Source organism: Bubalus kerabau, chromosome 18, assembly GCF_029407905.1.
Source record: "Bubalus kerabau isolate K-KA32 ecotype Philippines breed swamp buffalo chromosome 18, PCC_UOA_SB_1v2, whole genome shotgun sequence".
NCBI classification, from domain to species: domain Eukaryota; kingdom Metazoa; phylum Chordata; class Mammalia; order Artiodactyla; family Bovidae; genus Bubalus; species Bubalus kerabau.
Genome location: NC_073641.1, coordinates 12,773,743 through 12,917,921, shown reverse-complemented (window position 1 = coordinate 12,917,921; position 144,179 = coordinate 12,773,743). Strand labels below are relative to the sequence as shown.

At 40.5% G+C, this 144,179-nt stretch overlaps 2 long non-coding RNA genes across 2 annotated transcripts; both read right to left on the bottom strand.

The window, feature by feature from the left end:
• Window positions 1–62,534: 62,534 nt before the first annotated feature.
• Window positions 62,535–132,010, bottom strand: LOC129632988 (uncharacterized). The gene is made up of 4 exons (XR_008704786.1): window positions 131,791–132,010; window positions 130,954–131,135; window positions 114,062–114,193; window positions 62,535–63,131 (listed from the first exon to the last, which is right to left on the bottom strand). It is a non-coding gene; the product is annotated as an uncharacterized LOC129632988 (long non-coding RNA).
• On the bottom strand, window positions 91,167–95,682 carry LOC129632987 (uncharacterized). The gene is made up of 2 exons (XR_008704785.1): window positions 95,487–95,682; window positions 91,167–91,501 (listed from the first exon to the last, which is right to left on the bottom strand). It is a non-coding gene; the product is annotated as an uncharacterized LOC129632987 (long non-coding RNA).
• Window positions 132,011–144,179: the final 12,169 nt, after the last annotated feature.

Genomic DNA, 144,179 nt, shown 5'->3' with positions numbered 1-144,179 from the left:
AAGTAGAGTTATCCTCCTGCTGCTGCTAAGTTACTTCAGTCGTGTCTGACTCTGTGCAACCCCATAGATGGGAGCCTACCAGGCTCCCCCGTCCCTGGGATTCTCCAGGCAAGAACACTGGAATGGGTTGCCATTTCCTTCTCCAATGCATGAAAGTGAAAAGTGAAAGTGAAGTCTCTCAGTTGGGTCCGACTCTTAGCGACCCCATGGACTGCAGCCTACCAGGCTCCTCCATCCATGGGATTTTCCAGGCAAGAGTACTGGAGTGGGGTGCCACTGCGTTCTCCAAGAGTTATCCTATGATCCATCAATCCCATTCCTGGGCATATATCAAGAAAAAACTCTAATTAGAAAATATACAGGTAGGGAGATTGGGAAGGGAAGGACTGGGAGTGTGGGATTGGCAGACGTAAACTCTTATATATATATATATATTTTCCATATGATGGAAAAACAAGGACCAGGTCCTGAAAACAGGTCCTACTGTGCAGCACAGGAAACTATATTCAATAGCCTGTGATAAAGCAAAATGGAAACGAATATTTTATAAAAAGGTGTCTATATGTGTATAACTGAGTCACTTTACTGTATAGCAGAGATTGGCACAATATTGCAAATACTTGAGCAAAAATTTTAATGCATGCCCTCCTGAAAAGAAAAGATACATGTACCCCAATGTTCACAGCAGCACTATTTACAATGGCCAGGACATGGAAGCAATCTAAATGCCCATTGACAGATGAGTAGATAAAGCAGATGTGGTACACATATACAATGAAATATTACTCAGCCATAAACAGCATGAAATAATGCCATTTGTAGCAGCATGGATGAACCTAGACATAATTTATTGAGATGTCTCAAAGAAACGTAAAATATGAAGGTTTACTATTAAATAAAGAGTTAAATGAGAAACAATAGGAATTGGCTTGTCTCCATTCATCTCAAAACAGCAACCAACAGATATTTGAGCTTATAGGTACTTCAGGAAGCTGGAGTTTCATAGTTTGGGGTTATGTACGGCCTGGAAGGAATGAGGCTTCAAAGGTATTAAATAAATAGTATTCTGGAACATAACTGACACGGAGATGGTTTCAAGTGTGCTGAAGATTAACTTGAAGTTTCGGCATTTACTCAGCCTCAGAAACAGAAGGATCATTCTGTTGTCAAATATTTACCTAGTGGAGATGTGTGCAAGACCCTGCATGAGGCAGAGGAGGCCCAGCCCAACAGCAGAGCAGGAAAGCTATGGGAAGAACTAGTAGGGGTTATAACCATTAAACAGGCCTGGATGGCCTAGCTGGCCAGCTCCGTTCCTTCCTGCCCCCAGCCTGCACTACCCCCACTCCATCAGGAGTTGAAGGCCCCTTACTCTTCACTCACTGGACAAAGAGGTGTTTCCTCTGAGGTTATTATTATTATTGCAATTTAAAAGAAAGATGACTTTTTATGGTACCACAATTGTCATTAGAAAACCTCAATCCTTAAAGATTTAGCTTGCATATTACCAGACAAGAAACATCAACTGTGTCTCCACTTTCTTTAAAATAATGCACTAGTTTCTGAAGAGAAATAGCAACAGAGAAGCAGCTCAAGGAGTGAGGCTATAAACTCATGAGCCTGATTTTTAAACAGAGTCCCAATATTTTGGATTCAAACAACTATTCTTTTCCTTCACAGATGACACCCACAAAGCTACAAACATTGCCATTAATGATGCCATTGGCCAAAGATGGCCAAGAAACACTTTTGGAATTGCCCTCCAGAGTCTGAAACATTTTCTCTTAAACAACCTCAAAGGTGATAAATCACTTTAGGCAAGTGATTTAATTTCTTTGTACCCAAGTTGACTCACAGTAAAATAGCGATAATGATGGAATCTACCTCACCGGTTTTCTGTGCAGGTTATATGAGAAAATCCACAAATAGTGCTTAGCACAGTGCTTGGCACCTATCAAGCGTTCAGTAAATGCTATTAGTATTATTAGTATTATAATTACCACTGTCACAGTTCCTGGAGGATGTGTGTTTTTCAGAGTGTTGAAAACCTTTTGAAAATAGGTCTTAAATCAGATGGGTGATACAAATGAATAGCAGTTTTATGTCAGCAGCAAGAGGAGGCAACAACACAAGAAGTATCTTTTATTTTTGTAGGCTAATAAACTGGACTTTTAAAAAATGTGTTAGATAAGGGCAGCACACTTAAAATAAGCACTGTCTTTCTAACATGACTCCTCCGAAAGAAACAAACAGGCTTCTTGCAATAGAAACTTCATGGAAATGTGTGACTTCACCATCAGTCACTGTTTCCAGAGTCACGCTTGGTTCAGTACATTGGGAGTTGACAAACACGAACGCAGCATGTGCAAACTGAAATAATGCAAACAAGCACCTGTGAATTTGTACTTTGTAATTCCCTCTAATTTTATCTCCTCCATGTGTTGTTTGTCTCCCTATGAGCCTTTGAGGGCAACGGAAAGGGGATTTTCTTAGAAGCTTCAGGTGTCTGTGTTCTTCATGTTTATGTCATTAGACGTTTAAAATGGGGAATCTAAATTGTTCATGCAGTAAAGAACATGGATAGGGTTTCTTTCTCCTTTCTTCAGCTTGCTCCTAGTTACTCATGGTTCAGCTCTTCAATTCTTTAATTCTAGAAGCATTCATGGAGTGTCTATTATGTGTAGGGCCCTGTCCTTGTAGATGTGATTCACATCATCAAGGAGCTTCCTATCTGATGAGACAGACAAGATATTAAATCCACACGGAACAGATGAATCATGATACCAGGCAGGACTAAAGTCTCAGAAACAGATAACTGTTGTGGGATATAAGTAGAATATTGATCTAATAAATGGTCTGGAGAAACATTATGGAAAAAATGAGATGTAAGGGAGCTTAAATTCAACATTTTGTTTGTAATGGGGACAGGGAGTTGGGGGAAGACAGTCACCATTCATTCAACATCTGTGCTTGAACGCCCCTTGTTTGCCAAGATCTTGATGCAAAAGTGAAAAGCACCTTTCCTAATGGGAAGGAAATTCAGAATCTGGCTTTATAGAGAAATAGATACAAAAGTAACTAAAGAATAAAATGTGAAACTTGCTATGAGGTAGAAGAGTATTCAGATGGTTTAAAAGAAAAGTACTTCCATATTTATGTGTCACAGATAAAAGTCCACAAAAATAGATACCAAACTGTTAACTGGGGTATGTCCACTTTACATTTAGTGAGCTATTTGACTATTTTTCCAGTGGACACATATGCATGTATTATGTGGGATATTTTTACAAGGTACTATAGAAAATGTTTTGGAAAAAAAAGAAGAGGAAGCTGACTTTGGGGATTCAGGGAGGTTCCATAGGAAGAAGGCTAAGGAGTTCACACATTTGCAGCCAAAGTTTATAAAGTCAAGTTGTCTAGTTCCAGAATCTATGCAGTTAACTTCACATTAAATAGCTTTGGTGCAAATGGAGGGCATACTTCTCCAGCTTTAGAGATGAGAATTCAATAAAAACAAGGAGGTGGAATAGCAAGTTATATGTGGGGAATCCTGAACATTTTCATGTATGAACCATTATCCATATTAGGAAATTTCCAAACATGGAGTAAATTTACTCCATAAAAGGCTATGAATATTTTTAAGGCTCTTGATTAATTATAATTGTTCCTACATAGGCTTCCTGCCTCTTATATTCTTCACTTAGAAGATGTTTATCACACTAATGCCAAATAAATATTCCTATAGCAGTTACTTTCCCAGTTAAATACATCAGTCAATCATATAGTGTATAGAATCCTTTCCCAAATTCTTTATCACATAGATCAAACTGCTGCACCATCTGGGCCCAATCAATTTATTAAGCTCCCAACATATCATGAACATTACAAATAAGAAGCTCAAGGTCTATTTTTTAAGTCATGTTGGTTAAAGCCTATTTTTATTTCCTTGTTGAGGAAGGATGGAAGACCAATAACAGAAAAGTACCTTTTTTTTTTTAAGTCTTTATTACATTCGTTATAATATTGCTTCTCTTGTTTATGTTCTGGCTATGGGCCTGAGGCATGTGGGATATTGACCAGGGACGGAACCCACCCTCACTGCATCGGAAGGCAAAGTCTTAGCGACTGGACTGCTAAGGAAGTCTTAGAACAGTATCTTTTATATATAAATAACCAAGCACAGTAACCAATTGAGTCTTCCTATGATGAGAGAAAATTATGCTTTCAAACCAAAATTGATTAATTTTATTGTCTAGAGCAAAGAAGAGACGAAAATCTCAGCTGTATCATTCAAAAAGTGCACTCTTTGTAACAAAAAGAAGTTCAAAGTCATAATATTTCCAAGAAATTTTACAGCCAGCTACAAAGTTGGTAGCAAAGATTTCTTAAATTCCTGTGTCAAATAATATTGCTGGATAGTGCATATTATCAAGTGTATGTGGATATTATCAAATTATGTGGATAATAGTGCATATTATCAAATGTATCATATTATCAATTGTACGTGGACATACAATTCTTTCATATATACATAAATTATTTTGTGAAACAAAACTACTGGTGAACCTAACAAATCAACTCTTGGCATATATGTGGTATGTTGGTGAACATTTGGTAAATATGTAGATTTTATCACTGAAAACACATGCTACTAGAGAAGATGTTTTGCTTGTTTTATTTTTCTTTTCAATGCCAATTATTTGGGGAGTTAAAAGGTATAGACAAATACCATTTGGTTGCATTTGGGCTGCTGCTGCTACTGCTACTGCTAAGTCGCTTCAGTCGTGTCCATAACAGCTGTTAAATACCAACTGACTGGACAGAGCAAGAGATGGTTTTATTATATGAATAAAAGATGTCACACTTGAATATAAGTCCACGTTAGCTTATTTACAGACAGCAGCTCATGGTCAGCAATACACCTTTGACTTCTGATTCAGTGCTGAGGGAAGCAGTGAAAATTGTTAATACAATCAAGTCATGACTTGAGGCATGAAATGGACTGGATGTTGGATATTCCGTGTTTCCACCTGCAGTGTTCTATCCATGAAAAATAAGGGTGCTTACAGTCATTTTTGAGATGAAAGATAAAATGAAAAGATTTCTTCATGACACTGATCTTGAGTGGTGTTTATCAGTGATGCATACAGTATTTTAAATAGGTTGGACCTGTTGCCTTTGGATAAAATTATCACACAGATTTTAGTGCTGTGCACAAAATAACAGCATTTCTTATGACCAAACTGTGACCCAAACAGCTCATTCTCTGAGCTTGTCTCTTTTCAGCATTAGATGAATTTCTTCACTCAGCTGAAAAATAAATCTAGGAATATTATTATTGAGCATATTTTTAAAAAATCATATCCACATTGTAACAAAGAACATGGAAAACTATAGAGGCCAATACTACCAAAGAGGGAATTTGGAACCCATTCACCTTCATCTTCCAAGCTGAGTCACTCAGCATTCAAATGTCCTACTTTTGAATGTAACCGACGTATTGACTCAACATATGATAAAAAACCCAAAGCAATCTACAATGAGAAATTGCTCCGTAATTTCTCAATCTTAATACCTAGCACTCACTGCCATTTCTAAAGAACTATAATTCTGCTAAGATTTTTGCAATTAAATACAAAGAAAAAGTAAAAGGTAAGCCACCTGGATGTGGACTCTGGCCTAAAACTCAGACGGAGGTTGAGACAAGGTTATTCTTATTCAGATTAATTTTAAAATATGTTTTCTTTTTAAAACATCATGATGAATTTTTTTCACTTGTTGGACATCAGTAATCTATTCCTTAAGTGGTTTCCAGATGTCAAACTTTAAAAACTGTGCCTTACAGAGTCCTGTCTTACTAAGCCTTCTCTGTTTCAAATTACATCGTATCTATACTTTCCGTTCATAACTTCAAAATTGCTTTGTAAGTGGCTTGCTCAGCATTACTCAAGCCCAAGTGGGAACTCTGTCTTACCCTGAGTAAATGCTGCCAAGCAATGGTAATATCACTAGAACATTAAAATCAATAATCCTGAAACATTGGGGATTTTCTTTACTTAAAAACCATGTCTTTTCTGGTTATTATATCTTTTCCCTTGGAATCTACAGTCTATTAGAAGTTTCTTATCTATAGAGAAACAAAAAAATAAGAGATGAGGAATACAAAGAGAAAAAGCATACAGTATCTGCATGCATGTGAGCTAAGTCATTTTGGTTGTGTCCGACCTTCTGAGACCCAACGGACTATAGCCTGCCAGGTTCCTCTGATCGTGGAATCTCCAGGCAAGAATACTGGAATGGGTCGCCATACCCTCCTCCAGGGGATCTTCCCAGGCCAGGAATCGAACACGTGGTGCTTAGGTCTCCTGCATTGGCAGGCACGTTCTTTACCCTAGCGCTACCTAGGAAACCCATATAGTGCCTAACTCCCTCAATAATGAAGGTCCATTAAGAGAAAGCCTGAAGTTTGTAGACAAAGGTCTGTCTTTAGATGCTGACATATCATAGCAATGGCTGAATGTGAGGACATGCGGATTCTCAGCTTCATACCCCAGTTTCCCAAGGGTCAATATTTGTGTCTTAGTGGCAAAACATTTAGGAGACTCTATTAGTAACTCTAAGCATGAAACTTTGGTATGTTCCAAAAAAAAGAAAAATCTGTATCCTGTTTAGGTAGGTAAATTTCTGGGTGTGTGAGTAAGGAAGACTCCAAGACAGATGTGAGACAACCAGCGGTCACTGATTACATTTTTCTTCTGAACCTAGCAACTGATTTCCCAAGTGAATTAAATCACAAGCTACAAGAATCTTAGAGCTGTAAGAGACTTGAGTGATCTTCATTACACACACGAGGAAACCAAAGCCAAAACAGGTTATGTCACTAACTCAGAGTCAAACTAGCTTCTAGGTCCAAGTAAGGGAAAATGTTCCTCAAACTTGCAGACCACAAGATTGTTTTCAGCTCTTGCTTTTTGATCCTTCGTTTTCTTAAGAGAGAGAGACAGCTCATGACCTACCCTCTGTGCTCCCCAAATCTCAGAATCAGCTTCCCTAGGGATTGCCTTACGTTAGAGAGACACAGAACACATTAGCAAGGAGCTGGTGGGTCTCTCTCTAGACAGTTCGAAGAAGGAGAAGGAGCTCTCTATTAAGGACTATTTGATACGCAGTCCTTACTGGAGGACTGCTGAAATTCCTTTCATGTCACATCATTCTTTTATTCAATGTTCTCTAGGAGAAACACAAAGTTTTGAGAGGCCTCCCAGCAAGTCAACATCAAAATGAATATGTCATCTCAGATAAGAGCAAAACTAACCTTTGATTTAATCCTAAGTCCTGTGGCCAGTTTCTTTGGGTTAGTTTGAGTCCAGTAGAGACAGAGATTAAACTATTGATGATGGAGCAGGTTTTCAGAGGTATTTGAAGACCGTGTCTACCTGGTCAGCCCAAGACTTGCAGTGAGTAAATAAACTTAGATTAACCCTAGATTAATCCAAAGACAAAAGAACCTTCAGCCAGGAGATGAAGATAGAGCTGAGGGAGAGGGATAAGAAAACTATGCTATGTCCTAATCACTAGAAAAGAACAGGCTGTCCAGGCCAGTTCTGTTCTGATCTCTAATGAGATCAATTGTATCTGGAGCTCTTGGGGCACTGGCAGCAGACACAGGGACGGCAGTGCGGCGCTGTGGAAGGATTACCTCATTGAAAAGAGCAGCCGAGGCTCCCCACCTCCCTTTCTGACCCTCCCTCTCTGAGCCTGCCTTACCTCCTCTCCAACACCAATGGACTGCCAGTTGCCCAGTGAAGCACAGCTAACCTGAGAAGTAAATATGTCAATATACTGAACCTACAGTCTCTTTTCCAATCAACCAACTAGGTGTCTTCCTGTCTCGATCTATCTTAAACTTTATACCAGTATAAGTGCACCACCACCCACAGAATCAAGAAAGAGCTCTCAATCTGTCAATCCTGTCCGTGTCTGCTCTCAAATGGTTGGTCTTTTTTTCTCCCCGCCCCCCCAACAAAATTCTCTTTTCATTCCACTCCCTGACTTAAAATTCATTGGAAGGACTGATGCTGAAGGTGAAGCTCCAATACTTTGACCAACTGATGTGAAGAGCCAACTCATTAGAAAAGACCTTGATGCTAGGAAAGATTGAGGGCAGGAGGAGAAGGGGATGGCAGATGATGAGATGGCTGGATGGCATCACTGAATCAGTGGACATGGGTTTGAGCAACCTCCCAGAGATAGTGAAGGACAAGGAAAACTGGCATGCTGCAGTCCACAGGGTCACAAGGAGCTGGACATATCTGAGTGACTGAACAATAACCCTGACCAAAGAAGATGCAAATTACTATAGGAATCAGACTCCTACCCAAAGGAAAAGTTAGGGTCTTCTTCTTCATTCTTTCCTCTCTTTCACTTATTTCTTCCTTCAGGTAGCACAAGAAAACAAAATGGATAGTCTCAATGAGCCACTTCAATTAGTGATCATGTACGTATGTTAGTCACTCAGTCGTGTCCAACTCTTTGCAACCCCATGGACTTAGCCTACCAGGCTCCTCTGGCCATGGGATTTTCAGGCAAGAATACTGGAGTGGGTTGCCATTCCCTTCTCCAAGGGATCGTCCCAACCCAAGAATTGAACCCAGTTCTCCTGCATTGCAGGCAGATTCTTTACCATCTGAGCCACCAGGAAACTCATCAGCGATCATACCAGAGTAGAATTGGCATGGAATGAGAGTCAGAGGAAGGGTACAATAAAGCTTTAGTCAGATAGGGACTGAGAAGACAACAAATCCCTATTAGCAGAGGAAAAAACTGTGAGGGAAGAAAGGCTTACACTGGCTTTTTTTTTTTTTTTTTAATGGCATAGAAGGCCTCTTGGACTTCGGATAACTCTTACAAAATATTTTGATGGATTGAGTGCAAAAAGTGAATCAAACATATGGATTAAATTTTCATTAAAACACAGATGGGTTTTTTTTTATTGTTATTATTAAATTAAGTAAAATGTTTGGCAAAGTAGATTTGGCTTTGGCCAAACCCAGGACATTTGAAAAATTGCTTTGAGATATTCAGTGAACTGAACACAAAGCCAGGTTTACCCATCCCTGGAGTTTGGAAAAATGAAATTTGGCTCATCAAGGTTTGATTCAATGTCAAATGTCTGTGGGGAAAGAAGTTTCTGAAGCACCAAACTGCCTACATGCCTTGGGAGTGCAGTGGAAATGCCCGATAGTTATTGAGTAACTCAGTCTGCCCCAGCACCACAAAGGGCAGCAATCCACTGACCTGAGAAAAAGGTGACTTGCTCCCCTCCTCCCTCACCAAGATACTAAGAACTGAACCAAAGCCAGTGTGCTGTCTAGCCTAGAAAATTAGCACAAAGCGGCAAATGAATAGGAAGTGCTCATTTGAGAGGGAGGTCATCACCAGAGCTGGATGGCTGACAGGGGGCTTGTATTATCTGCACTAACCAGAAGAATTTAGAAAAGTAATGGACAATAAAAGTATTTATGAAAGGTGAGGCAATATTGTTTAGAAGTTTTTTCAGGCATTAAGAACTTAATTTTATTTTTTCAAAAAAAATTCCAAAGGAATGCATGGAAATTTTTGAACTCTAACACCAGTCCATTGAAATATCTTTCCATCAACCTATGGGTTACTGGAAAAAAAAAAACAACAATTTAAATCCATCTATCAGCAACCCATCTGAACATGACTATACATGAAATTTCAAGTTTAGCAATCTTTAATTCTTGCATGTGGCCATTATGAAATGCAATTCTATCCATGGTAAAACTTTAGTTTTCTTGCCAGTGTTTTAGGGGAATGAGGTCAACTGAAGAGCCAAGTTTTCTAGGCAACTAAATGCTCTAAGTATTGAGCCTCAGCATTAAATTACTGGAAATTCGTATTTAAACCAATTTGAATAGAAGTATTTGTCAACCTATGATCTACTCCTTCTTCTTAAAGGACCACATTTTATTGCAAGAATGTTCTAAAGGTGATTGAGGCAAATAGGACTGTTTGACTTTATAGGATCTAAGCTTGGGATACTTTTTTCTACTTAACTATAGTTGGTTTAAACAGTGTATTAGTTTCAAGTGTGCGATGCTTTTTAAATACTTGTATTTTCTCTATATGGTGTGTGAGTTAGGAAAACAGAATCACTCTAGGTATTTAAAGCATGATGGAATTTAATATAGGAATGTTAGCAACATATGCAATCATTGAAAAGGCTGGGTGATGGGAAGATAGGGAAATCACTTTAGCACTTAATAATTCAGAAAATGAAGGTTTCACCAGAGGCTGCTCTTCATGACCTTAACTGTGGTGCAAAAGTAGGTGATTCTCAGAGGGTTATCCGCAAGTCCTTGAAAAACTTTCTTTCGCTACTGCTGATGTCCACATACCCACTAAAACTATAGCTAGAAAATAACCTCTCCTTTTTCACATTCGATGTCTTGTGCAAATATCTGTCTTTGGTAAAAACCAAAACCTTAACCCTGCTAGTAAAAGGAAATGTAGATTCCAGACTCCCAGTGTCTGCCCATAGGAGACACTTTGGGAGAGAATGACGTGAATAGACATCAATTGTACATATGGTTTTCCTGCCTTCTTTGCCTTCTGCTGAGCACTCTACCACCTACTATGTGTGTTTGTCCTAGTCATCCCACTCCATTCTTTTCCATCTTTTATTTTTGTGGCACTTAACATGGTATTGAGTAGAAAATCTGATAATTTATTAAGAATAAACTATCCTGAGTGAGAACACTGGAGAACTTTTATCATGAAAAAACAGCATAGCTGAGTGGTGGGTGCTGGGTCAAAAGTATCAAGCCTACCTCTGCCAACTACTAGCTATGTTATATTCATATTTCTGACCGTTTCTTCTCTGAAAAATGGGAATATCACCTGCTATACTCACTTTTTCCCAAAGATGTTGAAAGTATCAAAAGATTTATACACATGAAAGCACTTCACAGATTGTAGAATACTCTAATTCACGCTCTCAGTCATTCATTCAACACATTTATTTAGTGCTCAGTCTAAGGCAAAGACTTAGATATTTCAGGAGTATGACAGAAGGATCATACTCCTAGAAATTTGTCAGTCAGTAGCAGAATCAGTTTAGTTCAGTTCAGTTCAGTCGCTCAATCGTGTCCGACTTTTCGCCACCCCATGAATTGCAGCACACCAGGCCTCCCTGACCATCACCAACTCCTGGAGTTCACTCAGACTCACGTCCATCAAGTCAGTGATGCCATCCAGCCATCTCATCCTCTGTCATCCCCTTCTCCTCCTGCCCCCAATCCCTCCCTGCATCAGAGTCTTTTCCAATGAGTCAACTCTGCGCATGAGGTGGCCAAAGTACTGGAGTTTCAGCTTTAGCATCATTCCTTCCAAAGAAATCCCACGGCTGATCTCCTTCAGAATGGACTGGTTGAATCTCCTTGCAGTCCAAGGGACTCTCAAGAGTCTTCTCCAACACCACAGTTCAAAAGCATCAATTCTTCGGCGCTCAGCCTTCTTCACAGTCCAACTCTCACATCCATACATGACCACAGGAAAAACCATAGCCATGACTAGACGGACCTTTGTTGGCAAAGTAATGTCTCTGCTTTTGAATATGCTATCTAGGTTGGACATAACTTTCCTTCCAAGGAGTAAGCGTCTTTTAATTTCATGGCTGCAGTCACCATCTGCAGTGATTTTGGAGACCCCAAAAATGAAGTGTGACACTGTTTCCAGCGTTTCCCCATCTATTTCCCATGAAGTGATGGGACCAGATGCCATGATCTTCGTTTTCTGAATGTTGAGCTTTAAGCCAACTTTTTCACTCTCCACTTTCACTTTCATCAAGAGGCTTTTTAGTTCCTCTTCACTTTCTGCCATAAGGGTGGTGTCATCTGCATATCTGAGCTCATTGATATTTCTCCCGGCAATCTTGATTCCAGCCTGTGCTTCTTCCAGCCCAGCGTTTCTCATGATGTACTCAGCATATAAGTTAAATAAGCAGGGTGTCAGTGTACAGCCTTGATGTACTCCTTTCCCTATTTGGAACCAGTCTGTTGTTCCATGTCCAGTTCTAACTGTTGCTGCCTGACCTGCATACAGATTTCTCAAGAGGCAGATCAGGTGGTCTGGTATTCCCATCTCTTTCAGAATTTCCCACAGTTTATTGTGATCCACACAGTCAAAAGCTTTGGCATAGTCAATAAAGCAGAAATAGGTGTTTTTCTGGAACTCTCTTGCTTTTTCCATGATCCAGCGGATGTTGGCAATTTGATCTCTGGTTCCTCTGCCTTTTCTAAAACCAGCTTGAACATCAGGAAGTTCACGGTTCACGTATTGCTGAAGCCTAGCTTGGAGAACTTTGAGCATTACTTTACTAGCGAGTGAGATGAGTGCAATTGTGTGGTAGTTTGAACCTTCTTTGGCACTGCCTTTCTTTGGGATTGGAATGAAAACTCACCTTTCCAGTCCTGTGGCCACTGCTGAGTTTTCCAAATTTGCTGGCATATTGAGTGCAGCACTTTCACAGCATCATCTTTCAGGATTTGAAATAGCTCAACTGGAATTCCATCACCTCCCCTAGCTTTGTTCGTAGTGATGCTTTCTAAGGCCCACTTGACTTCACATTCCAGGATGTCTGGCTCTAATCAGTGATCAGACCATCGTGATTATCTGGGTCGTGAAGATCTTTTTTGTACAGTTCTTCTGTGTATTCTTGCCACCTCTTCTTGATATCTTCTGCTTCTGTTAGGTCCATACCATTTCTGTCCTTTATCGAGCCCATCTTTGCATGAAATGTTCCCTTGGTATCTCTGATTTTCTTGAAGAGATCTCTAGTCTTTCCCATTCTGTTGTTTTCCTCTATTTCTTTGCATTGATTGCTGAGGAAGGCTTTCTTATCTCTTCTTGCTATTCTTTGGAACTCTGCATTCAGATGCTTATATCTTTCCTTTTCTCTTTTGCTTTTCGTTTCTCTTCTTTCCACAGCTATTTGTAAGGCCTCCCCAGACAGCCATTTTGCTTTTTTGCATTTCTTTTCCATGGGGATGGTCTTGATCCCTGTCTCCTGTATAGTGTCACGAACCTCATTCCATAGCTCATCAGGCACTCTATCTATCAGATCTAGGCCCTTAAATCTATTTCTCACTTCCACTGTATAATCATAAGGGATTTGATTTAGGTCATACCTGAATGGTCTAGTGGTTTTCCCTACTTTCTTCAATTTAAGTCTGAATTTGGTAATAAGGAGTTCATGATCTGAGCCACAGTCAGCTCCTGGTCTTGTTTTTGTTGACTGTGTAGAGCTTCTCTGTCTTTGGATGCAAAGAATATAATCAATCTGATTTTGGAGTTGACCATCTGGTGATATCCATGTGTACAGTCTTCTCTTGTGTTGTTGAAAGAGGGTGTTTGCTATGACCAGTGCATTTTCTTGGCAAAACTCTATTAGTCTTTGCCCTGCTTCATTCCGTATTCCAAGGCCAAATTTGCCTGTTAGTCCAGGTGTTTCTTGCCTTCCTACTTTTGCATCCCAGTCCCCTATAATGAAAAGAACATCTTTTTTGGGTGTTAGTTCTAAAAGGTCTTGTAGGTCTTCATAGAACCGTTCAACTTCAGCTTCTTCAGTGTTACTGGTTGGGGCATAGACTTGGATTTCTGTGATACTGAATTAATATAAAATACAAAGTAGAATGTCATAAGAGTCATAAGGAAATATAAACAATGACAATTTAGTCTGGGGTGGAGCTGTTATTTCCATCTGGAGCAATTTTACAGAAAGGGTTTTTTGACCCAGCTCTCTCATCTGCTTAGGTATTCTACTTGATACCTGCTCTCCCACTTTCATGTATTCACCATGTCCTATAGATGCCACTGCATAAATGTCACCAGTTACCCATCTAATTCCTTTTTTTTTTTTCATTCCATTTGTAACTGTTTTAGTTCAGAGCATTATTACCATTTGCTTGCTCCATTGGAATACCTTCCACACCAATCTATCTGCCCACAAGCTTGCCCCAATTCCCCTCACCCAACACATAACCTCATATAAGGTTCATCTATTGCTGCTACTCTCAGAATAATCCACCTAAAATGCAAATCTAGTCACAAAATAGTTTATTTAAAATTCTTTCAAACAACAACCTCTAATGCAGACATAGAGAACAGACTTTGGACACAGCAGGGGAAGGAGAGGGTGGGACAAATTGAGAGACTAGCACTGACATATATACACTACCATGTGTGAAACAGACAGCCAGTGGGAAGCTGCTGCATAGCACAGGGAGCCCAGCTGGGTGCTCTGTGACAACCTAGATGGTTGGGATGGGGTGGGGTGGGGGAGCTTCATGAGAGAGGCGACATATGTGTACTGTGGCTCATTCACGTTGTTAATGGCAGAAGCCAACACAATATCGTAAAGCAATTATCCTCCAATTTAAAAAAAGAAATAAGAAAAACAACCTCTAATTTCAGGATGAAGCTGAAATGCATTCATTTAGTATACAAAGTCTTCCATGACTTCGCTTGTTATCCTTTTTAACCTTGATTTACATGGAATGTGCCTTCATTCATGAACTTTTTTACACCTATTTTAACCCTATTTATAGTTCATGATAGTTTAAGGTTAAGTTTAAGTCCTTAAAATAGGATTAGAATGTGGAGATTGGTGGCCTGGGGAGCAAAAGAGCTAGCTGGAGAGAATAAAGGGTTAAAAGTATAATAAGAGGGGAGTAGAAAGATAAAATCTGCTGTTGGGGACATCTGGCTTACATAAGATTGGATGTAGGAGTCAGGACTCAAGCTGATTATCAGTTACCAGAGGATTCAGCAGGGAAGGCTCTTAATACTGTGACCATACGGACAAGATTCTTCTCTATGTGAAGGCCAAAGTCGGGAACTCTGAATCTCTCTATGGAAGAAAACTCCACTGGAGAGGAAGACTTACTTTTCCATATGATGCTCCACTATACATAATGTTCTCCAAATGTTTTATGTTTGGATATGGTTGTGTTAGGGGAACCAATGACTGAAACCACCCTCCCTGGCTAGGCAAGATAGTAACCACTTGCATGAGTTAACTATCCTACAACAGGAGGTTCTGGTAAGGCATACAGAACTAACAAGCTACCACCAACTTGAAGAATTTGGGAAACCTCAAAAGAAGATAGGAGACACCAGTCCTTATGTCCTGCCAATCTCCCAGAATCCTTCTCACTGGAATCCATCTTGGCTGAGTAATGCATGTACCACCAGGAAGGACCCTGAGCCACAGTGACTGGCCAGAGACAACCAGGAAACTAATCCCATCATCATAAAACCCAAGACGGCAAGCCATGTGGCAGAGAAATTCTCTTGGGTTCCCTTACCCTGGGCATCCCTTTACAATAAAGTCTCTTGCTATGTCAGCATATGTGTCTCTTCAATTTATTTCTGAGTATTAGACAAGAGCCCACTCTAGGCCCTGGGAGGTATCCCCTTTCCTGAAACTTCTGTTGCACTTATTGTGATGATTATATCATATTGCATAGTACATATTTCAGTTTCCCAAAGGTTGCCATAAATATTTCACTTGAGGATCAGATTCTGGGCTCTCCAAATTAAAGGACAGAGTTTTCAAAGGATGCCTAGACTAACTTTGCTAGGTTAACTAAAATGGTTATCAAATACTATATTTTGGTGGAGCATTTAACTCTTGGCAAAACTAGTGTGTTTAATTGCGAGTTACTTGAAATTAACATGACAACACGATAGAGTCTCAAAAATATTTAAATGAATGAATAATCACAAACCTTTGTGCTGAGAACTTAGATCATCTCTTTAAGAAAATCAGCTAGTGGAGAACAGAAGATTAAAAGAGAGTAGGAAGTGTAGGAAGACAAGAAGGCTAGTCTTGACTGTTGACGCACCTATCTTTGCTCTCTGTGTGTGTCAGACTGGTCTGGGTGTGCCCCTGTGTCTAAGGGGGAAAGTGAGGAAGAAGTATTCAGGGAGGAAGAAAAAGATCCTTTCACTTTATAATTAATGGATTAACTAACCTTTATTGAACATTTTTCCTTATTTAAAGATTTAAAGGCACACAAGTTTAATCTTGTGTTACTGAACTAGTGATTTGTTCATACCAAGCCTATTAAAAATTAACTTTTTCACAAAATCTTTCTCCTTCTTAACTCAAACACCAAAGGTTTGTCAATATCAACTTAGAGTAACAGAATTAAACAAAATGTAATTTAGGCCCCAAATTGAAACTTGAAAAGGATAAGAAATCCTAAACATAAACAATGCTTTTCAATTACTTCACAGATCATTTGTTTTGTTGCTGTTTAGTTACTAAGTCACAGCCAACTCTTTTGTGACCCCATGGACTAAGCCCACCAGGTTCCTCTGTCCATGGGATTCTCTAGGCAAGAATGGAGTGGGTTTTCATTTCCTTCTCCAGAGGATCTTCTGGACCCAGGGATCAAACTTGCATCTCCTGCACTGGCAGCCAGATTCTTTACCACTGAACCACCAGGGTTATCCCTTCCTTTTCCCTCCCTTCTGAAGTTGTCTTCTGAAATAACTATATTTTTGTGTTCTGAAGCTTCTGAAGTTTCTGGTAGGAGCCATAAGACTCAATTTAGACCACAGGACAAATGCCCTACTGAAGCAAACTGAAAGCTGGAAGTGTTTTTTCATTTGGGACATCTGGTCACCTAGTCTTTTGACTTCTCTCTAAGAGTAGCGTAGTCCCTAAATTTATGAATATCCTTCTATAGAATCTGGAGGACTGCTTCACTTACATCTCAATATTACAGGCTAGGAGAGAATACTTCATGGCCTTAGGCTTCTTTGGGAAAAACTAGAACTGTTACAGTGGCCTTAACTTAACAGATCTTTCATACTCATGATTGCTCTCCACTTAGGGAATGGATGAAAAATAATATTTGTGAAATGCTCCATGGCTGCTTTTCATAATGTTTGTATTTGTTTCCTGTTCCTGCTACAACAAATCACCACAAAGTTGATGGCTTTAAAAAAAATGTACATTTACTCTCTTAAGAGTTCTACAGTTCAGAAGTCTGAAATCAGTTTCGTGTGGCCAAAATCAAGGTGTCAGCAGGGCCATACTCCTTTCTGCAGGCTCTAGAGGAGAAACTGTTTTCTTGACTTTTCTACCTTTTAGACCTGTTTTTCTTGCATTTCTTGGCTCATGACTCCTTTCTTCTTTAAAGTCAGCCATATGGCATCTTGCTTCAGTGGTCACATTGCTGCCTTCTGTGTCAAATCTTGCTCTGCCTCCCTCTTATAAGAACACCACCCAGATAATCCAGGATAACTTCTTTATCTCCAGATCCTTGGCTTAATCACATCGCAAAGTCTTTCTTTAAATATAAAGTAATATTCACAGTTTCCAGGAGTTGGAACCTGGATATCTTCAGGGCCATTATTAATCAGTTCAGTTCAGTTCAGTCACTCAGTCGTGTCTGACTCTGTCACCCCATGAATCGCAGCACACCAGGCCTCCCTGTCCATCACCAACTCCCGGAGTTTACTCAAACTCATGTCCATTGAGTCAGTGATGCATCCAGCCATCTCATCCTTTGTCGTCCCCTTCTCCTCCTGCCTCGAACCCTCTCAGCATCAGGGTCTTTTCCAATGAGTCAACTTTTCACATGAGGTGGGCAAAATATTGGAGTTTCAGCTTTAGCATGAGTCCTTCCAATGAACACCCAGGACTGATCTCCTCTAGGATGGACTGGTTGGATCCCCTTGCAGTCCAAGGGACTCTCAAGAGTCTTCTCCAACACCACAGATCAAAAGCATCAATTCATCAGCACTCAGCTTCCTTCACAGTCCAACTCTCACATCCATACATGACCACTGGAAAAACCATAGCCTTGACTAGATGGACCTTTGTTGGCAAAGTAATGTCTCTTCTTTTCAATATTCCATCTAGGTTGGTCATAACTTTCGTTCCAAGGAGTAAGTGTCTTTTAATTTCATGGCTGCAGTCACCATCTGTAGTGATTTTGGAGCCCCCCAGAATAAAGTCTGACACTGTTTCCACTGTTTTCCCATCTATTTCCCATGAAGTGATGGGACCGGATGCCATGATCTTAGTTTTCTGAATGTTGAGTTTTAAGCCAACTTTTTCACTCTCCACTTTCACTTTCATCAAGAGGCTTTTTAGTTCCTCTTCACTTTCTGCCATAAGGGTGGTGTCATCTGCATAGCTGAGGTTATTGATATTTCTCCTGGCAATCTTGATTCCAGCTTGTGCTTCTTCCAGCCCAGCGTTTCTCATGTACTTTGCATATAAGTTAAATAAGCAGGGTGACAATATACAGCCTTGACATACTCCTTTTCCTATTTGGAACCAGTCTGTTGTTCCATGTCCAGTTCTAACTGTTGCTGCCTGACCTGCATACAGGTTTCTCAAGAGGCAGGTCCGGTGGTCTGGTATTCCCATCTCTTCTAGAATTTTCCACAGTTTATTGTGATCCACACAGTCAAAGGCTTTGGCATAGTTAATAAAGCAGAAATAGATGTTTTTTCTAGAACTCTCTTGCTTTTTTGATGATCCAGCGGATGTTGGCAATTTGATCTCTGGTTCCTCTGCTTTTTCTAAAACCAGCTTGAACATCTGGGTGTTCACGGTTCATGTATTGCTGAAGCCTGGCTTGGAGAACTTTGAGCATTACTTTACTAGCGAGTGAGATGAGTGCAATTGTGCAATAGTTTGAGCATTCTTTGGCATTGCCTTTCTTTGGGATTGGAATGAAAACTCACCTTTTCCAGTCCTGTGGCCACTGCTGAGTTTTCCAAATTTGCTGGCATATTGAGTGCAGCACTTTCACAGCATCATCTTTCAGGATTTGAAATAGCTCAACTGGAATTCCATCACCTCCACTAGCTTTGTTCACAGTGATGCTTTCTAAGGCCCACTTGACTTCACATTCCAGGATGTCTGGCTCTAGGTCAGTGATCACACCATTGTGATTATCTGGGTCGTGAAGATCTTTTTTGTACAGTTCTTCTGTGTATTCTTGCCACCTCTTCTTAATATCTTCTGCTTCTGTTAGGTCCATACCATTTCTGTCCTTTATCGAGCCCATCTTTGCATGAAATGTTCCCTTGGTGTCTCTAATTTTCTTGAAGAGATCTCTAGTCTTTCCCATTCTGTTGTTTTCCTCTTTCTTTGCATTGATCACTGAGAAATCTTTCTTATCTCTCTTTGCTATTCTTTGGAACTCTGCATTCAGATGCTTATATCTTTTCTTTTCTCCTTTGCTTTTCACTTCTCTTCTTTTCACAGTTTTTCTAAGGCCTCCTCAGACAGCCATTTTGCTTTTTTGCATTTCTTTTCCATGGAGATGGTCTTGATCCCTGTCTCCTGTACAATGTTACGAACCTTCGTCCACAATTTATCAGGCACTCAGTCTATCAGATCTAGTCCCTTAAATCTATTTCTCACTTTCACTGTATAATCATAAGGGATTTGACTTAGGTCTTACCTGAATGGTCTAGTGGTTTTCCCTACTTTCTTCAATTTAAGTCTGAATTTGGCAGTAAGGCATTCATGATCTGAACCACAGTCAGCTCCTGGTCTTGTTTTTGCTGACTGTATAGAGCTTTTCCTTCTTTGGCTACAAACAATGTAATCAATCTGATTTCAGTATTGACCGTCTGGTGATGTCCATGTGTAGAGTCTTCTCTTGTGTTATTGGAAGAGGTGGTCCACTGGAGAAGGGAATGGCAAACCACTTCAGTTCTTGCCTTGAGAACCCCATGAACAGTATGAAAAGGCAAAATGATAGGATACTGAAAGAGGAACTCCACAGGTCAGTAGGTGTCCAATATGCTTCTGGAGATCAGTGGAGAAATAACTCCAGAAAGAATGAAGGGGTGGAGCCAAAGCAAAAACAATACCCAGTTGTGGATGTGACTGGTGAGAGAAGCAAGGTCCTATGCTATAAAGAGCAATATTGCATAGGAACCTGGAATATTAGGTCCATGAATCAAGGCAAATTGGAAGTGGTCAAACAGGAGATGGCAAGAGTGAACATTGACATTCTAGGAATCAGCGAACTAAAATGGACTGGAATGGGTGAATTTAACTCAGATGACCATTATATCTACTACCGTGGGCAGGAATCCCTTAGAAGAAATGGAGTAGCCATCATGGTCAACAAAAGAGTCCAAAATGCAGTACTTGGATGCAATCTTAAAAACGACAGAATGATCTCTGTTTGTTTCCAAGGCAAACCATTCAATATCACAGTAATCCAAGCCTATGCCCCAACCAGTAACGCTGAAGAAGCTAAACGGTTCAATGAAGACCTACAAGACCTGTTAGAACTAACACCCAAAAAAGATGTCCTTTTCATTATAGAGGACTGGAATGCAAAAGTAGGAAGTCAAGAAACACCTGGAGTAACAGGCAAATTTGGCCTTAGAGTACAGAATGAAGCAGGGCAAAGGATAATTACAGTTTTGCCATTATTAATCAGCCTCCTACAAATCTGTTTTTAATTTTCACAACTACGCAGTCACATACACATTGTTATCTCCATTCTAAAGAAAAGGCTCCTGATGCACAGACAGATTGAGAAATGCATCATTGTTACAGGTAATGAGCAGCAGAGCCAATTCATCTAGACTTATGGAAGGAAAGAACAAATACCAGAGATACAACGAAACACTGATGACAACTTTTTCAAATCTTTTTCTCAAATTCCCTCTGTATTTTCTCCTTATATAGCAGGGAAACTTAAGATCTGCCTGGCATTGGCAGAAAAGCAACAACAACAAACTCTCCATTTTCAAACATACAGTTGGAAGGGAACGGTCACTGGCAATTGATGGAGACTGAACTTCATATTGTCACCCTGCTTATTTAACTTATACGCAGAGTACATCATGAGAAATGCTGGGCTGGAAGAAGCACAAGCTGGAATCAAGATTGCCAGGAGAAATATCAATAACGTCAGCTATGCAGATGACACCACCCTTATGGCAGAAAGTGAAGAGGAACTAAAAAGCCTCTTGATGAAAGTGAAAGTGGAAAGTGAAAAAGTTGGCTTAAAACTCAACATTCAGAAAACAAAGATCATGGCATCCGGTCCCATCACTTCATGGGAAATAGATGGGAAAACAGTGGAAACAGTGTCAGACTTTATTTTTTGGACTCCCGAATCACTGCATATGGTGACTGCAGCCATGAAATTAAAAGACGCTTACTCCTTGGAAGAAAAGTTATGACCAACTTAGATACCATATTGAAAAGCAGAGACATTACTTTGCCAACAAAGGTCCGTCTAGTCAAGGCTATGGTTTTTCCAGTGGTCATGTATGGATGTGAGAGTTGGACTGTGAAGAAGGCTGAGCACCGAAGAATTGATGCTTTTGAACTTGTGGTGTTGGAGAAGACTCTTGAGAGTCCCTTGGACTGCAAAGAGATCCAACCAGTCCATTCTGAAGGAGACCAGCCCTGGGATTTCTTTGGAAGGAATGATGATAAGGCTGAAACTCCAGTACTTTGGCCACCTCATGTGAAGTGTTGACTCACTGGAAAAGACTTTGATGCAGGGAGGGATTGGGGGCAGGAGGGGAAGGGGATGACAGAGGATGAGATGGCTGGATGGCATCACCGACTTGATGGACATGAGTCTGAGTGAACTCTGGGAGTTGGTGATGGACAGGGAGGCCTGATGTGCTGCGATTCATGGGGTCATAAAGACTCAGACACAACTGAGCGACTGAACTGAACTGAACTTCATATTTTATCTAAACCTATTTTATGACTTTTCTCATCTTTCAATTTTTATTATAAAAACAATTTTTTAGTCTTTTCTATGTGTCAGCTACTGTTGTGTATGTTTTTGTATGTATCAACTCATCTAATCAATTTGATCTCCCTATGCTGTTGATCGGAGAAGGCAATGGCACCCCACCCCAGTACTCTTGCCTGGAAAATCCCATGGACGCAGGAGCCTGGTAGGCTGTAGTCCATGGGGTCGCTAAGAGTCGGACATGACTGAGCGACTTCCCTTTCACTTTTCACTTTCATGCATTGGAGAAGGAAATGGCAACCCACTCCAGTGTTCTTGCCTGGAGAATCCCAGGGACAGGGGAGCCTGGTGGGCTTCTGTCTATGGGGTCGCACAGAGTCGGACACGACTGAAGCAACTTAGCAGCAGCAGCAGCATGCTGTTGATGTTATCATTATTCTTATTTTTTCTTTTCACAAATGAGAAAATTGAATCATTACTTAATCATATGGTGGTTAAGTAATTTGGTCACTTTCAGAGACCAGATCGAAGCCCAGGTATCTTTAACCATTAGGTTCTGCACTATACTATTCATAATCTAATGCTTATATATTTTTAAACCTCTTTCTACTTTGTAATAACAGGTTTTATTCTGATTCCCCTTTTTTCCTCCCCATATACCTAAGTATAGTTTGCTATACATACTAGGCCTTTAAACACTGAATAAATGAATGATATTGATTGTGACTATATTTGTCCTCCTTTCTCATATATTTACTCCTGAATGTATACCTTCAAAATCTTGTTACTCAAAGTATAGCTCCCAGCATAGGCACCACCTGGAACTCTGTGAGAAATGCAGAATCCCAGGACCTATCCCAGATCTACTGTGTCAGTAAGTTTCCCACATGACTCACCCACACATTAAAGTTTGAAAAGCACATTTTAAAGTACGTGTGTAAATTTACAAACTTAACCCATGATATCCACACGGCTTTCTCACCTGCTCCACACTTGAATGCCTTCGCTCAGGCCTCTCCAGTCCCGTCCCAAGGTTCTATGATTTGGTCAGCTCCACAAAAGCTATTTAAAAGTAGTGGTTTCTTTGTGAGATAAGCCAAGTGACTCAAGGGAAACACTAGTAGCTAATTTTTGATTTTTGTATTTCGCTTCAAAGCAAGCACACAAGAATCTCTCCTGCCCAGTCCCCCTACAACACACACAGGGATTAGCTTCCTCAGGCTACAACTTCAGGTGTGCTGAAGAAAGCAGCAACTCAGGTGGAGCAAGGACTCACAGCCTGGTATAGAGAAGAAAGCTGGTAATCACCAGGACAGACCATTAAGCCTCTAAAGTAGCTCATATGTCTCAACCATCAGGAGGGTTTCATAACAGCACATTTTATCTTTGCATACTCCTCTCCAGCCGCTGTGAAACCTGACTGTGGAAACTTGTGAATAAAGAAGGTATTGATATAGAACATCCAAGGCAATGCATTCTAGAGAATATAAAGGGCATTTTGTGATCCCAAGATTGAGCCGTCTCTTTCTAAACTAGGAGATGATACCAGCACAAGAATAATGAAAAGAAAGTCCTGACTCAGCATGAAGGGAAAGCAGATAACTGTGGAGCCCCACTCTTGAAACTGGAAATCAGGTTGATTTGTTTAAAAGCAAGACCCAAAAGGATTAAACTGCTTACAAGTTACTTAACCTTGTTCTCAATTGCTTCAGTTGTATCTGACACTTTGTGACCCTATGGTCTGTTACCTGACTAGCTCCTCTGTCCATGGGATTCTCCAGGCAAGAATACTGGAGTGGGTTGTCATGGCCTCCTCCAAGGGATCTTCCCAGCCCAGGGATTGAACCATGTCTCTTATGTCCCCTGCATTGGCAGGTGGGTTCTTTACCACTAATACCACCTGGGAGCCCTACTTAACCATATCCAAAAATAAAACTCTAGAATATCTACAGGAACACAAAAATATCTAGCAGCCAAAAAATAAAACTCACAATGTTTAATATATAGTAAAAAATTCAGTTCAGTTCAGTTCAGTCACTCAGTTGTCTCTCTGCAACACCATGGACTGTAGCACGCCAGGTGTCCCTGTCTATCACCAAATCCTGGAGTTTGTTCAAACTCATATTCATCAAATTGGTGATGTCATCCAACCATTTGATCCTCTGTCATGCCCTTCTCCTCCCACCTTCTATCTTTCCCAGCATCAGGGTCTTTTCAAATGAGTCAGTTCTTCACATCAGGTGACCAAAGTGTTGGAGCTTCAGCTTCAGATCAGTCCTTCAAATGAATATTCAGGACTGATTTCCTTTAGGATTGACTGGTGGATCTCCTTGCAGTCCAAGGGACTCCCAAGAGTCTTCTCCAACACCACAGTTCAAAAGCGTCAGTTCTTCAGCACTCAGCTTTCTTTATGGTCCAACTCTCACATTCATACAAGACTACTGGAAAAACCATACTTTGATTAGATGAACATTTTCAGGGAAAGTAATATCTCTGCTTTTTAATATGCCGTTTAATTTCTTCATAGCTTCTCTTCCATGGAGCAAGTGTCTTATAATTTCATGGCTGTAACACCATCTGCAGTGATTTTGGAGCCCAAGAAAATAAAGTCTGTCACTGTTTCCATTGTTTCCCCATCTATTTGCCATGAAGTGATCGACCCAGATAATCACAATGGTGTGATCACTCACCCAGAGTCAGATATCCTGGAATGTGAAGTCAAGTGGGCCTTAGAAAGCATCACTACGAACAAAGCTAGTGGAGGTGATGGAATTCCAGTTGAGCTATTTCAAATCCTGAAAGATGATGCTGTGAAAGTGCTGCACTCAATATGCCAGCAAATTTGGAAAACTCAGCAGTGGCCACAGGACTGGAAAAGGTCAGTTTTTATTCCAATCCCAAAGAAAGGCAATGCCAAAGAAGGTTCAAACTACCACACAATTGCACTCATCTCACACTCTAATAAAGTAATGCTCAAAATTCTCCAAGCCATAGCTTTGATTAGATGGACATTTATGGTTCTATGGTTCTTCAGCAGTACGTGAACCATGAACTTCCAGATGTTCAAGCTGGTTTTAGAAAAGCAGAGGAACCAGAGATCAAATTGCCAACATCTGCTGGACCATCAATAAAGCAAGAGAGTTCCAGAAAAACATCTATTTTTGCTTTATTGACTATGCCAAAGCCTGTGACTGTGTGGATCATAATAAACTGTGGAAAATTCTGAAAGAGATGGGAATACCAGACCACCTGATCTGCCTCTTGAGAAACCTATATGCAGGTCAGGAAGGAACAATTAGAACTGGATATGGAAAAACAGACTGGTTCCAAATAGGGAAAGGAGTATGTCAAGGCTGTATATTGTCACCCTGCTTATTTAACTTTTACGCAGAGTACATGAGAAACGCTGGGCTGGAAGAAGCACAAGCTGGAATCAAGATTGCCAAGAGTAATATCAATAACCTCAGATATGCAGATGACACCACCCTTATGGCAGAAAGTGAAGAGGCACTAAAGAGGCTCTTGATGAAAGTGAAAGAGGAGAGTGAAAATGTTGGCTTAAAGCTCAACATTCAGAAAACTAAGATCATGGCATCCGGTCCCATCACTTCATGGGAAATAGATGGGGAAACAGTGGAAACAGTAGCTGACTTTATTCTGGGGGGGCTCCAAAATCACTGTAGATGGTGATTGCAGCCATGAAATTAAAAGACACTTACTCCTTGGAAGTAAAGTTATGACCAACCTAGACAGCATATTCAAAAGCAGAGAGATTACTTTGCCAACAAAGGTCTGTCTAGTCAAGGCTATGGTTTTTCCAGTGGTCATGTATGAATATAAGAGTGGTCATGTATGGATGTGAGAAAGCTGAGCGCCAAAGAATTGATGCTTTTGAACTGTGGTGTTGGAGAAGACTCTTGAGAGTCCCTTGGACTGCAAGGAGATCCAGCCAGTCCATTCTAAAGGAGATCAGTCCTGGATGTTCTTTGGAAGGACTGATGCTAAAGCTGAAACTCCAATACTTTGGCCACCTCATGTGAAGAGTTGACTCATTGGAAAAGACCCTGATGCTGGGAGGGATTGGGGGCAGGAGGGGAAGGGGACAACAGAGGATGAGATAACTGGATGGCATCACCGACTCGTTGGACATGAGTTTGAGTGAACTCCGGGAGTTGCTGATAGACAGGGAGGCCTGGTGTGCTGCGATTCATGGGGTCGCAAAGAGTCGGACATGACTGAGTGACTGAACTGAACTGAACTAATGGGACCAGATACTCTGATCTTAGTTTTCCAAATGTTGACTTTTAAGCCAGCTTTTTCACTCTCCTCTTTCACTTTCATCAAGAGGTTCTTTAGTTCTTCTTTGCTTTATGCCATTAGGGTGGTATCATCTGAATATCTGAGGATATTGATATTTTCCCCACAATCTTGATTTCAGCTTGTGCTTCATCCAGCCCAGCATTTCACATGATGTACTGTGCACATAAGCTAAATAAGCAGGGTGACAATATACAGCCTTGACGTATTCCTTTCTCAATTTGGAACCAGTCCATTGTTCCATGTACGGTTCTCACTGTTGCCTCTTGACCTGCATACAAATTTCTCAGGCAATCTGTATTTCTCAGGCAGCAAGTAAGGTGGCCTGGTATTTTGATTTCTTTAAGAATTTTGCACAGCTTGTTGTGATCCACACAAAGGCTTTGGTGTAGTCAATGAAACAGAAGTAAATGTTTTTTTTCTGGAATTCTCTTGCTTTTTCTATAAACACAGATGTTCTTACCAACATCTACAGGTGTTGGCAATTTGATCTCTGGTTCCTCTTCCTTTCTAAATTCACCTTGAACATCTGGAAGTTCTCAGTTCACGTATTGTTGAAGCCTAGCTTGGAGAATTTTGAGCATTACTTTGCTAGCATGTGAGATGAGTGCAATTGTGTGGTAGTTTGATCCTTCTTTGGCATTGCCTTTCTTTGGGATTGGAATGAAAACTGAACTTTTCCAGTCCTGTGGCCACTGCTGAGTTTTCCAAATTTGCTGGCATATTGAGTGCACTTTAACAGCATTATCTTAGGATATGAAACCACTTGGCTGGAATTCCATATCCTCCACTAGCTTTATTCGTAGTGATGTTTCCTAAGGCCCACTTGACTTTGCATTCTAGGATGTCTGGCTCTAGGTGAGTGATCACACCATCGTGGTTATCTGGGTCATGAAGATTTTTTTTTGTATAGTTCTTATGTGTATTCCTGCCACCTCTTCTTAATATCTTCCGCTTCTGTTAGGTCCATACCATTTCTGTCCTTTATCGAGCCCATCTTTGCATGAAAATTTCCCTTGGTATATCTAATTTTCTTGAAGAGATCTCTAGTGTATCCCATTCTACTGCTTTCCTCTATTTCTTTGCATTGATCACTCAGGAAGGCCTTCTTATCTCTCCTTGCTATTCTTTGGAACTCTGCATTCAGATGGGTATATCTTTCCTTTCCTCCTTTGCCTTTTGCTTCTCTTCTTTTCACAGCTATTTGTAAGGCCTCCTCAGACAACCATTTTGCTTTTTTACATTTCTTTTTCTTGGGGATGGTCTTGATCACTGCCACCTGTACAATGTCATGAACCTCCATCCATAGTTCTTCAGACATTCTATCAGATATAATCCCTTGAATCTATTTGTCACTTCCACTGTATAATCATAAGGGGTTTGATTTAGGTCATACCTGAATGGTCTAGTGGTTTTCCCTACCTTCTTCAATTTAAGTCTGAATTTGGCAATAGGATGTTCTTGATCTGAGCCACAGTCAGCTCCTGGTCTTGTTTTTGCTGACTGTGTAGAGCTTCTCTACCTTCAGCTGCAAAGAATATAATCAATCTGATTTCAGTACTGACCATATGGTGATGTCCATGTGTAGAGTCTTCTCTTGTGTTGTTGGAAGAGGGTGTTTGCTATGACCAGTGCATTATCTTGGCAAAACTCTGTTATCCTTTGCCCTGCTTCATTTTGCACTCCAAGGCCAATTTTGTCCATTATTCCAGGGATCTCTTGACTTCTTACTTTTGCATTCCAGTCTCCTATGATGAAAAGGACATAATTTTTTGGCATTAGTTCTTTAAGGTCTTGTAGGTCTTCATAGAATCATTCAACTTCAGCTTCTTCGGCATTAGTGGTTGGGGCATAGACTTGGATTACTGTGATACTGAAAGGTTTGCCTTGGAAACGAACCGAGATCATTCTGTCAGTTTCGAGATTGTACTGCATTTCAGACTCTGATGTTAACTATTAGGGCTACTCCATTTCTCCTAAGGGATTCTTGTCCATGGTAGTAGATATAATGGTCATCAGAATTAAATTCACCCATTCCAGTCCATTTTAGTTCACTGATTCCTAAAATGCTAACTAAAAAATTATCAAGTATGCAAAGCAGCAGGAATGTTTTACTTATAATGAGGAAATAAATAATAAATCAAGACCAACTCAGCACTGACAGCAATAATAAAATTATAGAAAAAGATCTTAACATAGTGATTACATCTATATTCTACATGACTAAAAAGGTGCAGGGCAGGTAGAACATGTTAGATAGAAATATAAAATACATTTATTAAAAGACTCACAATGATTTTTTAAAGATGAAAAATATACTAGGTAGGATTGATGTCAAATAAGACATTGCAAAATAAAACTGAAAGATAGAAATAGAAAATATCCAAAACAAAGCACAGAGAAAAAAGTGCATACAAATAAATAATTAAGAGAACATAAATGAGATGTGTTTTAGGGGTTCCCTGGTGGCTCAGATGGTAAAGAATCTACCAGCAATGTGAAAGACTCGGGTTTCATCTCTGGGGAACAATAAAGGAGATGTAGGCAACTTCAAATGCCTAACATTTATATAATTAGACTCCTTGAAGGGACAGAAAAAATATGTAAGAAATAATGGCTGAAAAACTTTCAAATTAAAAAAAAAAAAAACTATATACCCACAGATCCAAGAACCTCATGCAACCTCGAGCATAAGATGTATGAGAAGACTGTTCCAAGCATATCATAATCCAATTGCTTAAAATCAGTGATAAAAAGAAAACCCTAAAGCAGTGAAAAAAAAAAAGTCATGATATGTTCATAGTAACAAAGATAAGGATAAAAGCATATTTCTCATCAAAACAATGCAAATGAGAAGATAGTGGAACATCTTTAAGGTATTAAAAAAAATAATAATTGTCAGCATAGAATTCTATACCCAGCAAAATCTTTTAACACATCATTGACTAGGGGATTTTTGCAGAAACTAACACCTGTGGCATTAATACATCTCAGGTCAATAATGTGTTAAAAATGAAGGTGAAATAAAGAAAAGTTTTCTGATATACAACAGCTGAAAAAAAAATCCATCAGCATCACACCTGCAGTATAGCAAACATTAAAGAAAATCTTTCACTCCCAAGGAAAATGATATCAGATAGAAATATGTTTCTGCCAAAAGGAATGAAAAGCATCAGAATGGTAACTACATGGGTAAATATGATTTATTTATTACTAGTGGAATATCTTTAAGATAACTGGCTGTTTAGAGCAGGGATTGAAAAACTTTTCTGGAAAGGGTTAAGGAGTAAATATTTTAGGCATTGTGAGATGTGTAGTCTGTGGCAACTACTCAGCTCTGCTGTTATAGTATGAAAGCATCCATTAAAAGGCACATAAATAAATTGGCATGGGTGTGTTACAGTGAAACTTTTCTTACCAATACAGGCGGGAGGCTGGTTTGACCCTTGGGCCTTATTATAAATAAATAAATAAATATTATATATATATATATATATAATATATAATATATTATAAATCAATCCCTGATTTAAAGCAAAAATAATAACAATACATTGTGGGATTTATGACACATATAGAAATAAAAAATGTGGCGACTGTAGATTAAAGCCAGAAGGTGAGAACTGGACATATATTTTTTACTATATGTGAAACATGAAATGTTACTTGAGATAAACTGTACTAAGTATTTAAGTGTGCTGGTAATCCTATTGCAATTGCTAACATAACAAAGAGTTACAGTTAATACTCCAATAAAGGAAACAGTAAAATTGTAAAATATACTTTAAAAGAAAGCAGTGAAGAGGAGAAAGAGGAAAAAAGACAAATGGGATAAACAGAAATCAAGTAGCAAGAAAATATAAAACACTGATTAAGATGTCAAAGGCAGTAACAGAAGAGGTGAAAACAACAGGTCAGATGGGTAACATTAGTAGAGAGATGAAAACTGTAAGAAAATAATCAAATGAAATGCTAGAAACAAAATCAGAGATTAGAAATGCCTTCCACATGCCTATCAGTAGATGTCACATAGTTGAAAAAAAATCAGTGACCTTGAAGATAAATCAATAGAAATAACTCAAACAAAAGCACTAAGAAAAATTGTGGAAAAATAAAAAAAGAGCATCTAAGAGGTAGAGCATAATGTCAGATGGTCTAATAAACTCAACGATAAAATCCAAACCACAGATTCAAGAAGTTCAGAAAACATCAAATAAGATATTCCAACTGCTGAAAACAATAACAATGAAGAGAAAATCTTAAAGGCAGCTAGAAGGAAAATGCCACATTAAGTGCAGAAAAACAAAAATAAAACGAGAGCAGACTTTTCATTAGAAACCATTCAAGCCAGAAGACAATGCAGTAATGTCTTTAAAGTGCTGAAAGGAAAAAGAAAAACCTGTCAATTCAGAACTCTAAAACCCAGAGAAAAGAGTTTTCAAAGAGGAAGGACGAAATAGTGACCTCCTCACACAAACAAAATCTCAGCTAATTCATTGCCGCTAGCTCTTCACTACAGGATATGTTAAAGGAAGTTCTTATGGTAGAAGATGTAAAATATCAAACAAAAATTTGAATGTACACTGAGAAATGAACAGCATTGTAAATGGAATAAATGAAGGCAAAAATAATTTTTATCTTTTAAAAATTGCTTTAGAAGGTAACTATAATATTTTTCATTCTTAAGTCTGTTTTTCCTGATATCAATATAGCTTTCTCTTTTTTTCCCACAAATAATAATTATTTTCCTTGAGGTAGCATTGGTTTATAACATTGTATCTTTCACTTGTACAAAATTATAATTCGGCTCCTGAATATACTAGTAGCGTGCTGACCACCAAGAATCTAGTTTTCCAGGTTCCTTTTTATTAGTGTTTGTGTGTAATATGTTTCCATTCTTTCACTTTTAATGTAGCTATTAGTTTATGTTTAAAGTTGATTTTTGTAGACAGTATATAGTTGGGTCTGATTTAATTTTTGTCTAATTATATAATTTCTGTCTTTTTATTGAGATGCATAGTTTGCATTTAATATTATTAATATGGTAAGTTTTAAATCTATCATCCTATTAAATGTTTCCCATTTGTATTATATATTCCTTTTCTTTTCTTCTTGATTGACTATTTTTATGCCTCTATCACGTCTCCACTGCTGATTTGTTATTTCTATTACTTCTAAACAAAAAAATCCTTTCTAGTCTCTGCCCTAGGATTTACAACAGGTGTATTTAATTAATCAGAAGTCAAAGCTGCAGTCCATGGGGTCGCTGAGGGTTGGACACGACTGAGTGACTTCACTTTTTACTTTCATGCATTGGAGAAGGAAATGGCAACCCACTCCAGTGTTCTTGCCTGGAGAATCCCAGGGACGGGGGAGCCTGGTGGGTTACCGTCTATGGGGTCGCACAGAGTCAGACACGACTGAAGCGACTTAGCAGCAGCAGCAGCAGTAACAGCAAATAATATTATAAAATCTTATATGTCATATAAAGATCTTGTAAAAGTATAATATTTTTGGTTCCTTCCTCCCATCCTTTGTGTCATTATTAATATACAATTTACTTTTATATATTCTTAAAACACACAATGTATTTCTACTATTTTGGGTTTAGATATTAATACAAAAAGTGGTAAGAAAATAAGTAAGGATAGAGAAGAGACTAACAACACAACCTGACCTAATTGACATTTATAGATCACTCATCCAACAACAGGAGAACAAACATTCTTCTCAAGTGTACAGGGAATATTCACAAGAGAGACCATATTCCGTGTCATAAAACAAACACTAACAAATTTATAAGAATAGCAATTGTACAACATAGTGAAATTAAACTAGAAATCATAATCAGAGTATCTGGAAAACTCACAAATATTTGGAAATTACACAACAAATTTCTAAATAACCCATGAATCAATGACATCTTAAGAGAAATTTTCAAATAATCTGAACTCATAAAATGAAATATATAACAAAGTTTAAAAAACATACACCTACTATACAACCCAGACAGTCCATTCTCATTTAGCCATGAGAAAGAAGAAAACTGTGTCCATACAATAACTTTTATATGAATGTCCTTAAAATTTTTATTTGTAATTGACAAAATTTCAAAACAACCCAAGTATCTATCAAAAGGTAAATATGTAAATGTTGCTGTATCCATATAACAGAATACTACCTGTAATATAAAAAATATAAACAAGCTGTGGTATATTTGTATAGTGTAACACTACCTGGAATAGAAAGAAATACACACATATGGGTGGATTTCAAAACTATTATGCTGAGAGAAATAAGCCAGGCAAAATGGAGTATATATTTTATGACTCCATTTATACAAAATTCTAGAAAAGGCAGACTTAATCGATAATGACAGATCAGTGGTTGCCTAGAATGAAGGGCGGCGCAGGGAGGAGAGAGAAGGAGGGATTACCAACAGATCCATACTTTTAGGGGTGATGGCTATGTTCACAAGCTTGATTGTGGTGATAATTTCATGGGTGTATGAATATGCCAAAATGTATCAAACTTGCACAATTTAAAATATGTGCAGTTATTATATGTCAACCTTGACAAAGCAGTTAAAAATAAATCAGGGAAATTCATGTGAACTTTTACAATTTTAGTTGACCTCAAGCAGACATCTTGAATAGGACCTAAGAATAACCACACTCTACCCCATTCTTTCCTAGCATATGTAAAAATAAATATAGGGGATTTTTTTCAGAGCTTGACTTCGTAAAATTTTGCTTAAATGTCTAGAGTTTAAATTGATGTTGCAAACTTAAAAACAAAACAAAACAAAAAGAAACCAACTTTTTCCAAAGAGAAAAGTCTTAAAGATAAATATGATTCAAAAGAATAATTATCGCCCTAACTTTTACTTGTAGCATCTTTCAGCCTATTTACCACTTCATCCCCTGGACCACAATTATCAGCAACAGCATCATGTTCTCTCTTTTTCATTATCATTATACCATAGGATCATTTTTATAAAGTCATCTGGATCCACTATTAAGATGCTGTGTTACCTCATGAAGAAGTAGTTTTCACTTTTTATTCACAATAAAAGCTCAGACTGGGCAGTTTTATCACTGCTTATCCCACATCCAGGGGAAAAATCACCCTCCAGTTGGCAGCAAAGAACAGCTAGTAACTTTAAGGCTGCAACAGGCCCTGAGTGCTTGGGGGCACACCCCTGCTTTAAGGGGGTGGAGGCTTAGGCAGCAGGAAATTCTTATAGCACCATGACTCACTCCAATAAAACAAATGAACCAGGCCATGAGAACTTGGAGAAAAATATATAATTTTGCAGCCTATTCCCATCTGTTCAATGATACCAGCATTCACAACCAATATATTAAATTGAATATCCTAATGATATTTGCCATTTCTGGTTTTGAGTTTATTTCCTTAAAGAATTAGCATTTTGCATTTCTAATTTCAGAGAATATGAAGAACTGTTCTCTAACTAAATCCAGGATTATGAATGCTTCCTCCTAACAAAGTAGCCCCTATGCCCCTCCACCCATTTGACAATTCAGTTGCTAAGAAAATAAAGGCTGTTTCTCTGCGTTTGCATGTGAGGTCTCGTGAACATCTGAGCCTTGCAGCCCCACCTCTCACACAGGAAGAGTACCCTGTGCCCTCGTGCTCTTCAGCTCTCACTTTGGGCCAAGGAAATAGTTTGTGGTCAGCAGTCACACAATAATCCCTGGCAAGTGAGTATTGCCATTTTGAACCCCAAGTCTCAAAAGCATATTTCCTCTCTTCTGTTTATTGTTACTGCTAGAGTTTCATCTTGTAGCTTGTTGTGGTTATTATTATTTTTTAAAGCCACAGGAAGTTGCTATTGTCTGGTGTGGGTCGAGTTTCTTTAGTTTGTTCTTTCTGCTACCACATTATGAAAGGCACTAGGCAAGCACTGTTTGTGTTTCTCCTAAATGTCAGCTTCTCCTGGCTGCTCAGGTAAGTGGAATTTTCCAGTACAAGTGTCTCCCAGTCTCCTCTTTCTTGATTTGGCAGCTAATTGACCTGTCAGCATTTACTCTGCATACGTTATTTGCAATGTTTGGAACATTTCTGAAAGGTAAAATAATGAGGCCTAAAGTCAACACTTTTTAAAAGAAACTTTACATTGTCTTCTCCATTTTACCAGAAAGGGAGTTACTGAAGTGACCTGATGGTAAACTAAAGTTTCCACTTTTAAGAATCTTTTTGGATGGGTTTATTAGCCCAAACTTGGACATCTTCTTCAGAATGCTCCTTTAGGTTCTCCTGTATGATTTTCTCATTGGTATTAATAGAATCATCCACAGATTGCTTACTCAGTAGTTTGTTAGGTATTAGTACAATCTGACTTGAAATTTATCTCATAATGCATTTGGCCAATTATTTAAGAACTAGCCACTCTAGTGGCTCAGATGGTAAAGAATCTGCGATGCAGGAAACCCGGGTTTGATCCCTGGGTCAGGAAGATCCTCTGGTAAAGGGAACGGCAACCCACTCCAGTATTCTTGCCTGGAGAATTCCATGGACAGAGAAGCCTGGCAGGCTACAGTCCTTGAGGTTGCAAAGAATCAGACATGACTGAGAGACTAAGTGCACACACGCAACACACTGTTGACACTGCACAGCTACCTTTGGCTGCCTAACTCCAGATTTCTTTTATGAAAGAAATAAAAGTCTATCATAATCCCCATATTAAGATGTCTCAATCCTTGGTCCTAATGAACGTTACCTTAAGTGACAAAGATTCTGCAGGTATGATTAAGTTAAGGGTCTTGAGATGAGGTTATTCTGAATTATCTGGGTGAATTTTAATTGCCATCAAGTGCTTATAAGAGAGAAGCAGAAGGAAATTAGACACACTGGGGAGAAGCTGATGTGAAGACAGGAACAAAGATTGGAGTGAGGTGACTACAAGCTAAGGAATGCTGGATCTCACCAGAAGCTAGAAGAAATAGGCACTTTCTGCCCTATCCCTGCCCAAGGTAGAGTGTCCCTGATCACACCTTGATTTCAGCCCAGGGAAAATGATTTCAGACTTCTGGCCTCCAAGACTATGAGAGCGTTCATTTCTATTTTTTATGCCAAAAACAAAACAAAAATTTAAGGACTATTAGAAAACACCTCCAGGACTTTCTAAAATCTCCATTCCTTGTCAGAGATTTTGTGATGACATGAATGACAGCATCATTTACTCACACAGGAGGGTCTCAGACTGAAACTGTCCCAGATATATGTAGAATCAGTGACCTCATTGTATGTCTGTACTCCCAACACATAGGATATTAAGTTTGGCAAGTCTGAGAACAGGGCCCAAAGAGAGGGCTACTCTGAATGATAATGTCAGAGGTAGGGGTAATTCACATCTCTAACTTCCCTTTCCATTCAGAAACACAAATCAATGGACCTGCCTTTCTTTAATTTATCTAAACTCTTCTTGAACCTGTTTATATGTTCAGCCTGTATGAACTCCTGGAGTAAAGAATCTCAGAATCACTGTTTAAGAGGATTGATTGTATTGCCTGTAGGAAAATAGAGTGAAGATGAATCATTCAGGCAGAATCATTGTGCTGCAGGCCAGATCAAAAGATTCTCTGAGCCTGCCCATGTACACGTGCTCCTCCTGCAATCACAGAGCATCTGGTCATGTCCTGCCTTGGTGGGCAGAGGAAAACACAAGCTCTCACCCTGCCAGCTGTGTCTTCCATCTTAATTTAAAATTCACACTGAAGCTAGAGTTAATACACTCAGCTGGGCTATGCGAGCTCTCAACCCTTCCTTTCAGAAAGGGCTATTGATATCTTTCTTGAAAAAATATTTACTACTACCTATGAAGTTGCTTTGTGCTAGCTGTTGTTTAAATAAATAAAAAAGGCATGGCTCTTACCACTTGCAGGATTCAGTCAGCAAAATAAGCAAAATAGGCAGACAAACAAAAAGAAGTCTGTAGCCGGAGATAGGATAACTATGAAGAGACATCAATTAATTAAGAGGAGAGGATTAAATATTTATAATCTTTACCAGAGTTACCCTACCCTACAAGTGCCAAGGTTGAGTGGATGGATAGATGGATAGAAGGAAGGAAAGAGATCGACAAATGTACGGATGGACAGAAAGACAGACACTGACTCCACATTTGCTCAGGAACTGGGAGAAAATTTAAAGAGGTCAATGACTTGATTCTTCTGAATCCGGTAATACTAATGAAGAGATGGTCAGTACTCAGTAGATTTGCCACAAGAGGAATGGGCATACTGGGATTCGTTTTGATGTTTGGCAAAACTAATACAGTGTTTCAGGTTTAAAAATAAAATTAAATTAAATTAAAAAAAAAAATTAAAAGAGCTAGTCTGATAGGGTGAGTAGGCAAAATAAAAATAACCACAATGGAAATGGAAGAGGTGAGAAAACGGGCTGAAGGGGCAGTGCATATGAGAGAGGAGAAGACAGGCAGGGAAGATTTGGTGCAGAGATTTCTGGTAAAGAATTTGTGTATTAAGGGACAATCTGGATTTTTCAAAGCTTTTCAGATGATCCTATCATACCGTCAAATCTCAGAACCACTTACCTCTACCACCCTACAAATGGCCATCAGATCAAGCTTTCAACTATTTTCATTTTATTATTTCCTCTATTAAAAGACCACACGTTGTTGCCTTCCCAATTATTCAGTAGGTATTATCTCTTCTTTTTTTTAAAATTAATTAATTTATTTTAATTGGAGGCTAATTACTTCACAATATCGTGGTGGGTTTTGCCATACATTGACATGAATCAGCCACTGGTTATATGTGTCCCCCGATCCTGAACCCCCCTCCCATCTCCCTGCCCACTCTTTTTTTATAAAGGCAAGTTGTACACATGCATGCATGCTCAGTTGTGTCCAACTCTTTGCGACCTCCTGAACTGAAATCCACCAGGCTCCTCTGTCTGTGGGATTTTCCAGGCAAGAATATTGAAGTGGGTTGCCATTCCCTTCTCCAGGGGATTCTTCCCAACCCAAGGACTGAACCCCCATCCCCTGCGTCTCCTGCATTGGTAAGCAGATTCTTTACCACTGAGCCACCTACAAAGCCTTTAAGGCAAGGAATATGACTTTATTCAGAAAGCTAGCAAACAGAGAAGATGGCAGACTAATGTCTCCAAATAACCATCCCGTCCAGTCTGAGGAAAACAATAAAATGGAGACTAGAGATCTCTTTTTAACAACTGGAGATACCAAGGGAATATTTCATGTAAAGACAGGTACATTAAAGGCAAGGACCTAACAGAAGCACAAGAGATTAAGAAGAGGTGATAAGAACACACAGACGAAATATACAAAAAAGCTCTTAATGACCCAGATAACCAGGATGGTGTGGTCATTCACCTAGAGCCAGACTTCATCCTGGAGTGTGAAGTCAAGTGGGTCTTCGGAAGCATTACTATGAACAAAGCTAGTGGAGGGGATGGAATTCCAGCTGAGCTTTTTCAAATCCTAAAAGATGCTGCTGCTATAGTGCTGCACTCAATATGCCAGAAATTTGGAGAACTCAGCAGTGACCACTGAAAAAGGTCAGTTTTCATTCCAATCCCAAAGAAAGGCAATGCCAAAGAATGTTCAAACTACCACACAATTGCACTTATTTCACAAGCCAGTAAGGTTATGCTCAAAATCCTTCAAGCTAGGCTTCAACTGTACATGAACTGAGAACTTCCAGATGTACAAGCTGGATTTAGAAAAGGCAGAGGAACCAGAGATCAAATTGCCAACATCTGTTAGGTCATAGAAAAAGCAAAGGAATATCAGAAAAACATCTACTTCTGCTTTATTGACTATGCCAAAGCCTTTGACTGTGTAAATCACAAAAAACTGTGGAAAATTCTTAAAGAGATGAGAAGACCAGACCTCTTTATCTGCCTCCTGAGAAACCTGAATGCAGGTCAAGAAGCAACAGTTAGAACCATATATGGAACAATGAACTGCTTTAAAATTGGGAAAGGAGTATGTCAAGGCTGTATATTGTCACCCTGCTTATTTAACTTATATGCAGAGTACATCATGCAAAATGCCAGGTTGGATGAAGCTTAAGCTGGAATCAAGATTGCTGGGAGAAATATCAATAACCTCAGATATGCAGATGACACCACCCTAACAGCAGAAAGCAAAGAGGAACTAAAGAGCCTCTTGATGAAGGTGAAAGAGAAGAGTGAAAAAGCTAACTTAGACCTCAGCATTCAAAAAACTAAGATCATGGCATCCAGTCCCATCACCTCAAGGCAAATAGATAGGGAAAAAATGGAAACAGTGACAGACTATATTTTCTTGGGCTCCAAAATCATTGCAGATGGTGACTGCAGCCATGAAATTAAAAGATGCTTGCTCCTTGGAAGAAAAGCTATGACAAACCTAGACAGTGTATTTAAAAGCAGAGATATTACTTTGCTGATAAAGGTCCATATAGTCAAAACAATGGCTTTTCCAGTAGTCATGTATGGATGTGAGAGTTGGACCACAAAGAAAGCTGAGCACTAAAGAATTGATGCTTTTGAACTGGGGTGTTGGAGAAGACTCTTGAGAGTCCCTTGGACTGCAAGGAGATCCAACCAGTCCATCCTAAAGGAAATCAGTCCTGAATATTCATTGGAAGGACTGATGCTGAAGCCGAAGGTCCAATGCTTTGGCCACCTGATTTGAAGAACTGACTCAGTGGAAAAGCCCCTGCTGCTGGGAAAGATTGAGGGCAGGAGGAGAAGGGGATGACAGAGAATTAGACGATTGGATGGCATCATCGGCTCAGTGGACATGAGTTTGAACAAACTCTGGGAGATACTAAAGGGCAGGGAAGCCTGGTGTTCTGCAGCCCAGGGGGTCTCAAAGATTCAGACACAACAAAGTGACTGAACAACAAATTGGGGTCTGGATGCCAGCTTCTTTTACGTAACAGAGAAGAGGGAAGTAAGGAAGTAAAGTAAAAACATCGTAAGTCTTGCAAATATCTCCTGGCATGGTCAGCCTCAGGAAGGACATATCATCTCTTCTTTCATTTACTCTTTTAACAAATGACCTGTAATAATTATTGATAAACACTTAACTGTGTGGAGTCTTGGGCTTCAACTGTAAAATGAGGATAATAATATCTACTTGTAACTTTGCCTTAAAAACTAGATGAAGCAATATTTACAAAGCATTTATCATAGTGCTTGGCATATAGAATATTAACAGTGGCAATTACTGTTAGTAACTCTCATTATTCTCTAACAGATGGTTTTGCTACAGTCTTCACTCCACCCACAAAAAGCATCAGGTAACCACTTCTGGATCTTTGCTCCTGCCATTCTTTTCTCTGGATAAAGACCCTGTTCTCTCAGCCTAAGCCCTGCTTATCAGAAGTTCTACATCCTTTAAGTCTTTTAAGAAAATCTCTCCAAAACAACTCATCCCCAGTTGGGATTTCTAAGGACAGTTTTCTCTGCAGTAGTTGATCTGAAATTGTCTCTTCATTTTTCTGAGATGTTAAGCACTGTCTTTGCAGTTCTGTTGCATATTCCCTGAGATCAGTTATCTGATTGTGTCACCCTTATGTGTACACATGGTCATGCATTCAGAGCCCACTTAGTGTGTTGAATATTCATTCACATATAAGAGACACCCAGTAGACTGCAAGCTTGTAAGGGCAGGGGCCCAGTGTGTAAAATTCATCTAAGTACCACTAGGACTTACATAGTTCAATTCAGTTCAGTTCAGTCGCTCAGTCATGTCGAACTCTTTGCGACCCCATAAATTGCAGCACTCCAGGCTTCCCTGCCCATCACCAACTCCTGGAGTTCACTCAGACTCATGTCCATTGAGTCGGTGATGCCATCCAACCATCTCATCCTCTGTCGCCCCCTTCTCCTCCTGCCCCCAATCCCTCCCAGCATCAGTCTTTTCCAATGAGTCAACTCTTCACATGAGGTGGCCAAAGTATTGGAGTTTCAGCTTTAGCATCAGTCCTTCCAATGAACACCCAGGACTGATCTCCTTTAGAATGGACTGGTTGGATCTCCTTGCAGTCCAAGGGACTCTCAAGAGTCTTCTCCAACACCACAGTTCAAAAGCAGCAATTCCTCGGTGTTCAGCTTTCTTCACAGTCCAACTCTCACATCCATACATGACCACTGGAAAAACCATAGCCTTGACTAGACGCAACTTTGTTGGCAAAGTAATGTCTCTGCTTTTCAATATGCTATCTATGTTGGTCATAACTTTTCTTCCAAGGAGTAAGTGTCTTTTAATTTCATGGCTGCAGTCACCATCTGCAGTGATTTGGAGCCCCCAAAAATAAAGTCTGACACTGTTTCCACTGTTTCCCCATCTGTTTCGCATGAAGTGATGGGACCAGGTGCCATGATCTTAGTTTTCTGAATGTTGAGCTTTAAGCCAACTTTTTCACTCTCCTCTTTCATTTTCATCAAGAGGCTCTTTAGTTCTTCTTCACTTTCTGCCATAAGGGTGGTGTCATCTGCCTATCTGAGGTTATTGATATTTCTCCTGGCAATCTTGATTCCAGCTTGTGCTTCTTCCAGCCCAATGTTTCTAATGATGTACTCTGCATATAAGTTAAATAAGCAGGGTGACAATAAATATTTGTTGAATGAATGAACTGCATGCTGCCCAACAAGTCTTCACTGTTTAATCCAGTGTCACTGTTTCGTGCAGTTTGACATTTATTAAGCAACCATTGTGTTCCTATCTCAGGTGGTTGTTGTAGGAAGATGAATAAGCTATGGTTTCTAGTTGAAGGGATTTGCATTCTAATGGAAGAGACTACTACACGTAATTCCAATAAATGGAAAATATACTAAGTAAGTTAAAAGTATGCACAGGGGAATATGTAAGACAGACAGAGCCATCTAACCAGCAGGGTTTCAAGGAAGGCTTCCTTGAGGAGATAATTTCTGAAGTTTTAGAAGATAAATGAGAATTTTATAGGAAAGAAAGACAAGAAGGAACTGATTTTAGAATTAAATGATTACACTGTCTACAGAGTGGTGGACGGTTTTAACAGGAGTGTTTGTGGCACGAAGAAGTACAAACAGATGATTATAATAATCCAGGTGAGAGATGAAGATGGAAGGAATTTGGTCAGTGGGAAGTCAGGGCAAAGAAATCAGCAGTCATGAGAAACATTTAAAGGGTAAAATCTACTGGCCTTATTGAATATGGAGGTGTTGGAGAGTAGAGGTATGCACGAATGTGTACCCAGGCATTAAGTCGTGTTTGATTCTTTGTGACTCCATGGACTGTTGCCCACCAGGCTCCTCAATCCATGGGATTTCCTAGGGAAGAATACTAGAGTCAGTTGCCATTTCTTTCTCCAGTGGATCTCCCCAATCCAGGGATCGAACCTGTGTCTCCTGCATTGGCAGAAGGATTCTTTACCACTAAGCCACCTGGGAAGCCTGAGTAGAGGTATGGGGTAGTTCAGAAGGAGGGAGGAAGGCTGAATAATTTGTGGCCATTTTTTAAAAACCACTACAACCAGCACATGCATGGGACCTTATAGGAAATGCATACTCTTAGAGTCCACTATAGACCCACCAAGCCAGACTCTCTAGGAGTGGGACCCAGGAATCTGTTTTAACAAGCCCTACAGGTAATTCTGGCACCTGATAACAAGCCTTACTGTAAGGATAAAAGACATTCTCTTTGTATCCAGGAATACATATTTGGTCCCCTTTGTTTCTTCCTAACAACTCTCGTTGAACTATTTATCTTCCAGTCCTTGCTGAATAAAAATCAATTAGTTGAAGGGTGGGAAAAAATGAGGGAATGGTAGGGATGTATAATATATATGGGTGTGAGTATGCGCTGGGAAAAGAGTTGGGGAAAGTGCCCAAGTACAAAGGATCTCTGTTCATCAAAAGGCTTTCTGAAATCTGGTGTTCATCATTTATAAAATCAAATGTAATATATGACCAAGCTTTAGGAAAATACTTTCTAGTAAGATCATGAATTGAAATAAAATGTAAGCACATCAAAGAAAAGGGCTCTAGTCTGGGGAGCAAGATTTGGAAAGCACAATTTTTTTTGATCATCCAATGTGTTACTCATGCCCACTGAAGGAGAGAATGTATTAAAATAACTGGTCAATAATCTCAATCAATATTTTAGTGGAACCCCATGGTGGAATCAATAATGGTGACCCAAATGCAATGACCTTTGGAGCTCAGAACTCTGCTGTCTCATAGGTTGTTTCTAATCGACTTAATAAAAAATGTTCAGGTGCAAAACCAAATGGTTCAATTCCTGGAAAATCATTAGTAGTTAAGTAATTAAACAATCACTCACTTATTAACTTTTCCAGGTACTTTGGTCACGCTTGACAACACCAAGATTGCCTAGTAATTATATAAATTATTCCTTTTCTCCATTCAGTAGTTACTCTAAAAAATAAATTTTCGTGAAAAAAAGATAACTTTTGAAGCATGGGTAGTGGAAATAGGGTGCTAAATTCTCCCAGAGGTACTGCTGATTCAAAACATATGTCAGGAGTAAGCAGCATGGAGCAATGGAAACAACAATGATTTATTTCATGAATTCTTTGCAATTTTAACAAGAATGAGCATTTCATAATTATAAAAAATAGTTATTTTCTTTTAAAAGAAAGATATGCATGAAGAAAAAAGTACAAGTGTCAAAGTCAAAATGTGTTGGTTCAGTTCCTGATTCTGCAACTTACTAGCTTACGTGACCTTGGGCATGTTACTTAGCTGCTCTGGGCTTCTGTGTTCTTCTCTTGAAGATAGAAATGCTTACCTCAAATGGTTACTGTCATATTAAAAGAGCTAATAGATAGAAAGCACTTTGCACAATACTTGTCCAGATGAGTACTCAATTTTACAATATTAGCTTTTGGTTGCTATTTCTAGCTTTGGACTCAGCTCAACTCAGAGTTCAACTCCCAGCTCTTCTACTTACTAGCTATGTACCTTGGGCCAATCATTCATCTCTAAAAGCCTTGTTTGTTGCTTTGTTTTTAAGATATGGAAAATGAGGACAAGATTATCTACCATGTATGAAGTTGGAGATCAAAGAGTAGAAACACAAGTCATGACTACTTTAACTCTTCAGAATGAATTTTACCTTCTATATCAATTTTCCTCAGACTCCCCTGTTAAGCCCAGTACAATCCTTAGCACCGCCCCGTCCACACTGACACTGGCATGCCCACACTGGGACTGGCAGAGGACCCTATTCTTATAGAAGAGATGGTTCTCTTCATTTTGTGTGTTTGTACAAAGGTCATCTTACACACACCTGCTCTCAGACTGTTCAGGAACCACCATATGAAAATCCTACAATCCATGGGGTGATGCCTTTAAATGAGAGAACAGAGGTGATCTCAAACACATTTTCTAGTTATTTTCCCATTTTTACCTGCATGGTCCCTTGTCTTATTGGAATGAATTCTTAGCCATCTGGTACTCATCCAAGCCTCAAATTCAGTTGGGTACAACCAGTGAGACAATATAATTAGAAATGAAGATAAAACATAAAAATACAAAACCACGAAAAAAAAGGTGACTAGATATGACCATGGTTTTTCTGTTTGCTTGTTTTAACCTCTCAATGACAAAGACAACATAAAAAATTAAATGTGAAATAATATATAGAAAAGATATTTGTAATAAGTACAGCAAAGTGTCCGGAGAAGGCAATGGCACCCCACTCCAGTACTCTTGCCTGGAAAATCCCAAGGACGGAGGAGCCTGGTAGGCTCCAGTCCATGGGGTCACTAAGAGTTGGGCACGACTGAGCGACTTCACTTTCACTTTTCACTTTCATGCATTGGAGAAGGAAATGGCAACCCACTCCAGTATTCTTGCCTGGAGAATCCCAGGGACAGAGGAGCCTAGTAGGCTGCCGTCTATGGGGTCGCACAGAGTCGGACACAACTGAAGCGACTTAGCAGCAGCAACAGCAGCAAAGTGTCAATGCCCTTAATATACAAAGAGCACTTGTAAATCATTAACGTGAAAAGACCAGAATCTCAATAGAAAAAAATAGGCAAAGGATATGAACAGAAGGTTCACAAAAGAAGATATATAAAGAATGAATAGACAGATAACAATCAACTTACTAACAAGTAAAAGTAACTTTCATCAGATGGTCAAAGGTTTCATAAACTGAGGATTCCTACTATTGGTAAGGTATGGGAAAATGACTTTACATACTGTTGCTAGAATTTCAGAAGGGCAACACGTATCAAAAATTTCAAGTCTATATCATTTGATCTAGTAATTCCACTTTAAGGAATGTACCCCAAAATAAATGGTTAGGATTTATACAAAAGAATGTTTGTTAGACAGCTATTTATAATAGAAAAAATATTTGAAACAACCTAAAATCTAATAATAAAGTCATTGGTTAAAAGTAAAAATGAATCAATGATTCATCCATACAAAAGAAAACAGACTTCCATTTAATATACAGCAGAATTATATCTTTTAATGTGGAAATCCTTCCACAGTAGGGGAAAGGGAGAGAAGCAATCCAGGCAGGGAAGCCAGCTTGTTCAAAGGCTCCACTATCAAGCACAGGGCTCCTGGCCCACATGGGGTTTTGTAATCAGCATCACCTTTCTGGGAACCTGCTTTAAATGAGGGCTGAGAGTGAAACTCCATTAGGCAGAGCTCCTCCCTGTCTTGTTCACTGCTTGTTCATGTATGCCAAATGCCTTGCATAGCCCTTGCACAATAAGTGTCTGTTAACTTAAACTGCATACCATTCCTACAAAAGTGTTTCAGTGTGGGTATATGCAAGTTTACAAAGAAGGATGTTTGCTAAAGTGGCATACTCTAGGTTGAAGGATCTGAGTTGATACCTACTTTCTCCCTTATATTTTCATGTATTGTTCAAAATTTTATGATAAGCAAGAGTCATTTTCACAATTAGAGATAGCTAACAAGACTATTGCCACTCAAAATTTACTAGAGCTAATCAATGAATATAGTAAAATTGAAAGATATAAAATTAATACACAGAAATTCCTTGCATTCCTATACACTAACAATGAAAAATCAGAGAAATTAAGGCAACAATCCCATTCACCATTACAAAGAAAAGAATAAAATACTTAGGAATAAATTGACCAAAGAAACAAAAGACCTGTATACAGAAAACTATAAAACACTGATGAAAGAAATCAAAGATGACACAAATAGATGCAGAAATATACCATGTTTGTGATCGGAAGAATCAATATAGTGAAACTGAGTACACTACCTAAAGCAATCTATAGATTCAACGCAATCCCTATCGAACTACCAATGGTATTTTTCATAGAACTAAAACAAATAATTCCACAATTTGTATGGAAACACAAAAATCTCAAGTAGCCAAAGCAATCTTGAGAAAGAAGAATTGAACTGGAGGAATCAACCATCCTGACTTCAGACTACAAAGCTACAATATCAAGACAGTATGGTATTGGCACAATGACTGAAATACAGATCAATGGAACAAAACAGAAAGTCCAGAGGTAAATCCATGCACCTATGGACAACTTATCTTTAACAAAGAAGGCAAAAATATACAATGGAGAAAAGACAGTCTCTTTAACAAGTGGTGCTGGGAAAACTGTTCAACCACATGTGAAAGAATGAAACTAGAACACTTTAACACCATACACAAAAATAAATTCAAAATGGATTAGAGATCTAAATGTAAGACCAGAAACTATAAAACTTAGAGGAAAACATAGGCAGAACACTCTCTGACATAAATCACAGCAATATCCTCTATGACCCACCTCCCAGAGTAATGGAAATAAAAACAAAAATAAATAAATGGGGCCTTCAGTTCAGTTCAGTTCAGTTCAGTCACTCAGCCGTGTCCGACTCTTTGCGACCCCATGAATCACAGCACGCCAGGCCTCCCTGTCCATCACCAACTCCTGGAGTTCACCCAGACTCACGTCCATCGAGTCAGTGATGCCATCCAGCCATCTCATCCTCTGTCGTCCCCTTCTCCTCCTGCCCCCAATCCCTCCCAGCATCAGAGTCTTTTCCAATGAGTCAACTCTTAGCACGAGGTGGCCAAAGTACTGGAGTTTCAGCTTTATCATCATTCCTTCCAAAGAAATCCCAGGGCTGATCTCCTTCAGAATGGACTGGTTGGATCTCCTTGCATTCCAAGGGACTCTCAAGAGTCTTCTCCAACACCACAGTTCAAAAGCATCAATTCTTCAGTGCTCAGCCTTCTTCACAGTCCAACTCTCACATCCATACATGACCACTGGAAAAACCATAGCCTTGACTACACTAACCTTTGTTGGCAAAGTAATGTCTCTGCTTTTGAATATGCTATCTAGGTTGGTCATAACTTTCCTTCCAAAGAGTAAGCGTCTTAGCTTAAAAGCTTTTGCACAATGAAGGAAAGTCTCAGTCAGTATCAGTTCAGTCGCTGTCTGACTCCTTTTGACCCCATTGACTGCAGCACATCAGGCTCCCTGTCCATCACCAACTCCTGGAGCTTAATCAAACTCATATCTGTCGAGTCAGTAATGCCATCCAACCATCTCATCCTCTGTTATCCCCTTCCCCTCCCACTGTCACATCTACTTCTGCTTTATCGACTACACCTAAGCCTTTGACTGTGTGGATCACAACAAACTGTGGAAAATTCTGAAAGAGATGGGAATACCAGACCACCTTACCTGCCTCCTGAGAAAGCTGTATGCAGGTCAAGAAGCAACAGTTAGAACTGGACATAGAACAACAGATTGGTTCCAAATTGGGAAAGGAGTACATCAAGGGTCTATATTGTCACCCTGCTTATTTAACTTACATGCAGAGTACATCACATGAAATGCTTGGCTGGAAGAAGCACAAGCTGGAATCAAGAGTGCTGGGAGAAATATCAATAGCTACCCTTATGGCAGAAAGCAAAGAAGAACTAAAGAGCCTCTTGATGAAAGTGAAAGAGGAGACTGAAAAAGTTGGCTTAAAACTCAACATTCAGAAAACTAAGATCATAGCATCTGGTCCCATCATTTCATGGCAAACAGATGGGGAAACAATGGCAACAGTGACAGACTATTTTCTTGGGTTCCAAAATCACTGCATATGGTGACTGTAGCCATGAAATTAAAAGATGCTTGCTCCTTGGAAGAAAAGCTATGACCAGCTTAGACAGCATATTAAAAAGCAGAGACATTACTTTGCCAACAAAGCTCCATCTAGTCAAAGCTATGGTTTTTCCGGTAGTCATGTATGGATGTGAAGGTTGGAGTATAAAGAAAGCTGAGTGCTGAAGAATTGCTGCTTTTGAACTGTGGTGTTGGAGAAGACTCTTGAGAGTCCCTTGGACTGCAAGGAGATCCAACCAGTCCATCCTAAAGGAAATCAGTCCTGAATATTCATTGGAAGGACTGATGCTGGAGGTGAAACTCCAATACTTTGGCCACCTGGTGCAAAGAACTCACTCATTGGAAAAGGAAACTATAGACAAGGTAAAAAGGCAGCCTTCAGAATAGGAAAAAATAATAGCAAACAAAACAACTGACAAAGAATTAATCTCAAAAATATACAAACAGCAAATGCAGCTCAATACCAGAAAAACTAATAATCCAATCAAAAAGTGGGCAAAAGAACTAAATAGACATTTCTCCAAAGAATACATACAGATGGCTAACAAACACATGAAAAGATGCTCACTCATTCTTAGAGAGAAAATGCAAATCAAAACCACAATGATGTATCATCTCACGCTAGTCAGAATGGCCATTATCAAAAAGTCTACAAATAATAAATGCTGTAGAGGGTGTGAAGAAAAGGGTACCTTCTTATATTGTTGGTGGGAATGCAAACTCATAAAGCCACTATGGAAAATAGTGTGGAGATTCCTTAAAAAACTGGGACTAGAACTGCTATACAACTCAACAATCCCACTGCTGGGCATACACCCTGAGAAAACCAGAACTGAGAGAGACACATGTACCTCAATGTTCATCGTAGCACTATTTACAATAGCTAGGATATGGAAGCAACCTAGATGTCCATCAGCAGATGAATGGATAAGGAAATTGTGGTACTTAGCTATAAAAAGGAACACATTTTAGTCAGTTATAATAAGGTGGATGAAACTGAAGTCTATTATACACAGTGAAGTCAGAAAGAGAAATACAAATCCTGTATATTAACACATATATCTGGAATTTAGAAAGATGGTAACAACAATCCTACAGGTAGGGCAGCAAAACAGACACAGATATAAAGAACAGATTTTTGGACTCTGTGGGAGAAGACGAGGGTGGGGTGATTTGAGAGAGTAGCAATAAAACATGTATATTACCATATGTAAAACAGATGACCAGTGCAAATCCAATGCATGAAGCAGGGAACCCAAGGCCAGTGTTCTGGGACAACCCAGAGGGGTGGGGTGGGAAGGGAGAAAACAGGGGGGTTCAGAATGGGGGAACACATGTGTACTATGGCTGTTTCATGTCTATGTATGACAAAAACCATCACAATTAGCCTCCAATTTAAATAAATAATTCAAAAATTAAAAAGAAAAAACTTCAAAAAGAGAAAAAAAGATCTAAATGAAGAACAAAGCACACTGCTGGTGATCAGACTCAGATATGATTCTTTTCTTTCAAGTAGCCCCTTACTCTGCTATCAGGGATTGCAAGTGAGGCAGCCACAGGTTGGTAGATGAAAGGTCAGTGACACCATCTAGGAGTCAGCAAACGAGTCTGTCCAGCACTTCGAGAGATGCTTCTGCAACGCCAGGCTTGCAGTTTTGACTGCCCCTCTGTGGAAGGCTGTGTTCTTCCCACCCCTCACCACCCCCTCACCACCTGGTAGGGCTTACCTGGTGGTTCAGACAGTAAAGAAACTGCTTGCAATGCAGGAGACCTGGAGTTGGATCCCTAGATTGGGAAGATCCCCTGGAGAAGGAAATGGCTACTCATTCCAATACTCTTGACTGGAGAATTCCATGGACAGAGGAGCCTGGTGGGCTACAGTTCTTGGGGTTACAAAGAGTTAGACATGACTGAGCACCTAACATACACATGGTAGTGGCATACCTCTCATTCTTCAATACCTGACTCAAACCTTCAGTTCAGTTCAGTCACTCAGTTGTATCTGACTCTTTGAGACCCCATGAACCAGAGCACGCCATGCCTACCTGTTCATCACCAACTCCCAGACTTCACCCAAACTCATATCCATTGAGTCGGTGATGCCATCCAACCATCTCATCCTTTGTCGTCCTCTTCTCCTCCTGCCCTCAATCTTTCCCAGCAGCAGTGTCTTTTCAAATGAGTCAGCTCTTCGCATCATGTGGCCAAAGTATTGGAGTTTCAGCTTCAACATCAGTCCTTTCAATGAACACCCAGGACTGATCTCCTTTAGGATGGACTGGTTGGATCCCCTTGCAGTCCAAAGGGCTCTCAAGAGTCTTATCCAACACCATAGTTCAAAAGCATCAATTCTTTGGCACTCAGCTTTCTTTATAGTCCAACTATCACATCCATACATGACTACTGGAAAAACCATAGCCTTGACTAGATGGACCTGTGTTGGCAAAGTAATGTCTCTCTTTTGAATATGCTGTCTAGGTTGGTCATAACTTTCCTTCCAAGGAATAAGTGCCTTTTAATTTCATGGCTGCAATCACCAACTGCAGTGATTTTGGAGCCCAGAAAAATAAAGTCAGCCACTGTTTCCACTGTTTCCCCATCTATTTCCCATGAAGTGATAGGACTGGATACCATGATCTTAGTTTTCTGAATGTTGAGCTTTAAGCCAACTTTTTCACTCTCCTCTTTCACTTTCATCAAGAGGCTTTTTAGTTCTTCTTCACTTTCTGCCATAAGGGTGGCATCATCTGCATATCTGAGGTTATTGATATTTTTCCCAGCAATCTTGATTCCAGCTTGTGCTTCTTCCAGCCCAGTGTTTCTCATGATGTACTCTGCATATAAGTTAAATAAGCAGGGTGACAATATATAGCCTTGGCGTACTCCTTTCCCTATTTGGAACCAGTCTGTTGTTCCATGTCCAGTTCTAACTGTTGCTTCCTGACCTGCATATAGGTTTCTCAAGAGGCAGGTCAGGTGGTCTGGTATTCCCATCTCTTTCAGAATTTTCCACAGTTTATTGTGATGCACACAGTCAAAGGCTTTGGCATAGTCAATAAGGTAGAAATAGATGTTTTTCTGGAACTCTCTTGCTTTTTGGATGATCCAGCAGTTGTTGGCAATTTGATCTTTGGTTCCTCTGCCTTTTCTAAATCCAGCTTTAACCTCTGGAAGTTCACAGTTCACATATTGCTGAAGCCTGGCTTCGAGAATTTTGAGCATTACTTTACTAGCGTGTGAGATAAGTGCAATTGTGTGGTAGTTTGAACCTTCTTTGGCATTGCCTTTCTTTGGGATTGGAATGAAAACTGACCTTTTCCAGTCCTGTGGCCACTGCTGAGTTTTCCAAATTTGCTGGCATATTGAGTGCAGCACTTTCACAGAATCAACTTTTAGGATTTGAAATAGCTCAACTGGAATTCCATCACTTCCCCTAGCTTTGTTCGTAGTGATGCTTCCTAAGGCCCACTTGACTTCACATTCCAGGATGTCTGGCTCTAGGTGAGTGATCACACCATCGTGATTATCTGGGTTGTGAAGATCTTTTTTGTACAGTTCTTCTGTGTATCCTTGCCATCTCTTCTTAATATCTTCTGCTTCTCTTAGGTCCATACCATTTCTGTCCTTTATTGCTTACCTCCCCTGAAAACGTCCCAATCCTGGTGCTTTTCCTGTGTGTCCCCCATGATACTTTCTTATTCCTCTTGTGTCCTCTCCTGGGCTCTAAATGTTCCATTTACTTGCCTGTCTCATCCATTCACATAACCTCCTGGAAAGCAGGAAGCATGTTTCATTCAACTGCTCTTTCCAGACCCAGAATATCATCTGATATTAATACATAGCAAAAATTCAATATACGCTTGTGAACAAACCAGCAGACAGCGGCTGTCACCTCCCAGGCTTTGCCATACAGCTGTTAACTTTCCCCTAAGAAAGCCTCCACACCCCTAAGTCTCTTGCAGCTCAGTCGGCCTAGCAGTCCCCCAGCTGTATCAGGCCCTCAGCAGATACCCATTCACCTGTGCCAGCCAGGTTTGAGGGATGGAGGTGGTTTATCTCCCAAATACCATGAAGGCCATGGGATGCTCCTTTGTGTGTCCTGTGGCTTCCTTACACCCTCCTGTGTTCAACAAAAACAAGATGCACTACCAGTTGAGAGTCATGTGTCCTGGCACTGTCTGATGGGGAGACAGTATTCCTCCAACCCACGTTTTACCAGTGCGTGGAGAATACAATACCTCTTTCATCACATTGATCCTCACCACACAGCAGAACTTCCTCACACACACGCAAGGCCTCTGCGCAACCTAGCACTGCCACAGTGTCCCTCCAAATCCCTCAGCCACAGGCTACCAGGCAGGTTCATGTCACTGGGCAGCAAAACGTATATAAATGTCACTTGAACAAAGCCTAATAGAAAACACTGGAAAGTTATGTGTGCTGACAGATTGGAAATGTTTTTATCCAGTTCTGTGAGTTTTTCTCGAGGTTGAGCAGGAATGCAAACACTAAGCTGTTCCACCTGAGCTGAGCTTTTAAAAGTTGCTGCCTTGGAATCAGAGCTGTGGGACATGATCACATTTGCACTAACAAGAGCAGTGTCATGGTACAACAGTGTCTTTCCAGTGCTTCAAAAGGCTAACAGGATTCGGGTAAGGTTCTCAAGAAGTACACGGGTGATATTCAGCATCTACTATATTCTCTCCACCTCCCTCTTCCATGCCTAACAGACACTTTAATTCTTCATGTGTATATGTTCAGTCACTCAGTCATGTCCAACTCTTTTCAGCCCCGTGGACTTTTCAGCTCCTCTGTCCATAGAATTTTCAAGGCAAGAACACTAGAGTGAGGGATTGAACCCTGATCAAACCCTGATCTCTTGCATCTTCTGCATTGGCAGATGGATTCTTGACCACTAGCGCCACCTGGGAAGCCCATACTTTAATTCTGGGTCTATAATTTATGGAAATAATCCGAAATGTGGGAAGGGGAGTTTTGCCTTATTTATATAAGGAAGGAAGGAAAGAAAAGAGGGAGGTAGGAAGGAAGGGAGGGCCTAAAGCTCATTATTAAGAGATAATTAAATAATTGATGAAATTTTACTACAGAGATTATTGTGAATACATTAAAATGATTTTAGAGAATCAAAACTACAATGAGATATCACCTCACATGGGTCAGAATGGCTATTATAAAAAAAAGTCCACAAACAACAAGTGTTGAAGAGGGTGTGGACAGAAGGGATCCTTCCTACACTATTGGTGTGAATGTAAACTGGTACAGCCACTATGGAGAACAGCATGGAGACTCCTTAAAAAACTAAAATTAGAGCTGCCATATGACCCTGCAATCCCACTCCTGGGCATATGTCCAGAGAAAAACATGATCCGAAAGAACACATGCACCCCAATGTTAATTGCAGTGCTATTTACAATAACCAAGACATGGAAGCAATGTAAATGTCCATCAACAGATGAGTGGATAAAAAAGATATGATACATATATACAATGGAATACTACTCAGCCATTAAAAAGAATGAAATAATGTCATTTGCAGCAACATGGATGGAGCTAGAGAGTGTCATACTGAGTGAAGTAAGTCATACAGAGAATAAGAAATGTCATATGGCATCCCTTACATGTGGAATATAAAAATAAATTATACAAATGAACTTATTTACAAAACAGAAAGACTCATAGACTTAGAAAACAAATTTATGGTTGCCAGGGGAAGGGATAGTTAGGGAATTTGTGAAGATCATGTGTACACTGCTATATTCAAAATGGATAACCAAAAAGGACCTGTTGTATAGCACATGGAACTCTACTCAGTGTTGTGTGCCAGCCTGAATGGGAGAGGAATTTGGGGGAGAATGGACACATATATATGTATGACTGAGTCCCTTCTCTGTTCACCTGAAACTGCCACATCATTGTTAATTGGCTATGCATGTGTGCTAAGTCACTACAGTTTTGCCCAGTTCTTTGCAACACTTTGGACTATAGCCCGCCTGGCTCCTCTATCGATGGGATTCTCCGAGCAAGAATACTGTAATGGGTTGTCATGCCCTCCTCCAGGGGATCTTCCCAACCCAGGGATCGAACCCATGTGTCTTATGTCTCCTACCTTGGCAGGTGGGTTCCTTACCACTAGGCACCACCTATATCCCAGTAAAAATTTAAAAGTTTAAAGTTTGGAAAAAAATTATTTTTGAGAAATTCAATACTGTGGAAAATGCTAACTATATGACTTTTGAAGGAAATGCAGAATATTAGTGTTATCATAACCATACAAATTTGGAGACGATAGTAAAGTATAAGACAAAAGTAAATCAAAAGATTAATATAATTCAATCAATCATAGAACTACTAATAATACGAAGAAATTTAAATGATCTTTCTGACCATGTATATACACATATACACAAATCTGTATTTTAATCAAATAAAATGGAGATTTCATGCTATATACTTATTTTCACGCCCTACCTTTATTTAGTTCAGTTCAGTTGCTCAGTCATGTCCGACTCTTTGGGACCCTATGAACCGCAGCACACCAGGCCTCCCTGTCCACCACCAACTCCTGGAGTCCACCCAAACTCATGTCCATTGAGTCGGTGATGCCATCCAACCATCTCATCCTCTGTCGTCCCCTTCTCCTCCTGCCCTCAATCTTTCCCGGCAGCAGTGTCTTTTCAAATGAGTCAGCTCTTCGCATCATGCGGCCAAAGTACTGGAGTTTCAGCTTCAACATCAGTCCTTTCAATGAACACCGAGGACTGATCTCCTTTAGGATGGACTGGTTGGATCCCCTTGCAGTCCAAGGGACTCTCAAGAGTCTTCTCCAACACCACAGATCAAAAGCATCAATTCTTCAGCACTCAGCTTTCTTTACAGCCCAACTCTCAAATCCATACATGACCACAGGAAAAACCATAGCCTTGACTAGATGGACCTTTGTCGGCAAAGTAGTGTCTCTGCTTTAGAATATGCCATCTAGGTTGGTCATAACTTTCCTTCCAAAGAGTAAGCGTCTTTTAATTTCATGGCTGCAATCACCATCTGCAGTGATTTGGGAGCCCCAAAAATAAAGTCAGCCACTGTTTCCACTGTTTCCCTATCTATTTGCCAGGAAGTGATGGGACTAGATGCCACGATCTTATTTTTCTGCATGTTGAGCTTTAAGCCAACTTTTTCACTCTCCTCTTTCATTTTCATCAAGAGGCTCTTTAGTTCTTCTTCACTTTCTGCCATAAGGGTGGTGTCATCTGCATATCTGAGGTTATTGATATTTCTCCTGGCAATCTCGATTCCAGCTTGTGCTTCCTCCAGCCCAGCATTTCTCATGATGTACTCTGCATATAAGTTAAATAAGCAGGTGACAATATACAGCCTTGATGTACTCCTTTTCCTATTTGGAACCAATCTGTTGTTCTAACCGTTGCTTCCTGACCTGCATACAGGTTTCTCAAGAGGCAGGTCAGGTGGTTTGGTATGTTTATTCATGAGCATTAAATATTCCTTTAAAATGCAATTTTCAATAGCCGTATAGAAGTATATCATGTGAACCTCCCATAATTCATTAGGTTGAACCATACAAAAAGTTGTTTTGTAAGTCAACATTTGTCAACTATCAGAAACTTCATATGATTCAACTTAATATCTAACTAATTTAGAAAATCATGAGTATATTAATTACTCATGATGAAATTAGTTTAAATAAATATTTAGTGTCTCTTAAACAGTTTTATATGGACAAAATTTCTAGAAGGGGGATTTTCAGATAAGCACATTTATAAGGTTCCTAAAATATTTTTTCTATATTGCCCTTCAGGAAATCTGTACCAGTCTACATTCCATAGTGGTGTTTGTTATTCTGTTTTTACAGCATGCCAAAGGAAAGAAAATCTTTATAGTTTTTCTTTAACACATAATATTCCTTTAAAAATGCCATTTTCTCTTTCTTTCTATTTAAAATATCTCCCCACAACAGCTAAAAATAAGTTATCTCACAAAGATTGTTGGTATTGAGGAAAAAAAATTCCTGTTGAAACACCATCTCCAGGCAGATAAAAATTGGAAATCAGCTCTGAAGTCTAGAGTGAGAAACAGGAAAAATAGGTTCTGGGATAACACCACAATGAACAGAAACAGAGGAAATGTGAAATACCAGAGTTAATTTCAAAATTCCCAAGTTTAGAGTCTAGAGAACTGATGAAAACTCAGCAGTTTAGACTGGAACAGGATGATGCTCAAGAGCATGACTGCTTTATCAACAAATTGAAAAGGCCACCTACTGAATGGGAGAAGATATTTTCAAACAGTACATTCAGTAAAAGGTTAATGTCCAAAGTAGACAAAGAACTCATACAACTCAACATTAGAAAATAATTAAAAATTGAGCAGAGGAACTGAATAGACATCTTCCCAAAGACATACAGATGGCCAACAGGCACATAAAAGGATGCTCAACATCACTAATCATCAGGGAAATGCAAATCAAAACCACAATAAAACATTACCTCACATCTGTCAGAAAGGCTATTATCAAAGAGACAACAAATAACAGGTGTTGATGAGAATGTGGAGAAAAAGGAACCCTGTGCACCGTTGGTGGGAATGTAAACTATAGCGGCTACAGTGGAAAACAGTACAGTGATTCCTCAAAAAGATTAAAAAGAGAACTACCATATGATCCAGCAATTCCACTCCTGGGTATTTATCCAAAGAAAACAAAAATATAATTCAAAAAGATATATGCACCCCTATGTTCATTATAGTATTATTTACAATAGGCAAGATATGGAAACAACAGGTGCCCATCAATAGATGAGTGGATAAAGATGTGGTATGTGTATAATATATAATATTAATAATATACCTATATTAATAATATATAACAATATGTTAATGATATGATATATAATGGAATATTATTCAGTAATAAAAAGAATGAAATCTTGCTACTTGTGACAGCGTGAATGGATCTAGAGGGCATTATGCTAGGTAAATTAGTCAGAGAAAGAGAATGTATGTTTTCACTTATATATGGAATCTGAAAAAATAAATGAACAAATATAACAAACGAGAAACAATTATAGATACAGAAGACAAGCAGGTGGTTGCCAGAGGTGAGGAGAGGAAAGACATGGATGAGGGAAATTAAGAGGTACATACTTCCAGTTGCAAAATAAATGAGTCATGGATATGAAATATGCAGTAAGGAGAATATAGTCAATAACTAAATAATATCTCTGTATGGTGAACTTCCAGATGTACAAGCTGGGTTTAGAAAAGGCAGAGGAACCAAGACCAAATTACCAACATTTGTTGGATCATAGAGAAAGCAAGAGAATTTCAGAAAAATTGAGAAACAAGTAGCAAACTACTTCTGCTTCATTGACTACACAAAAGCCTTTGACTGAATGGATCAGAACAAACTGTAGAAATTCTTAAAGAGATGGGAATACCAGACCATCTTACCTGTCTCCTGAGAAACCTATATGCAGATCAAGAAGCAACAGTTAGAAATTTCAAGGAACAACTGATTGGTTTAAAATTGAGGAAGAAGTAAGACAAGGCTATATATATTGTCACCCTGCTTATTTAACTTATATGCAGAGTACATCATGCAAAATGCTGGGCTGGATGAACACAGGCTGGAATCAAGATTGCCAGGAGAAATATCAACAGCTTTAGACATGCAGATGATACTACTCTAATGGCAGAAGGTGAAGAGGAACCTTCTTCAGGGTGAAAGAGGAGGGTGATAAGGATGGCTTAAAAGTCAATATTCAAAAAATTAAAATCATAACATCTGGTTCTATCACTTTATGGCAAATAGAAGGGGGAAAAGTGGAAACAGTGACAGATTTTTTTATTTTCTTGGGCTCCAAAATCACTGCAGACAGTGACTGCAGCCATGAAATTAAAAGACACCTGCTCCTTGGATGGAAAGCTATGACCAACTTAAGACAGCATTTTAAAAAGCAAAGATGTTACTTTGTTGACAAAGGTCCATATAGTCAAAGTATTGTTTTTCCAGCAGTCATATACAGATGTGAGAGCTGGACCATAAAGAAGGCTGAATACCAAAGAATGGATGCTTTTGAATTATGGTACCGGAGAAGACTCTCGAGAGTCCCTTGGACAGTATGCAGATCAAACTAGTCAATCATAAAGGAAATGAACCCTGAATATTCACTGAAAGGACTGAGGCTGGCACTGCAATACTTTGGCCACCTGTTGAGAAGCATCGACACATGGGAAAAGGCCCTGATGCTGGGAAAGATTGAAGGCAAAAAGAGAAGAGCATGGCAGAGCATAAGATGGTTGGATAGTATCACTGACTCAACAGACATGAAGGACAGAGAAGCCTGGCATGCTACAGTCCATGGGGTCTCAAAGAGCTGGACATGACTCAGTGACTGAACAATAGCAAACCGAGACATATTATAACCAGACTTATCAGGGTGAGCATTTTGAAATATACAGAAATATCAATTTACTATGTAGTATAACAGAAACTAACATAGTTTTGTAAGTTAATCATAAATATAATTAATATATATACATATATATATGAAATTTGATAAAAGAATAAATCCTAAAAGTCCTCATCACAAGGAAAAAACTTTCTTTAATTTTGTATCCGTATGAGATGATGAATGTCCTCTAAATTATTGTGATAATCACATCATGATATATGTAAGTCACATCATTATGCTGCATACCTTAAACTTACACAAAGTTGTATGTCAGTCATATCTCACTAAAACTGGAAGAAAAAAAAAAGAAAAGAAAAAAGTATGATTGCATTTAAATGAGAGGGCTTGGGTGTCTGGCTGTGGCCAGTGATGTCTCCATCTCCATCAGAGTAACTCTGCTTCCCAATCAGCACCCATTTTACTACGGAGACCAGACATACTAGCTGTCACAAAATCATATGATGACATAGTACTGGGTAATGGATAAAGTCCAGGGGATCAAGAATTGTAAAAAGACAAGAGGCAGATAATTTAGAAGGTGCCCTCCTAGGAGGATTTCTACTCACTCCTTTTAATGCAAGCAGAAAATCACTCATTTATTCAGATAAATATCTTTGCAAGGGTAGTAAGTAAATCCCTGGCCATTCTGACCATCTCCCTTCAAAAAGAGAGGTGAATACTGGGAGGCCTACAGAGATTTGCAGAGCCCAGTACAGCCTGGGGGCTGCTGAGACCTCTGTAAAGGGAACTGAAAGAGTGACTTTGTTCTCCAGAAAACAACCTAAAGAAAAGATAGAAATCCTCTAGCTAAAGTGACCCCAGGCCAACTAAAACATCAAGCTAAATAAAAATATGGAGACCTTTCAAGGGGAGACTCCATAACGAGCAATTGCAAAAGCTTCTTTGAGTCATGGCAAGACCTTGGTTTCCAGTAAATTCTAGACCCTCCAAGTTTGCCTGGCTGGGGACTCCTCTAGAAGCAAAACACAGAGCTCTCCTGGAGCCTTTCAAAGACCTTTTCACAGACTTTCACATTCCCACCAGCAGTAAGTATGCCATCTGCAGAGATGCTTAAGCCAGCTTGGTCCAGCTCCTGAATGCTCCCAGAATCTAATTTTCCTTTTCCAAGCTCATTGGCTATACAGACATTCAGCTGCAGCACTTTAGTTTTTCACATTACCAATGACTAAGCTTTATACTTGTCAAAGAAAAATGAATTGTTTCTGACCTGGAGGCCAGGGTTTAGAACTGACCCTGGTCTCTGAACAGTTTCCCTCCCTTTCAGCCTCTCAGATTCCTGTCCTGTCCAGACTGTCACTAGACAATTAGCAATGAAACAGACTGGAGACAGAAAATGGGCTTTGAAGCTTCTACATTTCAGACAAGATCAAGAAACTCGGGTTTTCTTTCTCTTAAGATTCATTCTTCTACTTCTGATTCAGAAGTCATGCATGCAGACCAAATATATATCCTATCCCATATAGAACTCCACAATCATATATAATAACTTTTCCCTTCATACTTCCTATTCACACAGAAGTTTAAACCAGTGGTGCTTGTATTCTTTCCACAAATATTTCTTTGGGCATCTGATGTATCCCCATGAATAACTATTTCCCACTGCCATCACTGAATTCATGTACATTAGTATTACCTTCTCTCTCCTCACTCTATAGCCAGTGTTAGAGAATCTGAGATGAGCTTTGGGGGATTAGAGTCCCTGGAAGAACCATTTAAAGTCTTAGAGAACATCAGTGGGCTAGTAACTATTTTCAGAAGTCTTGGACAAACCTTCTCTCATCTATTATTAAATGTTACATCTTAGAATTCATACTGCTGCTGCTGCTGCTGCTAAGTCGTTTCAGTCGTGTCCGACTCTGTGTGCCCCAGAGACGGCAGCCCACCAGGCTCCCCCAACCCTGGGATTCTCCAGGCAAGAACACTGGAGTGGGTTTCCATTTCCTTCTCCAATGCAGGAAAGTGAAAAGTGAAAGTGAAGTCGCTCAGTCGTAGGCCCCTTAAATATTGCCAATGAATTTGAAGCAGAATTTCATCTGAAGTATTATACTTTGTGTTTACCTGTTTACATAGTTTTATAGTAATTTTTACATGTTAAGGTCTTCACTGGGTTTGTATTCTTTTACAAATATACTCTTAGCACCAAAATTTGAGATTCCATAGGTAATGGGTAGATCATAGTTTCTCCATTTTAGTAGAGAAGAAATTGGTTTTATTTTAAATTATGTTTCCACTTCCAATATGACCCAGAAAGCTCCTGTTGTTGTTTAGTTGCTAAGTTCTGTCTGACTCTTTTGTCACCCCATGGACTAGGCTAGTTCACTAGGCTCCTCTGTCCATGGGATTTCCCAGGCAAGAAGAGTGGGTTGCCATTTCCTTACCTAGGGGATCTTCCCAACCCAGGGATCAACCCATCTCCTGCACTGGTAGGTGGATTCTTTACCACTGAGCCACCAGGGAAGCAAGAAAGCTCCTACCACACTCTATCCTACAACAGATAACTATAAAACATGGATAAAATATACAAATAAAATAAAAATCAAATATCCAAAGGTGCTAGAGAGTAAACTCAAGTAGCCAATTTCTGGATAGGAGGTGAGATTTCATACAAGGGATAGGTACAAGTAAGTTGACAATTTGTATGCCTTCTGTTTGAAGGCAGGCTGAAGTCAGTGTCACTCAGGGTAAGAAAATCTTTAATAGAAATATTAAGTCTTTTTGAAGAAAAGAACCAAAGAACAAAATTTAGGGCAACCACAGCTACTAGAAAGTGAGCAGAAGTTTCCTACAAGGAGTGATTTAGAAAGGGAGAGTGCCAAATTTGTACATACCCTCTTTGCAAGTATCTGGATTACCCTTGAATTATACATGCATATGGTAGACCTTAAGCAAACTAGCAAAAAAGAAAAAAAAAAGAAAATACCCTAAGGTTTGAGCTACTATACAAGAGACAGTTTTCAGTTTGAGTCACCAAATTAATTATATGTTGAAGCAAATCATCTATCTTCAGAAGAAATAATAGATTCCAGGATATCTAAAACAAACCATTCATAACATCCAGGGTATAATCCCAAAATTCCAACCATATAAAGAAATGATCCTTACCAAAATAAAGAAAAATACTATCACAGTGAATGAAAAGTTAGGAAACTTCTGCTGAGAAATGAAAGCTATTTTTTTTTAATTAATAGAGAACTAAATAGAAATACCACAACTTAAAACACCATAATTAAAAATTTTAAATCCACTGCATACGTTCAGTAGTAGGATGGAAAAATACAAATGAATCAGATAACTTTAAGACAGATAAATAGAAACAATCCAATCTAAAAACAGATAAGAAAAAAGCTGGGGAAAACGAAAAAGATTCTCAGGGACTCATGGACATGAAGAAGAATAATTACTGGAGCCTATTATACAGAGTGAAGTAAGCCAGAAAGAAAAACACCAATACAGTATACTAACGCATATATATGGAATTTAGAAAGATGGTAACAATAAACCTGTATACGAGACAGCCAAAGAGACGCTGATGTATAGAACAGTCTTTTGGACTCTGTGGGAGAGGGAGAGGGTGGGATGATTTGGGAGAATGGCATTGAAATACGTATAATATCATATATGAAACAAGTCGCCAGTCCAGGTTCGATGCACGATACTGGATGCTTGGGGCTGGTGCACTGGGACGACCCAGAGGGATGGTATGGGGAGGGAGGAGGGAGGAGGGTTCAGGATGGGGAACACATGTATACCTGTGGTGGATTCATTTTGATATTTGGCAAAACCAATACAATATTGTAAAGTTTAAAAATAAAATAAAATTAAAAAAAAAAGAAGAAGAAGAAGAATTAAAGGTCTTACATATGTATAATTGGAATTTCATGAGGAGAGAGACAGAATAGACATTTAAAAATAACAAAACTGGAGAAGGAAATGGCAACCCACTCCAGTATTCATGCCTGGAAAATCCCATGGACCGAGGAGCCTGGTGGGCTACAATCCATGGGGTCGCAAAGAGTCGGACACGACTGAGCGACTTCTGTGTTTTTGAAGCTCAAAGGGATATGGGCCACTGAAAAGGATATAAACCAGGGCAGAATTTCTTAAAGAAGTAACAGATTAGTTCGTTACAACATCAAGATAAATGGAATTGAAAGAGAGATGCTACCAAGAGAGTTGGGCAGTACTGCTTAAATAATGCTCAAGAGTTTCTATTCTTAAATTGTTTCCTCTTGAGAGAAGATGAGCAGCACTGGGCCCACTCACCTCTGCCTTTTTTTGTTCCCCACTTTGGTTATGTGTTGTTACTTTCAGAATTGCACTTTTTTCACCTTGTCATAATAGCTGCCAAAGTGTGTTTTTATAAACATGGGGTTCTAGAGCGCTGGCTTCCTGGGGCAGAGGAAAGAAAGAAATGCGTGTTGTACAAAATAAGTACGTTCATGTGTTGAATAAAATAGTTCTATTATTGAAAAAAAAATAAAAATAACAAAACTATAATGCCCGAAAATCTTTCAAATTTAGGATAAAGACTTCACTTGACCAGTCCAAGAAGCTCAGCAAACTCCAAATAGGAAGTTTCACTGGAGTCACATTGCTGAAAACCAAACCGAAGATAAAAGAGAAAATCCTGATAGCAGTCTAATAAAAATATATTATACACAGGGAAGCCAGGATGCAAACTCAATGACTTTTCATTGGAAATTCTAGAAAACAGAAGAGAATACAACAAATAAAACATTAACCCTAAATTTAATATTCAGTGAAAATATTTTTCAAGAATAAAGACAAAGACATTTTCATTTAAAAAAGAAATTAAGGGAATTTATTGTTAGCCGATCTGCACTGTAAGAAAAGCTGAAAGAAATTCAACTGTACAAAAAGGAATATAAAATGTCAGAAGTGGTTTACACCTGGTTAAATATCTGAGTAAATGCAAAAGACATTTTTCCGTTTATTTCTGTGAAATGCCTAAGTATTTACAAGAAACACATACATTGTCTCATGTCTCATAATGTATGTGGATGATACATACAATAATTATAGCACAAAGGATAGGAAGGCAGAAAACAAACTCACACAGTTACAAGGTTTCTACATTTTATATGAAGTGGTAGAATATTAACTCTAAGTAGTAGACTGTGAAAAGTTAAGTACAGATATATCTTGTTTTATTGCGCTTTACAGATACTGCATTTTTCACAAGTTGAAGACATTGTGACAACCCTGCAACAACTGACAACTTGCTTAAGCAAGTCGACTGGTGCCATTTTTCCAATATCATTTGCTCGCTTCACATCTCTGTATCCCATTTTGGTAGTACTCCAAAAATTTTTAACTTTTTCATTATTATTATATTTATGATGATGATCTGTGGTCTTTGATATTTACTGTTGCAAAAAGATTATGATTCAGTGAAGGCTCAAATGAATGGTTGGCGGTTTTTAGCAATCAAGCATCTTTAACTAGGTATATACACTGTTTTCTTCAACATGAAGTATTTGTACAGTTGGTAGACTATAATATAGAATAAACGTTACTTTTATACGCATTGGGAAACCAAAAACTTCATGTGACTTGCTTTATTGTCACGTTAGCTTTATTGCAGTGGTCTAGAACCTAACCCACAATATCTCCAAGGTATGTGCTGTGCTGTGCTTAGTCGCTGTCATGTCTGACTCTTTGCGACCCTGTGGACTGAAGCCTACCAAGCCCCTCTGTCCATGGGGATTCTCCAGGCAAGAATACTGGAGTGGGCTGCCATGCCCTCCTCCAGGGGATCTTCCCAACTCAGGGATAGAACCCAGGTCTCCCACATTGCAGGCAGGTTCTTTACCAGCTGAACCACGAGGGAAACCCAAGAATACAGAAGTGGGTAGCCTATTCCTTCTCCAGTTAGATCTTCCTGACCCAGGAATCAAACCTGGGTCTCCTGTACTGCAGGTGGTTTCTTTACCAACTGAACTATCAGGGAAGCCCTTTAATCTCTAGAATAGCCACCAAAAACAGTGTAAAGAGGTATAACCTAAAAATACAGTAGATGATTATAAACATTTTAAAGATAATGCAAATACTACAAAAGAAGAAAACAAAGGAAGAACAAAGAAACAATACAAAAATAATAATAAAATGGTAGACCTAAATTCAACCATAGCAATGGTTTCCTTAATTGTTTACAAACTAAACAGAGATAGTCAGAATGGTAAAACAGAGACCCAGTTTCTAGAGATGTAGTTTAAGTATAGAGAAACTAAGAAACAAAAGAGAATCTGTCCAAACCATAAAACAGAAATAAAGCAAAACAAAATTAGACTTGTGAAGAACACTTGACAAATCTGTACAAAGTCTGTGTTTGAGAAAACAATCTGTTGATTTTCTGAACTTTATCATTCAGAGTAGCAAGCACAATTCACTGATTTTAGCCAAACGCCACAACAATTTTCTGTATTCAACCTACCTCCATATAACTATTATTAATCTACACAGGAGTGAGACATCACTAGTATTATTCCCTTCCTCCTAACTTCTCCTTGAGCAGATATGCTTCTTCTCTTATCAAGCCTAATCATCAGGCAAGGTGTGTACACCAGTTTTCTCATGCACAGTCTCAAAATTCTTGACCCCAGAACCAATTCTTTACTTGAACAATACAATCTTAGTTGCATCTTGAGAGGAGGCAGGAAAAGTGGTCTCTGATTGACTCCTGTTTATGAACTGAATTGTATCAAGTAGCTTTCATTTTCATGATCTATTTTTACCATTTTCTAGATAGCTAGAAGTTTAACTTCCTCTAACTGACAATCATTTTCTCCTCCGCCCACACAATTAATTAGATGTGATTCTCACGGAGGTCTCCTCTGCTGAAACAATCCATAACCTCAAGATGATGCCAATGTAGACTAACAACTTTTCTGTTATTACTACAGTGAATTGGGTATGGCAATCTAAATGTAAAAGTCAACTTTAAAAAATCTTGAGGGATAGAACATCAATGTTTTGGGCTTGAATAAATGTCTAGCAAGGGGGATTGTTGATTTGAAGAACTGTTCCCTTAGAACTAATGTTATGATAAATGACAATCTGAGGAGACACTAAAACCTTAAAATGTGAGATGCACGGTATGAGATTCATTATATGGCAGGCATAGATATTAAGCTAATTTCATTGTGCAAAGCTATATGACCATTGTTTTTCCTAAGCAAAATGGCTAAAAACAATGTCTCCTCTTTTGTTTTGAAAAGATGAGCTGAGAGTGTTGTGGAATGAGTGTGGTTTGATAACCATGGTAGCCATATAAAAGTCAAACATAGTGGGGAAAATCAAACAATGAAGAATGGTAAAAGAGAAAATGCAAAATTCCTACCTTGCCCTTCTTGGTCTCCTTCTGTCTCTGTCTCTCTCTGTCTTTCTCTGCATTTCCCATGCTCTGCCCATAATCCTACTTGTTAGAAGTCAACTGTATTAGCAGTTTCTTGGCTAGCTTCCAGAAAATTCTGTGCATGTGCATGTTATCAAAGCCTTCCCTTGCCTTTTGAGGATAAGCTTTAAAAAATAATTGTAGATTTATAGAAAAGTCACAGAGAATTCCCATATATCCCTTCATCTAGGTATCCCTATTGTTAACATTTTACAAAATCATGGTACATTTATCAAAACTAAGAAATTAGCATAGATTCATAACTATTAATTGAACTACAGACTTCATTGAGATTTCACTCATTTTTTCACAAATATCCTTTTTATTGTTCGAAGAATTCACCCTGGGATTACACTAAGTTGACATCTCTCCTAATCTCCTCTGCTCTGTTTTCTCGGTCTTTCCTTTTTTTTCTTTTCCATTATCATAGACAGTTACGAGAAGTACTGGTCAGATATTTTTTAGAATGTCTCTCAGTTTGGATTTGTCTGGTGTTTTTCTCATGACTGCACAGGTATTACTGGTTTGGGAGAAGAAAACCACAGAATTGAATTGCCCTTGTCATTACACGATTTCAAGGGGCTCAGATGGTAAAGCGTCTGTCTACAATGAGGGAGACCTGGGTTCAATCCCTGGGTCGGGAAGATTCCCTGGAGAAGGAAATGACAACCCACTCCAGTACTCTTGCCTGGAAAATCCCATGGATGGAGGAGCTTGGTGCAGGCTACTGTCCATGGGGTCGCAAAGAGTCAGGCACGACTCAGCGACTTCACTTCTTCACTTCACTTATCAAGATACTATCAATATGGCTTATCACTGGCGATAAGACTGTTGACCACTTGGCTAGGGTAAGGTCTTAAAAGTTTCTCCTCTGTAATGTTAAAATTGTTCCCTTTCCATATTCCATTCTTTGGAAGCAGGTCACTAAGTCTAGCCTACACTCAAGGCAAAGAGAATTAAGCTCCGCCTTTTGAGGGAGTGATACCTACATTTTTACTTGGAATCCTTCTTCTGAAGAGAAAAATATTTCCTTCCTTCCTTATTTATTGATTTATATCAGTATGGACTCATGTATTTACTTTATGCCACTCTTCTGAATATATATAAACTCATTTTATATGAATAATTCTGAAACTTTTTGAATCACATAATCCATACTTTCTATATCAGCCTCAATAGATTTTTTAACTAGCATTTAATATTACATTGTAAAAGTGTTTCATGTTTTACTTATTTAGTCCTATTTTATAAGATATTTAAGTCTGATTAATTTTTGTTCTTATCCAAACAATGCTTGGTGAAATTCCTATGTATATCTTTGTGTATTGCAGATCAATATCAGAAAGATAAGTTCCTAACAATGAAATTTCCGAGTCAAATGTATGTGAATTTTCCAGTGTAATAGATATTATCCAATTGTTTTCCAAGAGTTCCATCAAATGGTACTCACAAACAGTTTTGAATAGGTCACGGCACATGTAGCAGGGGATCTGCTTTCTTCTTATAACTGTGGTGCATGGCCACCTTTCCTAATTACAGTGGGATGTTATCTTTGTGAAAGTCGCTCAGTAGTGTCTGACTCTTTGCTTCCCCATGGACTGTAGTCCATGGAATTCTCCAGGCCAGAATACTGGGGTGGAGAGCCTTTCCCTTCTCCAGGGGTTCTTCCCAACCCAGGTATCGAACCCAGGTCTCCTGCATTGCAGGCGGATAGAATCTGTAGATGTGGTATTAAGATATGTTCTGATGGGCAAAAATTGACAGATTGCAGCCCGAGAAATAACTTAAGGCTTGGTATAACAGAGCAGCAGAAAATAAAAATAAGAGAAAAGTAATCAGGAGGAGAAAAAAAAGCACACATGTAAACACATACACGGGCTTTCCTGGTGCCTCAGTGGCAAAGCATCTGCCTGCCAATGCAGGAGACAGGGGTTCCATCCCTGGGTCAGAAGAATCCCTGGAGAAGGAAATGGCAACCCTCTCCAGTATTCTTGTCTGGAGAATTCCATGGACAGAGGAGCCTGGTGGACTACAGTCCATGGGATCACAAAGAGTCGAAAACGACTCAGCAACTAAACAACAACACATACACATACACACACACACACACACACCCAGAAAAGAGAAAGAGAGAGAATCAAAGAGATTACAGTTAATTGGCACCAGGATGTGACAAATCGGGAAAACTGACCAAGGTATGTTCTTGAGAAATTGTTTCAAGAGCTTCTTGACATAAGATTCCAAGAAAATGGAATAATCAGCTCCAAATATAACACTCAACCTAAGAGTCATGGAAAATAGATGGGGAAACAATGGAAACAGTGACAGACTTTATTTGGGGGGGGGCTCCAAAATCATTGAAGATGGTGACTGCAGCCATGAAATTAAAAGACGCTTGTCCTTGGAAGAAAAGTTATGACCAACCTAGACAGAGTATTAAAAAGCAGAGACATTACTTTGCCAACAAAGGTCCATCTAATCAAAGCTATGGTTTTTCCAGTAGTCATGTATGGATATGAGAGTTGGACTATAAAGAAAGCTGAGCACCGCAGAATTGATGATTTTGAACTGTGGTGTTGGAGAAGACTCTTGAGAGTCCCTTGGGCTGCAAGGAGATCCAACCAGTCCATCCTAAAGGAAATCAGTCCTGAATATTCATTGGAAGGACTGATGCTGAAGCTGAAACTCCAATATTTTGGACACCTGATGCAAAGAGCTGACTCATTTGAAAAGACCCTGATGCTGGGAAAGATTGAAGGCGGGAGGAGAAGGGGATGAAAGAGGGTGAGATGGTTGGATGGCATCACCGACTCTATGGACATTAGTTCGAGTAAGCTCCGGGAGTTGATGATGGACAGGGAGGCCCGGCGTGCTGCAGTCCATGGAGTCGCAAAGTCAGACACAACTGAGCTACTGAACTGAACTGAGCAGTCAGCCTTAATATTCCCCCCAAAGAGGCCTAAGGTACTAGGCCTTGTTTTTTGAGGGGTTAAAAACTGAAAGTCAAAGTGTTAGTCACTCAGTTGCATCCAATTCTTTGTGACCCCACAAACTGTAGCCTGCCAGGCTCCTCTGTCCACGGAATTCTCCAGGCAAGAATTCTAGAGAAGGTAGCCACTCCCTTTTCCAGGGGATCTTCCAGCCCAGGGATCGAACCCAGGTCTCCTACAACCCAGGGCTACTTTGTATTGAGTCACTAAGAAGCATATGAGGTTAGGGCACTAATCATTTCAATTAAGAATTGAGGGTGACTTCTTTACCATCTGGTGATTCTTTACCAGCAGGGAAGCCCCAAAATTGAAAAAAGTGATGATTAAAAAAAAAGAAAATTGAAACTTGGGCTTGTTTTATTCAAGAGATAGTTAAATTCTAAAATTTTGCTTTATTTTGTTTTCTTTCCCTCCTCAAATGGGCTCATCCCTAGAATTTCTTTCATCTTAAATCTTTTGGCAGATGGGATGCCTGTCTATGGTGTCAGATGTTGCCCATGAATGAGACTTGACATGACCTCCACATCACATTCAAGAGAGGAGCCTCTTCTTTTATTCCTTGGAAAGCACCTGTCAAGCACCTTTTATTCCTTAGGATCGTAGTGCAGAAGGGTAGTGTTCATCTTAAAGCCTCTGCCTGGAGTTTTCCCACCGTTTTTGCTACAAGTAGAGTTCCCAACCTGCCCCTGCACCGGGGTCGCCTCTCCCATGGCACAATAAATATGAATACATCTGTAACAGACAGGCTGCCTCTTTCTTAATCACAGGTTACATCTGCTGACTTGTTTGGGGTTGGTTTGTATTGAGTCACTAAGAAGCATATGAGGTTAGGGCACTCATCTTTTCAATAATGATACAGAATCTCCACGTCTCTCAAAGAGATATCAAGCTTGGGAGTCATTCATTTTCATTACCCTTTCTCCCCATAGGAAAACCTCAAGAACATAGTTTATGTACTTAAAACAATAAGCTGAATCACTGTTGCTATTTAACATCTTATTAGAAAATGTTCATTCTTTGTCACTATGCCCGAAGTCAATGCAGCAAAGGAAACAATTATTTTAAATAGAAGAAATAAATGGAATAATACCAACTTGCAAACAAATTTTAAATTAAAACAATCCCCTCTATGTTCTTTTTGGACAGCTCTGCCTGATCTCCCAAGAGATCAGTAGGTACATGACCTCCTATTTTCTGTTTGCACAACATGGATCATGGAGGGAAGAGGGGATAAAATAACATCCTTGCACCAAAAGTTTGTTCTCTTCAGTTTGCAGCTAATATATAATGAGTTTGCAACCCATGGATTTTGTAGGCTGTTTCTCTGTGACCTAAGGAGTCACAGTGACAATTCCAAAGGCTATATGAATTTCTTTTTAAAATAAAATAGGGAGGGGTTGCTAAGGGTGGACAATGGGAACTGAGCTATTTCCATTATCTTATTTTAAGAAAAACACTAATGAGATGACCCAGCTATTATTGACCCCTAACTTCAGAAACTCATTTGCAAGGAGCTTTCCATACCTATCTGGATGGGAAATGTACTATCGCTTCTCTTCTCTAGGAGGTTATCAAGAAACACACTTTACAAAACTCCCAAAGGACACATAATCATTCTTTCAAGATAGCAATTTGGCTGTAGCAGGTTTCTGCCCATTCAGCTAAGCCCGTCTGTGAATGGTAATGGAGATAGCTAATGCCTTTGGGTTTTCTGGGCATTGGGGAAACTTACCACAATATGTGATTAGGAAGAAAGAGCAGAAAAAGCTAACTTGTGGAAGCCCAACAGAAAATACACTAACAAATTAGTCAACACAATATATCACTGTGCCCTTTGGGAATAGGGTAGGGGATAATTTTCTAATGTTAAGAATGTCATAAGTCTGCCAAAGTCATAAATCAGCATGACTTTACAAGGGCCTCTGGAAGGAGAGAGGGAGACCCCATAAGAAAATGACAGATGCTCATTTATTTCCATGACCTTTTTTTTTTTTTAACCTGTTAGCTCTTTCATCTCAGTCAGTATATGTAGTATCTCCTCCACTTCCCCAACAACAACAACAATGAAAAGATTCTTGACTGTCATACCTTGGATTGCCCCTCATCTGCTAAAACATGGCAGAATTGATTGTACAAAAACATTTCAAAAGCCTGCAGTTTTTGAAGCACACCAAGGCCGGTAAGGGCTACCTAAGAGAGGAGGTAAAGGCTTTACCACTCACCAAAATCTGGATCCACTGCATCCCTATGCTCCCCCCCAGGGGTCCCAGCTCTGAATTCTCCCAGGAAGCCCCCCAGATCTTTCCTGCTGCCTCCAGACCTTTGTCCTCCTGTCTGTCTGGAACTGCCTGGAGTGCCCCTCTTCTAACCCCATCCTCATCTAATTTGAATTCATTCCTCAGGGACCCAGCTCTTTCCAGTTGACAGGCCTTTTCCTCTCATCCAGCCCACAATGAGTTCCCACTTTTCAAATTCTTACTGTTTTTATAATCTATGTACTAATATTTTATGTGTATACCCATGTATTGACTACTCACTACATAGTAGGGTCTATATTAAGTAGTTCTATACACTATCTTATTTAATCTTCACAGCTACCCCAATCTATTTTCCATTTGAGGAAATTATGGCTACAGAGTCAGTGAGCAGCAGGGATGGGATTTGAACCCAAATCTGTCATCAGTCAAGTCCATGCTCTTTCTCATATTCCTTCCTCTGGGCCACCTCACAGTATACTTGCATTGGACACTCTTATATCTTATTCTACGTGCTTGTGCCTGACCCAGACAATGGCATTTACTTCACTAGTGAATGGGGATCACATGTTATATTTGTCTAGCATGGAGCAAAGCATGCAGTAGTGCCTAGTATTTGTGAATGGATGTAGAATGAATGAACGGACATATTTCTTTAAGGTTCTCAAAGGCTAGGCTTTATAAGAACAACCCTGACAGACTGTGGTGGATGGATAGGGAAGAGCAGAGGGGCAGCGATGTGTGGAAAGAGTCCATGACAGTGAACAGATCATCTTGCTTGGGTTCACTGTATTTCCCTTAGACCCTCAGTAACAAGTAGGGCCATGTAAAACCTGGCACAGAGGCAGTGTCAGGAAATCCCCAGGAGATGTACCACCGCCACCACGAAAGTAGTATGACTGTGGTCATCGTTGCTCCTGAAGTTTCTCTGGGGAGCCAACACTCCTTCAGCCAGTCAGCAGCAGGACAGGATTTCAGCATATAACTGGAATCCCTTGCTAAATTTTAAATGGCTTAGTTAGATCATTGGAAACTAGTGCCAAATGAAAGTCTTTTTCATTGACCTGCTATTAGGAGGCCATTGCATTATAAACCTTCAAAGCTTGAGCCATAAAGTAATTTCAAATGCAGAGCCAAGAGATGAGTTCCAACATGTAATAAATAAAATTTAGAAGAAGCGTAAAAATTAAAAGGAAGGTCAACTAGTTTGAATGGCATACAGATTTAACGTTAGTGCCACAATCTGATGGAAAACCTCAGGATGTGAGGAGGTTCATGTCAATTCCATCATTGCCCTTCATAGAACCTCAACTAGATTACTTCGCCTTGCTGTGCCTTAGTCTCCCCATTTGTATGAGGAAAAATGCAATCTCTTTTGTTCTCCAATTACCTTCTTGATGTCATCTGAGATTCATTTGATGGCTGAGTTTCCTTTCCCAAGTCTCATGTAAATATACACAGTGTTTCTATAAACCTATCTGCATGTACATCTCCATTATAAGAGCATATCACTCAGGACTTTCTATCAGGGCAACCAGCTCCATTAAAAAAAAAAAAAAAAAAAAAAAAACAGAATGGGAGGGTAGAGTTATTTTCAGAGTTAGAGAAACGGTACAGAAACAGGTTCCAGATAAACAATCTGCTGTTTATCCATTAAGCCTTGCTACTTCCCTTTCAGAGTACTTAAAGAATATGATTCTATCTTAGATCTCATCAAAGAGAGCAATACTTTTGCAATGACTTTTAAAATAACTTGAGAACCTCCTTTCTTCTCACAAATTACTGTAATTTTCATGTCAATTAAAAATTGGCAAAATACTTAATGTATTTCTCAATTGGACAAAATGCCAGAAAAACAGAATCCAAGACTCACTAAAAAAGGGAAAAACACAAGGCTCTCACTGAATCCCTATCCCCAACGCACTAGGCCAGAGCTCTCTTAAGTTTTAGGGCTTTCCTGGTGGCTCAGATGGTAGAGAATCTGCCTGCAATGCAGGAGACATGGATTCAATCCCTGGGTCAGGAAGGTCCCCTGGAGAAGGAAATGGCAGGCCACTCCAGTATTCTTGCCTGGAGAATTCCATGGACTGAGGAGCCTGGAGGGCTACAGTCCATGAGGTCACAAAGATTTGGACATGACTAAACGAGACACACATGGAGAAGGAAATGCAACCCACTCCAGTACTCTTCCCTGGAAAACGCCATGGACTGAGGAGCCTGGTAGGCTACAGTCCGTGGGGTTGCAAAGAGTCAGACACGACTGAGCGACTTCACTATCACTATCACTTCACTATCAAATGACACACACATACTCTTCAGTGTAAAATTCTCGTGTCTGCTTCTCATGGATCTCCTCTTGCTCTCTCCCCATTGCCCAGCTGTCTGAAGTCTCTCCTGGTCCCCTCTGGAAGTCAACTCCTTCATCCCTTCTCTTTTCTTTGCTTGTTGCATCTAACATCTGGGGTGGGGGAGGGGTGGGGCTGGAAAACAAGAGACCCAAGACCATTAAGATTAGGACTAGTTCCAGGGCTAGAGGGAACCTGAACTGCCTCCTTGAGGAAAGGGCATGAATGGGTGTCACCTGCTAGTTACTAGGCTCTAAGTCACAGACTGGTGAGGCTATTATTAGATTTTTCTCTTTCAGAATAAGGAAGATTTGCTCCACTTATAAGGCAACATCACTTAAGCTTATGTTTCAGCTTTGGGAGAAGGAACCCCTCCTGTTCCTTATCTAGTTAGCTTTTACTCCACTGGGACTGTAGTTAAAGCGTTATGCTGGGACAAGTAATGAAAAGAGCCCCTTTCCTGTAAGGCATCTTTGATAAGATCCTTCATCAGACAGACACCGTGACCCAGTCAAGCAGCAATGACCAGTCTAGTCCTACACATAAAAATAATAGAAAGTAGGGACAGGAACCTGAGCTTGGCCAAGTTGTAATCTAATCTTTGAGGCTTTGCTAGTAAATAGGATAAAGTCCTTTGGAGACCACACTGGGTGTTAGGGAATAAAATGGTTCCTTCTTCAAAGAAGCAGCTAGAATGGAATGATCCCAGGCTACATCCTGAAAGGCTATACCCTTTGGGACTCAATTACAGTCATCAAAATCTCTATTTTGGAAATGAATTATTAATTGTAATGATGATACTAGACCTCTCATTTGTATCTGTTCCTCAAATCTCACCCCTGAGTTATGCCCTCCAGGATGCCTTCCAAAATCCCTCTCCACCTTGGGTTAGATGCTGCTCCTCTCCCCGCAGCCTCCATCTCAGAACTGACTTACTGTACACATCATACCATATTATTGTGCTTTTTCTCACCTGGAAGCTCCAGTTCCATGAGGAAAGGCTTATATCTTTCAGCTGATAACTTTAGCACCAAGAATTGTGCCTTTTGTGCAGGGTACATGTACACTATATGCTTGAATGAACGAGTAAATGAATGAATGAACCCCTGTATCTTCCATAACATAGCTCCGCCTCTGACCAAAGAGCTAATCTAGCATGTTCTCATAATCCCACAAGGGTAGGGTATCGTGACATCACTCTAAAAAAAGCCAAAAGAATCAGCAGAAGCTATACCAGTAGAGTCCAAGGAGGGTATGCTCCACAAACAGGAAGTTCCCCCTGAGTGAAGTAGCCCAGAGGTATTTTCTTAGCTTCCCATTGGGCCAGGCCAACCCTAGATGGGGAGATGATCTATGATCTTGAAAGCACATCCTTCTTTGTTATGGGGACCCAAAGGAAACAGGGTTGGGCTATGGACCGGTCTGGTCTCTGGACCGGTCTGGTCTCCAAAGCCTGGGAGGGTAAGATTGATGTTCTGTACTATGGCTCCAAGGACAATGTGCTCTGTTCTTTAGCACAGGGTGAGCCTCCCTAGGACCCACACAGGAATTCAAGCTCTGCACTGTGAAGTTATCTTATGCCTTTCCTGAGCTCTTAATTCAATTTTCAGTAGAAAAAAAGAAGGAAAGAAAAAACAGCTGGCATTTTCCTTTGAGGGCTCCGAATAAAACCCAGAGCTACCTCGTGCTGCTAGGGGATAGGGGAAAGATGATCTACTGAACTGTAATGGTTCCTTAAACTAACAGGCCACGGAGCCACAGGAGAAGCCATCTAGGAAGGTATATTTTCCTTAGTCCTTCTTTTAAAGGCATACAAGATATTTTTTTTTTTAACCACATGAATTCTGTTTTTAACATGCATAAAAGCCTGAAGTTAATTTTTATGAGCAGAACTTAAATCCCTGAAAAACAGGTTTGGTAAAAATCTCTGACAAGACTTGAACAGCAAGATTGAGGGAAACCTCAGGGGGAAAAAAAGGAGACATTTTTATGTCCTTTGTACATTTTCCCTACAAAGGCAGGTCAGATTGTTAGTAAATAATATTTAAAAGACAAAAAATGTTGCTTAACAACTTAATTCCAATCCTCCCATGGAAAATGCCCCCAAATGAGTAATTTCCTGAACTTAAATGGGTGGCTACAAACCATCAGAACCAATCACTCTCAGATTAAGATTTTTCCTCATTTCTTTTCTTAAAAATGTATCTCTTATTATTTTAAAGATAAATCAATAGCAAATGTTCAAGAGCTTTCTGGGGTTCTGATGTCATGCTGAAAGAATATTCCATATAGCATACCATCAACTTCTGTCCCCCTTTCCAACCCCTAAAACATTTCACCCAACTGAGATTTCCTCTTTATCTTCTTCAAACTTGCAGAAGGTCTGAAATGGCTAACTGGGACTTCCATATGCATCATCCTGGGTCTTGGCTTAGTCTGGCTCTATACATGTAAGTCAATGAAAACAAACAGATCTAAAAATTCTTTTCTCTTAATTTAGCCACATAACTGATTAGTATCCTTAGTTTCAACAAGCTGTTTAACTCTAATTTTCCCCTAATAATCTATGGTTTCATTGACATTATTAGGGTGATCAAATCCTCTTCACAGGTTCATATCTGTATAAGCACATTGTAAAAGGACTAGCCCTAGGACCTAAAGGCAGATGATTTCTTCTTTTCCACTCACTTTTTCCTTACTCCAAACCCAAAAGAGTGGAAGGCCAAAATGTGGAATCCTGGCTAGACTTGAAGAGTCAGTCTACCATATACAACATTTCTGCATGCCCTTCGCACTGTTAGAATAAACAGTGGTTCAGGAAGTCAGCAGCAGCAGACAGCTGCAGTCAAGCAGTAAAACTAAGAACTCAGAGCCAGGACACTGGGTCCATGTCATGGCACGAGACCCAGGTCAATGCCCAGGGCTTGCATCCAGCCAGAAACTGAGACTCAGACTCCCCTCTATCTCCTCCACATCCTTCCATCCTCACGCCATTTCTCCCTACCTTTGTTGACCTTTGCTGACCTTCTCTACCCTGGAAGCCCAGACCCTAAACAGGCCGTATCTAGAAACTGCCTGGCTTGTGGCCAGGATGTGAAATATTTTAAACACCTAACCCACCGCAAGAGTGGTCAGTGGCTTCATTTCACATCCACCCTGAAGCGAGGACCCAATGGCAATAAGCCTTTAATTACAGCATTACTCCCAGGATGATAGGAGGATTTCCTTACGGATTGGGGAAATAGGAGATAGTGTTAAGCGTCTTGGAGGAATACAGGTTAGAAGCGGGAAGTGCAGCTTGATCCAAATGAAGGATTGTCCTAAATTCTGCCGGACCAACCATGGCCACAGCAGACAAGTGTGTCTGGGTGAGCTGGGCCATTATGGAAAGGCAGTGATGACTCTCCTTTCAGCCTGACTGGAGAAGCAACCAGTATATGGCATGTGTACAATATCCTTTTCAAATATTAAAAAAAAAAAAATCCAATTTACACATTTTCTAAGCATTTCTCTCTTGACAACAACTGATCACATTAGAATCCTGGAATCCTAAAATCTCAGCTATCATTCATTCCAACTTTTTCATTTGACTTTTTCATAAGGTCCAGAGAGATAAAGTGATTTCTCTCAAATTATTAAAGTTTCCTGTTTCCCTAAGAGTGCTGCTGCTGCTGCTAAGTCACTTCAGTCGTGTCCGACTCTGTGAGACCCCATAGACGGCAGCCCACCAGGCTCCTCTGTCCCTGGGATTCTCCAAGCAAGAACACTGGAGTGGGTTGCCATTTCCTTCTCCAATTCCCTAAGGGTATAATAATACAAAAAGGTTATTAACCTATGTCACGTGGAGAAAGGAGGCCAGTGTGATGTTGTATGTTTCGATGTCTGCCAACTGTGTGATCCCAACTAATTTGTTCATTTCCCTGAACCTCAGTTTCCTCATTTCCAACAACTGGAATAAAAACAGCAACCAACTTCAAAGGGTTGTCGTAAGAATTAAATGAGAAAATATATTTTAAGCATTGAGTGCCATGCCTGGTACTAGTAAGTATCAACAAAATAATATAATTATTGTTGTTGTTATCTCTACTGATAGCATTAATAATCTATGGGACTGTGAAGTCAGCAGTCAAAATACTTTTAATCAAAATAATGATATTATTATAATAATAATATTACTAGAACTTCTTAAGTATGTGCCTGGGCACTTTGCTAATTGCTTTAAATACATCATTTCATCCCAATCCTTCTAACTCCATAGATAAGAAAACTGCTCCTGAAAGAAACTTAATATTTTGCTCAAAAGCTGGTAAATGGTGCTCCTAGGACATGAACTAGATCTCTCAGACTCCAGAATGTATATTGTTGTTCTGAATCAAGACTAATCATCTATAGATAAAGGAGAAATAAAGAAAAGGGAAATGTTTTATTTCATGAGTGAGGTCTTTGACTCTTCTCCCAACTACAACAGATGAAAGGCTGCGTTTAGAGCTGAATGGGCCAATATGAATCGTTACACTTAACCACATCAGACTTTTATAATAAATGTTTTGGCTGAGTATGAGGTCACTCAATGTCAGCTCAATATCCCTTTAACAGGGAGCTATAAGTCAATCTGCCATCTTGAGATTTATCTCAGATGTACACTAAAATTGGTTGGTTTTCTATTGATTGAGCATTTGAGATACAGAAGTTTGAGAATTAGTTGCTGTTTATTTGATGTGTTCCTGTATCCATCAAACTTGGAGCCACATTATCTGCTGTTTTAATGTGTCTTGAAGCTTCCCAAATCCGGCTTCCATAATTGTGTGGAAAATGGCATTCATTCGGAAAATGGTAGTAAATTTTCCTGCTTGTGGATATTCAGAGATTTTATTTACACAGGCTGTTAACCAGGTTAATGTCACCCGACCCGTCCCTAGGGTGGAGGTAGAAGTTGGGGTGTGGGTGAGGCAAATTTCTTAAGGATGCTCAAAGCCATCTCAAAAAATTGTATCTTCAGTCACAAGGCCCACATGTTGCAAAATATTGAAAGGAGGGTGCCTTAAATTGTGAAATCTTCTGTGAGGGATCTCATTTTTCTGGAACTCCCTGACATCTGAGCCCTTGTGCTGCTGGAAGGGTTCCAAGAGCACCATAAAATTAGGGCTGGACCTGTCTGAACTGAGTCCAGATCATTTCAAAGTGACTCAAGGCAGGGAAATAAATATTGAACCTAGTTAAATGTTGCTTGAGATTATGCTTGGCACTGGGTGTCCAGTCACTGATTTACTCTTAGGTTACATGGGTTATTTTGAGCTCAAATGGATGTGCCAGGGTGGATTCATTCAACGGCAGCAATTATTTGCAAGCGCAGTTACATTTCTGAACATTTAGTGGAACGTAAAGATGTATGGGATGGCACTGGGGGGTGGAGGTGTCAGGGTCCTTGGTTTCATGCTGCTTTATTCAACTCTGGGCCACACTGTGTCCCCACTTCCTTGTCTCCTTTTCCTTACCTTCCTTGAACAAACTGTCTTTCTTTCTTCCCACTTGTTTTCTTTCTTTCTTCTTCCTTTCCTTTTTTAGGCAGTAACATAAGTAATGAATGAACAGTAAGAAATCAAGATCAAAGAGCTGTAATGATCTGTAGCTCACCCCACCCCTTTAAACTGCCCAAATACGTGGGGGTAGCTGTTTGGAAAAGAAATGTTTTAAGTGGCCAGTTATGTGTTTAATGAACAGACTTTGAAGCAAAGGGGCCCCATACATAGCACATCTGAACTGTGTACACACCTGCCTGAACTGGCCTGTGGCATTTTCAGTCGGGACTAACGCTGGGCTTGTTACCTCAGTGCCACAAGATAGAAGTCCTAGGCACTCCCAGCCCTCTGCCTCCCCTCCCTTCAGCAAGAGGAGAACACTCCCCAGGGCTAAGTTTGATCTTGCCCTGTGATCTGAGGCTCTGGTTTCCGTGTCCAGTCGCAGCCCGTCCAGGCCCAGGAGCAGCATTCTGCTAAGAACCACATTTGGGGCCCCACAGTCCCACACGGGACTCCTGATCTGTACTACATTAGCTGTTGACCTCTGACATCTGATCTAAAACTCTCCAAGCTCAGATTCCTTATCTGCAAAATGAGGTTGATACAAGTTCCTACCTTATGGAGTTACTGTGAAGATTTAATTGGGGTGGTGTATGGAAAGTTGGGCACCTGGCATATAGTAAATAATAAGTAGTAGCAATTATAATAATTCTCTAAGTGTCAAACCACCTCTCTTTCTGAAAGACCTGCAGACTCTGGGCAGAGATGTAACCACAGCCCCCAGCCTGTACAGAACTCAGTACACCAATGAGATAGTTCAAAGGCCTGGCAGAGGTGGAAGACGGGGCCAAAGGAGGGGCCCCACCACAGCAACTAAGCAGGGACTCCCTTACAGGGACATACACCTGTTCCAGACAGGATTGCTCTGGCTCTGGCCAGTTTCCAACTTAGCTCAGCAGAGTGCAGGGCCCTGCGCAACACGATTTAAAGTACAAACCTTTTTAACTGGCCTATCTTTGGAAAAATTAGACATAAGACAACAGAGTATAGATTAAATCCTGTCAGGAGAAAAATCAATAAGAAATATCTGTTTAACAAACCTCCAGACTTAGACTGTCTTCTTTCAAAACCTCTTTGATCCAACTTAAGTCCAAGACTCACAATTTCCGTGTGTTTAATATTGTACAGTTCCCAAGGTACTTCCCCACCTTATCTGACTTGAGCCTTCCCCAGACCTTTCAAGGTGTGTATTACTATCTACACTTTATGAATAAGAAATTAATGCTCAGAGAGTTTTAAGTCAAGTCCAGTGTAACTAAGCTAACACCTGGCTGAGTTATTTCTTAGCCCCAGTGATCCTGGCATAACACTGTTCAGCTTCTTCTACCTAGTGAAGCTTGTTCATCACAACCCCCACCACACTGACAAATCCAATCTGGCTCTGATTAGAAGTGCATCCTCTGTAGAGGCTCTGAAGAGGGGATCAGCTGAAGTAGGGCATGAAGAATCTATGGTTTTAAAATCTGGTCATGAATACGCACCATATACTGAAGAACTTTCAGGAAAGAAAACACAATCCAAGCACTTCTGGAAGCTCTTCACTGGGGAGCTTTAAGAAGTAGACTGGACATGAGAGGTGATATACTTGGTAAACCAGTTGAATATAAATACCATGGTAAATTTAATGATAGCATGCCCCAAACTGCAGACCTAAGAGTCTCACCAAAGGCATAAATGAAAAGGGATTTTACAGAGGCAGATCAGTTCTTGTGCCTCCCAGCCACAGTGAATTATTTCTGCCCCTCCCAACACAACATTTTCAGAGGGTCCCATGCCCCCCATCCCCGCTCTTTGCTGGGGAAGAAAGACCTGAGCTGGTCAAAAGAGCAGGGCTCCCAAAGAGAAGCGGATGGATCTCATGACGCTGTTTTCACCCTCCCCCTTTCCTATCACATAGGACAAGAAGACGGACAATTAAATGCATCCTGGTAACCATGTATGGATTATTCATCAGAGAAAGCACAATCTGAAACCATAGCTAAGAGACGATGATTTCAAAATGCCCTCATTACCCATCCCAACCTGAAGCTGTCGGGGTGGAGTCAGAGCCAGCACACAAGGCTTCCGAAGGAGCCCAACTCCTTGACTCGGTCACCGCAGGGAGCCCAGGGCCCGGCCCTGCCACACTGGGGAGCCAGAGAGACTGTCTTTCTTAGGGTATGTTCCAAAATGGTTTTCTTGCCTCCTCTTCAGCCCAGAGTGAAAGAGGTTGATTCCTTTGCAGAAAGCACAGCCCTGCCTTTCCCCATGGTGAGAGAACACTCAGCAGACACCCTCCCTGAGCTGACTTAACTGATGGGTCTCTCGGTAAGCAGCCACTGGACTACAGCTGAGGCCAACTGGAGCATGTCCAATGACGTCTGTAGATCCCAAGATTTGGTTTCATTAATCTCAGCAGACAAATCAACTGGGCATTTCCTGACAGTGTTTGTTTGTTTGTTTGTTTGTTTCTTCTCTCTCTTTTTTTTTTTTAAACTTTTTTGGCCACATCATGGGGCATTTGGAATCTTAAGTTCCCAGACCAGGAATCAAACCTGCGCCCCCTGCAGCAGAAGTGCAGAGTCTTAACTGCTGGACTTCCAGGGACATCCCCCTGGCAGTGTTTCAACTGCCATGGTGGGTCTGATTACGAAGTTGCTAGAACTACAAGTCCAAAGGTGACTCAGGGAGGGTCTTAGCTTCTGCCAAGGGTAAATAAGATGCCACAGCTGCTCTGAAGGTGATCCCCCCAGAACAGAGGGAGGCTGGCAAACCTATCACTCCCTCCTGACGGGATGTGACCACCAGCCACCACCACGACACACATCTCTACTGCAACCAGAGAAGCTAAGGGGCCTTGGACTACAGGCAGGCCTGAGTGCCTACAGCCAAGACTTCCTTCCAGGAAGTTTGACAGACTTCTCCCCAGAGGTGCTCCTCCTCCTCCCGGTGAGGCAAGGTGGTGAACGGCAGGAGCTGAGAGTCAGGCTGCCAAGGTTTGAATCCCAGCTCTGTCCATGAACCATGTGATCCTGAGTCACTTAGCCTTTCTAGGTTTCAGGCTCCTCTTCTACTGAAGCTCCCATACAGCATTCTGAAGTGGCTGTGGGATTAAACCGCATCATCTGTGGTGGAGGTGGTTTAGTCACTAAGTCATGTCCAGATCTTTTGCGACCCCATGGACTGAAGCCTGCCAGGTTCCTCTGTCCATGGGATTTCCCAGGCAAGAACACTGGAGTGTGTTGCCATTTCCTTATGATTTGTATACAGATTTAGAGCAGGGCCTAAGTCTGAGTAAATGTGGAGTCATATTAGATGGGATTTCCCTCTTCCTGGGCACTAGGCCCACCATGTTCTCCTCTCCCCAAGACTCCATCCTATCTGCCCTGTGGGGGTGTTGTGTTCTGGGCCTTTTGCCCTTTATCTTCTTTTTTTTAAGTTGGAGGTTGACACAGCAGAGGAAGAAGAGGGTAAGACGAATTGAGAGAGTAGCACTGAAAGGTATACATTACCATATGCTCTTTATCCTTTGAAACGTTTTATCAGCTGTCATATTAAAAAACGGCTGCAATCCACAAATCCATGCCATGCTCAGTGTGTTGCCCTATGAGGGGCATTTGTATTCCTCAGGGAGGCAAAGCCTTAGATACAAGGAATGAACATCTAAGAAGAACTCTTAGATATTATTGGCCCAAAAATGGAAAAGGTTTTTATATCCTGTAGGTGAATATTAAAGAACAGAGGAGAAAGCAAGCCAGGGCCATATAATCCAAACAATGATTTTAGAATAAGAAGAGCATATATAACAGGTACCCAGGTGGCGCTAGTGGTAAAGAATCTGCCTGCCCGTGCAGGAGAAGTAAGAGACACAGGTTCAATCCCTGGAGAAGGGCATGACAACCCATTCCAGCATTCTTTCCTGGAGAATCCCATGCACAGAGGAGCCTGGTGGGCCAAAGTGCATGGGGTTGCAAAGAGTCAGACACCACTGAAGCAACTAACACTTTTCATTCTTTATAGGTAGAGTGGAGGAGGAGAGAAAAGATGATACCACAAAGTGCTTTACAGAAAACTTTGAAGGGAACCTGGTATCCCCAGGTGGGGGCTGAGATGCAGACGCCCTGTTTATAGCACTCATGAGCCCAGAGCTACCAGGCTAGCCTGTGGGTCCCAGGGCCTCCTGAGTAGGAAGTGAAAGATGAATGAGAGAAAATTTCACCTCCTTGTGCTTTTCTCATATCCAAGGGTACAGGCAACTGAGAGACACCTTGGTAAGTCTGTACTCCATCCGCAACTGTCTGGGATCAATGCAACCATTAATCCTCTTTATCCCTCCTCATCTCCCTTACATCTACACACACACACACACACTCCCCCTCTTTCTAAGCTTTGACAAAATGGGACAACACAAAACACAGACTCTAAGGACCATGTAAGGACAGGTGATGGGGACCAGGAGCAATCATATGTGCCCACGGATACAGGCAAGATTTGTCACCAAAGGCTCTACCTCCTCTGCTCTCTAAAAATTATCATCTTCCTGCAGGTGGATGGTGACTGTCAACTAAAGAACATGCACAACCTAAAAGCTGAGAATTATGGCTTACTCAGCAGACATACTGAGGACGTTAGCCCAGAAGACAGCCTCTCAGATGACTCAGAGGTCCTGCTCTGAAGTGGTAAGGGGGCAGCCAGGACAAACAGGAATTTTCCAAAACAAAAAAAAGATGAAACATCAAAAGATTACTGTTAATTAAAGAAAATTAGACATCTGAAGTTAATGAATTTAGTTAGCACTTTTCTAAGTATGGGAAGATACAAGAGTCTGGCCTCATTGAAACCATTCCTCTGATACACACCTTAATGATCTAGGACCTGTATCCTGCTTTTCTCCAACCTGAGTCCCCTCAGGTGCCCAGCGGGCGGCCAACTGTAGGGGCTGCTGGTTTGATGGCCAAGGAGGCCTTTGTTTACTGGTAAGGCAGGCAATGATATGGTATCCACTTGACAATCCCAGTCCTCTGGCCACATGGTGGTGAAAAGACTGTGAAAAGGTCTGTTGGTCAGAGGGATAGAAGGGGAATGAGGGAAGCCAGACACCCCCACGTTCCCACTTGTGACAAGACATTATCCTCCGGCACGTGATGTGAGGTCTTCTCCGTGGCCAGGGGGCCACCTCTCAATGAGGTAGTTCAGAGAGGGCTCCAGGTCCTGGAGGGAGTACCTTGAGCAGTGCTTTCAACTAACTTCATGCCGTCCGAAGCCCAGTACATCTCTGCATAGCTCTGGGCATTTAACAAATGCTTTTAATAAGGATGATGCAACCCTCCCAGCCTAGATCTGTCAGGATCTCTAAAGCATGAAATGATCCCTGGAGAAACATACATTATCTGAAGCTTTCCCTTTTGCTTAATTATATGGTCCTAATGTTCATTTTCCACAGGATTTCTCGTCCCCCAAGTCCTCCACCCAAACCTGGCTTCACTATGGGTTGGATTTACATAAAAGACCAGCATGTTATAATTGTGATGATGGATCACTGAAGTTTCCCTGGGTTCAGATTGTTTCCTAATGTGGGTCATTTTTCATCATAAAGAGTCGGCTGATAATGATGTCATTTCCATTGCTTGAATTTCGAGGCAGTGGCCACATATCACAGAGTTTAAATGACTGTCTATAGGGCAGCAAAATCATGTCGTTATCAGTTTAAAGCAGTTGCTGCTTTACTCCTGGGGACAAGACAAGAACTGGGGCCTCTGAGAACTCATCAGATGAGAGCAGGATACCAGGAATACAAATCTGTACTGGGAGCTGGGGGGAGGGAGGGGAGGCAGGGGAGCAAACCTGTTTTGTGTGAAGCTGTGTGGTAAGCATCAGATAAAAACCACAAAGTCATACTTGACAGAAAATGAGCCACACTGTTGATCACTGGATATCTTAAATGTACCCTCCCACAATCATTTAACCATGGTTCTCCAGCAAGATTAATGAGGAAGAATTGAAATCACTCGTAAGGAGGAGCTTTGCACTAAAAGCCAACTATCAGATAAGCCAAGCAATGTGCCTCTCATTGAGCAAATGGGCCTGGGACAGAGTTGGAATAGGACCTCAATTTGTGTGTATGAAATATGGGTATGAAATGAAATCATATTTGAAACAAATAGCTGCATCATTAAAACCCAAGGCTCACAGGTGCTCAATCACCGCTGCCCTTGATGTTCCATTTTCTTTTTGCCTCAAACCACCTTCCCCTGCGGCCCCACCTTCTAGCACCCTCTAAGACAGCCTGCGGAGGTTCACAGTTTGCAGCTTGACCCCAGTCCTGCCTGCCACGGTCTTTCTCATTTGATCCAACAATGTGTTCCTTCCTCTCCAACTTTTTATTTTGAAAATCTTTCAACATAAAGAAAATCGTAAGACAAGTATAATGAATAGTTCACCTAGATTCGCCAGTTGTCCACACCATCTCAAATTTGCTTTATCTCTCTGTACACATACATAACATGTTTTTATTTAACCATTTAGAATTAGTTGCATTAGTTTTATGACTTCAAGACACCACCCCCCCATACTTCACAGTATTCACAAAAGAACAAAAGGTTCTCTTCATTTCCACAACATGATTATCTTATAAAAAATGTACCATTGATACAATACTATTATCTAATATATAGTCCTTAAGTTCTCCAAATATCCCTATCAATTCTTATGCAGCTGATTGAGATGTATATGTGTATAGTGAAAGTGAAAGTGAAGCCGCTCAGTCGTGTCCAACTCTTTGTGACCCCATGGATTGTAACCTATGAGGTTCCTCCATCCATGGAATTTTCCAGGCAAGAGTACTGGAATGGGTTGCCATTTCCTTCTCCAGGGGCTTTTCCCGACCCAGGGATCGAACCTGGGTCTCCTGCATTGCAAACAGGTGCTTTTACCGTCTGAGCCACCAGGGTATATATGTAAATTATATATGTATATACAGATTAATAATATAGAGATAGAAATAAAGATATATAGAGCTATATCTACCAGATTTAATCAAAGAACTCATATTGTATTCATTAGACATATCCCTTTACTTTGGTTTCATTTTTGCTTTGTTATGGTTTGAGTTTGCATTTGCTTTGTTTCATGATTCTTAGCTTTGTCTTAGCAGACACAATTTTTTCAAAAAAGGTGTATCTCTGCATAATGGAGATGTATCAAAAGGACACAGGTTCTGGCTTACAGGAATTCTCACTGGGAAAACGCATAATTTGAACATCAAAATGGCTAATCACAGAAATGACTATAGCACATTGGTTGTGGGGAGGGGAAAATATAGTCTGATATGAAAAAATGAAAGAGGGAAGAAATAGAAAAGAAAGCTTTTTACAGAAGAAAATCAACTAATAAATGAGGAAGGAATTCAGAAAATTACCATTTCTACCACTACCATCAGAATAATAACTCAGACAAGAATCATCCTATCCCAGTCCAAATATCTATCTCCCCTACCTCACAGTAAAACCTAAGTTCCCAACATCCCCAGTATCTTCATTTGCTGGGTCTTGCAATACATATAAGAGTTTCAAGATTGCTACACAATTACCACTACCAACAGCTTATGTAAATTTCCAGACTTCTTTGCAATTTTTTCTTAGAAAAAAAAATCACATTGGGAGCACACAGTCAGAACACTGTGTTTAAAAGTGAATTGAATGACTTCTCTTCTGTGACATATTTATCCATTTGCTATAAAGTTAGACTCTCCTTTTTCTGTTAAATTCAATATCTATCATTTTCATCTTTGGTAATCTAATTTTACTTTTTGGAAATACAACCTATTTTACTGTTGAGTCGCCCAGTCATTTCTGACTCTCTGGACTGCAGCACAACAGGCCTCTCTGTCCTCCACCATCTCCCAGAGTTTGCCTGAGTTCATGTCCATTACATCAGTGATGCCATCCAGCCACCTCATCCTCTGACGCCCTCTTCTCCTTCTGTCCTCAAACTTTCCCAGCATCAGAGACTTTTCCAATGAGTCATCTGTTCACATCAGATAACCAAAATACTGGAGCTTCAAATTCAGCTCAGTCCAATAATTATTCAGGGTTGATTTCCTTTAAGATTGACTGGTTTGATCTCCATGCTGTCCAAGGGACTCTCAGGAGACTTCTCCAGCACCACAGCTGGAAGGCAGCAATTCCTCGGCAACAAGTTTTCAAGTCTTCAGCAACAATTCTTGGACATCAGAGTTTTACCAAGAGAATGCACTGGTCACAGCAAACACCCTCTTTCAACAACACAAGAGAAGACTCTACAGATGGACATCACCAGGTGGTCAATGCCGAAATCAAACTGATTATATTCTTTGCACCAAAGACGGAGAAGCTCTATACAGTTAGCAGAAACAAGACTGGAAGCCAACTGCGGCTCAGATCATGAATTCCTTATTGCCAAATTCAGACTAAAAGTGAAGAAAGTAGGGAAAACCACTAGACTATTTAGGTATGACCTAAATCAAATCCCTTACTACTATACAGTGGAAGTGACAAATAGAATCAAGGGATTAGACCTGATAAACAGAGTGCCTGAAGAACTGTGGACAGAGGTTCCTGACATTGTACAGGAGGCAGTGATCAAGACCATCCCCAAGAAAAAGAAATGCAAAAAGGCAAAATGTTGTCTGAGGAGGCCTTACAAATAGCTGTGAAAAGAAGAGAAGCTAAAGGCAAAGGAGATAAGGAAAGATATATCCATTTGAATGCAGAGTTTCAAAGAATAGCAAGGAGAGATGAGAAAGCCTTCCTTAGTGATCAGTGCAAATAAAGGAAAACAACAGAATGGGAAAGACTAGAGATCTCTTCAAGAAAAGTAGAGATACCAAGGGAACATTTCATGCAAAGATGGGCACAATAAAGGACAGAAATGGTATGGACCTAACAGAAGCAGAAGACATTAAAAAGATGTGGCAAAAATACACAGAACTGTACAAAAAAGATCTTCATGACCCAGATAACCATGACGGTGTGATCACTCACCTAGAGCCAGACATCCTGGAATGCAAAATCAAGTGGGCCTTAGGAAGCATCACTACGAACAAAGCTAGTGGAGGTGATGGAATTCCAGTTGAGCTATTTCAAATCCTAAAAGATGATGCTGTTAAAGCATTGCACCCAATATGCCAACAAATTTGGAAAACTCAGCAGTGGCCACAGGACTAGAAAAGGTCAGGTTTCATTCCAATCCCAAAGAAAGGCAATGCCAAAGAATGTTCAAACTACTGCACAATTGCACTCATCTCACATGCTAGCAAAGTGATGCTCCAAATTCTCCAAGCCAGGTTTCAACAGTACGTGAACCATGAACCTCCAGATGTTCAAGCTGGATTTAGAAAAGGCAGAGGAACTGGAGATCAAACTGCCAAACATCCACTGGATCATCAAAAAAGCAACAAAGTTCCAGGAAAATATCTACTTCTGCTTTATTGATTATGCCAAAGCCTTGACTGTGTACATCACAACAAACTGTGGAAAATTCTTCAAGAGATGGGAATACCAGACCACCTGACCTGCCTGCTGAGAAATCTGTATGCAGGTCAAGAAGGAACATGGAACAACAGACTGTTTCCAAATTGGGAAAGGAGCACGTTTAGGCTGTATATTGTCACCCTGCTTATTTAACTTATATGCCGAGTACATCGTGTGAAATGTCAGGCTGGATGAAGCACAAGCTGGAATCAAGATTGCTGGGAGAAATATCAATAACCTCAGATAAGCAGATGACACCACCCTTATAGCAGAAATTGAAGAACTAAAGAACCTCTTGATGAAAGTGAAAGAGAAGAGTGAAAAAGCTTGACTTTTTCAAACGTTGACTTAAAACTCAACATTCAGAAAACTAAGACCATGGCATCCAGTCCCATCACTTCATGGCAAATAGATGGGGAAACAATGGAAACAGTGACAGACTTTATTTTCTTGGGTTCCAAAATCACAGCAGATGATGACTGCAGCCATAAAATTAAAAGACGTTTGCTCATTGGAAGAAAAGCTATGACAAACCTAGACAGCATATTAAAAAACAGAGACATTACTTTGCCAACAAAGATCCGTCTAGTCAAAGCTATGGTTTTTCCAGTAGTCATGTATGGATGTGAGAGTTGGACCATTAAGAAAACTGAACGCCGAAGAATTGAGGCTTTTGAACTATGGTGTCAGAGAAGACTCTTGAGAGTCCCTTGGACTTCAAGGAGATCCAACCAGTCCATCCTAAAGGAAACAGTCCTGAATATACATAGGAAGGACTGATGCTAAAGCTGAAACTCCAATACTTTGGCCACCTGATGCGAAGAACCAAATCATTGGAAAAGACCCTGATGCTGGGAAAGATTGAAGGTGGGAGGAGAAGGGGACAACAGAGGATGAGATGGTTGGATGGCATCACCAACTCAATGAACATGAGCTTGAGCAAGCTCCGGGAGTTGGTGATGGACAGGGAAGCCTGGCGTGCTGCAATCCATGGGGTCATGAAAGAGTCGGACTTGACTGAGCAACTGAACTGAAATGAATTCTTCAACGCTCTGCCTTCTTTATGGCCCAGCTCTCATAACCATACGTGACCCTGAGAAGACCATAGCCTTGACTATACGGACCTTTGTCAGCAGAGTGTCGACCAGTGTCAACCCTTGTCGGCTTTTGAACACTGTCTAGGTTTGTCATAGCTTTCCTTCCAAGAAGCGATCGCCTTCTGATTTCATGGCTGCAGTCACCATCCACAGTAAGTCAAAACCAAGTCAACAGGTACAAAGAAAGTTCCCTTCCCCTGCACCTGGTTCCCACTCAGCACCATAGATAATAAATTCCATAACCTTCTGCCTTATTTTTATTGGATTTCTTTTTGCAAAAATAAGTAGGTTTATCAATAACTTAAAAGTCACTAACATTTGCATCCTTTTCTGTAATGAAAGTGAAAGAATTAGTTGCTCAGTTGTATCCAATTCTTTGCAAACCCCATTGACTATACCCCGCCAAGCTCTTCAGTCCTTGGAATTCTCCAGGCAAGAATACTGGAGCAGGTTACCATGCCCTTCTCCAGGGGATTTTCCCAACCCAGGAACCAAACCCAGGTCTCCTGCATTGCAGGCAGATTCTTTACCATCTGAGCCACCAGGTGGCTCATTTCTGTAATAATTATTTTCAAATTTTGGAAAAGTTTATGAGAAAAGTCTAAAAGATAAATTCATCCCCAAGCTTTCCTTCTCAATTCCTGTTTGGATTTAGAGAAAGTATCTTTGTTTCCTTTTCAAAGCACATCAGAAAAGGTGGACAGTAGAGAATAAGGAGAATGATGGAGGCCAAACCCAGCCATGTGACTTAGGAAGCTAAGCACCACCAAAGTCCTCAAAATGTGTATTTTTCTCTTGCCTAGGCAGCAAATGAAAAAGTAACCAACTTGCCCCATGTCTGATTTTCTTGTCACTGATATAATCAAACAACAACCCAGGTATAGTACTTCCTAAGCTAAAAATAAATCTCATCACATCACTCTCTAGCTTAAAACACTTCCATGGCTCCCCATGGCCTTCAGGACAAATCACAGACTTACAAAGTCTTCAGAAGGCTGCTCTCTGCAGCCTTGCATCACGAACACATACACGTGTTAGTAACTCCCAACCGCTTGGTTCTTTCCTCACCCTACTCTTGGCTTTGCTAACACGGATCCCAGCGCTTGAAATGCTCTCCCCCACAGCGATCAGTATGTCACTGAATGGGCTCCACTTTGATCAGCCCTATTAAGCAAGTCTGTTCTTTAAGCCCTCAGGACGCCTCTCATACCGCAAAGCTCCGCATGTCCACAGCTTGGGTGTTAAGTGTGTAATAAGACCCACAGAAATTGCAACTACTTATTGTCTAACATGAGAGAGGTGTGACAGGACACAAGGTGTGCAAGTTTAACCCTCAAGCCAGGGACAAGCAGAGGAAGGCTCATGACTGTGGCCGCATGGCTCTTAGCCCCAGCCTATCAGGTCCCGTGCTGTGGTGCATCCCCAAGCCCTCCTGATGGTGAGGGTCAGTGCCCCTCACCCAGCCTCTCCCCTGCCTCTGGCCTCCTAGGTTACCAATCCTGTAGTCTTAGGGTTCTATATGCCTCACCTCTGCCTCCCTCTTTTGCATTTTCAACCAAGTGAGTAAATTAACTGTCTCCTGAGACATCTCTTTTTGACAGCTCTTCTCACATTCCTGTTTCCTAGCTCCTCCATCAGACCCTATGTAGCACTATTAACAATCCCGTAAGTCCCAACATTTCGTCTGTTTCCTTCTGTTACCTTCCACTCCTTCCTCCCACCTGAAGAGATGCTGACAGAGAAGTGATTTGCAGGCTTTAGTACAAAAAAAGATCACCTAAGGAATTTCTGACAGTAGGTTATGGGTGAGGCCCTGGAATCTGCATTTTCAGCACAGACCTGGAAAGTGGTCCAAGGACTCCTTTAAGGAAAACAGCAAGTAGACACGATCTCAGTGCTCTATGTCACCCTTCAGCCTAACTGGACCCTCTGAATGCTAGAGACAGTCTTTCTCCTAATGACTCAAAATGACCAGACATCATGAGTGGAATCCGGGCAGACAATCCTCATCATAACAACTGCCCTCAGCTGGTCCAGGCAGGAACTACAGCTCTAAAACACTCTTCCAGCTCTATACCCCACTAGATCCTTACCCTGACATAACTTTATCTTTGAGCTACGAATAATATTTTATTTTCCACTCAAGTAATAGAAATTATTCTGCTGCCTACTTATACTCCCTATTTTATTGACATCAATGCGAGTTTTCTTAGAATAATAATGTTTCTCTATGCACTTCATTTTTTTTTAATAATTTTATTTATTTGGGGCTGTGCTGAGTCTTCGTTGCTGTGCGGGTTTTTCTCTAGTTGTGGCAAGCGCAGGCTACTCTCTAGTTATGGTGCGCAGGTTTCTCCTTGCAGTGACTTCTGTTGTTACAGAACACGGGCTCTAGGGCTCATGAGCTTCAGCAGTTGCATCACGTGGACTCACTGGTTGCGGTTCCCGGGCTCCAGAGCACTGGCTCGATAGTTGTAGCACACCAGCTTTGTTGCTCCACAGCACGCGGGATCTTCCCAGATTAGGGATCAAACCCATGTCTCCTACATTGGCAGGTAGATTCTTTACCACTGAGCCACCAGGGAAGCCCTATGTAATTCATTTGTAAAAGATATTTAGATAGTATACAGATTTAGAATTCATAACCCAACTTTTGCAGAAACAATTCTACTAACATTCATCTAATCACATACACTTTCCTCAAATATGTTATAATAGCTAATTTGAGCTTGACATCAATGGAGATGATAGAGGTTAGTGAGAATTACTACCACCTGGCAAGTACATGGCTACTAGAAGTGGTGTGAAGTGTCAGGACCAGTTAGAAACAGAGCTTGAAGGAGGCAACATGCAGCGCAGTCCAGTGGAAGCAAAGGGTGGGGCCCGGGGAGCTGTTTTCCTTGTCCTTTGGGACATGAGCATGCTTACATTCTGTGAGTGTCAGAAGCCGTTTCAGCCAAAAATGCATGCCGTTTTACATGTAAAGAGTTTTTATTATATACATAACATAAATTTTATGATTTTAACCATTTTTAAGTGTACAAGTCAGTGGCATTGAGTACATTCACATTTTTGTCTAACCATCATCACTCTCCACCTCCAGAATCTTTTCATAATCCCAGACTGGAACTCTATTATTATTTTGATCCATTAACTGGTTTTGGTCACGTTCATCAATTTTTTTTTAGCATGTACCTAAATACATGTTAACTATGTTAACTGTCATGATAATATCAGGGATGTTGGGTCTTCATTTTCGCTTTTGAGTTTCATTTTTGAGCAGTCCTGCTTGTAGGAAGTAATGTTTCATTGCTATTACTTTTTCTTAGACGTCTTCCAATGAACAAAGAGATCTGCTTTTTAAAAAAACAGAATGAAACTCACTACATCTTGACTTTTTATAAATTTAAGATATATTATGGGATCTTAGCAATTTCATTTTTCCTATATCTTAAAATATTTGATTATTTGATATTATTTGATATTACTCACCAATTATTCTCAATTATGCTAAAAACATTAAAATAATGTGTAATGGAAAAATAATGAAATTGCCTAAAAGTTTCAGGCAATAATAAAATAAACCATCACTATTATATCATCCTTCAGTTTTCCTATTGTCTTGCCCCAAGTACTTCAGCATCTTTCAAGGATTAAGAGAAGACAGGGATACCATCTTTGTAATTTTAAAATATCTTTCAGTCAACACAGTTTAGAATTATATTTTTTATTTTCTACCCATAGTGGCAAAAATAAGGAAATTTGCAGAGGAAGTTGTTTCACAAGTATTACATAAATCGTAAGATCAACGCAAGAGATTGCATGTAACCAAGATCTCAGACTATGAGTCTTCAGATGATGATATGCTAGGCAAATTTTCTCAAACTCTAGAATCATTGAGTGGATACTGTATTTCTAAAGATTAAAAGGCAATGTGGTGTTCTCAATGAGATAGTCACCCAGTAAGAACTTTATCATGCAATGTTTTCTGATCAGAACCTGGCCCATCCTGTTTGGCTAGAAAAGATGAATTTCAATATTCTTTCATCTTTATGATGACTGTACACCCAAATTTTGCTGGATATGGGTCATAAGCAGAGAAGACAGGTATGTATAAAAGGGTGGATGAAAGAAAGAAAGAATGCAAATTAAAAAAAATCTACTGATCACTAATTCATGTTTATAAATCTGAAATGTTTTACAATTATGGAAAAAAGATGGCTGTCCTCTCAAAACTATGAGCCATCAAATTTTTCAAAAGTATATTTTGATGATGTTAACTGCAAGAAGATAAAAATCAGAAGCAATGATAAGCTAAAATTTACAGAGGTGTATTTAAAATCTGGAGTCATATTTACAAGATGGATATGTTCCAGAATCATACATGACAGTCTATGATTGCGGTTGAATGGTATTCAAAGGAAGTTGCCCATTTTTGGTGTATGTACCTTCTAAACCTGGGTGGCTCAGATGATTAAGAATCTACCTGCAATGCAGAAGACCCCGGTTTGATCCCTGGATTGGGAAGATCCCCTATAGAAGGAAATGGCAACCCACTCCAGTATTCTTGCCTGGAGAATCCCATGGACAGAGAAGACTGGTGGGCTACAGTCCATGGGGTTGCAAAGCGTCAGACATGACTGAGTGACTAACACTTTCACTTTTCACCTTCCAAACCAGGAATTGGGATTTTCTATGTTGAAATTTTTATTAAAATGTCTAAGAAATCTGTTTTCACACTATCTGTGATATTACTTCTACAAATTACTCATTAAATGACTTAAAAATATAAAAGCACAAAAAAAGATTCTTTGGAGGCAAATGGTAAATATTGACAACTATTCCTGGTATACCAAGTGGTAAGTACTCAGTAAACCCTGTTGTTATTATCACAGTCATCATACAGAGTTTAATCGAGTCCTAGATTTACCCTGAGAAAGAAACCACATCCCATGTTCACGAAACAATAAGGACTCATGAGCACCAGCAGGTCTGAGGTATCCTGTTACCACATACAGCAAAAAAATGTGTCTAGTAGGAGATCCCACTGTGGTACACAAAAGGCCCATCTGGGGGCCTGATGTGGCCATTCACAGGTGAACCTTCTTCCTGGAGTGTGTATGACTTGGTGCAAAGCCTGCCAAGATGCATCACTCCCAGAGAGCAGCACTGAAATACATACATTACCCTAGGGAGCTCAGCCTGGTGCTCTGTGACAGCCTAGAGCTGGGGGATAGGGCGGGAGGTGGGAGGGAGGTTCAGGAGGGAGGGGACATGTGTATACCTATGGCTGATTCATGCTGATGCATGGCAGAATCCAGCACAACACTGTAAAGCAAGTATCCTGCAATCAAAAATAAGCAAATTATTTTAAAAATAAACTAAAACAACTGAAAAGATGCATCATTCTCCCTGACCACCACTCACTTCTGCTGACTCACACAGGACTGAGAAGCCACCAGAAGACCTGGTAATGTACCTTCCATGAATTTTAAGAGCTCAGCCCTTTAAAACAAAAGGAAAAGGAAAACTTGTACCCTAAGCTCCTTTAATCAAAGGCTGTGATTTTGAATGAAGAAGGCTATGAGACACAACCATCTGGCTCAAGGAGGGAGTATCCACTGAAAAACATCATACCACTGAAACCAGAAAAGGATACCATGAGGGCCACAGAAAGTAAAATAGAAATATAGGAATTTTTTAGTAACCCTGAAAAGAAAGACATAAGTGGGTAAAGAAGAAAACTTGGTGATTCAAATGTCTACATTTACATGTATATATGTAGTGTGTGTATGTGTATATATTAAATACATACTTATATATAATATATTTATATATTAAATATATAAATATTTATATTTACATATTTATATAAATATATATATTTATATATGTGTAGTGTATATATGTGTATATATTAAATATATACACATACACACATAATTTTTTTTAATTAGAAATGTGACCTCCTGGGTTTGTCCAATGCAAGGAATAACTTTCCAGTTACAGAAGGATCCTTTAATGGGAAAAAAAAAGTTCCCACGAGACTGTGGATGGTCCCCATGCAGCATATAGTCAAATAGTGACCAGAGGACCACCTGAAATCTGTGCTGCAAAAGTCATTCCTGAGCTGGGAGAGAGGAAACTGGATTCCCTCTAAGGTCTCTTCCACCTGAACTCAGGATAACACAATGGGGAAAATGGGGGTCCTGCAATCAGAGTGCCTGGGTTCAAATTCTAGCCCAGTCTTCAGAACAGGGCTGTGGTATGCTGTGGTTAGTCGTTCACTCGTGTCTGACTCTGCAACCCCATGGACTGTAGCCCACCAGGCTCCTGTCCATGGGGATTTTCCAGGCAAAAATACTGGAGTGGTTGCCATGCCCTCTTCCAGGGGATCTTCCCAAACCTGGGATCGAACCCAGGTCTCCTGCACTGCAGGCAGATTCTTCACCCTCTGAGCTACTTAGAACAGGACTCAGTTCAGTTCTGTTCAGTTCAGTCGTGTCCGGCTCTTTGCAACCCCATGGACTGCAGCACACCAGGCTTCCCTCCATCACCAACTCCCGGAACTTACTCAAACTCATGTCCATCGCGTCGGTGATGCCATCCAACCATCTCATCCTCTGTCGTCCCCTTCTCCTCCTGCCCTCAATCTTTCCCAGAATCAGGAGTCTCCAGCAGAGGCAAGGGTTGGCAGTGGCCTGCTGCAGGGTCTGAGGCAGAGTGCAGCAGTGCATGCATGGGACCTTTTGAAGGAGGTCCCCATTATCTTCATTGGAGGAACACAGCCCCACCCAATAAAAAATTGGATTAAAGAATTACTGAACATGGCCCCGCCCATCAGAACAAGACTCCCCAGGAAGCTTCCATAAGCCTCTTATCCTTCTCCATCTGAGGGCAGACAGAATGAAAACCACAATCACAGAAAACTAACCAATCTGATCACATGGACCACAGCCTTGTCTAGCTCAATGAAACTATGAGCCATGCCGTGTAGGGCCTCCCAATACAGATGGGTCATGCTGGAGAGTTCTGACAAAACGTGGTTCACTGGAGAAGGGAATGGCAAACCACTTTAGTATTCTTGCCTTGAGAACCCCATGAACAGTATGAAAAGGCAAAAAAGAACAGGGCTAGAGAGACACTATTTAAATAAACCTAATTTGTATCATCTGTGGGCCAGCGGGGCCCAATGATGGCATTGGTACCCACTTGGGGAGGATATGTTCTGTTTGCCCCTACAGACCCCTTTGCAACCTTCACTAGCCATGTCTGCCCAGAAGACATCCACTAGCCTGGAGGAAATTCTTCTACAGACTCTCTTGTTGGATGCAAGAGGCTCCTGCCACAGTAGGAAATTGCAGGAAGGGAAAAGCGCGAGGCGGGGGACAGTGAAGCCATGGGCTGTCTCCTGGTCCCTATCCTATCTGACGGGCTGTGTCCTTCAAGTGAAGGTCACGTGCTCTCCAGGCAGCCTTATCTACATGCTTGCTTCTGGACCCTGGAAATGCCTCCCCTAACCTCAACCCTCCAGGCCCAGAAGTGACAGCTCCTTTGCTCCTAGCCCAGAGATACTGCGCTGTCTCTTGTGGAGTCTAGTAATTAAAGCCTCTTCCAGTGATCTTAATTTGAAGTTGCTTCTGTGCTTTGCTGGGACCCTGATGCCTCTGAGGACGGTTGAGAGGGTCAATGTGCACTTAGAAAACACCATGACAGTGACAGTTGTGTCCTTTCTCCTGTGCCCCACTCCTCTTTTCACCCAGGGTTAATTTAACCCTTCTATCTAGTTCCTCTTCTGATTCTTTAACAGAGGAGTCAACAAACTGCAAAGAGCCAGACAGTTGATCTTTTAGGCTTCATGGGCTACCAGCCTGTCACCATGACTCAACTCTTTCCTTGTTGGAAAGAAGCAGCCATAAGCAATATAAAAACAATAAGCGTGACTATGTTCCCATAATATTTATGAACACTAATATTTGCATTTCTTAGAATTTTCATGGGTCATGTAATACTCTTATTTTTATTATTTTTCAACCATTTGAAAAATATAAAAACCATTTTCAGCTCTCAAGTTATACAAAACAGGCAGGCTTTGTATTACACTCCATAGTTTGCCGACTCCTGCTTTAACAAAGTTCTGAGATTTAGCATTTATACTACACCAGAGAGCTTTTAAGCTCCAAATTATTATTCTACTTTTCTTCTAGCTTCCTTTTAATTTAAGAAGCCTACAAATTCATTCTTTGAAGCCAAAGCTTGCTAGCTCTTTACCATCATCTTTGCCAAATGGCTTCCAAAATCCTGTCCCATAGCACATTCAGACCCCTCCCCTCTATAGCATCTTCCAGGGGCAATGACCCCGAAGCTGTTCCCACACAAGAAACCCATCCCAGCACTGTTTCACCTAGGAAAAGGCACAGCCAGAACTAGCCCAGGGTGATTCACTCCCGGAGACAACAGCATGGTGTATCTGGACAAAGCCTGTATGCTGGCAACGTTGAGAAGATGAGGGTAGTGTTTGCAGGATTCCACCTGATTATGTGCACCGTGGGCTGCTACCCATTCAGGACATTTATGTATATCTGATGATTTACTGCTCTGATGATGATTCTCTCCTTCCTCCCTTCCTTCAAAGGCCAATCTGATCAGTTGGTGCAAAAGTGCTGGTAGATACCAAGCTGTTTAACCCATTCCAACAAACCTGACTTATACAGACACAGACATTCTTGAATTTCATCCATCCAGTCTTTAAAATAATTCCTTATCTAAGCAGTGATTTTCAACTCTGGCTGCACATTAGAATCACCTGGAAAGCATTTTAAAATGCTAATGTGTAGACCCCACCCTACAATGGTCACAACGTTATCTGCGATTTTACAATGCTTCCCAGTGAATTCTGGTGCCAAGTGAGGCTTTAGAATTATGGACCTAGAGGGATGGCCAAGGAAAAAATTTTCAGGCAGCTGAAGGAGGTCATGTCATGGCACACCCATTCAAATCACAAATGCTTTATTTTTCTTACTCCCCATGCAGAGTTGCAAAAATGAAGGCAATTGGGAGAATGGATTAGAAATTAAAATTACTGTGCACCTAGTTTGTGTTTTGCTTGTATTAGTGACTTTTCATTCATTTACTCATTCATCCAATAGCATTTATAAAGCTACTCTGTGCCAGGCACCCTGCTAAACACTGCATATATGAGGTAATACAGGCATGATCTCTGCCCTCATGGAGCTTATATTCTCATGGGTGGAAAGTGTAGAGGAACTGAACTAATTATGACACAATTATTATTTAATGACAATTAAGTCTTACAACCTCAGAATACACGTTCCATGGGTATCAACTTAGTTGAGGGAGATCAGGCAATCTGGCTGAACCTCAAAGCATGAATAAGAACTTATGAAATAAAAAGTGGGGATGGCAGAGGGAACTACATGTGCAAAGGCCCTGTGGTAAGTAGGTAGGAGTTTAGAGCTTTTGAAGAACTGAAGACAATGTGGGTGAAATTCAGAGAGCAAAAGAAGAATAGTGGGATACATGAGGGCCATGGCCTTGGAGGCCTTATTAAGACACTATACGTTACCTCATTTGTACTTCATTAATGTCTGCATTTAATAGACTCAGAACACCAGGAACATGCTCAGGGTTTCATCACTGGAAAGAGGTGAGGCCAGCACTCAAACCCCCAGTTTAATTCCCCCTCTGTACTTTTAAGCTGAGATGATTCACTACAAACAGAAATTATAAATCCTTGGAGAAGGAAATGGAAACCCACTCCAGTACTCTTGCCTGGGAAATCCCATGGACAGAGGAGCCTGGCAGGCTACAGTCCATAGGTTCACAGGAGTCTGACACTACTTAGAAAGTAAACCACCACCACCAAATGCCTCTGGAAGATTTTTCCCAGGTGTTTCGTGTGGGGCCAACCTACCACTCATGAGTCAGCACCCAGATGCGCAGGGTTACTGTTCCCTCCAACAGCCCTGACCTAGTAGGCTCATACTGACAACTCCGCCTCTCTTGCTCATTCAGATACTAGGGGACTTAGAGATGAATAAAATAATGTGTTAACATACGGCAGGTTGTAACAATGCTTGGAAAGAAAGCAGCCTGTTCTAAGACTAATAGTGTCGGAGGGACTGATTTTGATTGAGAAGAACATAAAACGTGAATCCAGCTCTGATGGATGATAGCCCATATTGATCAAGGTTTAACTGCAATGCCGTATTTGACTGTTGTCTCTGGTTTGGTAGTATTCCTAATTTTGTTCTAGCTTGCACCCTCAATCATCTTCTGTGTGCAAGCTCTTAGTCAATCTGAATAAAAGGAGTCTTTTTAAAATGGTTTTAAAAATAAATTATAAATCGTTTGTGTTTCTATACAGAGTCTCTTCATATAGAAATGTAGTATCTGTGCTTATACGTAGATGCATAGATTGCTGTTGTTCAGTCTCTAAGTTGTGACCAACTCTTTGTGAGCTCATGGACTATAGCATGCCTGGCTCCTCTATCCTCCACTGCTTCCTGGAGTTTGCTCAGATTAATGTCCATTGAGTCTGTGATACTATCTATCTCATACTACATCGTAGGTGGATTCTTTACCACTGAGCCACCAGGGAAGCCCAGATATATAGATAGGAAGGAACAAAATAAAAGAATACAAGAATCAACTTTAGGGAAATTAACTTTCACTTTATGAAGGAAAAGATTGGCCTTCACCTCCGAGTCAGTCTGCGACAGAATTCAAAAAGAGTTTCCATCACTGGACCACAATAATAATAATCAGAAAAAAATCATTCATTGATTTATTTATCAGTATTTATGAGCACTTACATACCAAGCACTAGAGACACAGATGAAATACAGAATCTCAACACTAGTAGATCTTACAGTCTTTTCTAGAAGAGAGGATAGAAGCAATGTACTTCAGTTCAGTTCAGTCCAGTTGCTCAGTCGTGTCCGACTCTTTGCGACCCCATGAATCGCAGCACGCCAGGCCTCCCTGTCCATCACCAACTCCTGGAGTTCACCCAAACTCATGTATATCGAGTCAGTGATGCCATCCAGCCATCTCATCCTCTGTCGTCCCCTTCTCCTCCTGCCCCCAATCCCTCCCAGCATCAGGGTCTTTTCCAATGAGTCAGCTCTAAGCAACAGGTGGCCAAAGTATTGGAGTTTCAGCTTCAGCATCAGTCCTTCCAATGAACACCCAGGGCTGATCTCCTTTAGAATGGACTGGTTGGATCTCCTTGCAGTCCAAGGGACTCTCAAGAGTCTTCTCCAACACCACAGTTCAAAAACATCAATTCTTCAGTGCTCAGCTTTCTTCACAGTCCAACTCTCACATCCATACATGACCATTGGAAAAACCATAGCCTTGACTAGACGGACCTTTGTTGGCAAAGTAATGTCTGTGCTTTTCAATATGCTATCTAGGTTGGTCATAACTTTCCTTCCAAGGAGTAAGTGTTTTTTAATTTCATGTCTACAATCACCATCTGCAGTGATTTTGGAGCCCCCAAAAATAAAGTCTGACACTGTTTCCACTGTTTCCCCAGCTACCCCACATCTGAGGTCAGGGGCGGCAGCCAAGAGGAGAAACCCCACGTCCAAGGAGCGGTGGCTGCACAGGCGCAGGAGGGCTAAGAGGAGCTACTCCACGTTCAAGGTCAGGAGGGGCGACCTTGTCCAAGGTAAAGAGCAGCGGCTGCGCTTTGCTGGAGCAGCCGTGAAGAGATACTCCACGTCCAAGGTAAGAGAAACCCAAGTAAGACAGTAGGTGTGGCGAGAGAGCATCAGAGGGCAGACACACTGAAACCATAATCACAGAAACTAGCCGATCTGATCACATGGACCACAGCCCGGTCTAATTCATTGAAACTGAGCCATGCCCTGTGAAGCTACCCAAGACAGATGGGTCATGGTGGAGAGGTCTGACAGAATGTGGTCCACTGGAGAAGGAAATGGCAAACCACTTCAGTATTCTTGCCTTGAGAACCCCATGAACAGTATGAAAAAGCAATGTACTTAGCCCAATGCAAATCAGAAATTCTTAAAGTTTAAGAGAAGGCAATGGCACCCCACTCCAGTACTTTTGCCTAGAAAACTCCATGGACAGAGGAGCCTGGTAGGCTGCAGTCCATGGGGTTGCTAGAGTCGGACACAACTGAGCGACTTCACTTTCACTTTTCACTTTCATGCACTGGAGAAGGAAATGGCAACCCACTCCAGTGTTCTTGCCTGGAGAATCCCAGGGACAGGGAAGCCTGGTGGGCTGCCGTCTCTGGGGTCGCACAGAGTCGGACACAACTGAAGCAACTTAGCAGCAGCAGCAGCAATAGAAGAAAAGAGAGTGGCAATACTTCATAGTTACTATTTATTTCTACCAGGATTATCTTTTTCTACTCTACTCCTTCACCGCAAAGTTTTTCAAATATGAACATCCAAAAAATTAAGGTCAATAAAATTTGCTATTATTTGGTAATTAGGGAAGACCACATTGTGAATAAAATTTAAGCAATGGGCAAGGACATTCTGGAGCATGATCAAAAAATTGTACAAATTTTGGAAAATTGTACAAATCTTCCCCAAAAGGTCTGATCCAGTTCCAAAATCAGCAATGTACATGAGATTGCTCCAATCCTCTTCCAGATGGTTTGAGGAAATGGGAGCTGAGTCCTAGACATAATGCTTAGTATAAGAGATAGAAATGGACAAATAAAAAGCTTCATTAAAATCCTAAAATAAAATGGAAAAGTCTGCAGCAGATGGTATGGATTATACACAGTTAAATGTCTGACAAAGGCAGTCATGATTTTTTTTATCAGCAACAAGGATTTGGGAGAAAATGGGAAGACTGAATTATAGAAAATACAGTATTGATTTTTGAAAATGGAAGTAAGATTATCCTAACCAGTACCTCAGGTAAACTTTTTCAATTTCTATTAAAATGTTCAGTTTGAGTCTAACAATCAAGGAGGCTTCTAAGCACACTTTCCTGAGACCCAGTGGGAGGTAATGGGGAAGGGCCTGTCTTCTCTTTCTTCTCCAAAAACAGCCAACAACTGCTCAGAACAGTTGACCTTGGGGGGCCAGCACACCTGCGCATGGTCAGGAGAGGTGACTGAGTGGAGCGGCCCTGCTAAGTTCCACACACCCGTCTACTGCATATCAAAATCACACCATGTGTGTACATGCATGCACACAATACACATGTACATATACATCACCAGTCACTCTCTTTCCTCTCTTAAGAGCTATTTCTTCTGCCCTATCACCCAGCTAGCATTTGGCAAAAGAGAAGAGACTCGGGCCCTCAGAGCACAATGAACCCTCTCCCATTGTATTCCCCAAACTAAGATGCATAAGAATACCTTCCTGGTCTTCTTTGGAGACAACTAAGTCAGAGTTCTGCCTAAAAACAGCCTTCTCTTTCTCCCTTCCAAGAACACTCCAGGGGCCATCACCTCACATGCCCTTCAGCCACCCTTCCCTCAAGTAAAATGTTAAAAATGGCAATAGACTAGAAGAACTTTGCTTTCAAGGGCCACAAAGGCTTACCGTATAATACTTTGTGCCAGCCCCACCCACATCAAATTTATTCTCATGAATACTTTGACTCTTACTTTCTCATCCTCCAACATTATGAACCTTAATTTCATCAGCCAGCCAGCCCAGTTTCCTAGATTTGAGCATACACAGTTGTCTGTTCATCATACCCATTATGATAAGTGTTCTTAGTAGGTTGTCAGCTGCCTCTGATGTGCAAATGTGTGATCTAGACTCACTGGAAGTGTGGGTCCAGGATTAACAACATCATTATTAGAATTATTAGAGAAATGCAAAGCAAAACTACAATGAGGTGCCACCTCACAAAGGTCAGAATGGCCACCATTAAAAAGTCTACAAATAACAAATGTTGGAGAGGGTGTGGAGAAAAGGGAACCCTCGTACACTGTTGTTAGGAATGTAAGTTGGAACAGCCACTATGGAAAACAGTATGGCAATTCCTCAAAAACTAAAACTAGAATTGCTGTATGTTCCAGCAATTCCACCCCGGGGCATGTATCCAGACAAAACTATAATTCAGAAAGATACATGCACCCAAATGTTCATAGCAGCACTCTTCACAATAACCAAGACATGGAAACAACCTGAATGTCCATCAACAGATGAATGGATAAAGAAGATGCAGTATAAACACAATGGACTGTTACTCAGCCATAAAAAGAATAAAATAATGCCATTTGCAGCAACATGGATGGACCTAGAGATTATCATATTAAATGAAGCCAGAAAGAGAAAGACAAATACTGTATGATATCACTTACATGTGGAATCTAAAATATGGCACAAATGAACATATCTATGAAACAAAAACATATTTATAGAGAACAGAATTGTGGTTGCCAAGGGGAAGGTGCAGTGGGGAAGGGAGGGATGGGGAGTTTGGAATTAGCAGATGCAAGCTATAATATATAGACTAGATAAACAACAGATCCTATTATGGCACAGGGAATGATATTCAATATCCTGTGATAAACCATAATGGAAAATAATATAAAAACAATGTATATATATCTAACTGATCTATTCTGCTGTATAGAAGTTAACACTGTAAGTCAACAATACTTCAATAAAACAGAAAAGAAAGAAAATACAAAGATCAGAATGAAAAAAAAAGTTCAGCAGAACTCTAGGCCTCACCTCAGATCTCCTGAGTCAAAATCTGCATTTTAACACTACCCTGGGTGATCCTTATGCACACGAAAGTTTAAAAATTACTGAGAAATAGGAGTTCTCTGTCTAAACTGCAAGACACTTACCATACTCCTAAATACAGGTTGGGAGTAAACATGAAATGCTAACTGAGTCACTAGAATCGGATTTTACAGAGATAATGGGGGAATATCTAATAAACAGCTGTCAATACTATTTACATCTTGACTCCACAATCTACATCCCTTATATGAAACACTTTGAGAACTCAATGACTCTATGTATTTAAGTGTAAGTGCCAGAGAAGTTCAAAGAAAGGAGAGCTTGATGCGGGATATCCAGGTTGGGGGGAAATACCATTGAGACAGTAGGACTTGAACCAAAGATAAGTGCATAAGACCTTGCTAAAATATGACTACTAGGAAAATCTTGTAAATCTAAAACAGATGGATTGAGTTGTCAGCTAGTGCTTACCAACCATGTGAACCTCAATAAAATGCTTCTTTTCTCCAGGCATTAATAAACCAGGAAGGTAACACAGCAGAGTGGAAACAAGATTTGGTGTCAGAAGGACCCGCCTCCAATTCTAGCCAGACTATGTCACCTTGGGACAGTTACCTTCCCTCGCTAAGCCTCAGCAGCCTACCTAAAAATGAGAGTAATACCTGAGAATTCAATAATAGGAGAATAAAGTTCTCAGATGTATCTGTTGCATAACAGGTAGTCAACTAACATTACTTTACCTTTGTTCCTCCCTTCCTCTGGCAAAGAATTGGGCCAAGAGAAATGTGAACTAAATCTAGATCTGAGTCGCCAAGGACAATCTGGATGAGGAAAGTCCTGAAGAGCTCAAGTTTGATGCGGCAAGAACTAAGGGTCATCGTGCAAAAGTAAGATCAGTATTTTAGGAAGGCCAGACTAGTAGTGTGTCCAGAATGGACTAGAGAGACAGACAGGTGATTGCAATAGTGAATTGGAAAGTTCACTGAAATGCATAAAGGACTCTGTACCAGCTTTCACAGCACATCTGCGTGGATCATTTATCTCTGCTCCCAGATCTACTCTGCACTTCACCCGCTCTAACCTGCATATTTGAGGACTGGATTTCTTGCCAACTGGCTTCCAGGTAGGAACAGCCAATGGGAGGTTAGAAAGCTTGAAGCAGGAGGAGGAAGGAAGCTGTTAACCCTTTCCTCTCCCTGCTCAAGGTGGCATCTTACAGCTTATTTCTCCTGGGTGCCTCCAGCTCCAACAGGCAACCTTGGCCTTTGGGCTCCCTGCTTCTGCCAGGCAGCCTTTGTAGAGCTCCCAAATCTGGGCTCTGGTGACACCTCCACCCTCTGTGGCCTCTCTGGTGTGAGGGTGTGACAAGCTTCCAGCCACCGCCAACCTCTGAGTTGCTGTACCCTCCCCTTGCTTCTCAGTTTTACCATCACCTGGGTAACCATACTAAAATATAACAAAACTATAATATGGCTTTCTGTACTATATTAGGGATGGGGCCAAAGTAAAAACAATACCCAGTTGTGGATATGACTGGTGATAGAAGCAAGGTCTGATGCTGTAAAGAGCAATATTGCATAGGAACCTGGAATGTTAGGTCCATGAATCAAGGCAAATTGGAAGTGGTCAAACAGGAGATGACAAGAGTGAACGTCAACATTCTAGGAATCAGCGAACTAAAATGGACCGGAATGAATTTAACTCAGATGACCATTGTATCTACTACTGCGGGCAGAAATCCCTTAGAAGAAATGGAGTAGCCATCATGGTCAACAAAAGAGTCCAAAATGCAGTACTTGGATGCAATATCAAAAATGACAGCATGATCTCTGTTTGTTTCTAAGGCAAACCATTCAATATCACAGTAATCCAAGTCTATGCCCCGACCAGTAACACTGAAGAAGCTGAAGTTGAACAGTTCTATGAAGACCTACAAGACCTTTTAGAACTAACACCCAAAACAGATGTCCTTTTCACTATAGGGGACTGGAAGGCAAAACTAATACAATTATGTAAAGTTTAAAAATAAAATAAATTAAAAAAAATAATAAAATAAAAATTAAAAAAAAAAAAAAGTAGGAAGCCAAGAAACACCTGGAGTAACAGGCAAATTTGGCCTTCGAATACGGAATGAAGCAGGGCAAAGGCTAATAGAGTTTTGCCAAGAGAACGCACTGGTCAAAGCAAACACCCTCTTCAAACAACACAAGAGAAGACTCTACACATGGACATCACCAGATGGTCAACACTGAAATCAGACTGATTATATTCTTTGCAGTCAAAGATGGAGAAGCTCTATACAGTCAGCAAAAACAAGACCGGGAGCTGACTGTGGCTCAGATCATGAACTCTTTACTGCCAAATTCAGACTTAAATTGAAGAAAGTAGGGAAAACCACTAGACCATTCAGGCATGACTAAATCAAATCCCTTATGATTATACAGTGGAAGTGAGAAATAGATTTAAGGGACTAGATCTGATAGATAGAGTGCCTGATGAACTATGGACAGAGGTTCATGACATTGTACAGGAGACAGGGATCAAGATCATTCCCATGGGAAAGAAATGCAAAAAAGCAAAATGGCTGTCTGAGAAGGCCTTACAAATAGCTGTGAAAAGAAGAGAAGTGAAAAGCAAAGAAGAAAAGGAAAGATATAAGCATCTGAATGCAGAGTTCCAAAGAATAGCAAGAAGAGATAAGAAAGCCTTCCTCAGCGATCAATGCAAATAGAGGAAAACAACAGAATGGGAAAGACTAGAGATCTCTTCAAGAAAATTAGAGATATCAAGGGAACATTTCATGCAAAGATGGGCTCGATAAAGGACAGAAATGGTATGGGCCTAACAGAAGCAGAAGATATTAAGAAAAGATGGCAAGAATACACAGAAGAACTGTACAAAAAAGATCTTCAGGACCCAGATAATCACGATGGTATGATCAGTCACCTAGAGCCAGACATCCTGGAATGTGAAGTCAAGTGGGCCTTAGGAAGCATCACTATGAACAAAGCTAGTGGAGGTGATGGAATTCCAGTTGAGCTATTTCAAATCCTGAAAGATGATGCTGTGAAAATGCTGCACTCAATATGCCAGCAAATTTGGAAAACTCAGCAGTGGCCACAGGATTGGAAAAGGTCAGTTTTCATTCCAATCCCAAAGAAAGGCAATGCCAAAGAAGGTTCAAACTACTACACAATTGCACTCATCTCACATGCTAGTAAAGTAATGCATAAAATTCTCCAAGCCAGGCTTCAGCAATACATGAACCGTGAACTTCCAGATGTTCAAGCTGGTTTTAGAAAAGGCAGAGGAACCAGAGATCAAATTGCCAACATCCGCTGGATCATCAAAAAATCAAGAGAGTTCCAGAAAAACATCTATTTCTGCTTTATTGACTATGCCAAAGCCTTTGACTGTGTGGATCACAATAGACTGTGGAAAATTCTTCAAGAGATGGGAATACCAGACCACCTGACCTGCCTCTTGAGAAATGTGTATGCAGGTAAGGAAGCAACAATTAGAACTGGACATGGAACAACAGACTGGTTGCAAATAGGAAAAGGAGTACGTCAAGGCTGTATATTGTCACCCTGCTTATTTAACTTCTATGCAGAGTACATCATGAGAAACGCTGGGCTGGAAGAAGCACAAGCTGGAATCAAGATTGCCGGAAAAATATCAATAACCTCAGATATGCAGATGACACCACCCTTGTGGCAGAAATTGAAGGGGAACTAAAAAGCCTCTTGATAAAAGTGAGAGAGGAGAGTAAAAATGTTGGCCTAACACACAACATTCAGAAAACAAAGATCATGGCATCTAGCCCCATTATTTCATGGGAAATAGATGGGGAAACAGTGGAAACAGTGTCAGACTTTATTTCTGGGGGCTCCAAAATCACTGCAGATGGTGATTGCAGCCATGAAATTAAAAGACAGTTACTCCTTGGAAGGAAAGTTATGACCAACCTAGATAGCATATTCAAAAGCAGAGACATTACTTTGCCAACAAAGGTCCGTCTAGTCAAGGCTATGGTTTTCCAGTGGTCATGTATGGATGTGAGAGTTCGACTGTGAAGGAAGCTGAGCGCCCAAGAATTGATGCTTTTGAACTGTGGTGTTGGAAAAGACTCTTGAGAGTCCCTTGGACTGCAAGGAGATCCAACCAGTCCATTCTGAAGGAGATCAGCCCTGGGATTTCTTTGGAAGGAATGATACTAAAGCTGAAACTCCAATACTTTGGCCACCTCATGCGAAGAGTTGACTCATTGGAAAAGACTCTGATGCTGGGAGGGATTGGGGGCAGGAGGAGAAGGGGACGACAGAGGATGAGATGGCTGGATGGCATTACCGACTCGATGGACATGAGGGTGAACTCCGGGAGTTGGTGATGGACAGGGAGGCCTGGCGTGCTGGGACTCATGGGGTCGCAAAGATTGGACATGACTGAGTGACTGAACTGAACTATATTATTCCTTCTATTGAAAGATTAAAAGTCATTTATATTTCCCAGCTAGACCTTATCTGACAACAGCATCAAAATCACAATACATCTCAGATGATTTTTATATGATGATGTGGAAAATATAGAAATAAAAGCTACATAATGACTGATCTTCCACTGAAGAGAGGGAGAGAAATTGGGGTCAGAATTCTCCAACCAAAATATATCACGAATCCATTAACACAGGATAATTATTAATCCGGGACTGTAATGGTACCTATGAGTGTGTCACATTTAATTTAGCACTTGCATGTGTGATCTGGAAAGGTGAATAACAAATGCAAAAATTAATTCCACAGGTCTACTTGGGAGATGTTGCAAATACCCAAAAGGATGGTGAAATAATCATACGCACAAAAAAACCTTACAGTTAGAGAAATATGGGCAGGATATGGTGGTGAAACTTATCAAAATGCATAGCTGAATCAGAATAGTATAATGAGATACTGCCCCAAAATCACATTTGCATAGTTAAAAGAAAGCAATCAAAAACACAGATATTCCATGGGTAGGAAAGAAAGTAAGAAATGAATAAAGCTGAGAAGACCAAGGAGTGACAGTGCAAATTTGTATGTAATTTGAAATATGATGGAGGAAAAAGAGCCTAGTTAAGTTGAACTTTAACTACAGACACCCTGTGGCTTAAAAAAAAAAAAAAAAACGACAAAAGATACTCTCTCTCCCTCCAACTTCCAATCACTCCCCCAATTTACACACTATGGATCAGGTCTTATTCACTATGCCTGATTCAGTTTTGTGTAGCTCAATAACAAAAATGAGAAAAATATTAAGAATTGCAAGAACTCTGGGAAATAAAATCTGAAAGATAATCAGCTAGAGGATACGAGTGATAAAGGAAGCTGAAAGAGCCAGATTGGCGGAACAATCCTATTTCTAGCACAGACCCAAAGAAAATCAGGCAGATTGTGTGGAGCAAACAAATTCCAATTAGGGAATAGATCTCAATGTTGACCTAATCATCAAGTGTCCAGCTTTCATTTTTATGGGATGAATCCAGGCAAGTAAAATAAATGCTTGGAGACAAAACTGATCTTTCTAATAAGGAAAATGACTTCCTCTTTTTCCACAAAACCCCAGATGGTCAAAAAACAAAAGCCCAGTATATCATTTTTTTGTTCAGCTTGAACCTTAAATCCTTCTATAAGGATAATATTTACTTTGAGGGATCCAGACAGTGTGTTTCTATGTGGTCAAGAAGGGTTCTCTTTTAGGGAAAGAGGAGTTCAAAATAAAGACAAAAACTCTTAACTACGCAAGGATACAGCTGGCACAAAGTAGCAGCCATCACCAGTAAGATGGCTTGCTTCCTAGTAAATTATTAGGTGAACGAAGAGTAAAGGATTAAAGTGAAGCACTCATAGCTCCGTGTTTAGCTGGGCTGTTATAATCTAAGTTTTCATGAGAAACCATTTTAGAATTTAGAAGTGGGTGGAAGAGAAGTAACTCAAGTCAACTGTAATATAGTAAGGGTCTGTCACATGATCTAATTACAGAAATGAAAGCAACCCAGGAATTATGTGGCCTATTCAAGTCTGCAGGGAGGATGAACAAAGAATATAATTATCTATCAAGCCTGTTGATGAAACAATTACTATTTAAAGCAGATATAGATTTAAAATTAATTTGCTTCTGCATTCTGCGGATTTGGGGATGGAGATAAACAGTGTTTGAAGTTTAATTATCCATGTGTAAGATGAAGGGGCTCATTTCAATTCGGTTAGCACTGCAGAGCGTTTGGGATGGTGTGAAAGGAAGGATCCGACTCGGTTGCAAGTCCCGGCACTGCCAAAACCTGTGATTAAAGCGAGCGAGGAGGCTCCCTCAGCCTAATCCCCACAGGATGTGGTAATATCACAGGAGAGAGGGTGCAATTGCAAATTAATATTTAAATGAACACTAGTTTGAAATTTACCTGGAGGGGGAAATACACTATCTCTAAAAGAACAGAAGAGGGCCAGCCAAAGAGCTCCAGACTCCACAGCCATGCAATCTAGGTAATGGAGACCTTCACGCATGTTTGAGCAAAGAGGACATCTACCTGCCAGCTACTCTGAATGGACTGATTCTTATCAGAGGCCACGTGAGCAGTGTCCCAGGACCAAACAGCAGGGCCGAGGGGAGGGCAGGGTAAAAGGGTGAATTGGAGCTGGAGTGCAAGATAATAAAACAGAGACCAGAAAATTCATAAGTTAAAGAATGACTATGGAGATGCATGGAATCATGTCTGTGCTCAGGCATCAAAACCCTCCCAGACAGAATTTCCAGATGTCAGATCTACTCACTAGCTGTATGGAGGAGGCGTGCTCAGTGACAGGTCAGCTCAAAGGGCCCGGAGCAGGGGGCTATGTGACATGGTGGTTCAAAGGGTGGACTTGAGATTGGACCAGCATGAGTGTAAATCCAGCCCTGTCACTTCTCAATTTTGAGACCGCCTCAAAGCGTTTGACTCTCTAAATCCCTTGCATCTCATTGATGACATGATTTATTTCTTCATTGGATGTCCGTAAGTATTAAATGTGGTTACAAGGGAAAACCTCAGTGTCCTCTCCCTACTTAAACTTCCAAGGTGTTTTGGGTAAAGAATCTCTTAAAAGTAGACTGACTGCAGAGCCCAGAAACAGACTCTGCCTCCTCACCTAGCTTCCCTTTCCCTCCGCACCACTCTCGCCACTCAGCCTCCTTTAACTCCTCCACTCTCTCTCCTGCCTGAAGGTCCACCCATTCACTTTTGTCTTTGCCTCAGAACAATTTCCGTCTCGCCTCCACCTTAAGCATTCAACATCTATTCATTCTGCAGATCTCAACTCATGGTATCTTGGGTGGTAGTTAGAAGCTCAGGCTTTGAGAACAACTCATTACGTTCAAAATCCCAATTCCACCATTTACTATCTGTGTGACTGTCATCCACCTAAGAGTCAGCTTCCTTACTACAAAACAGGCACGAATGCCAGCAGAGGTGGGCCTCATACTGTTGCTGGAAGGCGCACAGGAATGAATACGTGTGACAGTCTCAGCACACAGCCTGGTCATGGGGAGCACTGCTTTTGCCAGACTCTTCAAAGCCCTCCCTTCTTTGTCACTTGTCAGGGGGCGACTTTATGTTTGTGTGATTATTTCAATCAGCCCATCTCTCTGCCAGAATGGAAGCTCCACACGGGCAGGAGCTTTCCAGTGTTGAACCCACAGAACAGATCCAGTTCCTAGCAGAATACACACCCAACCATACGCTAAGGAATAAATAAGTGTAAATGCTGAGCACAGTGCCTGGCGTGTCCCAGGACCTCAATACTAGCTTTTCAATAATAACCCACTGATAATGCCAACTGATAAGTGAAAAAATTAATATTCACTTTGCCACAAGGTTCTTAACTAGAAGTCATTTTGCCCCCCACCCCGCCCCACCCCAGGGAAGACTGGCAACATCTGGATGGGCAGGGAGAGGGGCATGTGGCACCTAGTATACAGAGGCCCTGCTAAACATCCTTCAATGCACAGGGCAGCCTTCCCACGACACAGAGTTATTCAGCACAAAATGGCAATGATACTGAAGTTGAGAATTTGGCCTTCTTTCAGTTTTCCCTGATCAGTTAATTCACCAGTTGAGTTACAGCAGGCAAATCCAGCTTAAAGTAATCCTTGTCACCTTTCACCCTGTCCATTCCTGTAGGTACAAGGCCATCTTTGCCTCCCCCCTTTGTCCCCAAACTCTGTTGGCCCAACTGAACAGTCTTATTTCTTCTCACCCCTGTGACCAGTGGGAGCTTGAAATGTGGGCATGTGGGTGAGGCTGAAGAAGAGCACACACTCCAAGATGTTGCCCCCTTTGTTCCCTCTTTTACCTCATACACACATGCCTATTTTCAGCAGAGCTTCAGTAGAAACCAAATGTGATTGCCACCACTTGGCTTTCAGGACAGAGCTCGGTTATGAACTCATGCTTCAAGAAAGTTCAGCCAGCCAAAATGCAGAGCAGGGGCCAACATGTATGAACTCTCAGGTCTAATACAGAGGTGCAAGAGAATTTGCTCCAACAATAAGCCCTGGGCTCAAAATGGTCAAATGTAGTCACAGGGATGAATTATAGGATCTGAGAAGAAGTAGGATAATGGGACAAAATTGCTCTGAAGTGGCAATCCAGGTTAATATCAAATGCACCAATACACATGAATGTTAGACATTAATACAAATTTTAAAACTCAGCCTTTAGTTGATTGCATAAAATGACATGTTCACAATGGTTAAAAGTATGTCAAACAGAAACTACAAGTGTTGCCAAGGGTGTGAAGAAATTGAACCCCTTGCACACTATTGTCTAGAAGGCGTAATGGTTCAGCTACAGTAGAAACCAGTTTGGCTGTTCCTCAAAAACTTAAATGTAGAGTCACCCTATAACCCAACAATTATGTTAATACCAATATAAACTAGGCATAGAACCACAAGAATTGAAAAACAGAGAAATAAGAACATAGACGTATATATTCACATCAACACTATTCACAACCCCCAAATGTTGAAATAACCCAAATATCCATGGATAAATAAATGGTGGTATATCCTTACAGTGGAATATTATGCAGCCATAAACAGTGAAAAGTACTGATACATGCTACAGTATGGGTAAACCCACAAGAACAGTATGCAAAACAAAGTAATGTAATACATGTAATACATGACTTTGTTTATATAAAATTCTAGAATAAATAAATCCTCAAAAACAGAATGTGCAATAGTTGTTTCTAGGTGCTGGAAAAAGAGGGAAATGCAGAGAAATGCAGGAAAACTGTTTACTGGGTAAGAGATTTTACTGATTAATACAGATTATCATCTTCTTAATTAAGACAAATATTTTGGAACTAGATGGACATGATTACACAACACTGAGATGTACTAATACCACTGAATTGTTCACTTTTAAAATGGTTGATTTTATGTTATGTAAATTTCAACTCAATAAATTACTTTTTTAAAGCCTGCCAAAATCACACAAAATTGACAAACACTGAAAGAGAGAACACTTCAAAATGGAAATAGATATAGTAGCCTGAGGGATTATATGTAATTTATTTTTGCAGTCTTAATATTACTTTGTTTTCAAAGTAGTACATATTGACTATAAAAACTTTATAAAATACATAAAAGCACCACTAAGAATATATGAGACCCTATGAATAATAGTTCCAATTCAGTATCAAATTAACTTTGCAATTAAAAAAAAAAACCAAGACCCAGGGCATTAAGTAATATAAGCCTACACTGTTGAACATCTATTTCTGCTACAACTTTTATTATAAGTTCATTTCTTTCTAATGGGCAGAGGCCAGGCTGGGGGACCAAGAGTTGCAGGGAAGTAGGTAAGCCTTTTTGACTAAGGCCTCGCTTCTATCCTTCCAGCCACATCAGACCAGGCTGATAAAATCTGGTCTCCATTGGACAGAGTTCAAGAAAGCCTCCTTCTCCACATCTGAGCCATCAACCCTCCATGAAAGAAACTAGAATTTCTACTCCTTTCCTTGAAGAGCCTCCTTCCTGCCCACAGCAAGAGGTATCCATAAACTATTGTACTAGTAAGCTCTGGGAATGCGGTGATAGGGGCTTAGTATCCCTGACTTCATGAAAAAGATCACTACCTCCAAAAAATTCACAAATGATGGTGAATTCTATGTCTCACGAGCTCTAATCCAACCAAACCTTTATGAGCATGAACATGAATAAAATGAAAAAGGAACAAAAAGAGGAACAGAAGTTTGGAGCTTGGCTCAGCATAGAATGGATACATTATCAGCGAATGAACAACAGTCAAAGATCCATATTATAACCATACCAGAGTGACAACTGTCTCTATGAAAAGACACCATCCCAATTCACAGATCCAGAGGTTTTGGTTTTAAATAGTCACTCTTACCTTCAACCATCAGTGGCCTCTCTTTCAATCCAATTTTATCATCAAAGCGTCAGCTCCAAAATCCCTCCTCTTCTTGCAACACTTGTTCCTTCTGTTCTTAGAGCAAACCTGCTCTTCGTGAGTCACTTCCTCCTGATTAAAAAGACCGGATATCAAAGGTGTGTACCTATTCTAGATCTCCTCCCTGAACAGACTGATAGGCCCAAAAAAGCACCAGTTTACAAAAACATGGTAAAGGAAAGAAAGTGAAAGTGTTAGTCACTCAGTCGACCCCATGTACTGTGGCCCGCCAGGCTCCTCTGTCCATGGGATTCTCCAGGCAAGAATACTGGAAAGGGTTGCCATTTCCTTCATTACGGGAGCTTCCTGACTCAGGGATTGAAGCAATGGCTCCTGCGTTGCAGGCAGATTCTTTACCGTAAATAGGTAATTGTCAGACTCATCAACACTGACATAAAACGGCAGAGAATTTTCCAAATATGGAGTTGCCTCCCTGACTTGGAAAGTCTATCCCACAGCTGATGGAAGGTACCAATTCTTCTACATTTCCCCAGGGAAGTTAGCATCAGTGGTTTTCCCAAAAACAGTTGCTTGAGGAAACATCACCAAAGCAGACAGAAGCAGCCAAGCAGGGCCTTGCTCTGCCCCTTGCAGTGTGTGATGCACAGACACACAGAGCCCACAGCAGGGCCCCACAGAGTAACACACTCAGGAGAAATAAAGAAGAGACAAACACTTAGTCAAACGCTCAGTGTCCTCTTGTTCTGTCTTGTCATGATGCGCAGACATGAGAAATACAAAAGCTTAAAAAAGAAGTGAATTATGCTCAGCATATACTAGGGGTTAGGGGGTCCAAGAGTCTTCACTTCAAGTGTCTTTCCCTCTGCAGAGGTGGAATTTTAGGTCTTCAAAATGGTACATTTCCATATAAACCTAAGTGGCCACCAGATGTGAGGCACTCACAACCCTAATCTATGATAAAATGGAAAAGTCAAAACGCCCTCGTGAGCCATTTGGTATCATTGAATTTCTCCTGGGACACTCTACTGCCTGTAGATATGCCCAAAGTCAGTTCTAGGTGGCTTCTGGAACAAGGCAAGTGGTCAAGATTTATTCAGGCCAACATCTGGAAACCTGCATATTCCAGTTAACTCTGTGAAAAAATGCAGTCATATCCAGGGACTGCCTTCTCCCCACCCCACCCCCATCTCCACCTGCCCCTCCTCTACCAGCCTAAAAACCTTCATGGTACAATATGTCTCTAGTAAGTTTTAAGATAGCATCACAAAATTGGACAATAGCTGGCAGCAATCATCTCCCAGACTTTCCAGACTTAGTATTTTTTTGTAAGGTGGAAAGCATCTAATGGCCATGAGTACTTCATTTAGTGTTTTCCTAATGCATTGCAAGAAGTTCACTCTCTCACACTGAACTCTGCCAAGGAACCCATCTCAACCTCCCATTCAACTTCTAGACAAATTTCATCCAAATTTCATGCTCAGGGTTTGCAGAGTACTTTGCAATAATTTTGTAGCCTTCACTCAAGACACACCTAGAGAAAGGAGATTGACCACAGACTATCAACTTTTACTTTATAGAGGGAGACCCTGGAGTCTCTAGGGAGGTTTACAGCTGGTGGCCAAGTTTTTTTTCGGAATCATAAATAAAGTTCAAGTCTAGACTTCTAGACCTTCACCCTGGGGCCCATCCCATACAAAGAAGGGGCAGCTGATTCCACTGGGAAGGGGACCAGTGGCTACAAGGTCTTCCTTTTGGGTTGGTGATATTTCATTTCCCATTAGAGTTACTGCTTGGAAGGCTTCTTAGACAAAAGTCTATCTTGAAGTGTTTTAAGATGTTGCTTATCAGGAAGAAGTAAATGTTCAAGTTTCTGGATAACCTAGTATCACCCACATGAGAACAGGTCCTGAAATGATGAGATCCAGGGCAGACAAGTTTGGAAAAGGAAGCTAAAAAGGAAGAGGAGGATGATCCACAGTAGGGGGTGGTCTAGGACCAGAATACAGGACACAGTAGGAGTGGGGGTAAAGCGAAGGGGGTGGGAGAGAGGAAATGGGGGCACTAGACACTTGGCTGGTGTGAAACGCGGCAGGAGGAGCCGAGGAAATAAACCAGACGGCTGAGCTGACAAATCTGCCTGGGAAAGCCCTATGTTTACTAGCACACAGGGAGGAGACCCCAGGAAGGGGGCTGTGACTGGTCTTTGATACCCTGCCCTCCTTGGCATCCTCAGGAAATAAATAACCTCTCACAGAACTGTGAGACTCGGTGGAATGTCCGGAGCAGAGTAGGAGCAGGGGAAAGATGTAGGAGAGTGTTGGAGGTTCTTCAGGTTGGGAAGAGTGGAGTGGGTCAGAGGCCCTGGAGTCTCCCACTGGCTAGCCATGCCCAGGCCCATCTCCTGGGGAGGTGGGCAAGCTGGCACAGTTCCCCCCACAGCCAGGCATCTGGGAGTGACCCCGGAGCCCATCTAGGATCTCTGATTTCCTAGGAAAGAGCGTGTGGAAAGAGCTAGCAACACCATGCTCCTGCCCTGATTCTGGTGTGGAGATGTGTTCATCAGCCGCACGATCCTCTTCCCTTTTCTCATCCCCTCTCCCCACATCTCCTGCAGGCTCCTTCTGGTTAGTACCAGGACAAAATTGTGAAGAAATGCAGTCTACTTCTTCAATAAAATATAACTACTGAGTGGTACCCATTGATAAACCTTACCTAAAAAGATGAGAAAGGAATTTAAATATTTAAGTCGCCTATGGATTCCCCTCTCTATACAAACGCTCTTCGCATTTTAGCTTCATTGCCTTCTGTGGTCTCAGAGCCACTTCCTGGGATACCCAACGTTTGATGCTGGTCTCTGGATGCTTTCAATTCTATCAGGATTCACCCAAAGGGACAGGGGCCTAATGCTCCGGGCCTTTGCCAACACCTCTCCTGATCATCTTTCTTACCATCAAAATGCACCTGTCCTGTGCTCCATTCCCTGAGGACTTTGCTCAGTGCTGTCTGTCTGACACATTCACCGATGTCAAAAGAAAACACACACCTTATGCTTTTTTGAGAAACTCAAATGAGAGAAATCAATATATACAGGTGAAGTGTTAATATTTTGTTATTATCAGTACATTAGCCCTTGCAGATAATAAACTAACATTTCAGGCAGGACTGAGAGAATTCTCATCTAAACCAATGGTTGTTTTGGAAAATTTCAGGCATCAGGCAGGCTGACCTGGGAACAGCAGGCTGGGTGAGCGGAACACAGGGAGAGATTGCAGCTTTGGCTCTGACATTTTATAAGCCAGCTGCCCTCTCCTCATATGCTCACTCCCCATCCTGTGGCCAGTCCACATTTACTTCATTCAATTGAATCTGGTGGGGAGAACCTTAGATTGATCTATAGTTAATAAAATTAAGTGTTTGAAGGACACAAGAGCAATAATGTAGAGTTAGTTCCCAATTATGGTAAATAGCATGCCTGAGGGCCAAATATCTTTTAAATTTTCTGTAGTTGGCAAGGAACCATTAGGAGCTCACTCACTCCCCTAGACAGGGGCTGAACTGCTTCTATTTGGGGAGCCTGTCAATTTCCAGCTCTGTAATATCACACAAGAAGTTCAACCTCTCTGAGCCTCAGGTACTCATCTATGAAATGGAGATAAATACACCTAGCTCATCAGGTTGTAAGGATTCAATGTAATAGTTAATATAATATCTGCAAGCACATAACTCAGGACTTGTTACATATGAAACATGTGAAAAGAGTAGCAAGTACAACAGCTACTCCCGGCATTTTTGAGAGTGGAAGTATTCAGCCTTCAGGACTTCCCTGGCAGTCCAGTGGTTAAGACTCTGCCATTCCACTGCAGGGGACATGGGTTCATTTCCTGGTCAGGGAACTAAGATCCCACGTGTTATATAGCACAGCCAAAAAAAAATTTTTTTTTAATCTCAAGAAAAAAAAAAAGAAGAAATATTCAGCCTTCAAAAGGTACTGGAAGGTAGCTGTGTTATCTACATATTAGCCAAGAGACTTGGAAACCATTTGAGTTTGGGAGTTTCACATTGCCCTTTGAGACAGCTGGCAAACCCATGAAGTATCTCAACCTCAAGGACAGGAATTTCTGCCCTAGAGATAGACATGACCTGTCTACCCGGAGACAGAACAGAGGGCCTGGCCACCCCCATGAGATTTTTCCCTCCCACCAAGCCAAGGGCATACCCGCTCCGCGTCCTTTTCCTGACCTCCCTTTCCACCCACCCCCGCCCCAGCCGCTCCCGGCTGTGAGAGCCTGCAAGAGCCTGCCTAATCTCAACTCCAGGAGGGCTCTTTGCTTTTAAAATGCTTTGTCCAGCTTAATCAGTAACCAGCCTCCCTCCCCTGCCAGTTAGTCGCCTGCCCTGACATGAGTTCCTTCTTCTGCCAGCCAGCAGATGTGACTTTTTTAGGAAGATTCAATCCCCAGACTGTGCCCTTCTGCTAATGACAAACTCTCTCTGAAGGTTACCTGTCGCCAGCCAGCATTCTTGCTCATGAATGCAAAGTAAAGTGGGTGCTTGCCCTGACCTTGAAGAAGCACATCATTCTATATATGAGTTCTAAAAAAGAACATATGACATTTGCTGTCTTATTTGTGTCAGGACTGAGAAAAGAGAGCCCCGTGTGGCAGGATACCCTCTTAGGTTCAGGGATGTGGTTCATGAATGGCACTTGTCAATGAAACCTTGCAATGATATTCAGCAGGCATGATGTGCAGAAAATGTTAATGAAATCTTGCCTAACTGCAGGAACACATTTGAATAGAATCAAAGTCATACGTGAGATCTTTTTTCTCTTATACTAAGTCTTTTCTGCATATATTAACCTTTTGCCTGTTTTGTTTTGTTTTTAAAGCACAAAACTAGGATAATTCACTCATCCAATCATTCTTCCAACATTTATCAAGCACTCATTATGTACCAGACCCTGTACGGAGCGCTAGGATTAAATATGAAATGAGACAAAGATTATTTTAGGCAAATTATCATTCAAGATTTTGTGCTGAGAACCCAACTTACTGGTCTGCTAAAAACAAAGCAAAATGACAACATGCGTTTCTAGACCTTGGCATCATTTGGAAATGGGTAAAGGGAAAGGCAGGGCTTAAAAGAGCAAACAGACTGCAAGCAACCAGAAGGGATGGGATGATCTCAGACAGATCGGGATGGCCTTCAGAAGGAGAATGTCCTGACTTGCTTGCTTGTGAAAGTCTTTCAAGCAAGAAGGGCCTGCGATGGCCAAGCTAGGTCTGCCCTTCTTGACCAGATTCTGCTCAGCTGCCTGACACCACTGATAGTGAAATCCAGTTGAGCCCTGCTCTCCTGATAGTGCTGCAAGGCACCATTGAACAGACGCTTCCTGATGCAGAACCTTCAGAGAATTCAAGGACTCACTCTGTCGTCATTATCAGAAGTGCATGTTTCCATTGCTGAGTCAGAAGAACTAAATTGGAGCTGGCCCAGAAACAAATGGTGAGTCAAATGAGAGCTGTAACTGCAGAGCAAATGCCCCGGTGCTAAGATCGCTGGGGACTAGTGTGGAGCACCTCTGCAAATGCCTAGGGCCCATTCATTCATGCCACAAATGGCTGTGGAACACCTCCCATGCTTCAAGAGCTGTCCTAGGTGCTGGGGACAGAGCAGTGAACCCGACAGAGGAGGCCCCATCCTCATGAAGCTTTTACTTTAGTGGAGAAAGACAATACACGAATAGTCGAAATTATAAGGGTGAAGAACAAAAATTAAAAGATGAGCTAAAGAGTAACTTATAGAGGTACTTGTATTGGTCCAGATTTGATTGCAGACAACAGAATCCACTCTTACTAGCTTAAACAGAAAGGGATTGTATACAGGGAAATTAGTGATCATAAAATTGTTCAAAGGGTTGGAAAAGCAGGCTCTAGACTGATCTCTCAAGAACAATCCCCAATTTCTGCATAATCTATCGTAAGAAGCTGTTGTACTAGGCAGGTGCTACACCCCTGCTGACTACAGAACCATTTCTATGCCCCAATGCAATTAAAACGGCTACAGAGTCACAGAATCGGAAAGTTGTTCTTTGCTGCAACACACGGTAGCCATAGTTACAACAACTTTCTCCAAAATCCACACCACAGCTGCCACATATCAGCAAAATGATGCTTGGTCCCCTCAAAATGGAGACCTTGCGAACCACAAAACGAGTGCCCTGCACTTTGTTCCTGGGAAGAAAATCATTTCTAGGATCCAACCTCCAAGATAGTTTGGGAAATGTGAATTTCAGTTTTGCACTCTTGGCATAGGAAGAAAGTTTGAATGGAGGTTAAACTACCCAATTCATAGTAATTATCATACCACTTTGGAAGGATAATCAAGGAATGTCTTTGGGGGAGGTGGCATTTAAGCTAAGACCATGTAGAGAACTGAGGAAGAAACTTTATAGGGATAGGAAAAAAAAAAAAAACAAAGGTAACAACTCTTGGCATAGTAAGTGAGAGCAGTAGACAACTTGGAGGAGTTAGGAGAAACTAGATGAAGCAGGGCTTAGGAGATCACAGTAAGGACTCGGATTTTATTCAGAGTACTGGAAAACCATACAGAGTTTTATCAAGGGGGTCACCTTACTCTGATTTGTATTTTTAAAAGAAAATTCTGGAAGAATACAATAATGCCACTTGCAGCAATATGAATGGACCTAGAGCTCATCATCTTAAGTAAAGTAGGTCAGACAGAGAAAGACATATGATATCATTTATGCTACTGCTAAGTTGCTTCAGTTGTGTCCAACTCTGTGCGACCCCATAGACAGCAGCCCACCAGGCTCCCCCATCCCTGGGATTCTCCAGGCAAGAACACTGGAGTGGGTTGCCATTTCCTTCTCCAATGCATGAAAGGGAAAAGTGGAAGTGAAGTCGCTCAGTCATGTCCAACTCTTAGCGACCCCATGGACTGCAGCCTACCAGGCTTCTCCGTCCATGGGATTTTCCAGGCAAGAGTACTGGAGTGGGGTGCCATTGCCTTCTCCGATATCATTTATACACAGTATCTAAAATATGACACAAACTACAGAACAGAAATAGACTCACAGACATAGAGAACAGACTTGTGATTGCTGGGGTGGGGGTTAGGGGAGTGGATCGGGAGTTTGGGGATGGCAGATGCAAACTATTATATGTAGGATGGATACACAACAAGGTCCTACTGTACAGCAGGGGGAACTATACTCAACATCCTATGATAAACCATAATGGAAAAGAATATGGAAAAGAACACCTATGTATATAACTGAATCACTGCACTGTACACCAGAAATTAACACAACATTGTAAACCAACTATACTTAAATAAAAATACAAATGTTTAAAGGGGGAAATCCCCTAAGTGGTCCAGTGGTTAGGACTCCAAGCTTTCACTGCAAAGGGCCTAGGTTTGATCCCTGGTCAGGGAACTAAGAGCCCACAAGTCATGCAGTACAGCCAAAAAGAAAGGGAAAAAAATTCTTGCTTCAAGGTGGAGAATGGATTGCAGATAAGCAAGGATTAAGCCAAGGAAATAAGACAGAACATTCTTGAGGATTAGAGATGATGCTGCTTTGGGCAAGAGCGTTGAATACAGAGATGAAGTTGACACATTCTTTGTGTATTTTGTAGGGAGAACCACAGGATTTCATAATGAGTTAGATGTGAGGAATAACAAGAAAAGGAAGCATTAGGGATTGTTCCTATGTTTCTAATCTAAACAAAGGGTCAATGGTATTCCATTTGCTGGGTTGAAAAACAGTGGAGAGGACATTCAGTGAATGTACGACTCACCGAAACACCTGACCAAATCCTCAATGTTTAAAAAAAAAAAAAAAAAAAAAAAACAGTCATGCAGATAGGCTGGACGTGGACTCAACCAACTCAAAGTCTCATGTTTTGTTCTCCCAATTGACCACTACTTTCATTCTTCAGCATACTCAGAGTATTCTTGTGGTTCTGGGGCAGCAGGAATTAAACTCTATGTTATCAAATGTTCTGACACAGGCAGGATCCATAGTTAGACTGGGATAAAGGTTTGCATGGGAAGACACATGGAGCAGTGCAGAATAGTTTGGGGAGTTGGTAGCTAATAGCTGTAAGAAACAACAGTGATAAAAAATAAAGTCATTTGAAGGTGAGAGACTGAGCTCTGAAAAGTCACAGGAATTTAGGACTGCGGCAATTCAAAGCCCCGTGTTTCCATTTTGGCACAGCAAAATAATCCTCGGGTCACCTACTTTCACGCCTCTCTCCCCCTCACCTCTCTCTATTCACTTTCACCATCGGAACACTTGCTAGAATTAGAATAAAATGCTTCTTGGGTTTTATGAACCAATAGTTCAACGATAAAATGATGCCAAGAGCAAAAATGCAGATTATTATCTCTTTATAAACACGAATACTATTAGTGATCAGCCTGGGAGTCACCTAGAAGAACAAACTCAAAAACCACTGCTCTGTGCTGTAATCCCTTTGACAAATAAATAAACCAACAAGAATTTAAAAGTCCAAAGAGACAGAAAGGGAGGCCATGCCTGTGCCGTGCCTTTCTTAAGCAATCAGAACTCAGAATAGCTCTGTTGCTGGGGCAGAATCTTTTACTCTCACCAAGCATTAAATCTCCCAATGTCTTTAGCACTCTCCATGGGCATACTGGTGCCAAAGCAGAAAAAGATTTAATTTCATGTTGCTAGGTTTTCACTGTTCTGCGGTTATTAAAGAGGCAGGTGCAGTCAGCCAGGCTGTTAAAAAAAGAGAGGCGGGGCGGGGGGGTGGCGGGAGTTAAGATTGTTTATTTGACCAACTTCAAATCTTGCTAAACCACAGTATAAGACAACTCATAACTTGTTCTCAGCTCCCGTATCTCAATTGATTTCAAAGGAAGTGCTTCTGAAGGTATTTCACACTTACAAATGAAATTATTTTCCAATACAGGGCACTCTAAGCTCTGCATATAAGAAATTTTGAGCCCTTCTTCTACCCCTCTTAGGGCTTCTCTCATAGTTCAGTTGATAAAGAATCCACCTGCAATGCAGGAGACCCCAGTTCAATTCCTAGGTTGGGAAGATCCTCTGGAGAAGAGAGAGGCTACCCACTCCAGTATTCTTGGGTTTCCCTTGTGACTCAACTGGTAAAGAACCTGCCTGCACTGTGGGAGACCTAGGTTCAATCTCTGGGTTGGGAAGATCCCCTGGAGAAGGGAAAGGCTACCCACTCCAGCATTCTGGCCTCAAGAATTCCATGGACTCTATAGTCCACGGGGTCACAAAGAGTTAGACACAACTGAGCGACTTTCACTTCACTTCACTTCCTACCCCTCTTAATATAAAAGAGGCATTCCTACCTCTTTATATAAAAGATGTAAATAAGCCCAAGAGTAAAGTTACCAGCTATCAAACTGATGAGTTGTGGGTTACAGAAATGCATACCCAATGTTCTCAAGAGTTACAGCTTAAGTCAGAGTAATCTATCACCTGATAAAGGTAAGTTCATCTGTACAAAAAGAAAGATTAATTCTTCTCAAGGATGGTGTTTAATAAAATACTTAGTTAGTAACTAAGTGGCTGACTGAATTTGGCCAGTTTCCTTGTTTTGGAGCTGTCAATTTGGGATCAGTTTCCACCTTTGGCTGTGTTGGGATTTTTGTTGAGTTCTTATACTGAAGGGTAGGGAGGAGAAAGCAGAAGGGGCATGAGCCACAGTTTGCCATTTTTGTCACCTAATAGGAAAATGTATTCATGTGTAACTTTTCTTTAGAATCACTTGGTTCTGAACAGATGGCAGATATTTAATACATGTCTCTTGAATATGTCAATGAATCATGGTACCCATCTGGTGCAAGCAAATTCTACACTGGAGATCGTGGTTGCCTCTGTAACATACATCCCACTTTCCTCTTATGGAGAAAAAGCAATGATGTCTGAGGGAATGACCTCATTTAAAGAGACAGACCTAACTGCCTATGAGTAATCTCAACCCATTTTCCAGAGATAGGCTAAGAAATGGTCCTGTGACCCTTGATTCTGGCCAGCAAGAAGGTTAGGAGGTTTCTGGGAAAGTTCTTTGTTCTTGACAGAGCAACAGGAAGCTGGTTTTCTCTTCTTCACTATATGTGAAGAAGGGGGATTCTACCCCCAAATGCTGCTGTCAACCATTTTGTGAACACAAGGAAAACCAACTCATGAGTGAAGACAAATCTTCAAAACAGAATAAAGAGATGGAAAGAACCTGCCCCTTTGATGACATTTTTTTGAGTCACTGAACCAATCAACATAAAACCCATTCCCTGGTGACTCAGATGGTAAAGAATCTGCCAGCAATGCAGACCTGGGTTCAATCCCTGGGTTGGGAAGATTCCCTGGAGGAGGGCATGGAAAGCCACTCCAGTATTCTTGCCTGGAGAATCCCCACAGACAGAGGAGCCTGGCAGGCTACAGTCCATGAGGTCGCAAAGAATCAGACACGACTGAGCAATTAAGCACAGCACAGAATAAGACCTAATAAACAGCCTTGTTGTTTAAGCCCATTTGAGTTTGGTCATCTGTTTCTTGCAAATGAATTTGAATGATGTGAAGACTGACACCATTTGCAAAAAGAGATTTTTTTTTTTAAGTATTATTTCAAATACCCAGTTCACCTCTCTTTGAAATAGATGATTGGTAATTAACTTTTATATTACATAAATGTCCCTAACAGTTTTTTCTCACTATCAAGCTGATTTAAAGAATCTAAAGTCTACAAAGGCAACAGGAAATCAGAACTGAGAGCATTTAGAGCATTTACCCCCTCTTCCACCAGTGAAATACCCATTCTCTAAGTATTGGTTATGAAGCTGACTATCCATTGCAGGAGAGCACAGCCCCTAAGAGCATGAACTCAAATCTTGATTCTGCTAGTTATTAGCTGTGTGCTTTTGAGTGAAATACTTAATCTCTATAAACTTCTATTTATCTTCTGTAAATGAAGATAATAGTTGTATTTATTTCATATCACTGTGGTGGTGGTGGTGGTGGTGGTTTAGTCGCTAAGTCGTGTCCGACTCTTGCGACCCCATGGACTGTAGCCTGATGGACTGTAGCCCACCAGGCTCCTCTGTCCAAGGGGTTCTCCAGGCAAGAATACTGGAGCGGGTTGCCATTTCCTTCTCCATCATACCACTGTGATGGGGATTATATAAGGAGCACTGAGCACAGTGCCAGCATGTAGAAAGTGCTCTAGAAACATTAATATTCAGTTTGTGGTGCAAGTGATCAGTGGAGTTTACCTGGAGGGAAGATATGGGTATTTAAAAAGTGCAGCTTCATGAACCAGATTTTTATCTAAAAGAGTGAGGTTTATGAGAAAACTGTTTGGGAGAACAGGCAGAGTGAGATATTCCTCTCCTACTTAACACTGATCTCCTATCTCCTCATATGGAATTAGTCTAGGTCCCTCTTTCCTCTTCCATCATCATAACACTTAGAAATTAACTTGGATTCCCTCACAAGGAGGTCAGTGAAATAAAAAGTTGTAACATAGCAGGATGCTAATATCATGGATTGTTATAGAAACACTCAAAATTGTCTTTTTTTAATCTAGAATAGAGAGAATGAATTTTTAAATAAATGGAATTTATTATTATTTATTTTATTATTATTTTTAAATGTATTATTAAATGGAATTTAAAACAAATCAATATAGCCTGCATATAGTGGCTCAATTACAAGAAAACTGCCTGAAGGGTGAGGGAGACAGCATCCTAGCAGGAGCCAAGGGGATCTATCCCCACCAGCTGAGGGTAACCTTGAGCAAATCCCACCAGACGTCAAGATCCCCATCCGTTAAATGAAGGGCTTGGGCATGAACCAGTGTTTTACACTATGTGCTTCCTAGAGCCTGGTCAGGGACTGGCACAGGTGTGAGTGAGAGGAGAAGGATGAAGGGGGGAAACAGGAGCTTAATGGAGTCGCCTTAATGGGGTCTTTGGGGTCCCCTCCAAGTGGCTCAGCAGTAAAGAGCAGTAAATCCACCTGCCAATGCAAGAGATTCAGATTCAATTCCTGGGTCAGGAAGATGCCTTGGAGGAGGAAATGGCAACCTACTCCAATATTCTCGCCTGGGAAATCCCCTGGACAGAGGACCCAGGCGGGCTACAGTCCATAGGGTTGCAAAGAGTTGGACACAACTGAAAGACTGAAAACACACACACGTTGTCTCTAACCAGAGCAGCTCTGTAGTCACCTGCTTTACATATTATGTTGCAACAAAACATATGAACACAAACATACAAGATAATAAGTCAGTGATCTCTAAAATCCCTTCCAACCCTGACTTGCCAAGATTTCCCTCCCCATGGCTGTGATTGCCAATCCTCCCTGCACAGCACAATCTCTCCATTTCCACCACATAGACAGGGGATGTTATCAGCTGTGCAGCCTCCATCCTCCTCTAACAGGATGGTCGGCAACGTCACAGCGTCATGGCTGTGACCAGGACACCTACAGCAATCTGTTAATGAGCCCACAGAGATGCAGAAATGCAGGGGTGGGAGGTCACGTGAAGGCCAGGAAACTTGATCCTGACAGCAGAAACAGAGATGCCTTGGACAAGGTTCTACAGGAGTTGCTGAATCTTCTTAGAAGTTTCTGATCTCTGAGGCTTTCCCTGAGCCAACATTCTTCTCCCCAGCCCATCTTCAAAGTCCCCAGAGAAGACAGCTAAAGAAATCCTTTCTGATTACCCTCAGGACGCTTGATTTATTTGGGTTAATCTAGCTATCCTTTTTCAGAGTCCCTGTAGAGTCGGAGATAGAGTTTATCAGACTAAACTCCATGATCTATGAAAGTTGGGTTTCACTGGTCAAAAACTAGATTTATAACTTTAATTTTAACCAGATCACAATAATATATTTCCCTTAGATAATTCATTTATTTAAACTTAATTTTTTCCTTAAATTCTGAAGTAGTTCAAACATACCAAAAAGTAGAAAATGAAATCACAGACATTCATGTACCCACCATTCAGCTTTGTCAAAGTCTAAAATTTTGCCTTATAATTTGAGTGCTTTAGGGTCTTTAAGGGGAAAAAATTACTGCAGATAGGATGAAAGCCCTCTCCTCAATCCCAATCTTCTCTTTCTCATACTCCTTTCTACAGAAGGAATGAGCATCTTTATTTGGTGTTTTTCACTCCCATTCATGTTTTATAATATTTAGTAAAATATTATAAAATATATGTAATAAAGGTATAATACATGTACTACATTGTGTAATATATATCATCACATATATGTGACATGTGCAATATGTGCAATTACATATATGAACTGCATGCATGTAATGTGTATAAATTCAAAAACCACATAGAGCATTATACTTTAAATATTCTGTAACTCAGTTTGGAATTTGTTTTTTTTTTGGCTCAATATTTTACTTTTAAGGTCCTTCCACATTGAGACATGTGATTCTAGATGACTTTAACTTCTACAATATGTCTTTGTATTGAAGATACTTCAACTTATCCATTCACCAGTGAATGGAAATTAAAGCTATCTCAAATTTCCATCCATTACAAATGGTACTAAATTGAGCATTCTTATCCACATGTGAAAAAAATTTCCTAGCATAGTAGAGGATTGCTGGAGTGAAAATTAAGCCCATCCTAAATTTTATCTGATATTCTAAATCACTTTCCAAAGTGGTGGTTGCAATGTACACGCCTTCTCTATACCTCACTAGAAGAGTATGAATGTCTTCTTTCTCCAGATCCTCACTGACACTTGGAACTGGTAAATTGCTCAATCTTTGCAAACCTGGTGGATGTGAAAAATATTTCACTATGGTTTCAATGAACTTTACCCAGGTTGCTGAGGAAAGTGAACAGCTTTTCAAAAGTACATTGCCCATTCATCGTTCATCTTCTCTGAACTGCTTGTTCTTATCCTTTGCCTATTTATATGTTGATGTGCCTTTTCCTTTTTGTTTGGGGGAGTTCTTTAAGTATTCCAGATATTATTCCTCTATCAGTAACATGTATTGCAAATATCTTTCCTCATGTCATGAATCATCATTTAAGTTGTATTTTCTGTGTAAACTTTGAAAGGGATCAAAGTTATCAGTATTTTCCTTCATGACATGGTTTTCATGCCTTGGTTAAGAAATCTTTTACTACCTCAAATCATAAAGATTTTTCTGTATGTTTTCTAGTAAAACTTTTATTAAAGTTTTACAATTTATTCACATTCAGTCTGCGTGGAATCAAATTTTATATATGGAATAAAATAGTTATAATGCTATTTTTCACTATAGAAATAATCAGTTGCTTCAGCACCATTAAAAAAAAAAAAAAACCTGTTCCCCCACTAATTTACAAAGGTACTACCATCTTGCATTAAGTATGTATTCAAACAAAGGTAAAATCCCTATTATGTTGTGCTAGACTATATTCCAAAGCACTAACCTCCTATTTTGACTATTTTAATTTTTAATAAATCTGATTATCCAGTGCTTCCCAGGTGGCTCAGCAGTAAAGAATCTGCCTGCCAATGCAGGAGATGCAAGAGATGTGGGTTTGATCCCTGAGTCAGGAAGAGCTCCTGGAGGAGAAAATGGCAATCCACTCCAGTATTCTTGCCTGAAAAAACCCATAGACAGAGGAGCCTGGTGGGCTACGGTCCACAGGGTTGCAAAGAGTCGACATGACTGAGTGACTGAGCATGTATGCACCTCCAGTAGGGAAACTCCTCCTGCCTCATTCTGACTTTGAACTTGTTTTGGCTATTGTTGACCCTTTGTTCTTTTCATATTTTAGAACAATAATCAATTTTAGAATAATATTGTCAAGTTTTTAAAAGCTATTGGGATTCTGAATTTTATATTAATTTGAGCATTAACATCTTTAGAATACTGAATCTTACCATTCATAAACATAATATATCTATTCAAGTCTACTTTAATGTCTTTCAATAAAGTTATCATTTTTTCTTAAGATGTCATAAATATTTGTTAGATTTATTCTCAGACGCCTAAGAATTTTTGTTGTTCTTTTAAAAGTTGTCATTACTTAAATTATATTTTCTAAATCTGAAAATTCTCTACTTTTGTGGCCAATGTTTAGGGATCTTCATAGTAAACACTGTGATGTACCGTCTAGATCTCCCTTTAAGACTGAAGGGCTTATTTGCCTTCAGTGGGATATGCTACTAGCAAATATCCCCAAGCTATTTCAACTCTCAAAAAGTACCTTAAAGTCACATCCCAGAAAACATCCACATAAAGTCACATCCACAGAAAACTGTGGACTCCCACATGCAAAGACTGATTGACAGGGAATAAGAGCTCATACCCCTCTTATCAGCTGGGACAAATTGGAATGGCCATCCAAGTTCTAGAGCTTTCCTACCAAGGTCTTCATTGAGAGTATATCCCAGCTCATCTTCCCCTCGATTCAGTCTTGCTTCTTTCCCATCCTGTCCACAGGTATCTACTCGAGAGCATGCTTCCTGCAGGTTAATCTCTATCTCAGTGTCTGCTTCCTGGAGAGCCCAACCTGAGACAGGCCATGAGAGCAAATGCTAAAGTGAGATTTGAGAATTGGATCATCCTCCACATAGCTGACAATAAGGACCCATCATTAGCAAAAGGTAGACGAATAATTGTTTAAAACTTCCATCAGTGGTAAACTGAGAGGGTATTCTGGTGAAGAAGAGTACACAAAAGAATGTAATTTATCAGGCAATTGAGAAACATGGGTCAAATAATAGCAATAAAAACAGTGGAATTGGGTGGCTATAGTTGAATCATTGATCCTTTGAAAAAGATAAAGACTAATAGAAATTAATTGTCAATTAAACTAAATGTGAAAGCCAAAGAGTCTTCATAGCATCATATATATAAAGTGGCTCTCACATCTTACAGCCTGAGGGAAGAATGAAGAAGAAATGCTAAGGAAGGACCAGGCCCAGGACTTAACCACAAAGAAGCAGAGTTCCAAAGAAGATGAAGCTCTACTGCAGTTCAGAGCCCAGGCTGGGAAAGAACAAACCCTATTGCAGCAATGTGGATGCTGGGGTTTATACCCCGAAACTGTTTAATATCCTGGAACCCTCTGAGCCTGCAGAAGTGGCCTCCCTGTTCACATCCAGTTCTTTTTCTCTTATTTGCACGTATTGAAGAGGGCTCTCTCCTGCAGGACAACATGCATCCCCCTTGGGACTTGCTTCCCCCTCCCCTGCTGGCAAGAAAGACAATAATGAAGGTTAATCCAGCCCAGGACATGCTGATCCTGATAAAGAAGAAAAGAGAGCATGCCAAAACGGAGCTGCAGGGCCTAGAAAACATGTCCCAGCGGGAGCCAAGAGAGTATGCACTGGACTGGATCCTGTGGACTCTGACTCAAGGGAGGCAGAAGATAAAACTGAAGGAGGGAGTGTTTAGAGAACTGTGACAGGACATGGGATTTAACAGGGGTCCAGTCGAGGACCTTGGGAGATTGTGCAACCCTGATAGCATAGCTCCCAGAAGCACGGAAAAGTGATGCCCCAGGGGCTGCAAACTTTGCTGGCCAAATCCAGCCTGCGCCTTATTTTTGTGCAGCCCGCAAGCTAAGAATGTCTTTTCCATTTTTAAAAGGCTATAAAAAATAAACAAAGATATGCAAACAAGGCTGTTTGTGGCCCACAAAGCCTAAAATATTTACTTTCTGGCCCTTTATAGAAAAAGTTTGTTTTGACCCTAGCCCGCACTAAGTGAAAGGAGAATGCTTGAATTACCCAGACAGAAAGCAGAAGAAATAAAGACCCAATATAAAATGTTTTTGGTGTTAAAAAAAAAAAAAGACTCAGGCCTATAAGAGCAGACTTACCCTGTCAAGCTGAAAAATCCACAGGATGATAATACTCCACAGTAGGGCCCGAAGCAGTAAAGAATGTGCTGGTGAGGAGGGGCAGCAGACTCCTTAAGTTCACTGGTGCCTTCTGTCTGCAGGCCTGGAATGAAACTCAGAGGCCCTTACAGAGCTGGGCTAACTGAGAGCAACCGAGGACCCTGAAATAGCAGAGGCCAGAGAGCAGCACTTAATTGTTACAAGCCAAAGAAATGCAATTATTATAATAAGTGATAGGTTCAGGGTGGCAGAGGTATTAATGTTGATTATTACGTATCAGGAGAAGATAGGGTTGCTGTTTCATAATGTAGGCAGAGAAGAATACATTTGGCATTTAAGTGATGCACCTGGGTTCTTCTTGGTAGTATATCTTGCCCCCGTTTTGATGGTACCTGGACAGTTGCAGCAACTTTGGCTTAAGAAAGGCATCAGTGACCAGGGTGTCCGATCGCTCAGCAGTGAGGATATGGGTGACCCACCAGATAAGCCGATGAGACTAGTACAGGCGTTAGTTAAGAGGAGGGGGCAGGTCTGGTATGTCAAGTAAAGCAGGATCAATGAGTATCACCTATGGCCCCAAGACCAGCTTTAACAATAGGAGTTATCGTTCATCCCACTCATCTTCCTCTAACAAAGTTCCACCAAGGCAAAGACCCCCCCCACCCCCCACCCCCACCCCCACCCTGGAATCTTGAAGGGATGGCTCCCAGAACTTAGATGAATAGGTAGATTCCAGTGCCAACCACATCCCTTTCGGAACTAAAGAATTTATCCCTCAGGTGCAGGAAGTAATGCCAACAGTCAGATCCCACCTACCAACCCTCTTCAAGAAGAGTCTCGGTGGAAAGCAGATGGCAAGCCCAGAGCCACGCCCCTTCCGGGGCATCCTGCTCCCCCCACCGCCACCCCCGGAAGTGGTCAACTTGGGGACGGAAAGGGGGTGCCTCGTCATCCCAACTTGGGACGATTTGGAAGGGGCTTGCCAGCTTCCGATCTTCCCATGGGGTTGTTCCCAGCCTTCTTTAGGACCACACTGCAGCTCAGCTTCTCTTTTTGCACAATCACACCCTTTCCACAGGTGCTGAGATCAAGAGCTCAACCTAAAAACCTCTGTGCTGATTAATCTCTGCTGAGAGCATCAACCTCCAACAACCTTTTATCCAATCTTTGAATTACTTGACAGCTTGTTATGAATATATAAATAGATTGTATAAAAAATAAGAAAAACTGTACACCTGAAACTAACACATCATTAATCAACTATATATTCCAATATAAATTTTTAAAAAGAAAAAAACAAAGATTAACACTTACAAAGAAAATGAAATAGAAAAGATTTTTATTCTTTCCAATCCTTATAGCTTTCATTTCTTTTTCTTTCTGCTATCATTGATGAGAGCTTACAGTACATTGATAAATAGATGCTGTGATAACAAGCATGCTTGTCTTTTGCCTCTCTGAAGTTAATATCATAGAGTGTGATATTTGCTCTAACATTTTGGTAGATATCCTTTATCAAATGCTCCTTTTCTATTTTACTAAAATTTTTTTATCATAAAAATATATTGAGTTTTCAAGTGCCTTTTCTGCTTCAATTTAAATGATTATATTTCTTCTTTAGCAATTGCATTAAAAGGGTTCTACTGTTAAACCTTCTTTACATTAGTACTTAGTAAGCCCCACACATACACACACATATGCACGCATGCATGCATGCACACAAATATATATAAAACTCACAAAGATACAGTTGGATGCTGACTTGTAAATAGTTTCTTTATGATATTTGGTCCTATATTCATTAGTGATTACTGGCCTACAAACTTCCTTTTTTATACTAATTTTTCCTGTTTTTAGTATTGATCAAACTTTGATTTCTTATCAAAGTTACACTAGTCATAACATAAATAGCATTCACTCTTTTTATTATCTGAAACATGTAAATAAGATTGGATGTTTGATAGAACACACTTCTAAATGAGAAATTTGAAATATTTGTGTGTGTGTAAGTGTGTATCCTTGTGCACATATATGTGTAGATTTTTTTTCAAAAGGCTGAATTTTGTTGATGACTGTAACTACTTATCTGTTTCTTCCTGAGTCTGTTTTGGTGAATTTCTATTTGTCTATGAAACATCTATTTCATCAAAGTTTTAAATTTTATGGGTATCTGTCTTGCCATAGGATATTCTTTTCTTTTTTTAATGTCTACTAAATTTTACCATGTTTCCTTATTTGTTCCTAAAAAGATTGATTTGTGCCCTACCTCTTTCCTGCCCAGGTTATGAACAAATTGAGAAATCCAATAAAGGAGTAACTTTATTACTGATAAGGTTAGGTTGGAGGTTGTGTCTTAATATGAGAGCCAGAATTTGACTGAGTAAGAACACCCTGAAAGTGCAGCCTGGGTAAAGTCTAAGGCATGGGGGAGCAGAGGGAAACATATTCTTTCTCCAGATGGATTTTCCCTGAAAGGGAAGAGCTGAGTTCAGTAAGCTCAGCTTAGGAAGAGAAAGAGGCTTGCCTGGTGGCTCAGACAGTAGAGAATCCTCCTGCAATGCAGGAGATGCAGATTCAATCTCTGGGTTGGGAAGAACCCCTGGAGAAGGGAATGGCAACCCACTCCGGCAAAATCCCAAGGACAGAGAAGCCTGGCAGAAGTCCGTGGGGTTGCAAAGAGCCAGAGAGGACTAGGTGTGTGCATCTAAGTGTATCAGTTACACGCTAAGTAGCATTCTAGCTCTATCACACTGCTTTTATCTATGATATTTTCATTATTATTAAAATATAAATTTTATCTCCATTGTTATTATTTATCTAGTAATAAAGTTATTCTTAACTTCCCAAAAATACTAGGTCTTTTTCATTTCTACCTATTGTTTTCTCATTTAATCCCATTGTAGTCAGAGAGCTTGTTGTGTATATGCTTTTTTGGTCTTCAAGTATTTATTAAGACTCTCTCTGTAATGGTACATGATGAGTTTTTCTAAATGTCCCGTGAGTCCTTGAAAGGAATTTGTATCTTCCTAGCATACTGTTTGGAGAAGGCAATGGCACCCCATTCCAGCACTCTTGCCTGGAGAATCCCATGGACGGAGAAGCCTGGTAGGCTGCAGTCCATGGGGTCGTGAAAAGTCAGACACGACTGAGCGACTTCACTTTCACTTTTCACTTTCATGCATTGGAGAAGGAAATGGCAACCCACTCCAGTGTTCTTGCCTGGAGAATCCCAGGGACGGGGGAGCCTGGTGGGCTGCCGTCTATGGGGTCGCACAGAGTTGGACACAACTGAAGCGACTTAGCAGCAGCAGCAGCAGCATACTGTTTAACTTCTCTTTATTTAAGGGTCATCTTTACCTCTAATAAATAAAAAACTATTTTGTATGATTTTAATTTAGCTGTATTACCTTTCTTTTGGTTAAAATATATCCGCTATATCTTTTGTCATGTTTTTACTTTTAACTTTGAGTCTTTATGTTATAGATATGTCTGGTTTTTGTTTTGCTTTACTTTTCAATTCTATATGATAATCTTGATCTTTTAACAGGAGTTAGTCCATGTACGTGTATTGTAATTACTGAAATATTACATATTTCTTTTTTTAAGTGGTTATTGTGAAGTTTTAATGTGCATACTACCTTAACAAAGTTTATATTTAATCTATATCTCTATCTTCCTCCAAAATAACACAAGAATTTAGAATACTTTAAATCTAATCAGTGCCTTCCCATCTTGCACATTACTTGTGTACAGCTTTTTTTTTTTTTTTTGGTTTTAAATTATAGTCTTTTAATTTTAAATACATTTAAAATTCTGTACACTTTTTACTCCCCTCCCCATCTTATACATTTATGATGTTATATTTTACATATTTATTTGTATAACTTAAACAGTGCTTGTAACTATAATTGATTTTATTGTTTATGTCTCTTTTTTTGTCCTTTTTTTTATTTTTTAACTTTACAATATTGTATTGGTTTTGCCATATATCAACATGAATCCGCCACAGGTATACACGTGTTCCCCATCCAGAACCTTCCACCCTCCTCCCCATACCATACCTCCGGGTCATCCCAGTGTACCAGCCCCAAGCATCCAGTATCACACAGCTTTTAATTTCTTGTCTTTTTACCTCTAAATCATGCTATTGTTGACACTGTTAGTTTGTAGAGTCAATACTAATTTAGATTTATCTCATGCTTACTAATTTATGTGTTCATCATTCCTTTTTCCTTTTCACTCCTAATTTCTGAATTTAATGTTACTGAATAATTCTGTGTTCAGCCAAATGATCATTCCAAAATGGGAGTATAATAACAAAATTTTATCTTTGCACTTTAGCCAATTAATTCCCTGTGGAAGAAGATATTCTGAGGATTATCAGGGTGGGGAGGTGAATACTATTTAGGAAATCATTTTGGGCACATATGAAGATTGAAAAGGGTGTAAGAAAGAGGGTATTTTATCCACCAGGGATTAAAAAAAAAAGGAGCAAAATTCTTATACTCCACTAGTTTTATACACTGTCCTGAGCATTAACAAGATACTGCTTGAGAAACAAGGAAATAGATTTTCCATAGACCTATGCCTGTTGAAAATTTATTATTTTGCTCTTGAAACATCTGTTGTCAGTTGTTGTAAATAATATAGTGTTTGCTTTTATTGTTTCTAAAATTTTGTCTTTGTCTTTTGAGTTCTTAAATTTCATTTCAATAAGACCAGTATATTTCTTTTTACTAAAACTGATTGCACTCTATTGTAGTTCCCAGATAAGAGGACTTTTAACTCTGGAAAATTCTTAATCATTATTTCTTCAAGAATTGCTTTTCCCCTACTCTCTTTATTTCCTTCAGGAACTATGATTAACATATATAAATCTTTTAATCCTATTCTACGTGTGTTTTTACCTGTCATATATTTCCATTGCTCTATCTCTCAGTGCTAATTTCTGGGTAATTTTATTAGATCTACTTTCTACTTACTAATTCTCTTTTCAATTTCATTCAGTTACATTCCCTTCTAGAAGTTCTAGTAAGTTCTTTTAAAATTTGCCTTGTCTTTTTAAAATTATTTTTATAATAGCTTGTTCTCTCATATTTTAAATTCCCTATTTTATGCCTTTAACCACCTAAAACATTAGTTTTATAACTTCTACCCAATGACTCCACTATCTAAAATTATTGAAAACTGTCTAATTTTAATGTGCTTTTTTAAAATATCTACTAACGCACATTCACTGTAGTCTGTCTTATGTATTTTACAACTGTTGGGTAGGAAGTTAAGCATGAGCAACAAGGGGTGGCCTGGCTGAAAGGAATGCAAGCTGATCCCTAAAACCCATCCCATACACACCCAGAAGAGCTCACAGATATAACACAAAATAACTCCAGAGACTTCCCTAACTCCTGCACATGCACCCTAGGCACACAGTGGATACAAAATGACCACAAGGGCTTCAAGTAACCGTAGGCAGCTAAAAGCCCACTGCTGCTGCTGCTAAGTCGCTTCAGTCGTGTCCGAGTCTGTGCGACCCCATAGATGGCAGCCCACCAGGCTCCCCCGCCCCTGGGATTCTCCGGGCAAGAACACTGGAGTGGGTTGCCAGTTCCTTCTCCAATGCATGCAAGTGAAAAGTGAAAGTGAAGTCGCTCAGTCGTGTCTGACTCCTAGTGACCCCATGGACTACAGCCTACCAGGATCCTCCATCCATGGGATTTTCCAGGCACGAGTACTCTAGTGGGGTGCCATTGCCTTCTCCGAAAAGCCCATTAAGAGTTCATAAATATTCTACATCTGATTATAACAGACTAAATTATGGGAAGACATAAACAATACAGCCTGTTCTTATATAACTTGCAATTGTCAATGGGCCTTGAGCATATGCCCATTCGCATTCCCCTTCACTGACTGGTGGTGGGCACAAGCAAGCCCTATTTTGCATAGGGCATAACCAACAAGAGGAGACTGGAAGTATAAAAACGGTGAAAAGAGAGGACTCCTTTGAGATCAGCCTGCTCCCATGTCTTGCAAGTGTCTAATACAAGATCTTTCTGTTTGAGCTAAACTGAGATGTAACTTATTTGCTGTTTTAAACCTTAGTCCACTGCTCCAGATATTTGTTATGATGAGACAAGAACTGAGAAAGAGAAATAAACTGACCTGACACAACTATGCTTTATCAAGAGCTCATGCTCAGCAGGTATTATCTGTGGGAATCCTAAGAGACTCAGATTAAGAGTTCATCCCACTATGTCTGTTTAGTATTTGCTTCTGCAGAAACTGCAGGGAATAGCTTTTTTATTAACATTTCTCATCTTAGGGGTATCCCAAATAACATAAGCAGAACAAAATCACATGTCAAACAAGTCCATAGAAGAACATTTTTCTTATTTTTCAAACAGTATCTTTCTAATGCTCAGGACACTGTAGAAAACAAATAGGTTATGAGAATTGTGTTCCTTTTTAATCAATGGTGAGTAAAATGCCCTTTTTCTTACTCCTTTCTTAATCTTTATATACACCCAAAATGACTCCCTAAGTAGTGGTTTCTCTCTCTCTCTCCACCACTCCCATAATCTTCCAAGTATATTCCTCCAAAGGGAACTAAATGGCTAAAGCAGAATTTCTAAAAGGAGCAGATCCAGAGCCCAGTTTAAAAGCAGAAGCTTTATAAGCTTCAAGGCAAACAGCTATTAGAATATTACTGAGAAAAGTCAACAGGAAATGGGAAAAGAGAAAGGGAAAATAGAGGGAAGGAAAGAACTGATATTTTTTGGCTGCTGACATTACATCAGTTTTCAAGACAACGTTTTGTGGCAGAGATTCCCTCTCCATTTGCAGATGAGACCCGAGGCTACACAGCAAAACAGGAGCTAGCCCATGTCTCCCTGACTCCCTTCCTCAGAATGAAAGTCCATGAGCCCAAAAAGCAGCTAATGGGAAACATCAGAAATACAGCCTCAAGCAAAGAAAATCTCAAAGCAGGTAAAACTTCTCTCATTTTGCATGTATTAAAAGCTGTGTTAATAAGGAAACAAGATACTGTGTACTCCCACTAGGCCATCATTTCCAATGTAAACCAGAACTCTACATAAGTGAGATAAGAATATGAATAAATAGTAAAAAAAAAAAAAATTCTTTTCAAAACTGAGATTTCGCTTTTTAGACCAGTTTTAGCTCATTAAAAAAAAAAATGAATAGATAGTACCAAGAATTCCCATTTATCCCTTATCTCTGCACACTATTTTCTCTTACTAACATCTTGCATTGTGTGGTGCACATGTTACCATTTATGAACCCATGTTTGGTCCATATCGGTGTTGTACAGTTAGATGGGTCTTGACAAATACATAATATTATGTACCCACCATTACAGTATCATACAGGATCGTTCCCCCATCCTAAAAGTCCACTGTGCTCCACCTGTTTGACACTCATCCTTCTCCTCTGAAACCCTAGCAACCACTGATCTTTTTACCGTCCCTACAGTTTTGCATTTTCCAAAACTGTCATGCAGTTGGAATCATACAGTAGTAGCTTTTCAGACTAGCTTCTTTCACTTAGCAATATGTATTTGTTATTCCTCTGTGTCTCTTGGTGGCTTGACAACTCATTTCCTTTTACTTCTGAATAATAGTCCTTTGTATGGATGTAGCACAGTTTGTTTATCTCAAGTTATACCCTATGAAGGGGCATCTTGGTGGCTTCCAGTTTTTGTCAATTATGAACAAAGCTCTTATAAATCTTTTTAAAATTCTAAGTGGATCGCGGAGGCTACTCTTTCTATAAACTCTGCATTAACCAATTAATTCCCTCAAGATATACTGCCCCATTTCAGATTTCCACTTTTTATCCTCTCCAACCCCACCTTCCCATCTCCCAGGTTTCCAATAGCTATCATGCTGATTCTCCAGGCTGGGAGGCTCACCCCTCAAACGGAGAGCAAGAAACAATGGCAGTGAAAGGCTTTCCCATTGTCAGTATCTGTGGCATTTCCCCGTGGAGACAGCCTACTCCGCTGAAAGCCAGATATACCTGTGACATAAGGTTGCAAAGCAATGCAATTCTAGCATTCAGGTTTTTTTGATGCTCCAGGACATTTATAAAAATCATAGAGTCATCAAAAAGCTTCACTCCCAGCTGTGTAGAAAGTGACTCTGCCGCTCTCATTTAATTTGGGTTGCATTACCTCATTCTATACATCATTCATGACAAGCAAGTCACCATGGGGCTCCCTTGGCTAACTCCTGTTGTCTTTGACTCAGCTCTCATTTATCTGGACATTTACTTCATAAATGTTGTAAATCCTATAGCTGAAAAAGGTGGTGCAGAAGTTTCAAGCCACCAAGAAGTGCAGAAGTGCAGTGGGGTCTGTCTTCATTGTCACAATAAGCAAAAGAAAACAGAGGCAAATAGGAATCCTAACTTCCTATCACGTTCTTGCCCTTCTCATGTGACTCATGATGCCATTACTCTGGCAGCTGGGATGGAAAGGGTGAGAGAAGGGAGATTTTCAAAATTGTCTCTGGATGGGCTATTTATGTCTTCCAACCTGGTACATTTCCTTGAACTTAAAGAGAACACCAAGACAGCCTGTAGTATGACTTCCCCACCCCACGTAAATGAATACATTTATACTTCCTCAGCTGTTTGTGTTGGGAAACAGCTAGGATCCTCCCTGTGCCTTATGGGTCCATCCAGATCTCTTGCATGTCAAGGCAGAAACTTAGGAGCTCGTGGTCTCAGGCCTAAAAGTGAGGAGCACCCAGACATGCCCCAGGGGAATAGTTCCTGTAAGGGTTTTGTCTTGCTTATAGACACAGCTCTTGCGCTGATCTTCATTATCCGGGCTTCATAATTTTCCTGAGAGGCGATAAGTCAGAAGCAGACAGTTTATTCTGGTCCTGCTAAAGGAGAGGCAGCATTTGAGACTGGAGTCTGCAGGCTTTCAGAACTGAATGCCAGTCGGCTCCAGGATTCAAATGCAATCAGATAAAAGAGCCTTTTCAGCCAAGGCTTAGACTCATTCCAATCTTCTGTACCCTTTCCTCCAACCATAAAACATTGTTAGAACCGAGGGGCTGCAAGATGCTGAGTCATCAGAGAGAGATTAGATCATGTCCATGTACTGTGCACAGACATAAAAGCAAATGTAAACATTTTAGAAAGGATTTCAACATTAAGGATTAAAGCAAAGGGGGTTTTATGTTTAACTAGGAGTTAAGCATAAATTCTATTTCCCGAGAATTCCATTAATAAAAGTTTTGCTTCTAAAGTGTTTGGGGGCACTGTGCAATCTGTAAGACCTTGGGCCATAGCAGGATAAACAAGCAAAACACAAAAATAGCAAAATTGACTGGAATTTCTCCCCAAATATGCACTGTACTTGAAAACCAAAAGAATAGACTAGCAAACAGATACATATTGTTCTGTTTTAAGCCAAACATTGCTTAAGAAAAAGGGAGCCAGAAAAGAAGCTTCCTCAACAAAGATCATCTCTTGAGTCCCCTTCTTGTAGAAGCTAACTAATCTGGTAATCGGAAGCACTCTCCCTCTACCCTTGGGTCCTGCTGAGCTTAATTCTTGTATTATGTAAACCTTAAAACCAATCACTAGAAGAATGTATCAAGGGAAGTTTCAAAGTCCTCTTAAGGTTAATTTCCCGTAAGAAATTTCTGGCTTTTCTTCTTTTGGTGCCTCCCTGTCCCTCCACTTAATTGCTTCTGTCTTCCTCCAGCCTAACCCCAGCTTGATCTTTCTTACCAAGGTCTGCCCTAGGACTGGCAGAGCAGACAGAAAAGCTCTTTAAGAATATAGAGTTTACTATTCATAGCAGTGACACAGGCCATTGAAAGCCAAAGCAGTCAAGTAAGGAAATCTGTCAGCCTAGATTATCTTTCCAGCACCTGGGAGGTAGGACTTATTTATAAATAAAAATAGACACCAAAAATGTCTGGCCCCTTATAGGCCCCTGATGTCTGAGAAGGCTGTACGGATCCAAGTCCAGAGGCTTTTCCCAGCTGTCCTCCAAACCTAGCAGCAAATTTTGTTTTTGAAACTGGAATTAACAAAAAGATGGTTTGCTTCAGTCCAAATTAAAATTCCTGCTAGTACAGGCAGTATGCTGTCTTCTATGGATTTCCAAACACTTAGCCACACTTAAACAGCTCTCCAGTCCTGTAACAGGAACCACCTATGTCACACACAGCATTCTCTAGGATTCATCTATCAGCCTTACTGGTGGGTTCTTGTCCAGATGTGGTCCTTGCCTTCTCTTTCCCTCTTTGAGCATCCCTGCATCCTCCATGGAAGGACCATGCTTCCTCTGTGTGAAGTCAAAGCCCTCTGCTTCTCAGCCTTCATGAAATTCCATTGCTTATCATAGAGCAGATTGTAAGACTCAAATCAAAATCTTTTGAAATAAGCCTACCTTTTAGAGAAGCATTTTGAGGTTACTTTGCTAAGGTTTGGGTTCTAGAAGCTGCATTCAGATACTTATTGCCAAGTTTAGAGGCCAGGTGATTCTGGGTTTAATTCACTTTGATCAAGCATTGGAATTATAAAATATGCACAGAGGGCTCTGCTCTTGAAGCTTTGTTGATTAGACCATTGTGCTGCAAAAGTCTCTGATTCAGAGAAGCTTACTGTACCGTTGCACTGAAAATCGACTTGAAAACATCTCAAGTAAAGGAGGCCTCGAACATAAACACACACTCTGAATTACCTTCAGAAATGATAGTCCTGCTTGTAAGCTAATACAATTGGTGGCTCAGATGGTAAAAGCGTCTGCCTACAATGTGGGAGACCTGGGTTTGATCCTTGAGTCGGGAAGATCTCCTGGAGAAGGAAGTGGCAACCCATTCCAGGACTCTTGCCTGGAAAATCCCATGGATGGAGGAGCCTGGTAGGCTATAGTCCATGGGGTCGCAAAGAGTCAGACACGACTGAGCAACTTCACTTTCACTTTATGGCATTTTCTTACACTCTTCAGCCTTTCAATTCCCATCTCTTATCTTCCAATTATGCCATCTCCTATTATAATAATTCTTGCCTTCTAGGGTGTCACGAATTAGCAGATGTTACCATTCTCCCCATTAGCTACCCGTATTTAGCTCTTTTAAGCTTTCCTCTAATCAGAATCCCTGAGACCTCCTCATCTTCAAACTATTCCTTCTCCTTGCCCTTCTCCAAATTCCCTAAGGTCCTATGCCCCTAACCTGAGCTTTATAAAGATCCAAGTGATATTCCAGATGCTTGCTCACCGGGGAGCCAAGAGACCAGCTGTCACCTCTGGCCTCTGTTACTCCGTGACTCAGGGTACGTGTCCCAAAATAGATCTGGCCTTTCGTGCTGCCTTCTCTCATTGCAGTCTGGCTGCTCGGGGCCTGGCCACTATCACCCATCACCCTAGCTCCCCTTTGGCATTATTGCTTTCCAGGTTTCTTCTCCCCACCAGGTGTACGGATTTCAGGCTATGTTCCTTCAAACTTGAATAGGCCACTGGTCAGCATTCCCAGAAAAGATATGTCTTTATTATCATCCTGGTTTGGAAATAGCCCCAAAACTTCTGTAAACACTTTTACCAAAACAAAACAAAAAAACTTGGTAAGATTTTCCACTCTGGAAAGAGAAAGCAAGAAGGAAAATTATTTATGATTTTAGACTCTTGATGTCAAACAGTATTCTGGAGAAAGTAACAGAACATCCCAGGCAGGATCTGCCTCAGAAAGGATTTAATGGGCTTGTGAAAGGGTGTCCATGCCTGGGACTATAGAGAGGACGTTTTCTCTTGCTATAGTCAATTCCCCTGGAGCTCCATGAACCTGCCATAGGCTTCTCTGCAGTGCTTTGTTGCCTGGGAACCCTGCTTTCTTCTGCCTCCTCCAGGACCTGTCTTCCCTTCCTTTCTGGGAAGCTCAAGTATGGCAGGTGGCAGGAAGTGTGTCTATGGGAATCGAGGGTCCCCACCCTCCTCCAGGAAGGTTCAGGGGCCCACGCTGTGCCCTGGGAGGCACTCGCTTCAGGAACTCCCAGGCCCACAGCACTAATCCTGAGAGCTTCAGGGGAAGAGCATTCCTATTTTAAGAGGGCCCGGGTAACATTGTGCTCACCCGTGTCTGAGTCACTCCTTCTCTTTAGGGTTTGTGAAAGAAACATAGTTCTCAGCCTTTAGCTTTGCAGGCTTTATTTTCTTCAGACTCAGTGATCAACTGGTTTACCACAAAATGGAAAAGGCGCTAGCAAAGCAGGGGTAACCAAGGAAGCTATGATGTCTGGAATTGTAATAACAGAGGACAAGCTAAGAGTTACATGAGATCTAAAAATAAGTCACTAACCATATCCTATTTCCTCTAACATACATATGCAGGTACCTAGAAGAGAAAACTGCCCATAGTGCAAAAGAATCAATAAAGAACACTGTGATGAACCACAGCCCACCCTAACCCAAAAAGGTAGCTCTGCCCTCACAGTGAACAGTATTTTAAGCAATGAGGCTATTTCACTGCAAGCTATTCATAATTCGTCATTATTGTACTTGAAGATGTAGAAACGCCAAGGGTCTTCACATCAGCCATTGCCATAATTAGAAAGGAACATCACATCATATCCATGGCATTTGCTACCCTTTGTATAAACAGGTAAGTTTGAATTCTTATATGGTTTGCCTACAAAAACATGTACTTCTTCCTTATCAGCAAGTTACTGTTTAAACAACTTTGTGCTTTAATATTAACATAATAACAGCTCACATTTACTGTACATTTACACAACAACTCATTACTAGCTCACTTAATCCTTATAACAACCATGTCAAGGGCCCCTTTTTCATATAGCAGGAAACAAAAGCTTAGAGAGCTCAAGTCACTTGATCAAAATCACGCCATTTGGAAGTGCTAGAGTTTAGGTTCAAATTGAGGTCTCCCTAGCTGCTCACCTTGAGAACTTAATCACATTTCTATGCTGTTGTTTACAAAACCAAATGTTGAGCCCTAACGCTGTCAAACTTTAATAGCAAATTCTCATTCCTCCAACTCATTGAGCTGATTTTTCACACATTTTAAATGACATCAGTTAAAACACAGTCTGTACTTATTTCTCAGGCTTCCGTACTGATATCACATTATAGGTGTGGCTCAGGAGCATAAGTACCTGGTTCAGGGAATCCCAAGCTTTTCCTTATCTTTTTTTTCCCTTCGAGGAAAATA